Here is a 144,179-nt window from a genome sequence, read left to right on the forward strand (position 1 = left end):
TTAAAATATTTTTTGCCTGCTACATGATATTTATCTTTGACACTTGCTCAATCAAAGACAGGTTGATAATTATGATGTGGTATACAGTCTGACTGTCTGCAGGAAAATCAGTGTTAATTTCTAATATTTTAAGGCAAAGTGAAATGATCCTTTATTCCATCTCGTGTCAGTGAAAGTTGGTCATCTTATTAGTGATGAAAAGTGATTTGTTCACACAGGTCATCAGACTGAGCAGCTTTCATCTGTAATTCTTAAACAATTATGGGGGTTTGTAAACTCAGAAAACATAAGAAATTTAAAATAAAAAAACCCCAAAACATCAACAACACTTAAGAAACAGACAACCACATTCACACCTATGTAACCCCATAGTTTTCGTAGGGATTATGAAAGTATTCTGATTCCGAGGACAATTTAGAATCACCAGTTAACCTAACCTCATTAACTACATGTCTTTGGACTGTGGGAGGAAGCTGGAGTGCGTGGAGAGAAGAACCCACACAAACACAGACAGAACATGCAAACTCCACACAGAGAGGCCCCACCCAGCTGGTGGAGTAAACAATACTTACCACCGCGCTACCGAGCTGCTGAAAGGCGTCATAGGACAAAAATATTTTGTTAAAGAACTGTTGTTGTTTTTTATTTTTTTTATTTTAATATACTATAACTCACTTCCAACAAACTACATTAATTGTAGTGACCTTACAGTAATGTTATTAACAAGTTGGGAAAAATAGCTCAAGCCATAACTTCTACTTGGTGAGTGAAGTATTTACAACATTTTTACATGGTGATGTTTTTAACTATTGGTCAGAACACGTGGCCCTACTCTTGATGTCACTTGGGGCTCTGGTCTTATTTGCTGCTACGTGCTCCTCTTCTTCCTGTGATGCGCTGGAAGAAGAGGAGCACGCCACTCCTCTGCTTTTATTTCTTGTGTGTTTGTATGTCACTATTGCATGTCATATGTTATATCTATTTGTTTTATTATATTTATTTGTTGGAAAATAACTGATTATTCTGATTTTTTTTATATTATTAGTGTGAATGCTGATTAAGCTTTCACAGTATTGAGATGTTATTTTAGACCCTTTTCAATTAGTACCTACTGGGGTCGACTCGCCACGAATCGTCACAACTCGACTCGGATCAACTAGTTTTCCATTACAACCCAGTAGTACCTTGTTTGCATGCTTGTAGGTACTGATTAGGTACTAATGGAAAAGGGGCTTTTTATTCTGTACATTTTTGGGGGATTAAACCGTTCAACTTCAACTGGAGGAACATCAGACATTGGTGGACTTTCAGAAGGAGGTTCTTCACTGGGAAGTACATTGGACATTGGTGGAGTTTCAAAAGGAGGCTTGAAGATCTTGGATATGTGGTTCTTTGCTCCCTTTTGCTATCTAAAGTTCCCAGTAGACGTTTTGACCTTCAGTAAAATGGAGCCAGGGGCTCGTTTTGTTTGTGTCTTTTTAATATCTTACTAATTTCTGAGAAATTACTCTAAGGCTTCTCCTAATGCTTCAAAGTCTATTTGGACAATGTTGACATCACGTCCCCATCAGAGCCCATGGAGTCAGGAGTACATTAGATTTAATCAGTGTCTGTGACTCTTACTCTGTAATTCACTCACTCACTGACACACACACGCACACGCACACACACACACACACACACACACACACACACACACACACACACACACACACACACACACACACACAGCAGATGTTTTGCAAATATTCTTTTTTTTCAAATATTCATTTAAAATACATCATTCCACTCTTAACGTGATTTAAAGAATAGGAGATTTTGGAAATACAGTGTATTTCTGTTAAATTTAACAAGCTTCCCAAATATTTCAGCAATTACAGGATTTCAGCTAAAAATCAGCATTTGCACTGCATTTTCATCAGGAAATGCATTCTCCAGTTATATTATGGTTTACATTTGGGATAAACCTACTTACATGGCCTTTTCTTCACTTTACTGTTTGTGTAATTACTGCTTTCTGCCTTTGTAGGGCAGCATTTTCATTTTCTGAACTCTAACCTTGAACTACATGAACATGCTAGATGCCTTAAACTGAATACTTTAAAGGCTTCAGTGACTGTGAACCCTGGAAATACCGTACTTATATTGAAATCGAGTCAGCATCAGCTTCCATCTGCTAAGTTCAAAACTGTATTATTGTTAGTTCAACTTTAAACATTAAAATGCATCTACGCCATTTGGATTTAGATAATTTCTCGTCTAAATTGCTTCTCAAAGCACTCGGTATATATATTTTGAAATGTAGAAAGTAAAGGTAACCGAATACGCCTTGATGTGTCGGTCGGGCTTCTTGCAGGCACGCAGGACTAACATTCTTTCCCGCACAGACTCTTACATTCTCTCTCATTCTTTCATCAATCCATTCATTCTTGTTTCCTCTCCTGCTCCGTGTTTGTATGAATAAGCCTCCGGGGGATCCATGCTTCGCTGTTGAATACGTTACAGCTCTCTGCTTTTCAGCACCTTTCCACTCTTTGCATTACTTTGTGCAAGTCAGAATACAAACAGCCCCCCAAAAGAACAAACCCTCCACCCCACACAACACGTCCAAGGTAGGAAGACAGACATGAGAGTGACAAATGTAAAACTTCCTCCTAGATAGGGCGAGGAAATGTGCACGAGTGTGTCTGCCATTACAACTGTACACTCACATTCACATCATGAGAGACAAAAAGAGAACATTAACGGCCTCAAAGAATCTACCAACTTTGTGAGACACAAGCACAGGAAGTGTGTCTCTGTGTTTTTAGTATGGGGAGTGGTGATAAAGACCATATCCAACCTGTTATGCAGTGTGCTTCTGTGTAAAAGAAGGAAAACATTTTGGTGATTAAACCAAACATGAAAATGAAAGTAACTTAAGACAATACTGTGCATACTATTTGATATTAGTCAAAATCCTGTGAGTACCATGCCACTAAAAAAAAACCCTCATCTGGACGTAGCGTTTTCAGTGGGAGAAGCGTTTTGTCATCATCCCAGTGAATTCTCCAGACTCACCTCACTACAGGTTTCCCTAACCTTATAAACAGTATATTTGCATATACTGCATATACTGAAACCAGCACCACTAGCCAACAATGGGCTGTGAGGTCCGTTTTTTAACTTAAAAAAGTAAACATAGTTCAGCGTGTAACAAAGAATGTTACACGCGAATAAATGTCAGATTTAATGAAAATGTAGGTACATGTCTTATCAATGCAAGTTCTTACTGATAATGTGAGTTTTACTAAATTAACCCTGTAAGACCCAACCCATCAAAAAATAGCCAGCAAATTCTTTTTTTTTTGGAACTGAGATGTTTATTAACCCTTATAACAAAATCCACATTTTTTTGGTATATCATTTTGTGTACGATATAGTTTTATTGTAAATTTATTATATATTTTTTGTATCACATTTGATACATTGGGCGTTTTTGGCAAGTTTTTGTTAACAACAATGTTAATTTTAAACAAAAAAGAGTTTTGTCCATAACATGGCAAGTATTGATCATATTGATGAGATAGAGGTCGCAGAAACTCATGTCTTCTTGATTTCAAAAGGCCTAATATACAGGGAGAACCTTTTTTGGAATTAGTTTTAAATGTAGGGTTGTTTTTTTTGACTTGATAACTACTTCTTGTCCATTGTTCAGTGGTGGTTGGAAAATGTTTTATTACTGTTGGCAGTGTGGAGCAGAGCGACTCTGGTTTTCCAGAACTCTGAGCAGCAGAGGATGATGTTGTGCGGCTGAAGGTCTGCTTAAGCGTACATTAAACTCTATTAGAGACACTGATTGCTGAAGACCTAACGGCCGAATACTCATTCCTGTTCTGCTTCCTTGACATCAACTTGATATCCGTCATCCGTGTAGTTGGTATATTGTAATTTAAATTCTGTGGCTACACTTGATGTACACCAAATGGGCTCTGGGTTTGTTTGCTAACATCGGTTTATCATGCTAACAGTCTGATGACAAAATTTATATGACTGGGATCTGAGCTGACCTAGGGCAGCGATCCCCAACCTTTTTTGCGCCACGGACCGGTTTATGCCCAACAATATTTTCACAGACCGGCCTTTAAGGTGTCGCGAATAAATACAACAAAATAAAACTAGTACCGGTACCGAAAAAAGAAGATTTATTCATAACACACATGAAAAGACCCAGGAAAACCGAGTTAACAATAAAAAACAATAACAATCTCTTCTGAAAAAGAACTATGAACCACAGTGAGTGTGTGTAAGATCTAATTAGTGTAGCACAGCCACAGAAACGAATGCTATTTCCTGTCTTTTATGTCTGACTGTTTGCACATTTATTTATTACAATGGAAATGGTTTAACAGTGAAGATTAAAGGATTTAGAGACTTTCCTGTGACCTTTCTATCCCCTTCAAAGTGCTCAGACACACCGACATCCTTCATGTATGAGCAGCAGATAAGCGAGTTAGTAACACAATATAATGGATTCAATGCTAATGATCAGATTTTATTTTTATGTCAGCGTTTGTGTCACTGACAACATGCTGACAACAAGCTCTGCAGGTTTATTTTGAAAGGTCAAAGTAAGCGACTATGAGTCACAAACACACACACACACACACACACACACGCACACACACGCACACAGATATTCCTTTGGGGCAAACCGCAGAGAGCTTTATAAACTAACAGAAGAATTTTAAAGGGAATTCTGTATCAAACTGGGAGCTGGTGACAAGACTTGAATGTTGGGGTAATATGTTCAGTAAATGTAGTAAATGTCAGAACTCTGACTGTTGCATTCTGAACAAACTGAAGTCGTCCTACTGAATGCTCAACAACAAATACAGAAAATAAAAAATCAGAGACATGTAATTACTTCATAAATATCAGCATATATTTAATTTGAAACCTGTTTTTCTTTTTGTGACGCTTTTTGTGAGTGCTTAGCTGGTCACTATAATGCATCTTTTACTGCAAGGATCTTAAAGTTAAAACAGGCTGAATTCAAGTATGTAAGTTAGTAGCAAGATCAGACATATCTGCTCTGAGGACATCGGAGAATGCAGGGCGGGCTGAGGTCTTATTGGGATTACCTCTACAAACGTTGGTCATGTTTAATATTAAACACATAATATGCCCATTTGATTTAAATGGCCATAAACTAAAAACATTAGTTTGTTTTGTTAGAATTCCTGAGCTTCACTTTTTACAGTGCAGTCTTAACTGTTACGTTTCCTCTTCATAAAGATCTGTGCAGCACATGCAACGACTAACTCATCTCACTCACTCGGTTTGATTCAACAAATTCAACAAAGAGTTTTGACCTTTGGCGCACACACACACACACACACACACACACACACACACACACACACACACACACACACACACACACACACACACACACACACACACACACACAAACCAAGACTACACAAGTCTGTAATGATTTCACCATGTAGCAGGATATCCTACCACCATTATATAAACACTCCAAGAAGGTGCAGAGGTCTCCTCTTACTTCCCTACCCTTCCTCACCCCTCTGTATCCCACTCTCCTCATTCACTCTCTCCACATATCCCTTACCTCCTGAACCCAGACCTTTTGGGGGAGGTGGCAGCACGGCAGCAGTAGCTGTCTGGTACCTTTGTTTCTTCATTTTGGTTACACAAGGTGATGTTTTACTTTAGTCCAAATGGGTGAGGAAATTCCAACATCTCTTGACACCACTTTACTGTTTCCTTTACAGCTTCGATTGTCATGCAGTAAATAGTTTTTATAAAACTTAAACCCTGTAACGTAATGTAATAAGACCTCTACACCATCAGTGTGTTTTTTTTCCTGAACAACCTGAATAAATTGCATGATACATTTTCAAGCAATAAATTACAGGAAAAAGATACAAATTAAAAGTCACATGTACAAATTAAGATTTAATTTCTTTCAACGAATTGTCAAAAGGTTCATCAACAGCTCAGTTAAAACAATTAAAATTTTCTGGTAATTATTTTATGGTTCAGGTTTTTCAGGGTTTGGGAGTTTTCTCCCGGTCACCAAGTAGTGACTGGTGGTCACAAAAACAGTAAGATCTCAGCTTATATGATGGGATCTCTAACGAGGTTATGTTCTTGGTCACTAGAGTCTTTTTGTTTTTTGTTTTTTTATAAAACTTGATGTTCATTCAGTAATTAATAATTAAGAAATCAGTTCACAATCAGAATAAAACAGGCATTAACCTCCTAAGACCTGAACTCTTCCACTGCATGCATTTTTAATTTCTCTTTGATATTTGGGCATATTGGGACCCGATGAATGTAAAAACAAAGAATTACCAGATTTTTTTATTATTTTTTTACCTTATTTTTGTTTTTAAGAAAAATAAGAGCCACATATGAGGATATTTGTTTAAAATTGTTCATAGAACAGTAGCAGTATAATGTCCTTGTAAGTGGATATCAGGCCCTTGTAGAGCAAAATTTAACCCAAAATGTGATGTCCACATATGTGGATGCCAGGTCCCAGGAGGTTAAACAGATGTTAGTTAAAAACAGTTACGAGATTGGAGGTGCAGTGTTTTATATAATAAGATGAAATGTGATTTAGGAAGCCTAGCTTGCGTAGGAGCCACTGATTCTCGATTTGAGTTGGATGTTGACATGAACTGTGATTTATAAACCGTGCCGGATGAATCTAAGTTGCAGATAAAGTAAAGCTAGCGTTAGCAAGCTTGCAGTTATTTTTATAGGCATATGCTTGCACGAACTAAAAGGTGAAAATGAAACAAAATTGGTTCACATTAATAGCGATGTTGGTCTCAAAGCTACTGTAATTGTATTTATGAGGACTATTTTTAATGCTTTTTGGTTGGAGCATCTCATTGGTTGCTGTAATAGCTGTGTAACTAACGAAACTTAAATGTACATTAAAGTGAAAGGAATTCTGCCTGCAACAATATATGTGCCAAGCCATCAAATCATTATTTTCTCACCTAAACAGAATGGCAATGGCAGTTTTATTTATTAGCACATTTGCTTACATGCAAACTCAATGTGCTTTTCACAGAAGATAAAAACATTAAAACCAGTCTAGATTTAAATTACTTTAAGGCACAGTTTGCATATTCTTCGGCAAAGGGCTGAGATGTAAATTCCACACATTTGTGGGCAGTGAATGGTTCTTTCAAATTTCAGGTCTTAGTGTAGTTCTTGGTGTGTAGGATCACAGACTTGTTGCATGCTTAGATCTAACAGTGTAATGTTAGGAGATGGTTTGTATTGGCCACCAGTGTGAATAAATTACTAAGTGGTCCCATTCCTTGAAGAGAATCATCTTCCACTCTGCCAGACAGAGAGGGCCTCACACACTTCCTTTGTGTGAGTGTGTGTCCCTCTTGGCTTAACACCTAGAGGCAGAGACAGGATATTGATGTCAGTTTCATTTTTTAAAGATTGACAGTCTGTTTCTTTTCTCTTTCTTATGTGTTTGTGATAGCTGGTGTGATTTTTAGCATTTGATTTTGGAAATAACAGCGCTAACATTCTGTCTTAAAGAGTGGAAAAACTGTAAATACAAGTGCAAATAATATGTTTAATGCAGTGGTTCCCAAACTTTTTTTGCTAGGCCCCCTTTGTTTTACAAGAAAAATGTTCCCCCCCCCCCCCCCCCCCCCCCGTCCCCCGTGCACGCACGCATGCGCACAAACACATCCTCCAACCACACACACCCCTATTTTGCTCCATTGCGGTTTATTTCACACCTCAAACATTTAGTAAACAATTAAGGAAATAATTATAATAATGGAGTGGATTGATATAGTGCTTTTCAAGGCACCCAAAGCACTTTACAATGCCACTATTCATTCACTCTCGCATTCACACACTGGTGGAGGCAAGCTACGGTTGTAGCCACAGCTGCCCTGGGGCAGACTGACAGAAGCGAGGCTGCCATATCGCGCCATCGGCCCCTCTGGCCAACACCAGTAGGCGGTAGGGTAAAGTGTCTTGCCCAGGGACACAACGACCAGGACAGAGAGTCCGGGGATCGAACCAGCAACCTTCTGGTTACAGAACCAACCCCCTGAGCCACGGTCAAAATACAAGAAATCTGCAATAAATTACAGGTAGTAAGAAAATAAACTACTAACTCTTTTACGCTACGTCCGCACCTATACGGGTAGTTTTGAAAACGCAGCTGTTTCGTCCACATGTAAACGGCGTTTCGAATCACAGAAAACTGAGATTTTCTAAAACTCCTTTTTTGCGTTTACGTGTGGACGAGGAATACAGAGTTCGTCACGCAACATCAAAGGTATGTGCCTTTTTTCACGTCAGGCTGTGCGCCACGTTATTGTTTACATGAGATGAATAGCAGAATGGCAGATTGAGACAAAATACTGTTAATCTGACTGTCTGCAGGTTTTACACGCTTACATATAAACACACACAGTTACTGTCCCTCCATTTAGAAAGGCAGAGGCGTCACGGTGTAATTATTTTACATGTAGTTGTTTTTTTCCTGTGTAATAATATTCAACATTGCTGTCAATGCATTTTTCCAAAAATGCCTCTCTGTGCAAAATGGGTTTAAAAACATAAACAACTGTGGGATCCTGTTTGTCCGTGATTTGAACCGAGGGAACAAATCGTGGCAGGATCAGCCTGATGTTATTTGTATCCCACTGTAACTTTAAATGGTAAATGGCCTGTATTTATATAGCGCTTTACATATCCAGTCATCCACCCATTCACACACACATTCACACACTGGTGACTTTACTGTATAAAGAGCAAACATCTCCAAAATGTCAGGAGTAGTTAGTCATTACAACAAGTGTTTGTGAACTAAAAATCAAGAATGTGGGATCCTGTTTGTCCGTGATTTGAAGAGCCCAGCGCTGCTCCCGACGAAGGGAAAACCAACCCTGCAGGGAGACCTACCTCGGCACTTGTGCAGGTGAAACCAAAGGGCAGATATGCTTCACCATGTTTTCTAGTCTTTGGCTTAGTATGAAGATGGTTTGGAAACATATTCAGCAATGCTTCATCTCCTGCTTTGCGTTTGTGTGGGCGCCCCGTGCTAGCAGTGTCTAAGCATTTTGGGTTTTTTCCCCCCCTTTTCATACCGCACCCCCCCTGCAATGGCTCTGGGGGGCGGGCCCTACACTTTGGGAAGGTCTGTGTTTAATGTAACAGTAAAATGTTCTGGTCTTCCTGGACCTGGAAAAGGCATTCGATCTGGTCCCTCACGAGCTGATTTGGCGATCGCTACAAACCCATGGTGCCCCACAAGCTTATGTGAAACGGACTCAACTGCTCTATTGCAACGTTACAAGCGTGGTCCCATGATCGCCAGCCTTCCCGATCACCGTCAGCATCCACCAGGCCTCGGCCCTCTCACCCCTATTGCTCATCTTCTGTATGGACACTGCGATGGCCGACTTGCAATCACCACACCCATGGAGCCTCCTGTATGCAGATGACGTGAGCCTATCGGAAACAGAAGACCACCCAGCCCTGCAAATTCGAACACAAGTGTGGAAAGATCGGCTCTCCGAAAACGGCATGCACCTGAACATCAAGAAGACTGAGTACCTCGAATGCGGCCCCCAGACTGACGGCACTATCACCATCAAGGGCGAGCCACTGATGATAACGCCGTTGCAAAAACAGGCCAACGATTAGACCGGAGGCAGCAACAGGCCACGAGGAAGACCAAAAAAGCGCTGGATGGACCAAATCAAAGACGATATGAAGGCTGCGAACGTCATACCGGAAGATGCTCTGGATAGGAAGAAGTGGAGGAATGTGTGCAAAATAGCAGACCCTGCATCCAGCAGGACATGAACCGCTAGGAAAGAAGAAAAAGAAGAATATAACAGTAAAATGTACAGTAGGAGGCTTGGCATTGGCAAATGCAGGGACCTCTGTATCTCCAGAACCGCTGTATCTCTTTTAGCATGTGGCGTGTGCACTAATGCACAGCCATTTTGTCATGACTCCCACTCTGCTCTTTAGATCAGAAGTTGGTCATATGATGAGACAGTTGTCTAAAGAAAGACTGAGTTATATGTGTTTAAGAGTGCAACATAAAGGGACACCACAGGGATAATTGCTCTTTGACCCCTTGAAGTCGACTCTTATTATCATTGTGAAACAGAATTCATCAAGCAAAGCATTGTTCATCCACTAATAATATAAATAACATGAAGTGTGTTTAGGACAGGGGTATCAAACATAAGGTCTGGAGGCCAGATTTGGCCTGGCAAAGACTCCAATCTGGCCCACTGCATGACATTGGTAAATGTGAAGGGAACTGTATTTTCACATATTTTACACATTTTCTCACCATGGCCATTCACAATACACCAAAGTAATTAAATGATAGATTTCTGTAATTTTCAACTTTACTTCTTACAATTTAAACCCCAAACGTCATTCTGACAGCATCTGCCAGCCTCATGGACTGCTGCACACTGGCTGTACAAGCACTGACAGCAGCCCATTCACTTATTTTCATTACTGACACTGGATTGCCCAATCAGACCAACCCCTCCGCTACCTTCACTGTGCGCTCACGGAGCTTGTAGAATAAATTTAGTGTAGATCAAGTGGTGAAAAGGTGGAGCTGAAAATCTGAAAATAGATGCAGCAGAATGTGTCAAATTAACCAACATGTTAACTGCTGCACTGTGAGCAGTAGTACCAGCAACAACTAGTAACAACTAGTAACCAGGCCTCTCAGTCACAGGAGGCTGTTGCTGCTAGCACAAGCTAGCAGTGAGGAAGAAACAGGGGAAGATAAAATTCATGTGGTAAGAAAATTCAAGAGATTCAAGGATTCAGGCAAAATGAAAGGCTACTTTGTAGCTTTTAATTGTCGGAACAACTAACTAACCGAACAACAGTATCAATATGAAACATATGACTGTGACTTGATCCACTACGACTTGATCGCGATGCTACTGCTGTCGTGAAGCAACAGCATCATTAATCAGGGTGGTCTGAGGGATTGAGGTCACAGTTTTACATTTCACTCTCGTGGCCTTGTTGAAAAACAATGGATAGTTTGACAAGAAAGCAAAAATGTGTGACTGTTTAAATAAATGTTACCATTTATCTGAACTGAGAATATCTAGCCCAGAAGAACAGATGAAACCTCTTGCCGTGGCTTTGCTGTAAGCACTGCTAGTACATTTTGTCTGCTTCTCTTTATCTTCAGCATCTCCACTAACTCTCCATCTCTGAGAGCACCCAGCCATAACATGGAGACGTCCCACATGAAAAGTATGTTTTTGTGTGGTTGCTAGAGTGTGCGTGTACACACAGAATGCTTATTGCACAGACAGCCGTACCACACACACACATAAAATTACACACGTGACCCCTATTTACCTTTCAAATGTAGCAGTTTGACTTCTGAGCCTGCAGATTGACTTTATCATCACCAGAACAGGATGGCAGGTCAACAAATGCAATGGAAATCTGGGGAAAAAATAACAACAAAAACCAAAAAGATGAGGTAAGCAGGTAACTGTCTCTTATTTAATAATACTAATAATAATAAATAGATTAGGGGCTGATCCCAGCTGCTACTGTGAGGTCAAACTACAGAAACAACAGCAACCCCTACCTGCTATGTTCTTTGATCCAGCATCCTGTGAAAGAACAGCAGACTGCCACATACGTAACCTGAAGATTTTTTTAAATATATAATTTAGTTGTGCATGTAAGAAACTATCTTGTTGTACATGAACTCCCTTATATTAGCATTCATCTATAATACCTAGTTTTATTTTAACCACTTTGGTGGCTTGGATAAAATCCTTTTTACAAAAAGTTACAGTTAGTGAAATTAAACGACCACCACAAAACAGCACTGAAGTATTAATTGTACAGGAAATGATTTTGGTTTTTTTGGGGGATTTTGTTGTCTTGTTTAAGTTTGTTATAGGTAATCAGGTTTACATGGATGCCCTTCCTGACTATCTGACTACCTGAATATCAAAGTCTATAAGTAAACCTTATTACCGGGTCCTTAGTCTGACCTTTCCACATTTTTGAACATTGAGAAACTATTAATAAAAATTAAATGAAAAATTACATTGCCAGTTTGGACAATGTGATTCACTGAAGTGTTTTGCTATGATATGAAAATAAGAATTTTGCAGTTAGTTGTGGAAGAGTAGACTAGATTCATTTAGTTTGTGTGAGTTTTCTGGCCCACCAGACAATCCGGACTGTGTCACTGCCCAACCAGAACCTACTGGCCTATTGTTTGTATACCACCCAGCCAACTGACCGGACGTTTACCTCCATTACCTCGAGATGTTTACCTCCACAGTCGGACCAGAATAACCTGTCACTCAGCGCGTACTATTCACCCGTTTCCTCCAATAGCGTGACTCTGTCCTAAGAGGGGGGGGGGGGGGGGGGGGGGGACTGGATTAAAACAGGATAGAACGAGGAAAACAAGATGTGACAGAGAGGAGGGTTTCACAAAGGACAGGAAACACAAAGACATGTCAGAGAGAGCAGGATGGAGAGATGGAAGGATAGATAGAAAGAGGATGGCTGAGAGGGAAATAAGGGAGAAATGGTGAATGTGGGCTTAAGGAGGGAAATGTATGAGACAGAGGTAGAATATAAGAGAGGAGGAGGAAGGAAACTGGAAGGACAGATCAAGAAAAAAGAGGAAGAAGGTCCAGATGGTTTAATGAAGAAAGAAATAAAGAAAGGATAAAGGCAGCCAAAAATATTTTCCTACAGCTTTGAAGTCCACTTTTAGTTCCAAAGCGGTTTGTTGTGATTATGATATGATTCGATAAACAGCGGTGGCTTGCGGTGCGTGCCCCGGCAGATAAAGCGATGAAAGTTTTCTAAAACAGAAGTGACTCAGAGGTTATGGTTTTTAGCAGCGTTAGTCAGCAGACTGACAGACGCTGCTTTGATCAGCATCCAGGTCTGATGAAAAACGTCAGAATATTACACCCTTAAAAAACAGCTGGAAGTAAACAAATGTGTCATTATCTGAATATTTCTTTAGAAGAATTAAAAAGAAAATAATAATTTAAAGATTTGACTTTTGACTTTAGGATTTTGTAGGTGTATGTTTCATAGTAAGTATAAAAGTCAAGCAGGTTCACTGTAAGAAAAGAGAATTTATTTAAAATATAACCAACAAAAGACAAACGAAAAACATTGTCTCAATGATCTTTTGTGACTGATACCCTGCTAGTGTCTTAGTAAGGTGCGTCTGTGTTCTTTCTCTTTGATTCTTACTGATTTTTCTCATTGTTGATAATAGTGATGGATGTAACTGATTTTGGGGGTTTCTTTCATCATCTTTACGACTGAAGTACAATTGGGTTGTAAGGATAAATAAACAATTATTTCTGCATGATCTGGTCTCACTATAAATTTGAAAACATGGGAGATCACTGTCCAAGACAATGTTCCAAAAATCAGACATTCGGTGAGCCCGAGTGCTCTACCGATGGGGGCGACTATCATCCCAGGAGAGAACAGTTCCATAAAGATAGGAATGCTTCATCACAGAGGTCACTGAGACCTGACAGCAAAACACCCTGCACAGTGTTCTTTTCCTTTATTCTGTCACACTGCAGAACCATCTGATCTGCAACACTGGAGTGGCCCCCAGAGTGGCAACAAATATCAAAAAAATAAAACACTTAAAATGAACTTATTACACCAATTTTCATCTCTATATTTTTTATTCTCGGACTCTACTACAGTAGTTGTGCGTGATGCCTTCTTTTTTCTTATACTGTGCTTTGGTGCAGGTGTTCAGTTCATTCTCTTTAGCTCCTATTCCTGTATGATTATTTCATTTCACAAACTTTCTCCTCGTGGCTGGCCCTCACAAACAGAAGGTGTGGACAGTGTTGGAATTTTATTGGAATTCCACATGAAGGACCAAAACAAAGTGGTGCACACGTGAGAAGTGGAACGAAAATCATACATGATTCCAAACATTTTTTACAAATAAATAACTACAAAGTGGGGTGTGCGTAATTATTCAGCCCCCTGAGTCAATACTTTGTAGAACCACCTTTTGCTGCAATTCCAGCTGCCAGTCTTTTAGGGTCTGTCTCTACCAGCTTTGCACAGCTAGAGACTGAAATCTTTGGTCATTCTTCTTTGCTAAACAGCTCCAGCTTAGTCAGATTAGATGGACAGTGTTTGCGAACAGCAGTTTTCAGATCTTGACACAGATTCTCGATTGGATTTAGATCTGTCTTTGACTGGGCCATTCTAACACATGGATATGTTTTGTTTTAAACCGTTCCATTGTTGCCCTGGCTTTATGTTTAGGGTCGTTGTCCTGCTGGAAGGTGAACCTCCGCCCAAGTCTCAAGTCTTTTGCAGACTCCAAGAGGTTTTCTTCCAAGGTTGCCCTGTATTTGGCTCCATCCATCTTCCCATCAACTCTGACCAGCTTCCCTGTCCCTGCTGAAGAGAAGCACCCCCAGAGCATGATGCTGCCACCACCATATTTGACAGTGGGGATGGTGTGTTCAGAGTCATGTGCAGTGTTAATTTTCCGCCACAGGGTGAGCCATTTATATGGATACACCGTAATAACATGGGAATGGTTGGTGATATTAAAGTCCTGTTTGTGGCACATTATTATATGTGAGGGGGCAAACTCCTCAAGATGGGTGGTGACCATGGTGACCATTTAGAAGTCGGCCATCTTGGATACAACTTTTGTTTTTTCAATAGGAAGAGGGCCATGTGACACAAACTTATTGGTAATGTCACAAGAAAAACAATGGTGTGCTTTGTTTCAATGTAACTTTATTCTTTCATGAGTTATTTACAAGTTTCTCTTTGTTCACAGCCATTGACATGTCGAAGAGGTTAACACGTGAGGTGTGGATTGAAATTGTGTTGATATCTGGTGAACGCAGTAACCGGGTCACTGCAGCAGATTTCAATGCAAGACACCCTACGAGACCACCCATCTCCCATGCTACAGTTAGCAAACTGCTTGCTAAGTTTCGTGAAACTGGTTCACTGTTGGATTTGCCAAAATGTGGACGCAAGAAAACTGTCACTAATAAAGAAACATCAGTGGCTGTCCTAGCTTCATTCAGCAAGAGCCCACAGCGCAGCACTCGCTGCATGTCACTGGAGAGTGGCATTAGTCGAACATCCCTTCGGTGGATATTAGCTACTCACAAATGGCATCCTTACAAACTCCAGCTACTGCAGCATCTCAATGAGGATGACCCAGATCGGCACACAGAATTTGCAGAATTGGCAAAATAAAAATTAGAACAGGACCCTCAGTTCATGCAGAAGATTTTGTTCAGTGATGAGGCAAACGTTTATGTGAATGGTAAAGTTAACAAACAAAACCACCGCTATTGGTCTGACACTAACCCACATTGGATGGATCCCTCCAAGACTGTTGGAACAACAAAAGTGATGGTTTGGTGTGGTATATGGGGTACAACGATAGTGGGTCCATTCGTCATCAATGGAAACCTCAAGGCCACTGGATATTTGAAATTGCTACATGATGATGTGTTTCCCTCTTTATGCACTGAAGCCGGCACGTTCCCTGAGTTTTTCCAGCAAGATGGTGCACCACCACATTATGGTGCCAGGTCCAAGCATTCCTAGATGAACAGTTTCCTGGAAAGTGGATTTGTCGTCATGGGCCAGTTGAATGGCCCCCAAGGTCTCCCGATCTGACCCCTAAGAATTTTAACTTTGGGGTCATCTGAAGGCAATTGTCTATGGTGTGAAGATACGAGATGTGCAGCACCTGAAACTACGGATACTGGATGCCTGTGCTGGCATTTCTCCTGCGGTGTTGCTATCAGTGTGTGAAGAGTGGGGGAAGAGGGTTGCATTGACAATCCAACACAATGGGCAGCACATTGAACACATTTTATAAGTGGTCAGAAACTTGTAAATAACTCATGAAAGAATAAAGTTACGTTGAAACCAGGCACACCATTGTTTTTCTTGTGACATTACCAATAAGTTTGATGTGTCACATGGCCCTCTTCCTATTGAAAAAACAAAAGTTGTATCCAAGATGGCCGACTTCTAAATGGCCACCATGGTCACCACCCATCTTGAGGATTTTGTCCCCTCACATATACTAATGTGCCACAAACAGGACTTTAATATCACCAACCATTCCCATTTTCTTACGGTGTATCCATATAAATGGCCCATACTGGCCCACCCAGTATATACTGTGTGTGTGTGTATATATATATGTACATATATATATATGTACATATATATATGTATATGTATATATATATATATATATATATATATATATATATATATATATATATATATATATATATATATATATATATATATCAGAAACTCAATGGGGATGTGGCGTACAACACTAGAGGCCAACTCCAAGCCCATAGCACAAGTCACCATCAAGTGCGGGATCTACCAAGGAGATGCTCTGTCCCCACTGCTGTTCTGCATAGGCCTGAACCCCCTCAGTGAGATCATTAACAAGACTGGCTACGGATACTGGCTACGGATACCGACTACGGAACGGAGCAGTTGTCAGCCACCCCCTGTACATGGATGACATCAAGCTGTATGCCAAGAGTGAACGAGACATCGATTCACTGATCCACACTACCAGGCTATACAGCAATGACATTGGAATGTCGTTCAGACTGGAGAAGTGTAGTCGGATGGTAACAAAGAGAGGGAAGGTAGTCAGAACTGAGGGGAATGAACTACCAGAAGGCAACATTGCAGACGTAGAGGACAGTTACAAGTACTTGGGGATCCAGCAGGCGAATGGGAACCATGAAGAGGCCGCTAAAAAAGCTGCAACCACCAAGTACCTGCAGAGGGTCAGGCAAGTCCTGAGGAGTCAGCTGAATGGTAAGAACAAGATCCGGGCCATCAACACCTACGCCCTACCCGTGATCAGGTACCCTCCTGGGGTAATAGGCTGGCCAAAGGAGGAGATAGAAGCCACTGACATAAAGACAAGAAAGCTCCTTGCCATGCATGGAGGGTTTCACCCCAAGTCCAGCACCCTGAGGCTGTACGCTAAGCGGAAGGAAGGGGGCCGGGGACTGGTGAGTGTCAGCACCACAGTCCAGGATGAGACAACGAACATCCAAGAATACATTGGGAAGATGGCCCCAACTGACCGAGTGCTCAGTGAATACCTCAGGCAGCAGAAACCCAAGAAAGAGGAGGGAAACGAGGAACCATCATGGAAGGACAGGCCCCTGCACGGTATGTACCACCGGCAGATAGAGGAGGTGGCTGATATCTAGAAATCCTACCAGTGGCTGGACAAAGCTGGACTGAAAGACAGCACAGAGGCACTAATCATGGCAGCACAAGAACAAGCTCTGAGTACAAGATCCATAGAGGCTGGGGTCTATCACACCAGGCAAGACCCCAGGTGCAGGCTGTGTAAAGATGCCCCAGAGACAATCCAGCACATAACAGCAGGGTGCAAGATGCTAGCAGGCAAGGCATACATGGAACGCCATAACCAAGTGGCCGGCATAGTGTACAGGAACATCTGTGCCGAGTATAACCTGGAAGTCCCAAGGTCAAAATGGGAGATGCCCCCAAGGGTGGTGGAGAATGACCGAGCTAAGATCCTGTGGGACTTCCAGATACAGACGGACAAAATGGTGGTGGCTAACCAACCGGACATAGTGGTGGTAGACAAACAGAAGAAGACGGCCGTAGTGATCGATGTAGCGGTTCCGAATGACAGCAATATCAGGAAGAAGGAACACGAGAAGCTGGAGAAATACCAAGGGCTCAGAGAAGAGCTCGAGAGGATGTGGAGGGTGAAGGTAACGGTGGTCCCCGTGGTAATCGGAGCACTAGGTGCGGTGACTCCCAAGCTAGGCGAGTGGCTCCAGCAGATCCCGGGAACAACATCGGAGATCTCTGTCCAGAAGAGCGCAGTCCTGGGAACAGCTAAGATACTGCGCAGGACCCTCAAGCTCCCAGGCCTCTGGTAGAGGACCCGAGCTTGAAGGATAAACCGCCCGCAGGGGCGTGCTGGGTGTTTTATATATATATATGTCATCTGACCTACATGCTGTAAGTATTAAATGTGCTAGAAAGGTGTTCTTGTGGGAGGCGAACCCAAGGAGCCTTTTATGTGGAAAGTGGTGGCAAAGAGGATCTGTGCTGTCTCAGCAATAACACACAGGTATGTAGAAACCTGTGTGTTATCCATTTTATATCTGCTTTTAGGACCTCAGATTGCTAGTTTTTTTTTTTTATATATATATGTATATACCATTTCGTTTTGCATTGGAGCCTTTGCAGATGTATTAAATAAAGTGTGAGTGATAATAAGAAGTGCCTGTTTTAGATCCTCCAACATAGCTTGATAGGAATCCAACATTCTGTCCAACATACGCACACACAGCAGGGTGTTTTACTTCACAGCAACATATCTGTGTGTGCCAGTGGAGGGATACAGAAATGGGATGAAAATGTTCTGTCAGCACCAGCAATAGGCTTTCAGTGAGTTTGGAGTTTGTTTGTTCGCTGTGTCAGCCAATCAGCTGACAGACAGAGCTTTGAAGCTGAGGTTTCAGCTCTCAGCATCAGAGTGAGGCCTCAAGACAGACTTGGAAAGAGAGCTGAGAAAACTTGTGCTGCTTTGCGTTTTACTTGAAGTAAAGACTGTTTTGTCTAATATTGGCTTGAAAAGGACACCCTGTGACCACAGGTACACTGTAAACTCAACAAATACAGCAAGATTCTGGTTTTAGTTCAAGGTAACAGCAATAACTTTTAAAGTGGGTAAACTGTGGAACAAAACGGTGACAGGAGTAGTACAGTGTTAAAATGTACTGTAATAATATTAATCATATGAATTATTATCATTAATATTATTATTATTATAGTAAGATATGCAAATGAGATTTCAATATTATTAATATGCTAACCACGCATGAAAATCTTTTTTATTCAGAGGTGTACAAGTAGAAAATAATAGTCACTGTGCAATAGCAATGTGAATAAATGTACTGTTATACTGGTCAGGACCTGTAATAAAAATCTGAAAAATAATGGATAAAGTGTGGTGTTTAAACTTTAAGGACCTATATGAACCCTTTAGCTCAATAAAATGCATCCAGATGTTTGCACTAGTTTGCCATTTAGTCCTTGAACTTATCAGTAAATGCGGTGCATATCTTGCTGTCGCCACACACCATGCATGTTCACGGTGCTGCATGCAGAAATGTTCAGCATATGCAGGTGATGATGGTAGTGCAGGCTACCATCATCAGGTAAAAAGCAGGGAACAGCAGACAGAGACACAGTGGCACAGAAATAGTAAAAGAAAGGAAGGGGGAAGACAGACCACAGGAGAAGACAAGGATACAAAACGCAGTGGAGCAGGAAGGAGAAAAAAAACTATTAACCATGAAGGACATTTAAACACCTTAATAAATAATATAGACTGTTGGAATTACTAAACAAACAAACAAACCCTTTGTCAAATATAAGAAGCAGTTTGCACCCAAAAGGCTCACAAACACAGCAAACATTTTAGTAAATCTTTTACTGGAAATCTAACATCACAGTAAGAGCCGAACACTGAAACTCCAGCTTCACAAAACAGATGGTTGATGGCCAGAGTGAGCTGTGAGGTTATTTTAGAAAAAGCACAACTGGTAGCTTATCTTGTGCAGTACAAAACTCATTGTATTACAGTCCAGTGACATGCATCTGAGGTTAACAGGTTATTCTAAATGGTTGTCTGTCTCTGCGTGTCACAGACTGACACACTGTGTACCCTGCCTTACAACTGCTGGGTGACACTCCAGTCTTCATTCCTAAAAACAACAGACAACTTTTTACAGTTGTCTGTTGTCTGAAACTTTTTACATATTTTTTATGTGTTTTTTAATACAAAACATTTATTTAATGCCTATATATAATCCATCAAAAATATGATGATGGACATGCTTCAGTTTAACCTTACACTTCATAAAGATGTAGACTGCTGTGTCTAAAGTGGCAAAAAATAAAATAAAATAAAATAAAATAAAAATGCAGCTCTATCATATAAAAAGACTTTGGGGTAAAAATACTTTTTTTTTTTTTTTTTTTTACACACACAAAGCCTGGTAAAACTTTACTAATGCAGTAGTGTAGTAATGCAGAACTTCTTTCAGTTCTTAACCTTTTAACCAAATGCATAAATAAATCTGGGGGATCAGGAGGAGACAGTTCAGCTAGAAATTTTATATTTTCTTCCATTTGTTCTTTATTCTGATCTGTGCTTTTTAATTAAATATTGGATAATTTTTCTTCTTCTGACTTCAGAGAAAGGCATTGAAACGTGCTGTTTACATTGCAGACATCTGACAAATGACAGTGGAAAACCAACCACAGATGTGATGTTTGTCATTGAGCAACACCCCAAAATATTCATACCTGCTGGTTTAATCTTCAGGAATAACAAGAATTTTATAGGGTTATTTAAAATCTGACGAAGCAGGTAGTACTCATAGTGTAGTGGTTTAAACTCAACAAGCATAAAATCCCTGGTTTGCTTCCAGAAGGAGATACAAATCTCTAACCCTAACCCCATTAGGAAGTGTCAAAATCTGCCAAATAAATTTGCTGAGTTAGCCACCACAGTGATCCCAACACAGTGAATAAGGGAGCAGCCAAAAGAAACTTTAAAAAGCACAGTAACTATTTGCTGCTGCAGAAAATGCAGTGATGAGGGTAGTGCTCTAAAGTAAAGCGAATCAATGAGTATGTGAAAATTCTTCTTAAGTACATTTTGAATAACAAGCTAACGTTACTTTGTTTCTGCTATTCGTTTTTGCTTTTGGCCAGAACCATGTTTACCACTATGTAGCATCCTATTATCTATACAGCAGTCAAAATAAGTTTAAAAAGACAGCACAGTCACAAAATTGCAAGTAAGACAACACAACTTTTGTGAATCACTCCTGTTAGCGCTATTTGGGGATTGCTCTCACTTGCCATTTTGCCCTGTTTAGGAAATCTGGCCCACTGTGCGGATGGCAGCATGTATTTACCTTTCAGCGCTGATGATAAAATATTACACATTATTTTCAGCCTATAGTACCACTTATCCTTCTGGCCTTTTGTTGTCCCTGTCCCAACTTTTGAGATATGTTGCTGCCATCAAATTCAAAATTTGTAATAACATGTTTCAGTTTAAACACTTCTATGTAGTATTGTATATAAAATATGGTTTTATGAAATTTGCAAGTCATTGCATTGTTTTTTTTTTTAACATTTTACACACTGCCCATTTTCACAGGTTGTCGGTGTGTCGTTACAGAGGGATACTATAAAAACAAAGAATTCAGGTCTTTTTAACCTCCCCAGATGCATTACAGCATTCTCCATTTCAATATGTGAGTGCCGACATCAAAGAGACTGTTGTTCGTTTCCACTGCAATACAGCCACTGAAAATCAGAGGCGACGACTGACTGCACTAATCTCAGTAGAGCACTAGCACGTTAGCTAGCCTCTGAGGAGAGCACACTGTTTCCTTTGGAGCAGAATGGGGAGCTTTGAAAACTCCACAGGCTGAAACAGAGGTTCAGTGAGCTTGATGTGAATGACGGGTAAGCAAAACATCTCAGCTAAACTGAAGCCAAGAGAACACATGCAGACTCACGCTTGTAACACAGCAGGAGACAAAGTTAACCTCTTAATTCAGTCCGTTGCATTGTTTTCATCTCCTTTTTGCCACCTGAGAACTTTAGACTGGTAATTATCAATTTTATCAACATCTCTGTACAGTGTTCAGCACAACATCACTCCCTTTCAGCTAAAGATAGTGTACTGAACTGGAATACAGCAGCATAATGAATTGTATGCATCCATCCTCTTCCACTTATCCAGTTCTCATTTGCAGAGTGTGGGGGGCTAGAGCCTATCCCAGCTGACATAGGCTGAAAGGCGGGGTACCCCCTGGACAGGTTGCCACAGAGATTTATAAAATTTTTATCTTGTTAATTTTAATAACAAACAAAACTATAGAAAGACTTGATGAGAATAAGAAATTCTTCCATTGTTACATTAGTCTTTAAAATATTTTCGGTCTCACAATTGAGAACAAGATGCAACACAAACCTTACAACCACATCAATATTCAGGCCAGTCTTCTTCCTCCCTAGCAGTTCATATCCCGCGATGCAGGGTCCGCTGTTTTGCATGCCTTCCTCCACTTCTTCCTATCCAGGGCATCTTCTGGTGTAACATTCGCAGCCTTCATATCATCTTTGATTCGGTCCATCCAGCACTTTTTTGGTCTTCCTCATGGCCTGTTGCCACCCAGATCTAATTGCTGGGCTGTCTTTGCGATGGAGTTCTTATCACTACGGGCAACATGGCCGTACCATCGGAGCCTCGCCTCCCGCATCTTGTCTGTGATCGGTGTCACTCCCCATCGTTTCCTGACATCTTCGTTCCTTGCTCAGTCTAGTCGTGTGAGACCCAGAGGCCACCTCAGCATCTTCATCTCCATGGTGTGCAGGGCTTGTTCGTGCTTGGTCGTCGCTGGCCAGCACTCTGACCCGTAGAGTGCCACTGGGCGCACAATCGACTTATAAACTTTTGCCTTAAGATAGATTGGCATTCTCTTGTCACATAAGACTCCACTGACCTGACGCCACTTCATCCACGCTGCGTTGACTCGGAGTCTGGCGTCTGGTCGAGTTTCGTAGTGATGGTACTGTTGGTCTGGGGGCCCAATTCAAGGTACTCAGTCTTCTTGATGTTCAGGCACATGCCGTTTTTGGAGAGCCGATCTTTCCACGCTTCTGTTTGGGTTTGCAGGGCTATCAACATTCAGACCAGTACTCCCTAGAATGTACTTAGAGCCCTTGCACATGCAATCTGTATACAGAAAAACACCTGCATCGTGGTTGGCTCAGTCAGATATACTCGCGATCCTTACAACATGATCACATACACTACCACCCAAATGTTTTGGGATCTTTTTTTCCTCTTATCACTAAAGTGATAAAAAATGAGTGTTAGAATTGTCAATTCAATTTTATTTATACAGCGCCAAATCACAACAGCAGTCACCTCAAGGTGCTTTATATTGTAAGGTAGACCCTACAATAATATATACAGAGAAAAAGCCAACAATCATATGACCCCCTATGAGCAGCACTTTGGCGACAGTGGGAAGGAAAAACTCCTTTTAACAGGAAGAAATCTCTGGCAGAACCAGGTTCAGGGAGGGGTGGGCCAATCCTAAATCCCCTTAATGATTAATTTGTCTGTGTACGTCCCTTTTGAGCATCGATTAATTGTGTTCTGTTACCAAATTTGTCCTGATAAAGGACTGAAGGATCATTAGAAAATATTTTTCTGCCTTAGTGTCTGCCTTAGTGTCTTGAGAATTAGTTTAAAGGCAAAAGAAAAAAAGAAAAGATGAACTTGTCCTAAACTCATGTGAATATTCTTGTACATTGCAGCTCTTCCTTGTGGGAAATTACAAAACCAAAAAATTAACAACAAACAGACCAATAAACAAACAGACACACAGGACAAGTAGCTCAGGCTTTTAGAGAAACAGATGCCTTGTAGCTCCTCCACAGGCGGCTGCGGTATCCATACCATCAGACTGTGCTAGTCTTTGAAGTGAAGTGATGCAAGAAAGCAGCTCATCATGCTTGTGTCAATGTTACTTTACTTTACCCATGTCTAAGTTCTAATGCATTTCCTACAATGTTCTCCTTACACAATTTAACTTTTTACAGATACTGTAATTTAAACCTCCAATCTCATACATTTCCATTTTTGAAAGGGAATACATGAAGGAGGAAGAAAATAGCAAAATGATGAACGAGAGGAGGGGCATTCATTCATTCACACATTTATGCACACGGGTGTATTTGATCCTCTGAAATACAAGAAATACAACAAGGACCTAGCTCAGGACCGCAGTGAGACTCTCTTTACTGTATCAGTTAATGACAATCCCAATAAAATGAAACTTAATGAAATGCCTCTAGACCAGAAATGGCTCCCCGAGGCCCAGGAATCATCATCATTTCTCTGCATGATGTCATTTCCCTCTGTCAGAATACACCTCTACCCAGCCCCAAGCTGTGTCGCCCGGCAGAATACAACTCATCTGTCACTAGATAATGAGGCCCAGATGTGGTACTCCTCTGGTTACCCCGGCTGCTACCAACTTATCCTTGTCAGAGCAATACAGTACCCAGAATCGTGCTGTTTATTGTACTTGTCCCAGTGTCCTGGAGATTTTTTGGAGCTGAAATAAAATAAGAGAAGGTAATGATGTAGAGATGGACGAACATTATTTGCTTATAGACTATACGGCTGGCTGTCACTTACATTAGCTGGCAGTAGGGCTGGGCCATATCATACCGTTCACGGTAATAATGTTGGGCAACGATAGAAAAATGAAATATTGTGATAGAATATGGGTAAAACGCGCATGCGCAGTGCCTTTGTTTTCATACGCACACAGCGGAAAAAGCATGGCGGCGAAAGCAGATCGTTGAATGAAGCGGATGGACCAGAATCGTTTGTAAAAATGCTGCAACTTCAGTGGTGTGGAACTGGTGTAGCTTTCATCCGTCAGTTACACAACAAAGCACTATTTTTGGTAGCGCATGCTAGCGGGCCGTCGTTATTACCGTGTTTTTTGGAAAATACGGCACACTTAAAATCAATCCTTTGATTTTTCTGAAAATCGACAGCGCCCCTTATAATCCAATGGGCCTTATGTATGAACTCTGGTTGTGCTTACTGACCTCGAAACGATTTTATGTACACGGCGCTCAAAAATCTGTCAAATGTTTTAGTACGACTTTGCTAAGCTACGAACCCGCACCGCTTGATGGATTGTCGGAGCATTACAGCTATCGTAGGCAGCCTCGCGGAGTGATACAAACTGTGCCTCAACATAATAGTGCCGTATTGTGTGTGTATAAGCTCTTTTTAAGTTTTGTGGATATTATACATGGTTATGCTGAGGACATGTCGACCAGTTTCCACTGGAAATGCCTTTTGGTTAAACTGTCAGCGAGGAATTTGCATTTGCACTGTTAAATTTTTATATAACTTTAATGCACATAAAAAACAGCTGCTTGTTTAAGTGAAAATACATTGATGGGGGTTTTTTTTGCACTAATAAAGTTGTGGAGTTGTAAAGTATTTTGTCTAGTGTCAATTATATCGTCAGTTATATCGTTATCGCAAATTTTCAAATGTATATCGTGATAAATATTTTTGGTCATATCGCCCTGCTCTAGCTGGCAGTCTGTATTATTAAATTGCTTTATCCTATCATGTTTTTTGTTATCATTTTGCATATTATTTCCTTTATGGTCTTTTTGATTTTACACTGAACAAGTTGGGGGTTCCTCTTGCATGTTTTTAGACCTAGTACCTCACTTCTAAATGAAATCTGGGTGTTTGGCCCTCTTGTGTTCACTCAAGTCTGGTTCCAAAAGTGAACCTATCCACCAGGATGTTTGAAAGCATGTTTACATTCTAGTAGATATGGAAAAACAACTTCCTAACAACCTTAACGTGTGAGAATTGTTTTTATATCATTGATCTCAGTGCTAGAGTTAGTGGTGTGGCTGATTTAATTATCAGGTTTTCCTGAAATAATGCAACCTGCTGTCCACTAAACTTATTGACTGTGATTCTCCCGTCAGTGCCGGTTGGAGCATTTTTAGTGGAATTACCTGGAAAATAAAAAAAATCTGGCTTGATATGTGGAGCAGACATTTCAGACATTTGGTCCAAAAGTAAAAAAAGTGGACTTGAGACATTTGGAGAAACTTGTATAGTGATGTTCACACTAAATGACAAGCAAAGTTTCACCACCCATTACTGATTTGAATACAGTCATGTTGGAAACCCATGAATATGCAGCTCAGCAGCCAACAGAACAAGGAGGTTGTAGTAGTGTATTTGTTTTAACTTATGATGAATCCTATTATTCTGCTCACTTCTCTCTAACCCCCACCTGGAGAGCTACGCAAATTTTTCACCCAAGTTGAAAAGGTTTGACACGCACAAATTTGTGTCATACTAATAAGCCATATAATAATCACGTGTCACAAAAACTTTGCATTTGGTGAACATACCAAGAACCTTGTGCTCTGAACGTTAGGTAGCTGTTGTGTGGCTTCAAAACTATCACATCACTTGTTAATTTCATACTGTTAATGTATGTCAGCGACCTTACCCCCATGCTTACTGTTTTTCATGGAAACATGACAAAACATCGATGTTTGTGGGGAAGAGAAGCGTAGACATACGGACACATTTTGCATTTGATGTCAAGGAAAATAAGAGGCTTTGTAAACACTACATATTTAAGTAAACTGAATTAACTTTAGATTTAGTCAACAATAATCTTGTGATACTAAATCAACTAAAACTTAAAGAATTTAAAAACCAACGTCAGCCATTACCCTAAACTAAACTAAAATGTTCAAAACCTCTCAACGCATCAAAATGAGAGCATATTTCTCCCGTTCTATCGCTGCATTCTCTATAGGCTCTCTGTTAAATCCAGAATTGAATTTAAAATCCTTCTCAATGCATACTAGGTCTGGAATAATTGTGCCCCATCTTATCTTAAAGACCTAATATTATCATATTGATCAAATAAAGCACTTCACTCTCAGACTGCGGCCTTACTTGTTGTTCCTAGAATATTTAAAAGTTGAATGGGAGGCAGAGCCTTCAGCTTTCAGGCTGTCTGTGGAATCAGACAGCTTTGCCTTAGGTTTCCTTCTGTTAAAAGGGAGTCTTTCCTTTCCACCATCTCCAAGTGCTTGCTCATATGGGGTCATCTGATTGTTGGCGTTCTGGAAGCATTATTGAAGGGTCTTTATCTTAAAATATAAAGCGCCTTGAGGCAACTGTTGCCACTCTCTGTCACACACACACACACACACACACACACACACACACACACACACACACACACACACATTCTCATTTTTATATCTTAGTGAGGTTATGTAATTGACATAATCAGAATCAGAATCAGAATCAGAATACTTTATTGATCCCTGGGGGAAATTATTTTTATGCTTATCCTAACCATCAAAAATGAAGGATTAACCCTAACCCTTAGCCTAAACCATAACCTAACTGTAACCCTGACACTAAAACCACATTTTGACTTTCAAAAATGCCTTCAAACTCACGAGGACAGGCACTTTTGTCCTCAAAGTGACCTTTGGTCCCCACAAGTATAGTAAAATTCCAGTTTTTGGTCCCCACAAAGATTTCTAAAGAGGTACACACACACACATATATATCCACGCACACACAAAGTGCTGCCCTTCCTAATTGTAACCGTTTGTAGAGTTTCCGGTGTACAGAATGAAAGGACCACCGTCTTCCAGTCATGTTCTTCCATCCATACCTGTCACAACACTTCCTGCCAGGGGTCAGATAACCTATGGAAACCTAGCAGTTGGCGAGGAAGGTGGTCTCCTCTCTCAACCACACGTTCAGTGAGCAGCCATGATGCACGCAGTCCCAACCGATCTTTCAGCAGCAACTCTCTGACATTCAGCTAAATCATCTCAGATAAACTTGCACACAAACACACAAAGATGTACAGAGACACACCCGTACTGAGAAAACTTCCAAGCAGCGAGATAAGCCATAGCATGTCACGTGCAAATTAAAAGCAAAAGCTGCCTTAAACCAAAAATAACTGTGTGTTTTTATGATGCTGGGATGTTTATGACCAAAGAGGGAAACCAAGCCCATTGACAAACACTGCCACTGCTCACGAACTCTGACTTAATGACAGTAAACTTGCCACTGTGTAGGGGAGGGGGACAGGGCACTGGGCTTCTGTTCCTGCACAGAGGCCAGTAGTTATTAGAATATTTTACAGTGACATTAAGACAAATAAAACATTTGCTTGCATAGTGTTGATGCAGTTTTGCAGTAAATCATAGTATGTATGAGTATAAATGTTTGAGAACATCTCACATGTCCTCAACTGGAAGAATCAGAATAAGAATCAGAAAGGGTTTTATTGCCAAATGTTGAGCAGGTTTACAACATTAGGAAATTGCTGCAGTGCTTCAGTGCAAACATACTTTCATAAATTACGCTTAAATAGACATGAAAAAATAAAAATAAGAATAAGAATTAAAGTGCTACGTAGAAAGATATATACATGAGTGCAGGTGGTGATCAGTGCCAGACATGGAATGATGCAGTGAACACAGCGTAGGGTCATGTGTTAGTGGTGGGAACAGTCATACGGAAGCTTCATTGACATGAGATTAATGCATATTGCTGCAAATAAAATAAATAAAGCCTGAAGAAAGCTGTAGTAGGTGCAGGGGGTAACTCTTTTGCAAAAACAGTGTTTTCTGTTTAAGAATGATAGCCATTCATGGCTTTGACTTAGCATGGAACACACTGTAGTTTTACTAAATGTTCATTAGCCTGAGCTAATTTTGGCAGAACATTTAAAGTGGATATTTAAAGTGAAAGGAAAGAAAAGCAAGATCAAACTAATTGTGCTACAAAGATTTTATTAGAGTTACCACACGCTGACTGTCCGACTATAAATTTTCAAATTTAATGTCAGATGTCATGCAAATGCAAACAGGGCAGTTTTGGTTTGTTTTTTGGAGGAGCTGAACCATTCAGTTCCATTCAGATTTGTAGAGAAGAAGTAAGTAAGGGTTTGCATGTCTGTAATCAGCATCACTGGGAGATAAACATCCTCTTACATCAGCTTCAGTGTGTGTGTTTAAGAGAGAGAGATGAGTTACAGTAGAGTTATGTTTTGGGTCTCTACATTGGGTGCTGACAGGGAGGTTAGGCCATTTTTCAAGAGTTTGTCCAATTACAATTACTCCTAGACACAAAAAGACAGGAACTTTATTAGATTTAACCTTTTACAACATTATCTGTCATTTTGGTGTACTCTGAAGTTATAATGATATGATGATAAGTTCCATCCATCCATCCAGCAAGAGGCAGGGTACAGCCTGGAGAGGTCAGTCTGTCAAAGGGCTAACACAGTCACACTCACATTCACACCTATGGGCAATTTAGAATCACCAATTAGCTCTGCCTCCCATTCAACTTTTTGGTTGTTTTTGGAATGTGTGAGGAAGCCAGACCACCTGGATGGAACCCACTCAGACACGGGGAGAGCATGCAAAGTCCACACAGAAAGGGCCCAGTCACATGGTGGATTTGAACCTTCTTGCCGAGAGACAAGAGTGCTAACCACTGCACAAATGTTACTCGCCATTCCTCCAGTAGGGCAAGAAAATATCAGAAATGCCTGTTTCACTGAAAAAGTTATTATGTTCATTTTAATGATAGTATCATCTTATGACAAAGATACAATACTCCGTCTGTTAGACAGTTTAACAAGTTTATGTTCCTAGAAAGTGCTGACAAAGACCGTTCCATTTAATATGTTCGTACATTCTTATAGCTATTTCAGAAAAGGTCCAGATGACATCCATTAATAACTGAATGTTTTGTGGTGCTGCTACTTTCATATTTCACATTACAGTTTTTAAAAGCAGACTTTTCTGTTCAGGGTTAAGCACACATCAAGCCATTAAATTCCACGTCAAAGATACAGTTTTAGAAGTCTGAGTGGGCTGCGGTATTGGGTTGCATATGCAGATAAGACCCGAAGGAATTCTTGACCTGCCTCTTGATTCTCCATTCAGAAAGTGCCCTCTGAGAATGTTTTCATTCATGCTTTTTCGACCCCAATTTCTGGTCAGCCTTCATCTTTACTTAATGTCTCATAAGGTAATCGTCAAAGAATGGATGTGTGTATGTGGGGGGCACATCTCTTTTTTAAAGGGGACAATAAAAGGTACATGAAAAGTCATGAAAGTGTTGTGATAGTATTGCAATAAATAGCTTAACTTTCAATATTTATTTGTAGTTATAAATATAGACACACTGTATTTCAATGCTGCACAGCAAAAGAACAGCAGGGTCACTTAATTGAATTGATTAAAACTGTTGTTCTAATGTACTGTGAGCAGTTTCGAAGGATTAAATCAACAACTTTAGCAGCTGCTCAGATGGTGTGGATGTCTAAATAAATATAATTCAGCGCCCAAACACAACCTGTGATGTTTTCTTTAGGTCCCTAATGACAAGGAAGGAAAAGATGAAGAGTGGTGATAAAGTCCGGCTGGGCTTAACTGAACCTATAAGTGTCTCTCACAAGAAAAGATTTATGAAGGTTCATTTTTTAAGAAGATTTTCTCAAAGTGTTGCAGTATGTTTTTTTCCAGGTTATGAGAAATAAACTAAATGATATAAACCGAAATCTTGTGATTCCATATAAAATCCTGGGTTAGATGTTTTCGACTGAAAAGCTGTCTGCTGTAAATTCCCTTTCTACACTGTCAGCGTGCAAATATTAACATTTTTCCCAAGTACAATATTGTAAAGTCGTTTTCGAGTAAATAACTGTATATTACATTGCGTCATGGGAATTTTCCAAATCAAATTCGTTTTACTGGACCTATATTTTAAGCAAAAATGGGGGGGGGGGGGGGAATGTCTTTTTGGCTCATTTCTTTGTAATTTCTTTGTAATTTCAGTCAACAATTTGTAATTTTTCACTGACTGATATTGATATCTAAAGTTTTGAGGCCTTAAAGCTCACGATTCATCAATATCAATATAAGTATTTTTGTTCTTAATTTAACACTAACGATTTAAACCAATCTACCCGAAATGGAGTTCTTGCTACAGCGGGCGGTCTCAGACTAACGCAGTGGGAGGTGCGCCGGTCTTTCTCTGTCGGGTTTTTTCTTTTTTCTTTTTTTTTTTTTTTTGCAACAAGTGGTAAGAAGAGAAACAAACCTCTGACCGTCACAATAAAGCAGGCGAGTCGGCAGAAGCGCGGTGGACTAATAAAACAAGGAGGGTAAAACAGCGAACCGCTGCTGCTGTGAACATCTGGCTGAACGGGGATGCTTCATGAAAATGTTTAACTGTGTGTCCAACAGCGTGGTGAGTACAAATCTATCATTAAGTCACATTCTGTAAGTTAATCACAGGTAAAACAAACTTCGTACGAGCTTATAGTTATTTATTATTTTCATCATCATCATTATTATTATGTTTATTTCGGAAAATTAGTTACATAATATTTTCAAACAGACTCGTTACATTTCAGCTGCCCTGTATCCCAGTGCTCATTTACAACGAACAATTGACGAATGTAGGCCAGCGACCTAAATTAGCTTAGTGAACTTTTAAGATACCCCAAATATAATGCAATATTTGAAGTTAGAGGGTTCAGCGAACTTTTTGTTTTCGATAAAGTCAGGTACAGGCTTCTAAAAAAGTGACACATTTTCTTCAATTTGCATAAGTTCCGCATCACAGTACATAAATAAAATAAAATAAAATAAAACAAAATATAAATATTTATTCATGCAGACGTTAGCAATATAAATACAAAATAAAGACGGGCACCTCCACGTTTCATATTTTCGTAGCCTACGCCATGTAGCTACACTTTCAAAAATGTAATAGAAAGGGGGGGAAGCCTGATTTGTGACCTGACTCTGGAAGACTGTAGCCAAGTGCAGACTGTAGCGTGACAAGCATACAGTGGTCTTTAGCCTGTGCACGTGCGTTACTAAACACACAATTAGTCAGAATTAAATTCAGCTGTGCGCGAGGCCGCTCTACATGCGGTCCCACGAGCTGCTAATTGAACATATACGTCCTCTTTTCCCCACAATGCTAATAGAATATTTTAAGTCATGTGTGGGCTTCCGTAATAAAATTAATATTTAGCTCGACACCATGACTGGACCCATGTCTACTTAAATAAAATAAATGCACACTCATACCTATAGAAAGCGAAGGCTAATCTCGATGGTTGTCATATGAGGACGACATAACTTTTACTAGGTGCCAGTCAGGCTAGTGCGTCACTCCAGACTTATGGCTGACACCATGTCAGAAGAAGAAACGCCATCGACGGAGGTTGTTTTCACTCAGCTACAACAAGGACATATTTATAGCGACACAGTAGGTGTTTCACTTCCAAATTAACTGCGTTTTCTTTTTCCCGTGGGGATAACAGCTTGAGACAGACACAGAAATTGCAAGGAGCACGCGTGAGTGTACGCATTTGAGTAGCAAATGTACATAAAACAAACGCAATTAATTTTTAAATTGACTTATGCTCCTAAATTTCGTGACACATTTGAGGACATTTTTAAAAGTGTAAAGTTATTTTTTTGCTGTCCCTTTTTAATCATTTTGATTTATATTTATTTTTTTACTCTGGGGACTGTTATTTCTAATAGGGCTCCTCTGGTCCCGATGATATTTTTGATGAGGACTCTTACTCCCCGTCCTCCCTCTCCTCGTCCTCTTCGTCTGCGGTCCCCACCGAGGTCTGTGTGCAGGGGAAACCGGTGTGCACCTCCTGCGGTCTGGAGATAGTGGACAGATACCTCCTGAAGGTCAAACTAACATACTGTGTCTGGCCAAAATGTCACTGACAACACTTCCAAACTAGGCCAGTTTTAATACAAAGCAGTCCAGTTATCATTCTAAGAAAAGGGGGAAAAGTAGTTCAGATATTTTCAGCACTTGTCAGCTTTCTTTTAATAGAGTTGTACAGCAAAGTTGCCTCTCTTTATAGCTAAATGTGGATTTGATTGTCCTACAAGAGGAATTAAATCATTTTGAGGGTTTATTAATTTTGAAAACTGATATAAATATATGAGCTAGCCTAAGCAGAACAAGTATTTCTGCAATTTTACACAGCACATTAATGCTTCGTACTAATCTTCACCCTCAGAAAATAAAGTATTTCATTTTGCCCGTAGGTTTATGATCGCCTTGTCATTGGGGTCACAGTTCTTAAGGTACAGCTGTTGAACCCTTGGCATGGGGTCCTCTTTGTGCTTTAGAGGGCAGTGCTGATACATTGACTTTTTTTTTATTTTTTTTTTATATTTGTGTTTGTAAAATTAAGATGCATAAATCTCATTGTATCTGTACTGTCCTTTAAAGTACTCCAAGGAATTCTATTAACACTAACTTCTAACACTAGGAACATAATTATTCTGCTTTAAAAAAAAAAAAAAACTTTGTAGAAAATTAATTAAAGAAAAATAAATAAATAAAATGTTTTAAACACTTCTGTGTCTATAAGGACAGAATGGATGAGTGTGCAGTCAAAATTCATTTGGCTCATTAAAGCTTTTCTGTCTCTGGATGTACATTTGGTATTATTTTGGAATTGGAATCACACCACAAAAGGCTTATTAATTATCAAATGAGAACAATAATATCTCATTGCATTCAGAAAAATAAAAGCATTACCAATAATTCCAGGAGCCTCTATGGTCTTTAGTAATGATGATAGAATATACTTTGGAAGGGTATTTAAATAATTCTAAACTCTGTCAAAATTTGAAATCCTAGGTCAATAATCTGTGCTGGCACGTGCGCTGCCTCTCATGCAGTGTGTGTAAGACTTCACTGGGCCGACACGTGAGCTGTTACATCAGAGACAAAGAGGTTTTCTGCAAACTCGACTACTTCAGGTACATCACACACGCACACCACCTGTGTCCTATATGCAGTTAGTTCTATTCTAAATGTGAATTTTATAAAAATGTCAGACTGTGGGAATCTGGGACTCAAGAATAGTTTAACATTATCGGTATATGATTTTTTTTTCCTGTCAAGCAGTGAAAGGACACACAGGTTTGCTATTCAAAATGTAGTAATAATAATAATAATGGATTGCATTTATATAGCGCTTTTTGGGGCCCTCAAAGCGCTTTACAATTACAAAAATGTAGCTTTCACTTCACCCCAAAAGATCATAAAGATTTTATCCAAAACATGAAGGAATGGAAAATGAGCTTAAACAAAACAATTTGGCTAGAAGAACAAGAACACTATAACAAACTGACCTAACCAGATGTTTATCCTAACAGAGGAAACCATTCCGAATGCAAAGAGGTGGGGACTATGCCCCCAGGTAATTTTTTAATATAATTTAATGTAAGATTTTGTTGCATATATGATATTCATATTTTTATAGTACACATCTAGTCTTTAAGTAATGATATCAAAGAGCAGAAAACTATCTGATCTGTGTGTTACGTGCATGAATTAATTTTAGTCAGAATCGACTGACTGGTGAAAATATTTAACACCTCGCAATTGGGCTGCCTTTTGCTTTCAGTTGTTTAGAAACTTCCTGTCATTTCCATCCTGTTTAAATTTTGACTAATAGTTAATATTTGGCAGAGGGAGACTATTCCAACTGACTAAAACATGACTCTTAAGGAAGTCCGAATAACGTATGACACATCAACTTCTCTTGTTAGGGGATAAGAAGGGCAAGCTGCTGCAGCTTATCCCCAAATGCATCACTGGAGAAGAATATGTTTGTTTCAAATGGATTGTCTGGTTATATTCATCACACCTGCGATCAGGTACACATGCACTTTGATCTCAGATGATGATTGATATCAGCCCTCATGCAGGGTCAGGGCCGGGCTGGTACACATACTGGGGCGTGTAGGCAATGTAGGTACAGTGAACTGACAGGAAAGGCTAAAAATGTCAATGGATTATGCCTTAGACATTATAATCGCTAACAAAATCTTGTTTGGGTGAGGGTTTTCGTTTTCTTTTTTGTTTTTATTTTAAGTACAGGAAAAAATGTAAATGACTTTTTTTTTAAATGGGGTATCAAGGATGGACTGAAAACCTGAAGAAAGTCTTTCATAGATAAATACAGATTTTTTTTTAAATTTTTTTCCCTCTGTTCCAGGCGATATGGGACTCGCTGTGCCCGTTGTGGGCGTAACATCCATTCTAGTGACTGGGTGCGTCGGGCGAGAGGTAGCACCTTCCACCTGGCTTGTTTCTCCTGCACCTCGTGTAAACGCCAGCTTTCTACAGGGGAAGAATGCGGACTTCTGGAGAATCGAATCTTCTGCCGGCCACACTATGATATTATGATGGAGAATCTCAAACGAGCCAAGGAAAACAGTGAGTGTATGGATGGACAAGGGTCCGATCTGAATTACAGCAAACAGTAAAATGATTGTGAAATGAATATTACACCCCCCCCCCCCCCCCCCAAAAAAAAAAAAAAAAAAAAAAATTCAACTTTAAATTTTAAAGTTAAGTAAAAGACGAGCAAATGTCATGTACAGACCACATGCTCATCTTACTGAGGTATGTCATTTCTGCTGCCATGTAAACTATTTTTTGGAAGTCTTTCCAAAAAAACCTATGGTTAGAATACTCCAGACATTACAGTTCAATGCCATACTTGCTTGCATTGGCATTTTAGTTTCACTCAAACATCAAATACTTGAATAAATGTCTCAAGGATAGAAATGAAAATATTATAAGTTCTTAGTAACACCCACTTTGAAAATATATCTGTACTGCTAACACGAATGCTTCTGCCTGTCACAATATCACACCGAACCTTAAACTCTGCAGAGAGACAGCTGAATCCTCCTGTTACCACTCTGTCACACATACTGAAGAATATAGCCTGACCCTGTACAAAAAGACACCTTTCTAACACATGGGTCTTCTAGATGGAACTCGTGTTCCGGTGATGTCCGCAGGGCATCTGACCTGAAATGGGACCAGTCATTTAAAATGTCCTTTAATCCTGTTTTTCTTAAAGAACAACCAAAAAATGAAGAGATGGCAGACAAAGATGACCTTAGCATTTTGCCCAAGCCAGCTAAGAGGGCCAGGACCAGCTTCACTGTGGACCAGTTACAGGTGTTGTCCACTTTTTTTTTTCTTCTTTTTTTCCTGCGTGCTAACTCCTGCATTGCCATTAGACCATTTACACTTAAAAGTGTCACAACAAGTACAACCACTAGCATGGATGACTAAAATAATAGCACTTTGTCTTTTTTCATGTCTACATTTTTAATATCCAGTGAATACTTTGTTCTTCTGTGAGAGAACCCTGTTAAGTTACTGTTTTAATATTAAAGTGATGGCTGTGTATGATTGTATGGTGACTAGTGAATGTTACTGGGGCTCTGTTTGCTGAGTGTGTTCAGAGGAAAGAACAATATAAGCCAGATATTTGTTCAGCTTATTTTGACGTTTTTCTGCCCTCTAGTGGCATTTGAACACCATAGCACTCTGCTACCATGGTCTGTTAAAATAACAGTGAAACCCATCTTAGATTTCAGTGATGTAAACATTTACTCATCTGTCATCTCCACTTGTTTAGGTGATGCAGACCCAGTTTGCTAAAGATAACAACCCAGATGCACAGACGCTGCAGAAGCTGGCAGAGAGAACTGGACTCAGCCGCAGGGTTATTCAGGTAAAACAGACCTGAATGACAATACTAAACGACTGCAGGGAGGTCCTGCAATAACGTGTCACAGGATTAAGTGAGCAAATTTAGCAGTCCCTTTGAAATAATGCATGCTTAGTTGGTTGGAGTGAACAAATTTTGGGTCATAATTAAACTCTGTGGGTGGCAATTTTTGTAAGAATTTTAAAGTTCGCAGTAACTGTCAGATTTCTTCATAACTGGTCATAACATAGGTAGGGCTGCCACAAACGATTATTTTGATAGTCGACTAGTCACCGATTATTTTTGCGATTAGTCGACTAATCAGATCATCATCCATTGGATGTAAAACGTACAGTTTATTGCACCAGCAGCATCTGCTCTTATATAACTATCATTAGCTTACAGCTTTAGGTGTTTAAGGTCTGTGCTAACTAAAAATAAAGACAAGATGATAGTTTATTAAATTTTAATGACATTTGCAGATTGTTTCGGTGAAGTTTAATAAACTCCTTGCTATCTAAAATATAACAGGACACCGGAGTAAATTCTCGAGCATCTCACACTTCTGATAATCAGCTGTCTGCTTGACGTTTATTCAGCTGTGTAAAAATTATAACTTTGATCTCAGCCAAACAGATTTACTCAGGAACAAATAAAATACTGAAAAAAGCCAAACAATAAAATTTTTAAGTTATCTAAGTGACAGCCGGGAGTCCGGTGTTCTCACGGCTCTAGTTAGCCTTGCCCCCGGTTAGCTATCGAGCTAGCGGGTAACAGACGTCTCCGAAAACGTCGGAGCGCTTTTGAAAATATGTGGTGTCTTGATAAACTGAGCAGATATTTGAGGTTTACACAGCAACATTCTCGCCTGAAAATATGTTAAACGTTTATTTTGTGACCCAGAAAGAATAATAAGAGTAATTTTAAAACTAACTAGCTGCCGCCATTGTTGGAAACTGAGCTGGGCTGCGCTATGAATTCTGGGACACAGCTTCTTCTTCTTCTTCTTCGGGGTTTAACGGCAGCTGACATCCTTGTAGATGCAGTGCTGCCATCTTCTGTTTCAGTCCGTTATTACACTCTTAAATCCTACTACTTATTCCTGCGTCTTTTGGGATCTTACAAAGCTTTAAACGACGCGTCGACTATTAAATCAGTCGTCGACGATTTTGATAGTCGACGTAATCGTGACTAGTCGACTAATCGTAGCAGCCCTAAACATAGGTGTAACTTTTGGTGTATTGCTTTGCGCTAATTGTTGGATTAATGTAAACAGTTAGAATCTGGAGCTAAATCCAGAATTTAAAATGCCAGCAAGCAACATAATGAACTTGCAAAGTTCATTTTCCCTCAAGTTGAGAATAGTGAGAAATCCAGGGTATTTGCACAGTTGATGTCTAGACATTTTTCTGTGTGAAGAAAAACAATCCCCTGCGCTTTCAAGGGAAACCATCACTCCAAGACCAGCGATTAATCCAGGCTTCTTTCATACAGGTTTGGTTTCAGAACTGCCGAGCTCGTCAAAAGAAGCACATTAACCCAAATCCTGCCCAGTCAACAATGATGACATCACTTGCTCCTGGTCAGCTGTCTCCACCGTTGATGGATGATCTCCAGTATACCACCTATATTTCTCCAGATGCACCTCTCCTCACCACACTGACCTATATGGATGGTAAGCAGTGTTGTGAGGGTTACCTTTAAAATGTATTCCACTACAGATGACAGAATAAATGCCCCAAAATGTATTTTGTAATGTATTCCGTTACGTTACTCAATGAGAGTAACATATTCTCAATACTTTGGATTACTTAATATATTCTCATGCTTTTTACAACTACATGAATGTACTATTGCTGTGTGATTTATTACTTTTACTGCCATACCAATACCAACTAGATTTTAAATCTTAATATAAAATGAGTAACAGTAGGTTGACATTAGGTAAGGCTGCACTTTTTGCAGCGATCTCGTATAGAAAACTATTCCACACTTGTAAAACAGGTTCGCGGCTCTGAGCTGTAAAGGCGTAAAACCGTAAAGGGAACTCTGGCTAATATGTCGGGTTCGTGTCGGGCTCGTAGCTGAAAACTAGCTTTACTTTGGTTGAAAGGCTGCTCCAACGGAACTTATTGTTTCGGAGGAAAACACGAACACAGTGTACAGTTGAGTCTTAATAGCTTACTTACAACTGGGCTCGTCAGGCACTCTTCTTGGCTGCAGTGGTTATTATTATATTTACATGCTTCCAGCTCCGCTTTCTGCTCCGTGACAGCTCGTACTTTTTTCTTTTTCTCCCTCCCTCGCTCACAGACACATAACGGGTATGGCAGTCCATTCTCCCTGCAGCACGGACTACACTGCCCATGAGGCTACATTCTTTAAGGCGATGCCTGTAACACGCTGCCTAATGCTTTCATATTAAATCATTTTTGTGAATAATTTCTTAAAAAAACATTTCTTCTCGTCATTATGCGGTCCGCAAGTAGAGGTGACATGAGCCGCGAGATTGAGACACGGACATTAGAGCTTCTTAATCCGCGTTTTGTTTGGGTGTCCACCGGCATGGAAAACTAAAAATAGAGAGGGCATAGCCTAACATATGAAACAGGAAAGTATTGCCGTGTAATCCATTCATTTGAACAAAGTAACTGTATTCTGAACAGAGATGGGCAGTACTGTAATCCGATCACTTTTTTCAAGTAACGAGTAAAGTAACAGGTTTGCTATTGCAAAAACGGTAATTAGATTACCGTTACTTTCCCGTAGGAACGCTGCGTTACTAAAACCGTGAAATTTTTTTTTTTTTTTTTTTTTTTTTTTTTGCGAGAATGTCTCATGACAGTGACATAAGCAAGTGCTACGTTCGTGACAACAGCTGTCTGCAGATCAACAATGGATAATATATCGAGTGCGGGAGAGCGTATGAGCGTGCAGCGTTTAAAGCGTGGAAGTACTGACCTTTAAGTTTGATTCCATAAAAAGTGACAAAAACATTAGCGTCCGCTGTGCGTGGGAAGAAAACTTCTTTTTACAGCGAAAAAAACCCCTAAACTTCCAAGCAAGCACCGAGTGCGCTACGACGTAATGGGAAACACAGAGAAACTCGCGGATTCTTCCACTGACCGCTGCGGCACACCTGCACCAGGGTAACCCTCCGCCTGCTCCACTCCTGCTTTACAGGTGAAAATAGAGCAAAAGGACCACGAGTCTTTGATTTTATTTACTTTCTGCTGTGTTTTACTTGCATCTATTTGAAAGAGTGAGTGTAAACACAAAAAAATATATATTTTATGTGCTGGAATGTGCAGAAAATAGGTTTATATATTAAACAAATTTCTTCCAGTCAGAGAATGTTGCATATAATTACATTTTTGCTTGATGCATAAAGTTAAAAGATTAAAACTAATAAAACAAGTTAAAAAAAAAAAGAGACTTTTCCATTTGATTACATTTTGTATGATGGATTATGTAGAAAAAGTAGAATTGGGCTGAAAGATCTATCACTTTATCACCTATTCAGGTTGTAAATCGTTTTTAAAAAGTAACTAAGTAATTAATTACTTTTGAAAATAAGTAATCAGTAAAGTAACGGGATTACTTTTTGGGGGAAGTAATCAGTAATTAGTTACTGATTACTTTTTCAAGTAACTTGACCAACACTGATTCTGAATACCACCTTCTTAAACAGCAACTGTAACAGAATACAGTTACGTATTTAAAATACAAAATATGAGTAATGGCGGTACATGTATTGCGTTACTCCCCAACACTGATGGTAATACGGTCATTGCTATGCTGATCAGTCTTTGAATCTACCAATACGCAGGAAACTCAGAGCTAAGGTAATCTCTGCATCACTTGCTGATAGTTTGGAGGAATCCCATTTTCAGTACTGGGAATCAGTTATTGTTGTTAAAATCAAAGTCTGAGATCTTGTCAGAAACCATGCTTATTTACCGACATCTATGATCATTGAATAACTTTGAGTTTGTTACTTCCACAGTCCAAACTCCAGACCCACTTCTGCTGCAGCCACACATGTCCCATTCACTGACACAACTGCCAGTCAGCCATGCCTAAGCTTCAACCTGCTGCCTGAAAAATAAAGCCACTGGTTCCTTCATGGTTGGATGATGAGCAAATAATAGAGAGTGAGAGGAGTTGGTTTAAAATGAATTCGTAAGGACTGGATGGGTTAAATTCATTGTCCAGCATATGAAGAGTACTGAATTTACACTGCTGCCTAATGTAAGCAGACACTTCATCAGCTCAAGTTACTGCATTAATTTCATGAAATGAAATGGATGAGAATTAATGTGAAAACTGATGTCTGTAAGATGAGACTTTTGTTAATGTGTTAAATTTAATTTATTTGAAGGATTTGATGAGATAAGGCACTTTGTTTGAAAATGATGTAAAATTGCTTGTTTGCTTTTTTTTTTTTTTTTTTTTGAGTGATGTTTTTGTTAAGGTTAAAGAACTGGGGATGGGATTTAAAATGCTTTTTGCCCTGTCTTATGACTACTAGAAAAGTCAGGATTGAGTTACACTACTAACAGTCTTTTTTTTGTTGTTGTTGCAAAGATAAACATGTAGAATACATGTTTTGTATATTAAAAAGCAAATGTAAACAAAATGTCAGTATTCTCCAGCTGACACTGAAAGTATTATTGACTACAATTAAATGAACACTTGTTGCTCAGTAGTGATATTCTTAAAAAAAGTAATACAGTAAATGTGTTTAATAAATGAATGCTAGATTCTAATAGAATTCGTATGAACTACACACTGAGTGAGTGTATACATATCCAATACCACAAATATACAAAAAGCCAATCAAAAGTCTACACTGCACTCTTGTAGGATATAGAAACTATGATTTGATAATTTGAGTGATGGGTGTTGGAACAAAGTTGTTTTTATACCGTGGTATTCTTTGGGAGTATGCGCTTTTACAAAGAAGAACGAATACGAAACTATATAAAGGGTGTGTGTTGTAAAGCAGCTAACTGCTGTAACTGATATACCAGGGATATTCAAAAACCCCTTAATGGACTACACACACACGTATATATTAGGAATGCAACGATACTCGTATCGATATTGAACCGTTCGATACAGTGCTTTCGGTTCGGTACGCATATGTATCGAACAATACAAAATGTTTAATTTATTTGATCAACTTTCCTTCTGACGATGCTGTCTGTGTTGAGCGCTCAGTGGATCAGCGCTCGACTGTCGAGCGCTGATCCACTGAGCGCTCAACGATACGAGTATCGTTGCATTCCTAATATATACGTATATACACCCCAGGACTGCGCTCTTCTGGACAGAGATCTCCGATGTTGTTCCTGGGATCTGCTGGAGCCACTCGCCTAGCTTGGGAGTCATCGCACCTAGTGCTCCGATTACCACGGGGACCACCGTTACCTTCACCCTCCACATCCTCTCGAGCAGGGCCGTGCAGAGAGGTTTAAAGGGGCGGGTGCTCAAAGTTAAAAAGGGGCACATTGAACCAGGCTGAATAACAACAACACACATTCATCAAGAATCTAATATGGGCAACAAGGCAAAGCAAACTTAGCCGATGTTTTACCTGATGGGTACAATGTTGCTGTTGAGGGGTTTCTGCTGCTCCTGCTGCTGATAGTGCTGGAGGGCAGGGCTGTGTTGATCTGAGACTGTTGACATTAAAAAGTCCATAGGAGGGATGGTAGCTGATTAAACAAGTGTCATGAGATAATAACAAAATGCAAAGATTGGTGACAGCGCTTGGAACCATAAGGCAACAAAAAACTGTGAGAAATAATTTAGGCTCTGCCTGTGAATCACTCTTTGCTTCTCTTCTTCCTTCCATCCCATCTTTTCATATATCACTCTCCACTTGCTGTCTATCTGAGAACAAGGCACAACTTGCTATTGCAATAAACTATAATCTAATTATCCACACCTAACAACTCTTGCACTTAATCTATAATAAAATGATGACAGAAAAATGTTATAGCACTGCCTTTAGTAGCCTCACACAGCTCCTACTGTTTCCTCCTCATGTCCTTACCAGGCATGTCTGGACAAAGTTATATCATGAGTAATACTTTTAAAAAATCCATATACATAAAACACACATGCACACACAGTGACATTTTAGACCTTCTTCAGAATACTGTATATACTATGGGCATCCTTACATTATTATTTATTACTAGAGCTACAATAATAAAGCAATGAGGAGGGGGAAGTAATAAATATGAAATAATGTCATTATGATGATTCCATTTGTTTCACTATCCACTCTGTGCAGGGGCAAAGCTTATTACATTTTTAAACTGTAGAGATACAATAATTTTACTGCTGTAAAATTCAAATTTTGTCTTATTTAAAATATAAATCTAATATAATCTACTTCTTAATGTATGTTCTGTAAAATACAGTGTGTTTTTTAATATATTATAATTATAATAATGCATAATTATGTGGACATGCATATTAGATCGTTTTTTAGTGAAATATAATCCCTCCAGAAAGGCAGGAAAAGCCCGGAAACTTACTTTAAAACTAAATATGTTCCCTAAAACGGTGACAGAGCTACAGACCCATGACAGCCTTACACAGGTAGCCAGCAGCTGTGACCAGCACTACTTGTGCAGTTAATAAAAGGACAGGTAATGTTTGTCGCGCTGTTGCACACACAGCACGCTCGTTTGTTTCAGTTCGTCAGTTGCAACAAGACAGCTTACCAACGTGTACGTAATAAGCTAACATTCCTGTGTGCTATACACTACAGTGTACGCTGCACACCTACTTACTGGTTTTGTCGCATCAGTCTGTATGGAAGAAATATGGTAAGTTTCTCCTACAGCTCCGGACCGCAAAAAATGCGCGTGCTCTTTGTGAGCTCGTTCCCGGCTCGTAACCAGCGCGTTCTGCCGTCAAGGGCGATCATTGGTTAAATGTGATCATGTGACTGATGCAAGCCAGATCCTTTTATTTAGCAAAACTGTGATTAATAGTTAAATATTATTGTTGAGGAGCACAGACAGGACTCCGCGCGCCCACACACATAAAAAAATAAATTAAAAAAATTAAAAAAAATTGAAAAGTTGCTTCAACAAAAGGGCACTTTGGGCACCCATCAGGAAAGGGGCGGGTGCTCAAGCCCCTCAAGCCCCCCCCTGCACGTGCCTGCTCTCGAGCGCTTCTCTGAGCCCTTGGTATTTCTCCAGCTTCTCGTGTTCCTTCTTTCTGATGTTGCTGTCATTCGGAACCGCTACATCGATCAGCACGATCAGCACTGGCATTGTCCTGTTGGACTCGGACAGGCTGTGTTGTAGAAAAAAGATGCTCAAACAAAATGTTGACTTTCAAGCTCGTTGGAATAGTACAAACTACTTTTTAGACCCTTACACTAGACTTTTGCACAGTACTTCAGGTACATTTTATTTTTTATTATTTATCTTTACGTGCGATGACATAGTCCCCTACTTTTATTTTGAAATCAAATTATCAGGAAGTGGCGCTTGACATTCGGCATGCGCATATTACCGAGGAAGAAAAGCTGCGGAGTTCAACAACCAACGGCTTAAAACTGTAAACATTAAGAGCCTGGCTGACTAATGTCTGTGGTTGGGATGGAACTCTAAGGTAAAACCCGTTTCGTACACTCTTGCTTTTTTCCTACGTAGTTGTCATTGCTTATGGTATCGGTATATACCGCTCACTACTGATTTAATTAATGTTAGCACTACAGTTTATAATATTCAATCCGTGGCTTGTGGGCTGATGCTAAAACAGCATCTCTGACGACCAGAAATAGTCTAAACGCTTTGGATTATTCTTGAATGTCGTTTATAGTTTAAATTTGTTGTCTCTGCTTGTATTAGGTTGTTTTAACGTTTGTATTGTGAAGGGAATTCCTATCTCAGTGCTAGCTGTAGCACTAGCTTTCCCACATATCCTCGGGAAGTTAAGTAGCGTTAAGAAGCTAGTCCCGATTTTCAGTTTTTTGGAACGCATTTAGCCTCGGAAGACGTTACTTCTCCTTTTATCTCCTCTTTGGCTAAGTCACATACTAACACAACTCTTACCACAGCACTGGAAATCATAAATCGCCAACCAGTCTGGTAACTGCTAATGCAGCTATCAGCCAACAATTAGCGTGTCTTAGCTAAGCTACATGTCGAAGAGCTAAAAATAAATAACTCATAGAGAGCTGCCTTGTGTTAATGTAGACCGATGGAGTAATATTGGGGATATTTTTGAAATAAAGCTTACGTTAAAATGAGCCTTCTAAGCCCGCTACTGTCTGGATGAACCCACACAGCGCTTTCCATTTTGGGGTCTTGTTTTCTGACTTCTCTCTGATTGGGTTAATTTAATCTAGTGCAGCAGCAGCTGGCTGAAACACTTGACACCTCAGTGTAACCATATGACAAAAACGAGAAGGAAGAAAGAATGTGTGTGTGTGAAGGAGGGACTCCAGGTTTTGAATGAGTGACATCAACTGGAAGTAAGGCCAGTTGTTGTTGTTTTGTTGTTGTGTGGGGGTTTTTATTTTAGAGGTTTACTTTTAGACAAAAGGTGCAACCGTTAAACAATGTAATGAATTAGCTTACTTTTTTAGTTAACTGTTATTTACATACATAAAAAAAATCTTGATATTTAACTTCAGCTGTTCAGCTCATTTCTGTCCACTGATCTTCACTAATTACAGTAGGCTTAAGCATTTACTGCTGTCTCTTTCCATCTCGCTGCAATGGTAGCAGTGTGTTTGAAGTTTGAAACAGTGAGAGCTACTTGTAGTATGTTTGGAGATAGATAGCAGTCTGTTAACTCAACAGTTGGTGGAAGCCAGCTTAGCATTCTGTGCCACTCGTGAGACAGAGAGCTGCTGGCAGTGCTGAGATATTTATTTTTATTTACACTATTGATATTTTATTTTTAGAATCAAGTGTGTGATTTTTATGAAATGGATAAGCAGAAGAAAATGAATGAATGAATGCTTGGATGGATTCATTCATATAGGGAAATTTAGAATGGTCATTGATGGTTGACCAGTTAGAACATAATTTTAATGTTAAAATCACTGAGGATAAGAATTTGATCATAATTTGGAGTAAAGTATGATAACTTCTTGGGTAAAACATTGTTTGGCCTTGGTGGACTGTAAAATATTGAAATCATTCCAGGGTCTTCAGAGTTTTCTGGTAAAGCCAAGATGTTCGAATGAAGTTATACTACGCAGTAAAATGGGAATGCATTAAATTAAAAAGAAAAATGACAGCAATCCCCACCAGCCAGGGTTGGTGTAGGTGTGCCTCAGGTAAGAGGAAAAGAGGACTATGATTGCCTATAGAGAGCCATGCTTTAGTGAGTATCAAAAAAGTTATTGGATGTGGAAAAAAACTTAAATTAAGACTGGCAGCAGAGGGGTGATACTGGTTGATATGATGATAAAAGTGTTTGATAGGAAATAATTGATGGAATGGAAGAAGGCTATAAGAATTTGTTATAGTGGAGTGAGATGTGAAGGAAGCGGAAAGACACTGTGAGTCACCAGTTCCTGAACATTTACAGAGAGAAGGCTGCACACACATAGTGTCAGCAAAACGCATACAAAGGTAGGTTTTATTGCAGGATCATAATTTGATAGCAGTAGATTGTTTGGTCTCAGTCTTGCTGACAGAAGTGGTCAATTTGGTAGGTAGGATTGTGGTGTGGAGTAAATCACAGGAAAAAATGATTATTCTGCTGTCACAAGAGGTTGTAATTTTTTCCCATCAGCAGGCAGGAATCACAAATCAGATATAAAAAAATACTAGTTTTTATCTTATATTTGTGGGGGTCAGACTAACTGCAGGAAATGCTGATTTGTGTTGTTTTTCTTCACAGGTTAACTTGAAAGTATAGGACCAAACATTGTTCTTCAGTGCATGGATGCAAAGCCAATGCGCAGGTAAGTGTGGTAGTTTTCTGGGAAGAATGGCAAAAGTATGTGGCTGTTAATTCCAGATTCTTTGGTTACTGTTTACCAATTTTCTTTTTAACGGCAGTATTATATCAGATGTGGTAGTCACGGAAATCCTCAATCAAATTCCTTCAGTGTGAGCGTTAAAGATCCTCTATGGCTCATTGACACCTTGTTATGTCACCACATAAGCTTAAAAGGCAGAAAAATCCCTTCTTTACGGGATCAAAGGGGCTGGTTCAATAGAAGTTCTACCCAGAACTCTCTATAGCACTTGGTGGTACTGACCTTAGCTCTGCTGCTTTGTTGGGCTTTTAAATTTAGGTTTGATGGCCCACTGGAGAAGATAGGTGGTGTCACGATGCAGAGCAGGAGTCTGTGAAACAAGACTGGCTAAAAATAAACTTTTCACAGTAAGGGGAAACACCAGAGCCACTATGCAAAATGAAAAACTGTGTTCATGGAGTCTGTTGTGCATGTTACAGGTGAAACGGGATGGACATTAGGTTATTTTTTTTCTCTTTTGGGTGGGGGAAGAATGATCAACATTAGCATTTTTGTATAATGTAACATAATAGTGTATAAGGGCTGAGGTCCCATCCAGATTATAAACATGAGCTGTTTCATGCATGTGTTGCAGCCATGAACTCGTGCAGTCCAAGCAGAAACCACACAGAATACTGGAAATGTGACTGAGGTGAACTCTTTTCTCTGTTCTGTCTGAGGAAAGAAAATATCCTGACCCGATTTTCCGGAAGTTTAATTGTAAAGGCAGTTTTAGTGTCATTAATGTGAAATGAAACAGCGTAATTCTACATTTGTCATATAAAACTAAAATAGCTGTGTGTAATTGGGTAGGTAGGACCTAATTTAAGACGTTAACACTAAGACAGTATCTAATTATTGTTTTATGCTTTATAGTTAAAAGTTGCCTGTGTTGTGCAACCAGCAGCTTTAAAGGATACTCGTTAGGTCAATTTTCAGGTCCATAATTGTAATCTTTGGCTACTGGAGTAGTTTTGTATGAGTCATTGTTCAAAATGATGCTTATTTATCTTATACTACCTTGGTGTGGCCCCTCAGTTCATCTTCTGTCTGAAATGAGCTATTTTAGCCCTCTAAAGACCACCCACATTTTAAGAGACTTTGATCTGATTGGCTGCCACTTATAAACATAAGGTTTGAACATCAGATCGGTGGGGTGTCGCCAGAGCCAAAGCTAATCGTGTAGGAATGGCGCCTACTCTGACATCATCCAATTACAGGAGTATAAAAAATTTCCCGAATGTCTCTGATAAGAGTCTGGAGCAGTTTAAATTTAAATCAAAATCTCTATAGGTGCAGCATTTATGTCTCCTCATTTACCCCACTACTTTGACTCCAGTCTTTAAAACGTCACACCTACTTAAGCTTTTTAATTTTGTACTTTTCCTACTGTTACTGTTAGGGCAATTCAAATGACATAATGAAAGGTCAGAATGTTTTGAGTGAAAGCATTAGAGGCTCAGTGTATCATGACCTTTTCTCCTCAGGCCAACAGTTCCTGTGAATGCTGGCTAGATGAAGTTCCTTTTTTAAAAATATCACAGCAGTTTTGTCTTGTTGCTGAGTTGCCCTGTATTACATTGCATTTTATTTTCACATTATTATGTGAAAATATGTCACTCAAAGGATATTTATTTGCTGATTTTTTTTTTTTTGACTAAGATTTGAAACTTTACATTATGTATTAAATACAATCCACAAAACGTCTTTAACAAAGGTCATGTATGTGCAATGATGTCATTTCTCCCATCTGTAATGGTAAGGACACAAAGTGAAGAGGATGCGTTCAGGTGTTAGGAATTCTTGACCAGTACTGGGAACATGAGCTGAAGTAAATCCCAAACCCAAAGTCATCCTGGGATTTAAAAAGATGCAGGGGTACACCAAGTCAACCGACCGGTGTGGATAAGTTTACACTGGCTGAGGCACATGCAGGGTACTGACCTTGCTATATTAGGTTCAGCTGATGGCCATAGACTGACACTGTATTCAGTTCAATTCAATTTTATTTATATACCATGAAATCACAACAACAGTCGCCTCAAGGCGTTTTATATTGTAAGGTAAAGAGCCTACAATAACACAGAGAAAACCCCAACAACCAGACAACCCCCTATGAGCGAGCATTTGACAACAGTGGGAAGAGAAAAACGCCCTTATAACAGGAAGAAACCTCTGTCAGAACTGCTGCGGCTACGATCTAGCCACTTTTTACCGGTATTTTATTGATAATCCTGTACAGAAGCTCAGAGACACACAGACACAAAGGGGGAGGAGTTTCGTTTGTGCAAATAACTTTGCAAAAAAAAACCCAAAACCACTCAACAAAGTCTTGGCTTCATGTTTTGACCTATTCTCCTCCTTTTCATTGTGAGCAAAGCCACCCATGGCGCCTTAAGCCTATTGCAGCATAACTAAAGAAGGATTTAAGGTCACCTAATTCAAGCCTAACTGTAATCTTTATCAAAAAGTAAAGTTTTAATCTTGATCCTAAAAGTAGGTGTCCGTATCCCGAATCCAAACTAGGAGCTAGGCCCACAGAAGAGGGGCCTGAAAGCTGAAGGCTCTGCATCACATTCTACTTTTAAATATCCTAGGAACCACAAGTAAGCCTGCAGTTTGAGAGTGAAGTGCTTTTCTTTTTTTTGGAGGGGGGGTGATATGGTGATATGAGGTCCTTGTACATGCAGTGCTGCCGTCTTCTGTTTCAGTCCGTTATTACACTCTTAAATCCTACTACTTATTCCTGCGTCTTTCGGGATCTTGCAAAGCTTTAAACGACAAGTCGACTATTAAATCAGTCGTCGACAATTTTAATAGTTGACGTATTCGTGACTAATCGTGACAGCCCTAGCATGTACTCGGAACACTTTTCTTGTAAAGTAATGCACTATATAACTTAATTACTCCCACGAGAAAGTACTTTGTTACTTATGTGTTTCTCTGCAAAATGTCCTGAAACACCTTGTCTCGCACTTGTCATTTACAAGTATAAACCTATAAGCTACAGTCTCACACACCAACACATCCTAATGAGAACACACATGATCTTTTCCGTAGTATTTAGATATTAATACAATGCAAAGATGAAAATGAGCACAAAGAGACTTTAGAGTGATCACCACAGTGATTGTACTTTAGAAACATGAGTGGTAGAAATGGAGGGCGCAGCCTGACTGCTCATCACTTTTGTTACCTGTTAAAGTTCGTGGTCCGACTGCCTGGCTGGGGTCAGCATTCTCTCAGCATTACCATCACTGTGGGTTCTTGGCTAGCTTATTCTAATTGAAATTAATTTAATGTAACTAAGAGTATATTGATATGTGCTAATGTCAGGGCCACCAGCGCACGTCAGGACGCCACTGGAATGGACATCACCAGCCGCTGTACTCTGGGGGACCCCAACAAGCTCCCTGAAGGGGTCCCCCAGCCTGCACGCATGCCCTACGTCTCAGACAAACACCCGAGGCAGACCCTGGAGGTGATCAACCTGCTGAGAAAACACCGGGAGCTCTGTGACGTGGTGCTGGTGGTGGGTGCCAAGAAGATCTACGCGCACCGTGTGATCCTCTCTGCCTGCAGCCCCTATTTCAGGTATGAGGAGACACTGTGTGATCCCACATCAGGCTAGTTTATTTACAGCTAAATTCCTGGACTCCAGTGATTGCTGTGACACAAAAAAATAATGTCATCTTTCTTTTTCCCGTTCTTCTTCAGGGCCATGTTTACTGGAGAGCTGGCAGAGAGCAGGCAGACGGAAGTGGTTATTCGTGACATTGATGAGAGAGCCATGGAGCTGCTGATTGACTTTGCTTATACATCACAGGTAGGGATGGTAGCATGCTGTTAGAATTAACCGCAGGTGCACATTAAGTTTAAAAAAAAAAAAAAAAAAAAAAAGACAAACTGATGAAACTGCATATTGAATGTAAAAAAACCTGTCCAAACAAGTCTATGGCAAAGTTTTCCAAAAGTACGAATCAGGAGAGCAAAACCTTTGCAGGCGGCTTTGTTTCCTGCAGAGTACAGTAAGGTCTATGATTAAAATGAAAAACATGTTTCTTGGCTATAACCTTGACTATAGCAGAACTTTCTCAAAAGATGTGAGGAGACTGACATGGAGCCACAGTTTGAATGCATAAAAACGGAGGAGCTGTGGAGACCACACATTGTGATCAATCAGTTGCTAAAGCTAAAAAACTCAGTGTATCTGATGTCCTGATCTGCACCCTTTCAGGTGACTGTAGAGGAGGGGAATGTCCAGACGCTGCTCCCTGCAGCCTGCCTCCTCCAGCTTGCTGAGATCCAGGAGGCGTGCTGCGAGTTCCTTAAGAGGCAGCTGGATCCATCTAACTGCCTGGGCATCAGGGCCTTTGCTGACACACACTCCTGCCGCGAGCTGCTCCGCATTGCAGATAAGTTCACCCAGCACAATTTTCAGGAGGTAAGAACCCACATACAACTGTTCACGGTCGTTTATAATCGCTGTATAGTGCTACGTGTTACAATGATTCTACATGTTGCTTTAGATTGAATGTGCAAAATTTACATTTAGTATACATACGTTAGTATACATTTAGGATATAGAGATTTCTTTCTGTCGTGCCAAATGCATCTGTTATAAAAATGGTTTACATTTGTAAATGATCTAAAAGTGCCATATCATGGTGTTGTTGGTATAGTAAGGCCATACATTTACGTTCTGTGGTGCGCACAACAAGAAGACAAATGCAGGTAAAGACGACAGTTGGAGCTACTTCAAAGCTTCAGACTTTAGACCAACAAATCACAGTACATAAAATAGAAATCTGTTCCTGCTAAAGGTGAAAGCATCACTTTCTCCACTTCAGGCAAAAACACACTGTCAAGTACAAACGGGCTGTGAAGGTGCAGATACTAACAGCTGGTGATGTGCAACCCAGATGTAACTGCATCAAAAACTATTTTTTCAGATATCAGTGACTTAGTTAACTGGTTTAATAATATATGCTCTTCAATTCAGCATCATGTCGCACTGTTAAAAGTCAGATTCGCCAAAGAAGAGAATGAAGAAAGGCTGAACAGAGATGGAAAAAGACTGCTCTCCATATTCCAAGTCTCTCTCAAATAATCTCTTCAACAGATATTTTGAATATAGTGTCACACTTGTGCACTTGACCCTGCCTGTCAGTCGGTCCCTTTCATCTGGCTGGATTCCAGCCAGCGTCGTCCCTCTACTAAAAAACAAACCTCCTTAGAGCCCACTGATTTAAATACTTATAGGCCAATTTCCAATCTGTTTCTTTTCAAAATCCTTAGGAAAGTTGTTGGTCGTCAACTCATTCGGATTTTAGAGTAAATAATATTTTCTATAAATTCCAATCAGGTTACAGACACAGCACTGAAACAGCGTTATTGAAAATTATTAATGATGTCCTTATGCACTCGGATAAAGGTGAGCAATCCATTTATGTCCTGCTTGACTTATCTGCAGCCTTTGATACTGTTGATAATGCTACTTATTAGCATACTATGAAGCTGGGTTGGGATCACCGGTTCTTCTCCTTAATAGTTTTTTTTTTTTTTTTTTTCATACTTATCAAACAGATATTTTAGAATTCATATTAATCAATGTATGCTCTAATCTGCACCGCTCGTTTGTGGAGTGCCTAGGCTTCAAGCCTTACACCAATTCTGTTTATTTATTTATTTTTATATGTTACCCCTGGGTCACCTAGTTAATGGTTTTAATGGGATCTCTTACCACTGCTTTGCAGGATGAAACACAGTTATATTTTTCTGTCAAGCCCAACAACCTCAACAGCCTCTCCTGCCTCAAGGAACATTTCTCTGCCGTTACTAATTGGATGTATTCTAATTTCCTCTCTGTTTTGGTAAAACTGAGGTTCTAGTTTTTCTTTTAAGCGAATGCTGAAAACTCATTTTTATAGTTTGGCATTTCCGTAATTCCTTCCCCTTCATTTGTTTGAAACCACACATGCATGTATGATGGAATGAATGTCAAGAAAAGAAGATTACAGGGAGTGCAGAATTATTAGGCAAATGAGTATTTTGTCCACATCATCCTCTTCATACATGTTGTCTTACTCCAAGCTGTATAGGCTGGAAAGCCTACTACCAATTAAGCATATTAGGTGATGTGCATCTCTGTAATGAGAAGGGGTGTGGTCTAATGACATCAACACCCTATATCAGGTGTGCATAATTATTAGGCAACGTCCTTTCCTTTGGCAAAATGGGTCAAAAGAAGGACTTGACAGGCTCAGAAAAGTCAAAAATAGTGAGATATCTTGCAGAGGGATGCAGCAGTCTCAAAATTGCAAAGCTTCTGAAGCGTGATCATCGACCAATCAAGCGTTTCATTCAAAATAGTCAACAGGGTCACAAGAAGCGTGTGGAAAAACCAAGGCACAAAATAACTGCCCATGAACTGAGAAAAGTCAAGTGTGCAGCTGCCAAGATGCCATTTGCCACCAGTTTGGCCATATTTCAGAGCTGCAACATCACTGGAGTGCCCAAAAGCACAAGGTGTGCAATACTCAGAGACATGGCCAAGGTAAGAAAGGCTGAAAGACGAGCACCACTGAACAAGACACACAAGCTGAAACGTCAAGACTGGGCCAAGAAATATCTCAAGACTGGTTTTTCTAAGGTTTTATGGACTGATGAAATGAGAGTGAGTCTTGATGGGCCAGATGGATGGGCCCGTGGCTGGATTGGTAAAGGGCAGAGAGCTCCAGTCCGACTCAGACGCCAGCAAGGTGGAGGTGGAGTACTGGTTTGGGCTGGTATCATCAAAGATGAGCTTGTGGGGCCTTTTCGGGTTGAGGATGGAGTCAAGCTCAACTCCCAGTCCTACTGCCAGTTTCTGGAAGACACCTTCTTTAAGCAGTGGTACAGGAAGAAGTCTGCATCCTTCAAGAAAAACATGATTTTCATGCAGGACAATGCTCCATCACACGCGTCCAAGTACTCCACAGTGTGGCTGCAAGAAAGGGTATAAAAGAAGAAAAACTAATGACATGGCCTCCTTGTTCACCTGATCTGAACCCCATTGAGAACCTGTGGTCCATCATCAAATGTGAGATTTACAAGGAGGGAAAACAGTACACCTCTCTGAACAGTGTCTGGGAGGCTGTGGTTGCTGCTGCACGCAATGTTGATGTTGAACAGATCAAAACACTGACAGGATCCATGGATGGCAGGCTTTTGAGTGTCCTTGCAAAGAAAGGTGGCTATATTGGTCACTGATTTGTTTTTGAATGTCAGAAATGTATATTTGTGAATGTGGAGATGTTATATTGGTTTCACTGGTAAAAATAAATAATTGAAATGGGTATATATTTGTTTTTTGTTAAGTTGCCTAATAATTCTGCACAGTAATAGTCACCTGCACACACAGATATCCCCCTAAAATAGCTAAAACTAAAAACTACTTCCAGAAACATTCAGCTTTGATATTAATGAGTTTTTTGGGTTCATTGAGAACATGGTTGTTGTTCAATAATAAAATAATTCCTCAAAAATACAACTTGCCTAATAATTCTGCACTTCCTGTAAAGAAGATTATCACAAGATAACCTTCATATGAGACATGGTTGCTATAAAATTTGATAGATAGATAGATAAATAAATAAATAAATAAATAATTGCCAGATCAGTCATGTGGTTGGAACAGAGTTATAGCCATCTCAAGTTAGTTTAACAAATACAGTGTAGGGAAGTGGCTAGCGGAAGCACATGTGCTACTGTTTTGGATACTGAAGCTATACATACCAGTGCGTAAGGAGTGTGAGCAGATAAAAGATGAAACTAGAAAACAGAAACTGAAGCGCCAGTGGAATTAGCCCAAGGCTTCAAAGACAAGGAAAATACTGAAAAAGATGGTGAAGATATTTTGGCTGTTTAAAGGGCCAACATATCACAGGGCACAAGAGCCTTCAGGCAACCGGTGTTGTGATTTGGTGCTATATAAATAAAATTGAATTTGAAAGTCTGAAAAAGAAGCTGAATAGCATGCACTGCAAACTGTCAATACCATGTTTCCACAAAGGCAACGAACACCACAAATATACCCGCACGGTGCAAAGCATGCATGATGCAAGACCTTACCGTCCTTTGAAAATCGTGGCTTTAAACAGCTGTCATTTAACCTAATTACCAAATCCCTGATCATAAACCTTTCTCTCAGAAGGTACACAAAGTATTGTCCCTTCTAGAGACATATTTGAACAGCTGTGTCATCATCCTTTACTTGATCCAGCTGTCTTGGCTAATTATAGACCAATCTTTTCCCCGTCCTTTTATTTAAAAAAAAAAAAAAAAAATCTTTATCAGTTATCTGTTTTACAGCTATTCTTTCATCTGCAGAGGAATTTCAGTCGGGTTTCAGATCTCATCACAGTACTAGTGAGGGTTACAGATGATCTTACTCTTATTCTCTGTGCTGCTAGACCGTAGTGCAGTATTCAGTACTGTTGACCACAATGTTTTACTACAGTGGTTTGAATCTTATCTTAATAAATAGGGAGTCTTGTTCACACACAAAAGGGTTCTGTGCTAGGGCCATTTCTATACGCAATATTATTGTAAGTTATAGCTTGCATTTTCATTGCTATGCAACGATACCCATCTTTATTCAATTCAATTCAATTTTATTTATATAGCGCCAAATCACAACAAAAGTCGCCTCAAGGCGCTTCATAGATACAGAGAAAAACCCAACAATCATATGACCCCCTATGAGCAAGCACTTTGGCGACAGTGGGAAGGAAAAACTCCCTTTTAACAGGAAGAAACCTCCGGCAGAACCAGGCTCAGGGAGGGGCGGCCATCTGCTGCGACCGGTTGGGGTGAGAGAAGGAAGACAGGATAAAGACATGCTGTGGAAGAGAGACAGAGGTTAATAACAGATATGATTCAATGCAGAGAGGTCTATTAATACATAGTGAGTGAGAAAGGTGACTGGAAAGGAAAAACTCAATGCATCATGGGAATCCCCCGGCAGCCTACATCTATTGCAGCATAACAAAGGGAGGATTCAGGGTCACCTGGTCCAGCCCTAACTATATGCTTTAGAAAAAAGGAAAGTTTTAAGCCTAATCTTAAAAGTAGAGATAGTGTCTGTCTCCCGAATCCAAACTGGAAGCTGGTTCCACAGAAGAGGGGCCTGAAAACTGAAGGCTCTCCCTCCCATTCTACTTTTAAATACTCTAGGAACAACAAGTAGGCCTGCAGAGCGAGAGCGGAGCGCTCTAATAGGGTGATATGGTACTACAAGGTCATTAAGATAAGATGGGGCCTGATTATTTAAGACCTTGTATGTGAGGAGCAGGATTTTGAATTCAATTCTGGATTTAACAGGAAGCCAATGAAGGGAAGCCAAAACAGGAGAAATATGCTCTCTCTTTCTAGTCCCTGTCAGGACTCTTGCTGCAGCATTTTGGATTAGCTGAAGGCTTTTCAGTGAGTTTTTTGGACATCCTGATAATAATGAATTACAGTAGTCCAGCCTGGAAGTAATAAATGCATGAACTAGTTTTTCAGCGTCACTCTGAGACAGGATATTTCTAATTTTAGAGATGTTGCGCAAATGGAAGAAAGCAGTCTTACATATTTGTTTAATATGTGCGTTGAAGGACATGTCCTGGTCAAAAATGACTCCAAGGTTCCTCACCGCGTTACTGGAGGCCAGTAACGCGGTGAGGTTTATCTATCCATGAAACTAGAATACACAAACGAATTAAACTGTAGGATGTCTTAAAGATAAAGAACGACCTTTAATTTCCTGCTAAATTCAGACACTGAGGTTATTGTACTCTTTCCCATTTAAAAAAAAAAAAAAAAAAAAAAAAAAAAAATCTTCCGAACGTGGTGTCTAACCATATACTTACTCTAGGTGGCATTACCTTAGTCCACAGTAACACTTTGAGAAAGTGTTACAGCAGTGCTGTAGGTCTCCTTTAAGACTTCTCTCTTAAAGTGAATTTTCTGTTTTCAGTACTGTAAGCCATTATGTTAAAAATTGCACTTTGCTACCTCAAGGCCCAGATTCCTTCCAGTCCATGTTCACGCAATGATTTCAAAGTTGTGCCAACACATTTTACAGAGCAACGACAATGCAGGCATCAACAGGGCAATGATCTTAAGTGGAGAAAGTCAGGATGCTAGCCCAACTAAAATATTGTGAAATGAACTGATGAGAGCTATTCAGTCACCTCACCTCAGTTATTTTTAATGTCATCAGCTAAAAGCCAATTTGTCTTTGGAAAACAAAGAACAGAGAGAAGAAAAGACAGAGCGAGATTATTCCCCGTGACAGGTTTTGCTTTTGTTAGTGTAGAAATGAGATTTCACATCATGCTTTTGTGAGAAAGGTGAATTGCTTTAAAAAGTGTGAATACAATTTATTTGACGTTGATGGTAATGAAAATTGATTTGCTGACTGATGTGCTGAGACCTTTAATAAACAGTGCTCTCTTTGACTGTCTGTTGCACTTCATTTTTGTAGGTAATGGAAAGTGAGGAGTTCATGCTCCTGCCTGCCAACCAGCTCATTGACATAATCTCCAGTGATGAGTTGAACGTGCGGAGTGAGGAGCAGGTTTTCAATGCCGTGATGGCCTGGGTGAAATACAGCATCCAGGAGCGAAGACCTCAGCTACCCCAGGTTTGTCGCTAGAAGCCTGCAGTACATTCAACATCTCCTTTGGTTTAATTCTCTTAGTCCATTTTTCCTTGTTAGTTTAGTTTGAGTGTTTTTCTGATAGTTTGTGAACTACATTTTTAGTTAGTTGTCCTAGTCTGACTAATGTTTCAAGCTTGACTTTTTTAATTGTATTTGCTCTGCAGGTCCTACAGCATGTCCGCCTGCCACTCCTCAGCCCCAAGTTCCTCGTGGGCACAGTGGGTTCAGATCCACTCATCAAGAGTGACGAGGAGTGCAGGTGAGTGCTGTTTGTAAGGGGAGTAGTGGTAAAAATCCTGCTTGTGCACATATAATCGAGGAAATTGATGCTATTGTGGTTAATATGAAACTGTTTACTTTGGGGTTAATGTTACAGAGACTTGGTGGATGAGGCCAAGAATTACCTGCTGCTACCACAGGAGAGACCGCTAATGCAGGGTCCCAGAACCCGACCCAGGAAACCCATCCGATGTGGAGAGGTCCTTTTTGCAGGTCAGTATCTTAGGCACAGAAATTAAAACCATGATTTCCTAATATTGCATTTTATTTGTTTTTAATTTAAGTCCTTACCAGTCGACTGTTGGTATTTTGTAGGAAAAGCCTGATTTTTATTTTTTACTTTTTCTTCTTTCTTTCTTTCTCTTGCAGTTGGAGGTTGGTGCAGCGGTGACGCTATTTCCAGTGTGGAGCGCTATGATCCGCAGACTAATGAGTGGCGGATGGTAGCTTCAATGAGTAAGCGGCGATGTGGAGTTGGTGTCAGTGTCCTGGATGATCTATTGTATGCAGTGGGAGGTCACGATGGCTCGTCATATCTCAACTCTGTGGAGAGGTCAGCGGAAGTCCCTGAGGCTTTCACTGTAGATATTCACAGCTTTCCAACAGTCTGTTTGTGTGTGTGTCTTGTTCTACTATTTACATGATTACCTCCACTTTAGATACGATCCTAAAACCAACCAGTGGAGCAGCGATGTGGCCCCCACCAGTACTTGTCGCACCAGTGTTGGCGTCGCTGTACTTGGAGGATATCTGTATGCAGTGGGAGGGCAGGATGGAGTTTCCTGTCTCAACATAGTTGAAAGGTAGCAGATTTCCTGTACTATACTATTTGGGTTTCCAGTTCCATTGGTGGCTACTAGATAAAAGTTAGTTTAATGCAAAAATGATTCTTTGGAATTAAATGGCCAACCTGGCTGTGTTCAGGTATGATCCCAAGGAGAACAAATGGACTCGTGTCGCATCCATGAGCACCAGGCGACTGGGTGTAGCTGTGGCTGTACTGGGAGGATTTCTATATGCTGTAGGAGGATCTGATGGGACATCTCCATTAAACACAGGTGTGCACTGAATCATGTGTAAGCATGGACTGTATAAAAAAGATGGAGAAATACTAAGTCATCTGCTAACCTTAGCAAGATTTGGTTATCAGGTACCTGCTAATTGGTGCCAAGTAATAGACTAATCTCAAATAGTGGCATTTCACTCACCAAATGAGAGCATAGATTGTCTATACCAAACAGCAAGCAGATGCAGCCCCATATGGCAGCACAAAAATGATCGCTGTAATGTTTAAAAGGGGGGAAATCCATAGGAGTGTAAACAACTTCTTTGTTATTATGCACTTTATTTTAACATTTTAACAGTCCTTGATGGACAAATGTTTGGAAAAGGCTCAAATGGCCACTTCGGGAACTGCAGTTTTTGGCACTTCAGAATTGCCTTCAGTTTTCTCCCTGGAGGTTGTTCAAGTCTTTATGTCTGAAGTATTGCTGCCAGAACAGCTCACAGAGCAGGCGAGCCACATTTAGATAAAGACTGCCGCAGGGGCCTGGGTTCTAGTCTGGCTCTGGACATTTCCTGTGTGTCATTCACTGCTCTCTGTTCCCGTCCTCTATAGTGTCAAAAAGGCCTAAAAATAAATATTTTAAATGTCAAAAATACACAGAAACTAAAACAAATGACAAACATGCCTCAGTTTGGATGGGTGTCAAATGTCTTAAATCTTTCTTTCTTTCTTTTTTTTCTTTTTCTTTAGTTGAATCGCTATAACAATTTCCAGTGCACAGTGTCACATTTTGACTACTATAATTACTAAACATAACTAGACAGATTTTAGTTGAAAAGCTGAGGATTTAAAAAAATGCAACATTTTTAAAATACTTAGATTAAAAGAATTTGTTGAATTATATTTGTGTGTAAAAACTGATACTTTATCTGACAAAATGCTGTAACTTATGTCTAAAAGCAGTGTAATAAAAACTGAAACTTTTTCAGTTAAGTTTGACCAACAGGGAGCAGTTTAGGGTTGCAATTTGGGGCTTGAATACAATTACAGAGGCTTGATGATGATGATGATCTTTAATGACCAATAGCTAAGGAGTTACACTTACTCTTATTGGTTAAAGTTAATGGTAAAGCAAACCAAACTGTATGTAAGTGGTGTTTCTTGTTTCCCATTGATAACCACATTTGAACGATGTTCTTAGTTGAACCAATGATTGAAATCTGTCTATATATTTATGCCATTTTCTCCTGTTATTTAATCACCTCATTCTTTCCTCTTCAGTGGAGCGCTACAACCCTCAAGAGAACCGCTGGCACACAGTGTCCCCCATGGGAACCAGAAGAAAGCACCTTGGCTGTGCGGTCTATCAGGACATGATTTACTCTGTGGGAGGTAGAGACGACACCACAGAGCTAAGCAGCGCAGAGCGATACAACCCCAGGACCAATCAATGGTCTCCTGTAGTGGCAATGACGTCCAGACGGAGTGGGGTGAGTGTGTGTTGGAGAGTGATGATGGATGTTTATGTATTTTAATGCACACCTTAAATGATACCATATGTTGTATGAGGCATTGGAGTAACTATGTGTGTCTGTAGGTGGGCTTAGCAGTGGTTAATGGTCAACTGATGGCAGTTGGAGGCTTTGATGGCACGACGTATCTGAAAACTATAGAAGTCTATGACCCTGACGCCAACACGTGGAGGTAAATGGTATTCTAGTAGGATCAGTTCTTTAGTTACTATACATCAAGTACAGCTGTCAAACACTTAGCTATGTGATGTGCGTCTACATGTGTTAAATAAATTCATAGCTGTGACACTGAACACAAATGCTAATCTTAACTCTGGTTGCAGCCACACAGACTCCTGCAGGGAACTTCAAGCTGCATGACGCAGTGAACAGCTGTGATTAGTACATGCAGACATGTGGACAGGGGCTGAGTTTTAGGAAGTGCTTGAGTGGCTTTTTCTTTGTGTTTTCAATGGCAGAGCAAGAATTTTAAATATTGCTCAAATGTGATTATATAATTGTGGGAAGCAAAAATGGTGATGGAGATTACACTTGGATTAATTGTGCAGCCCTGTGTTTGCATTGTTGGCATTCTTTGACTTGTCTCCTCTTTCTAGGTTGTACGGAGGAATGAACTACCGCCGGTTAGGTGGAGGAGTGGGCGTCATTAAAATGACTCACTGTGAATCCCATATTTGGTAATGCCACCACTGCCCCTCTCCTTCCACACACACTTCTCATCAGCTGGCGCTTCTTCTGGCTGACTCTTGTGCCTCCAAAAGAAACATTGTGAACCAGGTGGACATGTGAGAACCATGAGGAGGACGGGGAGATGAGACGACAATAGAAGGACAAACTTTTGAACTTTACTTCACCCCCAACCCTCAAATCAAAGTCATTAACTGACTGACCACGGTCGCCATGAAGTGCACTGAGAGCGGAAGTCTACCAAGTACCATTAAGCTTCTAGTTCAGAGAGGACGAACCTTTTCAAAGTTATTTTCCAAGCGTTGTGGTCTGGATTTAAACCGGTGCTTACCTTTAGTCAAGAAAGCTGCTGGCAGTGAGTGTCCTCTGAAGAAGTTTAACAGCAGCCGAAAGCCTTGCTCATCTTCCTTTTGCTTTATATGGCAGCCCCCCCTAAACTGCTGCTGCTGACCACCCACCGCCTTCAGTAAGTTTAAAGAACAGACACCCAGTGGGCAAACATACTTTCTCTTCATTGTGAGATTTCCTGGTGATACAACATTGCATACTGACTGTAAGAGCTCAAACTCCCTCATTCCGTTTGGCATAGGCTTTGAACCGTACAGCTTTCCTCTGGGCCTCATGTGTAGCATTAATCAGTAACAGTCAGGCAGCTTCCTTCTGAAGGCATCTGCATGTTTACTATGGACACACAGAGGAAAACCATATTTTTGGTACTGTAGCTGTTTTTGTTGATTGAGGTCTTTAAAGATTTTATTTGTTTTATTTAGAAGAATGTAATTCACCCCAAGTGGACCGAGACATCAAAAATCAACCTCGAATGTTACTTCAGCACTTCAAATGATTAGATTTGTGCCATGAAAGGAACTTCTTCTGTTTTTCCCAAAAAGGCTCTCCATCTTGGACTGTATTTTCTGGTTAGAGTCGAGACGAGCTTGTGACAGTTGTCCAGAGTAGAACAAGAACTCGTGCTGTCCAAGATGGTATATTTGGATGAGCTTGTTTTTTGGAAGTTGCCTGGCATCAAAGACTAGAACAGCTGCACAGCTATGGACCAAACTACTGGGTCACCTACCATAATACCCGTAGGAGCTGCTCAGCCATAGAGACCTATGCTATGATCTCCTGGCGCACAATTTTTGTGCCGAGTGTTGGTAACACACCATGTACCTCAGCACCTGGTGACCTCACTCTGTAGCTTGATGTGGTCTAACACTCTGAGGCTGCAGTTCCTAAATGCTTCCAGTTTGGAATAAGACGACTTGCAGTTGATTGTGGAATATCTGGGAGGGAAGAAACATTAAACTGGCTTATTGCAGTGTCATGCTTAAATTCAATAAGCTCTTTAGGAAATGTTTGTGAAGTCAGACTGCATGGCTAGATGCTTGATTTTTACAACTGCAGCACTAGAACTGGAAACGGCTGAATTCAACGTTTAAAAAGTGTGGCCCAATACTTTTGTCCATGCAGTCTATTTGACCAGGAAGTAGGAAAACCAGAAATAGGAATAGCCAAGGCTAGCTGATTAGCAATGGTTGAACATTCGAAATATGAGTAAAGATGTTGCGTACTAGAAATTCAATCACAGATGGCACAGGCAGCTGTTAATGTCTACATGGGGAAAAAAATTACTTGGGAACACTCGATGATGCTTCATCACACTGCCGGCACCAAGAGTCTTTTGCCAAGAATTCCATCTTGTTTGAATTTATTTAAGGTTTAAGAACATGCATACAATTTCAGGAAGTTTCCTTGATTTTGTTCAATGTGCAGTGTAGAAAGAAAGAATTGAAGAGCATTTTAAATTGCACACACAGAATGATGTTGGAGCGCTCTCTGATGCACAGCAAACAGGGTTGCTTGACTGTACTGGACACTGAGCCCACTGATCAAATGTGGACACAGCTGATTGGCGTGTCTGCGTGTCATTACAGTAAAGCTCACAGAGAAATCTGTTCTTTTTAGCCATAGCCAGTGCAATTTAAAAAAAATAAATAAATAAAATTAGTTCATTTTAAAAAGAAATCATCATCATATTGAAATATTACAAACATTGGATAGCTTACAGATGGACCTGTTTGTAAGCCATCCAACTGATTCTCTGTGTGACAGCTTTACCACAACTTATGCTGCACCTCGCAGACTCGCATAATGATGTTGTAATTAATTCAAAATCAGAAAGGACTCTGCTTCTGTAGCCATACTGTCCCTAATCACAGAAATCAGGCATCTCTCATGGAAGTGGAGGAGAAAAAAAAAATTGGAGTTCTGTTACCTTCTTTGCAGTCTCTGTTTCAAAACTTCAGAGTTGTGTGAATAGCCTTTTTAAAAATGCAGTAAAACAGGATGGACCACATGAATAGAACTGTTAACTATAAAGTAATTGCTACGTGCGTAGTAGTGTGACAATATATATTTGTTTACAGAGCCATAGGTCCATTTTTGTTCTGCTTTCAGTTCCCACATCCTTGCTTTTGTTCTGTCATCATACAGTGTAACAGCACCGCCTGCTGGTGGACGCTCATAATGCAGCACTTATACAGAAAAGGGTGATACAGATGAGGAGTGGTACATGGTTGTACAACTGATCTCTCACAGAGTTTAAATAGATGGTGAAATTTAGTTTTGAATGAATCTTCTCCGAATTTATTGCACTGTGATTGGTAATGTATTTTAGATTTTATCTTTTCTTTTGTTTCTTAATTATATTTTATAAAGGTGTTTCCAGACATTGGGATGGAAAAAAAGAATCACAGGTCAGCTGGGGAATCATACATTTCAGGCATCGCTGCCTTGATGCTGTGCAGAAGCAGTTTTCTTTTCCCACATGCAACACTACATGTGTCACATGCAGCTCATTACAGCAGCTCTGCACTTTAAACTATGGAATCTGAAACATCCTTTTTTCCTTCTTTTCTTTCTTTTTTTCTTTTTTTTTATTTTTATTATTTTTTTATTATAAACTAAAATGTCATAAGCGAGCGAGTCACAACCTGAATGTTGGTGTTTTTGTTTTGTTTTTTTGTTGTTGTTTTTTTTAATTTATTTACATTTTTTTTGGGTAGTTTTTGGATTATGTTCTCTGCTAACACAGGGGAGGATTTCAAGAGGCAGAACTGCTGTCTGTTTGTGTAGTTACTCTTTGCAGAGCTCCACTTTAAAAAAAAAATGAATGTTTATGCTTCAGAAATGCTCACTTGAAAAGATGAATCGTTGACCATTTCATTATTTTTTATTTTTTTATTTTTTATTTTTTTGGATGTTGAAGAATTGTGACACATACGCAGTTGCTGAACAACAACTGTTTGCCTGCTTCTTGAAGACTCTTCCAAAAACATTTTGCTATTTTCAACTGCCACAGAATTACAAGGAAATGCCACTCAGTTTAAGAGTCCATGCATCTTATTACTTTGGTTGTCGTAATTTTGTTGTAAGAAGCATGTTTTATTATTTAAACCACCCAATTTTTCAGCTGTGTGACAGCATGCTTGTTCTAATGAGTGTTAAGTCCTTGATTTATAAACAACTATGATTTTTTTTTTTTTTCAACCTTTTAACGAAGCAGTTATTGATGGAATTATAAGTACACAAGGCAGACCAAACCTCATTTTTGGAAAAGATTTTAGACCAAAGCAAGAGAAATATGGTTCCCAGACTGAGTGGTATTTCTGTCATATGTTCTACTAATGATGCATTGTATTATAATTGTCAGCCAGCCTTCAGTCGGTAGCCTTTTGAGAAGCCTCACCCAAAACGTGGTTGTAATTGCAGATGTTTGTTTTTGTGTATCAGCGAGCTGTCTTAGCTCACCATGTTCACTATGACAACGATTAAACTTTTTCCCGGAAGGGTTTCTCTCTCTCTTTTTCTTTTCCTTTTTTTTTTTTTCTCTGTTAAAAGTGATATAAGTCTAAGTTTAAGTAAGTTTAATTACCCCTCAGCCTCCTTTAGCAATAATGATACTTCAATGTAGCCTGTTTGCAGCTCTGGAGGCCAGGATCACTGAACTGGAGACTCTGCTTTGCACCCTCAAAATAGCCAGGTCCCTGTAGCCTGTGGAGCCGAAGGTAGCGTAGGCCCCCCTATATAGCTGCAGACTGTCCTGAGCAGCTGGGGAAACCGGATGGCTGGGTGACAGTGAGGAGGAAATGTAGTTTAAACAGAAGCCTGGTACACCAACCAGTTCATGTGTCTAATTCTGTCTCCCCACTCAGCGACACCCCCCGGCAATCAAACTAATTGGCAATTCTATTCTGAGACATGCAAAGCTACGCCACCAAACACGGGTAGTTGTCTTCCAGGGGCCAGAGCAGGCGACATTAGGGAGAATTTAAAACTGTTGGTTAAGCATTTCTAGAAATCTGTCCAAATGTATGATCAACTTATCTCTAATAATAGGCTATGTACCAGAGGCCTTCAAGCTAGCAGTAGTTAAACCGTTACTTAAAAAGCATCTCTAGACCCAGCAGTCTTAGCTAATTTTAGGCCATTTTAGGTCCTGACAGGGACTAGAAAGAGAGAGCAGATTTCTCCTGTTTTGGCTTCCCTTCATTGGCTTCCTGTTAAATCCAGAATTCAAAATCCTGCTCCTCACATACAAGGTCTTAAATAATCAGGCCCCATCTTATCTTAATGACCTTGTAGTACCATATCACCCTATTAGAGCACTTCGCTCTCGCTCTGCAGGCCTACTTCTTGTTGCTAGAGTATTTAAAAGTAGAATGGGAGGCAGAGCCTTCAGTTTTCAGGCCCCTCTTCTGTGGAACCAGCTTCCAGTTTGGATTCGGGAGACAGACACTATCTCTACTTTTAAGATTGGGCTTCAAACTTTCCTTTTTGCTAAAGCATATAGTTAGGGCTGGACCAGGTGACCCTGAATCCTCCCTTAGTTATGCTGCAATAGGTGTAGGCTGCCGGAGATTCCCATGATGCATTGAGTTTTTCCTTTCCAGTCACCTTTCTCACTCACTATGTGTTAATAGTCTCTGCATTGAATCATACTTGTTATTAACCTCTGTCTCTCTTCCACAGCATGTCTTTATCCTGTCTTCCTTCTCTCTCCCCAACTGGTCACAGCAGATGGCCCCGCCCCTCCCTGAGCCTGGTTCTGTTGGAGTTTTTTTTCCTGTTAAAAGGGCGTTCATTGGTGTTCATATGATTGTTGGGGTTTTCTCTAATGCATTATTGTAGGGTCATACTCTACAAACTTATAAATAACAAGATGGTTTTTTTAAAACAATTCAGGCTTAAGGGACTTCCACATTGACTTCTCTTTTCAGACCTAGAAGCTGCGTCCATCTTTTATATCATCTATAATTTAGCCTTTTGCAGGGCACTTATTGAAATACATGGAAAATCAAAATCTCAATCTTAGTGTTATTGGAGCATATTAGAGGACTTTTGTGTGACACATTTTTCAAAACATTTTCAGATTTATAGTGCAAGTTGAGGTCAATGAAGAGATTTGAGTTAATTCACTGAACTGAGCACAAGCATACACCCTTATACAGGGTTGTGCATTTCTATGGCGTGATACTTAATGGACTGGTTTCCATAAAAGAGCCAAGCAGACAACTTCAAAAAAAAGAGTACATTTTTAGTCACTATCTGGCAAAATTTGAAGGAAAACTTTAAGAGTGAAATGTAGATCTGAAAACAAGCTATATTAACACAGAAGAAGTAAAAAAAATAGCATAACTACTGGTGATACCCTTTTTTCTTATACCTAATTCATTCAAATCAAAATTGAATACATTACAGATATTGAATTACTAATTGTACTGGTTACACAAGACAACTGGTGCATGTCTAGAATTGGACTTACCATCACTTTCATTAGTTTTTTTTTTTTTCAATCAACTTACCACTGTTAGGTTTTTTTTAAGTTATAACCAGAAGCTTAGGATTAGGTATAAAGAAATTTTGGAAGAACACAGAAGTTTGACATGCTCCAGGCCATTACTGATTGGTCAGGTGCTATCCATGTGGTTTCAAAAACAAGACTGGTTTCCCATTAAATTACAGCTCCATATGGTTGCTAATGTCCAAGGTTTCACAGTTGAACCCTGGTCTCTGCTCCGCATCCCTTGCAGTTTAGTTTTGGTGATTCTGATTCTCTTTATTGTTGAGAAGATAAGAGGTAACCACTGAGGATCAAGAACTGGTTAAGGATCAGCAGCCTGCTCTTTGTCTCCCAACTACTGAAAGGATTTTTTTTAATGACAGAAGAGAAGTAAAATGATGTTTAGTCGCAGCAGCACAACAGACGATCGTGTTTCTTTTAACTTTCTTGTTGTTGTCAGAGAAAAGATCAGAGAAGAATTTGCTTTTGTTGTCACAGAAGTTGCTCATATAATGATCTTTTTTATTTCTCTGTTTTTATCCAGGGGTGTGGCTAAAGGTAGTCTGGTGTGGCACTGGCCCCACTGGAGTTCCCATCAAAGCTGTGGTGTCATGTCAATCGGTGTAAATTATGGGTGGAAGAGGGGGATTACACATCCTGTTTTTCTTGGGAAAACAAACAGTCTGAGTGGAGTCTGAATCTTCATAGCAAGTGATCTTAACTGTCATGTCACATCTTGTGCCACCTCAAAATTCACTCAGAATGCAGAGGTTTTTTGCCAACACTAACTCAGAACTCACTGCGTCTCCATCTACTTCACTAAAAGCTGAATATTCACTGTATGGTACTGTAGCATGGGTTGTATTCAGTGGTTGAGAGGAGGCAGCAGTCAAAAACCCACGGCCACACTGGTACTGGCTATTCCACAGTGATTGTTCTTTAATAAACACACTCTGCACAAACCTTACAAGGCCCGATTGAACGGCTGCCGTTTTATCATACGAGGCGAGCAGTGTTCATACAACATGTAACGCTACATTGAGTTAGGGAAGTAAAGATATGAGGACCATCTCAGTCCATGTGTCCATATGCAGGCACGTTTCTTCCATACACACCAGAGGGCAGTGGCGCATGCTTGTGACATCACTAAACATTAACTTAGGTTGTCTTAAAGAGACACCACTCAATTGCGACTGTTACAGTACGCTGAAGAACACTGTCCACGGCAGAGGCACAGGTACGAGGAGACGTCTGCTGAGAGATCTAAAACAAGCAGCTGTGATGGAATCTGTCAGTACTTGCTCAAGAAGATAGTCTTAATAGGGGGATATGCCAGAAATCAGCCCATCTGCATAAAAATTTAATAAAACTTCATATAATATGCACTGAATGCATTTGAAAAATTGTACTTCAAGTGCCTTACAGTGAGTTGGTTTACTCCCTTTCATTCTTTTGCCCATTAATTTGCAAAATTATACTTAAAAATCATGAAACATGTTTACTGAGGTACCCACACTGTGTTTTGTTAGGGCTATTTTTCTGAATTTTGTATTTTAAAAAATGAATTTTTAATCAATTTTCAAGCAGTTTGATTTGTTAAAAAGCCTCATTTATGGGCAAATTATTGGTTAAATGAAAATGCATTTCATAGAGGTTGCAGTAATATTTTAGTAATGTCATATGACAGAATTTGTGACATATATCTGCCAATCATTAGTGAATTTCTTGTGGTAGCCCTTCCAATAGCTAGTGACTGACTCAGTGGTTCCAACTTTGGACCCAGCAATTATATGGTGTCATGCTGGTGCCTCTATTCTTTACACCTGCACCAGTTCGGGTGTTAAACTGCCTCTGGATTAGACACCCAACACCCTGTGGAAAAGGGTCATATGAGAGGAAATATTGCAAGAATTTCACAGATTATTCACAGGAAAGGGAAGATTAAAGGAAATTGCTTTCCCCTCCAAGCAATCTACACACAGAAACTGCGAGGTAGCTTTATTCTATAGCAGAAGTACTGCTAGACATTTTCATTCGCAGGACAATTAACTTGCTAAAAGTTTATTTGGTGATTGGCTGAAAACACTACATCTGTGTTATTGCTAAATCAGTAATCACTCAAAAAATCATTTTTGTTCCAGGACTAACCACTCACGGAGACACAGCTCAGCTTTTTCACCTGCCAGACTCGAGCCCTCTCTTTGCTGAAACCTGCTAATTTATTTGCAGTGGCCTGGCCTCAGGATGGTCATTACCTCTTGTGCCAGACTCTTTAGTTCTTTAGAGTTTTAAAATGCAACAAAAACACTGGTTTTATTTTAAATGATATATTTCCCAAATGTGGAGTGTTCCCATATGGAAAAGAAATAGTAAAAACTTATATGTGATTACTCATGAAAGTGGCCACTTTCTCATTACTTTCATACATTGTTTTAGTAAGTATCCAAAACATACAAGTTTCATTATATAATTTTTCAAGGGATCTTATATCTGTTTTCACTCTTGTATGCTTTTCATACAAGTTTCACACAAGACAGATACAAACTTTATAAGATTCATATATATCTTTTCCTTTTTTTTTTTTTTTTTCCTCGCCTGTCCCATTTGGTTCTTTAGCCATCAGAATTGTTGTCTGAAGACCAACAAGGATACCCAATGGATTTACTTTGCCAAATGGATCATCGTGGCATTGCCGTATTGGTCCATTTGGTCGATCTTTGTTTTTATTATTTATTATATTTTATTTTCAGATGTTACAGACGGGACAGACATGAGTGAGGGATAGGAAAGGGAGAAAGAAAGAGGAAGGAAAGGAAAAACAGAAGGGGAGAGGGACAGTGAGAAAGGGGGGGAGAATAAAAATCTCCTGGATCACCTGTTGAGAGAAGAATAGAAAACAAGCAAAAAAAGACCAAAAAAAAAAACAAAGCAACATACTAAACACAACACCATCGCATTAATCTAGCTAAGTGTAAACAGCAGTAAATACTAAATATTCAATGTTGTTGTGCAGCACGCAGGACAGATGTGCTTCGAAGTAGCAGCCAAGAAAGGTGTAATTTGGGTCTACGAGCAGTGAACACCCGTGTGCATACCTGTGTGGATCAGCGCGCTTGTATTCCAAAGGTTTCTCCATGTAACGATCTGCTAGGGAGTGTGAGGGGGCCACAGCCCCGTCCTCCAGGATGTGAAGCAGGTATGGAGGAGATCAAAACTCCAGACATCCAGAGGCCCCCAGAACACAAGAGACCAAGGAAGACCAACAGAGGGGCAGCCGCGCCACTGTTCCAGTAAGAGCTGAGGAGAGTCCCAGATGAGGGTTCACTCAGCAGCCGCGGAGCAGAAGCCAGGGGGAGTTGCAGTGACGCGCCCGTGACCTCCGCCGGCCGCCAGCTGTGCCTGAGTGACCGAGCCCCAGGCCGAGAGGCCGGGGGCACCCCACCCCCGAAGGGGCCCGAGCGAGCCCCAGGCTCCAGGCCCCGATAAGCGGCCGCCAAGGAGTGAGCCAGTGTGTACCTGGACGCCCACCCCCAGACACAAAGAACCACCAACGCACCGACACCTGAGGGAGTCCGCCACCGGCAGGGGAAGTGGTGGTGGGCGGAGATAGGCCTCCAAACCTTGGAGGGCCTGAGGTGTCCCCAGAGAGGTGGCGTCTGATACCCAACCTGACATATAGACACAGACATACAGGCACACACAGACACAAACATCCATTCCCCCCCTCATGCTCTCATATGCACTCACTCCACACTCAACCAACGTGGAGACAGACATAAAGAGACGCTGTACACACGATCACACTCCCCAAGCGTACTCTACAAACCGGGTCTAGGTACCCTTGCCCCTGGAGGGGGGAACTGCACCCAGACCCAGGTGGTGTTATCCTTTTCCCTGCGGTGGGGAGAGGCAGACCACCCCGACTCCGTAGCAGCAGGGAGGCCCCACACTCCAGACCGCAGTCGGACGGCCAACTCCTCCTAGCCCCCCGCTCCAGCAGGCCGCAGAGAATGGGGGTGGGAGAAGACTCCAAACCTCCCTCCACCCGCTCATTGTAGTGTTGATGCATGTGTGTTCTAAGGTGCAATTAAAACCCAGGAGGGCATGGAGCTACCTGCCAAGGAGCAGCAGGTAAGCGCATAGTCCCTCCTGATAGCCCTCAATGTCTACGTGTATTTAAAATTGAGAGGTGGGCAACGACGCCAGGGGTGAGGTGTACACCCTGATGGTAATTTGGACTCCGTGATTGTGCCCACCCCCAAGATCCTATATGTATGTGTAATGAGAGTGTGAATAATGTGAATGTCTAAGTTGTGGGATAAAATTGAGGCAGAGGCAGCCAGAAGGGGACAGAGGGGGGGGGGGGGGGGGGGGGTAGCCTCCTCTGCACCCTGGTGACATACCCCTACTCCAAGGCCCTGCATGTGTGGGTGGTTGTGGTGGAGCGGGAAGAGGGAGGCAGCTGGAGATGGGGAGGGAAGGAAGGGAGGGGCAGGTAACCCCTCCCTGGGGCCAGCTCCCCCGCTGACCCCAGTAGGCACTCCCACACTCCGCGACCCGCCAGGGAAAGGGGGCCCAGGCCCATCCAGACCGGGGCCCAGTGCAGCAGCGCCTCCCGGCCCCACAGAGCCCGGGACAGTCCACCCAACCCCACCACAGAGAAAACTGCACCCACCCCACCATCCACTCATCTTCCAGACTACATAAGACAGTAAACGCCCAGGCTGAGATCTTCCTCCACCTCTCCTGTATCTCCCCCTCCTGCAGAGAGAGTTCCTGAAGAGAGGAAAGCTCCTGCAAGATGTGACCATCTCCCCCACCAGTTGAAGAGCCCCCCAGGTGGTTCGACGCACCGGCGGCACCCTGCTCCAGGGCCGGGCCCCCATGCACCCACCCGCCCACAACCCCGGCAACACACCAACCAGGATCCAAGCCCCCGAGGCCCGGCCCGGGCCCCAGCCCAGAGACGGAGCGCCCCCAGAACCTCACGCCCATCCCGGACCCACCCAGGGCCAGCCAGGCTACCAGGTCAGTAACCCACGTCCGTCAGCACAGACCCTCCCCTAGCCCCGCTGCACGCAGCCGCGAGGAAACAGTCACCTGAGAGCCAACAGAGCCCCCAACCGGACATGACCGCTACCCCGGGTTGAGCCCCCCAAGGAAGATGCCTCCGGGGAACCCCCCGACGCCCTAAGCCTGTCCCTACCCCCACACCAATCACAACAGTGAAGGCGGGACCAAACTATGACCCCCCACCCCCACTAGGTGATGGAGCTGATAAAAGGAGTCCAGAGCAATTGATCTGATGTGGTGGCAGAGGCTGTATCAAGACTAATGTAATCTAATAGATAATTTCTATATTGGTTAGAATTAAGATTATTTTTATTTTTCCAGTTCATGAGGACTGTTTTCTTGGCTATGCATAGGGCAGTGAAAACCATATGGGCGATATTCTTTTCTGAAGTGACATTATCTAAGCTGCCCAGTAAACACACTAAGGGGGAGGTTGGAATTTTACATTTCAGACACTTTGATAAGTCTTCACATATCTCGCGCCAAAACTTCTGCACTGGTGGACAGAACCAAAGAGCGTGGATGTAATTGTCTGGTGTATTGCCTTGACAGTGTGAGCAGTTGTTGGAAGATGTAAAGCCCATCTTGAACATCCGATGACCTGAATAGTGCACTCTATGTAGTATTTTGTATTGTATTAATTGCAGACTGGGATTTTTAATTAATTTAAAGGTTTTTAAGCAAATCTGAGACCAGAAGTTTTGGTCTAAGCTGACTGATAAATCTGCTTCCCACTTTGCAATAGGAAGGGATATTGATTCATCTAATTTAGAAAGTGTTCTGTATATTTTAGATAATAATTTGGGGGATTTAAGAGTAAGAAAATGTGCCGCACTTAGTGGTGTTTGTAATTCAACTTGACTGAGGTTAAATTTCTTTTTTACTATGGATTTAATTTGTTGATATTCTAAAAACCTTGTCTTGTTGATCCCATATTGTTCAACTAGTCTGTCAAATGGAATAAATTCTGTTCCCTCTAATATATGTTCTAAGTATTTAATTCCTTTACAACTCCATTCTGGGAAATTAATCATATTATTGTTTTGTAATATGTCAGGGTTATTCCAGATAGGTGTACGTTTGCATGGGATTAATGAAGACTCCGTTATTTTTAGAAACTCCCACCATGCTGTTAGAGAAAAGCTGATGTTGATACTTTTAAAGCATTCATGTCTTTTGATGTTTGAGCTAATAAATGGTAGGTCTGAAATCTCTAGATCCTTGCATAGTGCCTGTTCAACATCTAGCCAGGGCTCAACTAAGAAGGTATGTTTTAACCATTCTGAGATGAACTGAAGCCTGTTGGCTAAGAAGTATTGGTGAAAATTAGGCAGATCTAATCCTCCTCTATCCTTGGTTCTTTGTAGCGTTTTTAAGCTGATACGCGGGGGTTTATCTTTCCAAAGGAATTTGGAAATATATGAATCCAGAGATCTGAACCAATCTTGTGTGTTTGTTAGGGATCATCAAAAATAAGTAATTTATTTTTGGCAAGATCATCATTTTTATAGTGGCGACCCTTCCCATGAGTGATATGGGTAAAGATTTCCATCTAGTCAGATCGCCTTCTACTTTCTTTAGAAGTGGGATGTGGTTTAGTTTAGTTAAGTCTGAAAGCTTAGGAGAGACATTAATACCTAAATATTTAATATTTCCGGATTGCAGTGGGGCAGAGGAAGAATTATGGAAGGAGCAGTTAATGGGGAGAACTGTAGATTTTGGCCAGTTAATTGAATAATCTGAAACTCTTGAAAACCAGTTTATTAGACTAATTACCTCAGAGAGGTTGGTTTGTGTGTTTTGCAGAAAAAGCAACACATCATCCGCATAGAGACTGATTTTATGTTCTATGTTCTTACATTTTATGCCCTTAATTGTTGTAGCCTGTCTAAATGCTGCTGCTAGAGGTTCGATAAAAATTGCAAAAAGTGAAGGGGAGAGTGGGCATCCCTGTCTGGTGCCCCTCAGGAGACAGAAGCTGGAGGATGTCTGGTCATTTGTTCTGATACGAGCTGTTGGGGAATTGTATAATATTCTTATCCAGTTTATGAAAGAGTTTCCAAAACCAAATTTGTGTAAAGTTGCGAATAAAAATTTCCAGTTAACTCTGTCAAATGCTTTTTCTGCATCTAGAGATAATATTATGGTTTCGATGTTTTTATCGTATGAGTAGTCTATTAAATTAAGTAATCTACGAGTGTTTGTTGAGGAGTGCCGACCTTTTATGAAACCAGTTTGGTCAGGATGAATTAAGAGGGGGGTCATTTTCTCTAATCTCTTTGAGAGAGCTTTGCAGATTATTTTAAGGTCTACATTTAAAAGAGAAATTGGACGATAGCTTGAGGGAAATAAAGGGTCTTTGCCTGGTTTTAGCAGGAGACTAATGTTGGCAGAATTCATATTTGGTGGTAGTCTGCCATTTTCCTCGATTTCCTGCAACATGCCGTGGAATACTGGTGCCAAAATTATCCAGAATTCTTTGTAGAATTCTGCAGGGAAGCCATCTGGACCTGGAGCTGTCATGGTCCTGGGTCGTGCGACCCAGTGTTTTGTGTTTAGTCTATGTTGATGTTTATTGATTATTTAGGTTCATTGAGTTAGTCCAGCCATTTGTATATATCACCCTTGCGTCACGTCTCCCTTGCCCTTCGTGTGTTTATGTCTGTGTGTCTTGTACTGTCAAGTTCATGCTGTCAGTTATGTCACTTCCCCCCGTACTACTTCTCCCTGGTTCATGTCTCATGTTTCCTGTTTTACTTTGAAGGCCTGCATTCACTGTCAGTGTATTCAGTTTCACTCCTCCTGTCCTGTCGTTAAGTTCATGTGTGTCAGCTGCGTTCCCATGTGTGGCCACTTCCCCTGATCATCCCTCATGTGTATTTAGTCTCTGTGTTTCTTACAGTCTGTGTTGCGTCGTCTGTGTTACCACCTCTGTGTTCCGTATTTCAAGCCATAGCTTTTCCTTAGTTTATTTCCAGTTTAGGGTTTTGTTTTAACTGTTACTCTTATGCTGCCTTCACTCTGTTTTGTTCCTTTTCATCAGCCATAATAAACGGCTCGCTTTTGTTTAAATCCACTCCTGCATGCTCGCCTGTGTTCGCACCTGGGCATACTTATCAGGGCTTCCTGGAGTTCACTTGGCGTCAGTGGCGAATCCAGTTCCATTGCTTGACTGTCTAGTAATTTTGGAAGAGTTACGTTGTCAAGAAACAGATCAATTTCATTTTTAGATGGGTTTATTTGTGGTGAGTATAAAGTTTCATAGAAATCCCTAAAAATGTTGTTTATTCTTCCAGGATCATATATTGTGTTCCCCGATAAATCTTTAGCAGCACATATAGTTGTTTTTTCTTTATTTATTTTTAGCTGGTTTGCTAGAAATCGACCTGATTTGTTACTGTGTTCAAAATTCTGCAAGCGAAGTCTTTGTATAAGGAATTGTGTTTTTTTTTTTTTATTAATAATTTCATTTAATTCTAGTTTTGTTTTGCATATTTTGTTCAATGTTTCCTGATCTTGGTCGCACGCGTAGGCTTCTTCTAGTGATTTGATGTTTTTTTTCTAATTCCTGAATATTTTTGTTTTCTTCTTTCTTTTTGTGTGATGAGAAAGAAATTATTTTACCTCTCATCACAGCTTTCCCTGCTTCCCATAGAACAGAAGCAGATATTCCGGGAGTGTCATTAAAGTCTAAATATGAAGTCCATTCCTTTTTAAAATATTTAATAAAGTCTTCATCTTTAAGTAGTGATATATTAAATCTCCAGTTTTTACTTGGCGTAGTATTATTCTTGTGCATTAGTGTTAAAGATACAGGAGCATGATTGCTGACAGCTATAGGATGAATCTCAGTGTCTGAAATGTCACTGAGCAGTGAGCTGCTGACCAAAAAATAATCCAGACAAGAGTAGCAGTAATGGACATGCGAGAAAAAAGTATATTCCTTACTGTTGGGGTGAAGAGAGCGCCATGCATCGCAAAGACCAAAGTCGCTCATATACTGTTTGATTATATTTGTGGACTGCCAATTGCGCTGAGTTCCTGTTGTGTTGAGCCTATCCATGTCTTCATTTAGTCCAAGGTTGAGGTCACCGCCAAGAATGAGTGTGCAATCAAGGTGTTCAGAGAGTGCACTAAAAAATTCGTGGAAGAATGAGGGTTCATCAACATTTGGACCATATATACTTACAATACATAGTTTTTTTGTTCAATATTGATAATTTAATAATAAGGAATCTACCCTCTGGATCTATAACTGTATCGAGTACTGTAAAATTAACATTTTTATGTATTAAAATTGCTACTCCCCTTTGTCTAGAATTATAACCGGCTGCAAACACGTTAGGAAACTCAGGTGTTTTAAGTTCGTTTAAACCTGTGACAGGTCTGTGAGTCTCTTGTAATAAAACAACATCTGCCTGTAGTTTTTTTTTTTTTAAGCTGGTTAAATATCTTTAACCTCTTTCCTCTGGAGCCAGCTCCATTTACACTCCATGTGACAAACCTCAGCATGCCCATAATTGTGTGTGTATGTCTAATGAAGTATGCTGGGTGTTTCGTTTAGACAGGTGGAGAGAATGTGGAAACATCACTTGTTTGTAAATAGAAAGAGAAAAAGAAGTGTGGTGAGAGGCTCCATAAGTCTGACTATGTGTGTGAATATTCACTAATATGAACAAGCGTGGCTTGTGTTATGTGTCCTGCAAGTCTGTGCGTGCTGTGAGGCTGTTGTGAATGTGCTGCCGTTGAGCTGATGTGTTTGCGTGATCGTGGTGTGAAAATATGGAGAAATAGAGGGTGTTGTTTGTAGGTGAGTGGGGAAGTAGGTGATCACAGCAGTGAAAGACAAGAGAAAGAAAGAAACCACATGAACTGTGAGCAACAACAACAAAAAAGAAACGAAACGGAAACATTCCAATTAAAGCAATGACGGAGGGTGACGGTGTTATATCTGCTATGACATCATATTGATATTACTAGGTTAAACCCATGTTAAAAGAGAAAGTGTGAATGAATGTAGAGGAAGAACATTATTTTTATATATATGTATGGTATGTATGGTATGTATGTATACTGGGTGAATGTGCAGTAGTAGCAGCAAGCAGGTGAATTCTGTACATTAATATGAATAGATATCTGACTATTTTACATGATAGACAATATCAACATATTTAAAATTAAAGGAATTGAAATGTACATTGTGCCTTGGTTTAGTGTCTGGAAGAGTCCTGTCTCAGTCAATTATAGATGATGTGAGAGGGCGGGTGTGTGTTTAGGGCACGGATGGCTTGGGGATAGAAGCTCCTCTTGAGTCTCTCTGTCCTTGCCCGGAAGATGCGGAACCTTCTACCAGATTGCAGAAGTTGGAACAGTTTGTTGCCAGGATGGGACGGGTCCTTCAGTATCTGCGCTGCTCTAGTCCAGCATCTCCTGGTGTAGGTGTCCTGAAGCGGGGGGAGAGCAATCCTGCAGCAGCGTTCTGCTGTACGGATCACTCTCTGGAGAGCTTTTTGGTCCTTCACACAGCTGTTCCCGAACCACGATGTCATGTTCTGTGTGAGGATGCTCTCCACAGCGCCTGTATAGAAGATCCTGAGGATCTTTGGAGAGACCCTGAACTTCCTCAGTTGTCGTAGGTGATACAGGCGCTGCCTAGCCTTTTTGGTCTGGACCTGAATGTGGGCAGCCCATGTCAGGTCTGAGGAGATGTGGACACCAAGATACTTGAAGGACTGCACCCTCTCCACTGGAGCTCCATTGATGATAATTATGTATTAAATTATAAAAATATAACATATTGATATGTAATTTATCAATCAGGTGAATAAAATATATTAAACTCAACTAACTTTATTGAACCATGACAATTTTTTCATTGGACACTTTTCATGGAGGTTTTGCAGGAAAATATCTTTATGCAAGAATCCAGTTTATATAACAGAGACCTTAGTGAATGTTACAACATCAGATAACTTTGCTGTGCTTTGTTCTAAAACTATCCTAAAGTTTTGCAAGCATTTCCACAACACTACTGCTAGAAACCTTGGTTTGTAAAGCAGCATCCATGGAAATGTATGGGTACAGTGCCCAGACACATGTCTACTGCTTATCTATAAAAATCAAATATAAAATACAACAAATGAATTGCTTAAGCAAAGGCTTGTTAGAGTGTCATACAGCTGCATAGCAGGCCGCATTACTTGTGAGTTAAAGGCACAAACATGCTCATGAGGTCAGGCTGACTTGAGTTAGAGGAGCTGAAGTGTAGCAGACGGCTGCTGTCTGTGTCAGCACACCTGTCTCATTTGAGCCCCATTAAGGAAAATTAATATTCAAGAAATAAAATATTTATCAGCTGGTGGGTAGCTCTTCTTTGTGGGGAAGCAGACTGGGAGAACAACAACAACAAAAATTTGCTCCTCAGCGAGATTCCAATTTAACTTCACAGCAGGTAACAAAATATTCTCAAGGCTTGCAGACTGTGTTCTTACTGTCTGGCCTTCACAGAGTATTGATTTGTTTTTTAAGCCTAAAATTGCAATATGTGAAAAATATCTTGGAGAGGAAATCCATTGAGATGCCCTCTAAAGAACTCAATACATTTATAATAATATTTCTGACATTAAAACTCATTTTGGCAGCTTCGAGTACAGATTCATTACTGAAGGCATTTGGACAAACCACAGGAAAGTTTCCCAGCAGGCTGCCGGATTAACTTCTCTCCTGTCAAGCATGAAAATACATATTCACTGCAGTGAAACTGAACATACAGTGGGGCAAAAAAGTATTTAGTCAGCCACCGATTGTGCAAGTTCCCCCACTTAAAATGATGACAGAGGTCAGTAATTTGCACCAGAGGTACACTTCAACTGTGAGAGACAGAATGTGAAAAAAAATTCCATGAATTCACATGGTAGGATTTGTAAAGAATTTATTCGTAAATTAGGGTGGAAAATAAGTATTTGGTCACCTCAAACAAGGAAAATCTCTGGCTCTCACAGACCTGTAACGTCTTCTGTAAGAAGCTTTTCTGTCCCCCACTCGTTACCTGTATGAATGGCACCTGTTTGAACTCATCATCTGTATAAAAGACACCTGTCCACAGCCTCAAACAGTCAGACTCCAAACTCCGCCATGGCCAAGACCAAAGAGCTTTCGAAGGACACCAGGAAAAGTATTGTAGACCTGCACCAGACTGGGAAGAGTGAATCTACAATAGGCAAGCAGCTTGGTGTGAAAAAATCAACTGTGGGAGCAATCATCAGAAAATGGAAGACATACAAGACCACTGATAATCTCCCTCGATGTGGGGCTCCACGCAAGATCTCATCCCGTGGGGTCAAAATGATCATGAGAACGGTGAGCAAAGATCCCAGAACCACACGGGGGGACCTGGTGAATGACCTGCAGAGAGCTGGGACCAAAGTAACAAAGGTCACCATCAGTAACACACTACAACGGCAGGGAATCAAATCCCGCAGTGCCAGACGTGTTCCGCTGCTGAAGCCAGTGCATGTCCAGGCCCGTCTGAAGTTTGCCAGAGAGCACATGGATGATACAGCAGAGGATTGGGAGAATGTCATGTGGTCAGATGAAACCAAAGTAGAACTTTTTGGTATAAACTCAACTCGTCGTGTTTGGAGGAAGAAGAATACTGAGTTGCATCCCAAGAACACCATACCTACTGTGAAGCATGGGGGTGGAAACATCATGCTATGGGGCTGTTTTTCTGCCAAGGGGACAGGACGACTGATCCGTGTTAAGGACAGAATGAATGGGGCCATGTATCGTGAGATTTTGAGCCAAAACCTCCTTCCATCAGTGAGAACTTTGAAGATGAAACGAGGCTGGGTCTTCCAACATGACAATGATCCAAAACACACCGCCCGGGCAACAAAGGAGTGGCTCCGTAAGAAGCATTTGAAAGTCCTGGAGTGGCCTAGCCAGTCTCCAGACCTCAACCCCATAGAAAATCTGTGGCGGGAGTTGAAAGTCCGTGTTGCTCGGCGACAGCCCCAAAACATCACTGCTCTCGAGAAGATCTGCATGGAGGAATGGGCCAAAATACCAGCTACTGTGTGTGCAAACCTGGTAAAGACCTATAGTAAACGTTTGACCTCTGTTATTGCCAACAAAGGTTATGTTACAAAGTATTGAGTTGTATTTTTGTTATTGACCAAATACTTATTTTCCACCCTGATTTACGAATAAATTCTTTACAAATCCTACCATGTGGATTCATGGATTTTTTTTTCACATTCTGTCTCTCACAGTTGAAGTGTACCTCTGGTGCAAATTACTGACCTCTGTCATCATTTCAGGTGGGGGAACTTGCACAATCGGTGGCTGACTAAATACTTTTTTGCCCCACTGTATGCTTTAACTCAAACACTGTTGCATTGAACCTAAAATCAGCTGATAGGATGGTGGGGATGATGTGATACTAGTGAAGCCTACACACCTGCAAATGAGAAGAACATGTTTTATGTTCAGTGTTGTTTCTCTGGTCCAACACAAAGTACTGTTCATCCTTCCCCTATTTTGAGTTGAAGTAATAAATTCCAGAGTGCTTTTCTCTTCTACAGAAATACACTTTAAAGTTCATGTAATGAGACTTCCTATTAGTGTGTGCCAAAGGTTACTGAGTTATTTGAATATAAAGGTTCCTCTTTTGTTGTGCATCGGTTTCATATGTGCAACCATATTGCAGTCCAAATATTGTAGGTAGGTATGTGAGTGAAAAGGAAAAGCATGCAACACAGAATCAACACCATGCCATGGAGAGCTAAAGATGGACAGATAGCTGACACCCCTACAAGCACACAGTCAGACAAGACAGAACTTACTGTACACACATCACTGCTCCTCGCTTCTCCTTTTGTTACAGTATTGCTTTTTTTTCTTTCTCTTTCTCCTTTTACTGTCTCATAAATATATACGGGGCCAGTGGCTGCAGGCTATTCTTTACTGAATCATCGTTGGTTCACTGCTTCTGACACCTCAGAGACACACCCAAACTCTAAAATATACACTTACCATGAAACCTTTGCTCTGGGCACAATGCCAAACAATCTCAATTGCACTTATGTTGTTTTGTGGTTCACTTGGATCTGGTTTCTGCTCCAGTGTATATACTGTATATGTTTGTGTCACAGGGGTTTTACAGCATTGTGTTGGCAGATATAACCTAAACATTGAGCCAGAATTACAATCCACTGCCTAGTTTTTCGTGTTTCTGACCACCTCTGCCATAGAGAATATCTGAATAGAAGATGAACTCTTGAGGGTGTAAAAGTTAAGTTTATTTTTCTGGCTGGGTAAACAGTATATTCCCATATCATAAATTAGGCATTACATAAGTCTCTTCTTGCTTTGTTTGCTATGTGCCATTCTTCATAATTTAAGCTATGAGAGACTTAAAAAAAGAAAGAAGAAAATCCAGTTTACTAAAGCTTTGCAATGCAAAGAACAACTTGGGTTTTGGAATAATGTGAATTAAAAAAATTATCAAAAGTCTTCATCATGACTGTAGCATTAGTCTGTGCTACTGTCTTGCTGCGACATTTAAAATGAAGAGGATTTCCACATATTTGGAGGGTGTGATCAGAAAGCAACAAAAAGCTCCCATTAAAAAGCACAAATCATACTTCATTTAAATCTGGCTGATTCCCCTTCAAAGTTCTCTCCTTGTGCCCCTCTGGGCCACTTCCAAAAAATTCTAAGCAGGTAAGCAGGTGCACAACAGGAGGCATCACATTTTAGGGTTTAGTACCCAGTGTTCTCTCTCAACTGCACCAAGACACTATACAGCAGGAAGGAACATTGACCATCTGACACTGGGTTTTTGGCAACAGTGCAGTTGGCAAAAAGGCATCCGGAGACTGAACATGATTCATTGAGATACAGAATTTGATTAATAAGATATTTGGCAATTAGATAAATGTACGTACTGTAGCAGAGCATGGCCTCCTGAAGTCTAGACACTGGTCTAACATGACCAAGGTGAAGCACTGAGATTTACAACACGCAGAGGGAGGAAAGAAGACAGAGAACCCACACAAACATAGGGAGACCGTGCAAACTCCACACAGAAAGGAGTTTCTGTGTATCCCCAGGCAGATGGTGGAGTCAAACAAGGCCACCAGGCCAAACAAACAATATATGAAAAACATCATGGATATAGGAAACCTCTGTTCTATAACCTACCACACTAGATCTGCTAAAATACATTACACACTAAGTGGCAGATCAGTGGTGAAAACAAATGAGACATCACTACCCAACAGTGTCATGAGAAAGACTGAAGCATTAGCTTAGTTACAACACTTTGATTACTTAATTTTTTTTTAAAGTTTTTAAATAATCAGCTTTTTACTACTTTTTTTTTCAGCTTTTTTACTACCTGGCCTTGGTAGTCATTCAGTCCACAGTAAAATTATTCAAGCTTTTGAAATGGCTGTTATTTAAGAAAAATTAGAGAAGCCAGGCAGGTTAGCACTATATAATATTGGCTATTTAAAGGACCTCAGAAAAAAATAGATTAAACTTATAATTAGCTGACTGATTCTGAGGTTATCCAAAAAAAAAACAAAAAAAACAGGGGTCAGCGGCTACTGAGGCACATAGTGTGCAGAGGTTGCCAACTTTCTGCAGAATCAATCGCTACAGACCTCCAAATTTCCTGTGGTCTACAGGTTAGGTCAAGAACAGTGCGTAGTGAGCCTCATGGAATGGGTTTCCATGGCCCAGCAGCTGCCTCCAAGCTTTACATCAACAAGCACAATGTAAAGCTTGGAGGCAGCTATATAAAGCATGCCGCCATTTGGGTAATTTCATGCTCCCAACAGTTAGGGAATGGTCCCTTCCTGTTCTAACGTGGCTGTGAACCAGTGCACAAGCAAGATCCACAGAGACATGGACGAGTGAGTTTGGTGTGGGAGAACTTGACTGGCCTGCACAGAGTCCTGACCTTAACCCAAAACAACTCCTTCGGGATGAATTAGAGCAGAGACTGTGAGCCAGGCCTTCTTGTCTAACATGCTGCAATGGTGAAACATTCTCATAAACACACTCCTAAACCTTGTGGAAAATCTTCCAAAAGAACTGAAACTGTTACAGATGCAGAAGGTGGGCCGACATCATATTACATTATGGATTATGAATGGTATAACACTCAAATTCATGTGTGTGAGGGTGGATGAGCAAATTCTTTTGAGAACACATTGTATATATTCAATTTGACAAACTTTTTCCTTGATACGGTTTTATCTTCTTTCATTACCAAATATGAAAATATTAATTTTTTATCCAATGCAAAAGTTAGCTGCAGACAAGCTCCTGGGATTTGGTCTTGGCTTCTCCTTCTCAAAAACATCATGAAGGTCACTGAGTGATGAGTGCTGATTATACTGACATGCTGATTATGGAGTGGGCTCTCCTCAGGGTTTAGAGAGAGTCTGCTGCAAATTGGTCTGGGTCAGCGTTGATGATAAGAAGAAAGGAACGCCCTCTGAAGGGTCCCATTGTAAAAAAAGAAAGAAAAAAAAAAGCATGACCTGGAGCTGCTAAGTCTAAAAAACAGTGGTTAATAAGGCTCTCTGTAAGCATTAAAATAATAGTTCAAACTGCTATAATAAAATTCTGTCTCACACAGATGATTACATTTGTTTTTTTTACTGACTTTTCATATGATGCTTTTTTGGATTACAACCATATGCACTAACATCCTCTAGACAAGGAACGCACTGACTAATGCAAAGTGAGTCAGCCCTTCAGATGTTCACTCAAAGGTTTATTATTAAACGAGTGAAAGGAACAATATGCAACACTTCACCTTGAGGCTTTCTGCCAACACTCTGTCATCTTGATAAGCTGTCTACCTTGAAGTGCTATCCAGAGTGAGGTAACTCCCAGAAATCAAGGAAGCACAGATGTGGAAGGAACAAACAGCAAATGCAGACAATCTGTTGCCGTGTTGATCTTCCCGAGTTCCACTCAACTCATTCTGTAGTTTTTAAAATACATTTCTAAAAAAACAAAAAATGGAGACAAAGCAAAATACACAGGAGAGCAGCTGTGATTTATAAACTGTGTTTTAAGCACTCTGAGTATATGACATAATCTGTGTTTCCCCAGAATAAAGCATAACTCTACATGTCTGTAACAACAGCAGAATATCAGCTCCAGCTTTTTCTACACGTTTCTACACAGATCATTTGGTCTCTTTTAGCTCATAGTTTTGGTTTAAACTTTTCACCAAAACAAATGGTTGGGGGTTACGGGTGGTCACTGTTCCAAAAAACAAGAACTTGGCCCTTCTTGCTTGGATTTATTGATGATGATGACGATTGATGATGGTGGTCAGGATGGGTACTTGTTTGTTTTCACTTAATATTATTTACCCAGCATTTTTTTCCTCCACTTCACACCACAAACTCCCAAATGAGAAAAGAGAGCAGATGAAAATGTCTGATATGGCTGCATGTGAATCAAGATTAACCTCTGTAATAGAGGGCGACTGCTCAGTTCTGAGACAACTCCCTTTGGAGATGTTCTAGTCAAAAACCAGAGGAGAGTAAACAGAACATACCTCAGTTCTGTGTCCACTTTGATTCTGAGCTTACAGAGAAATGCTTTGCCTGTGCTGTGCACACACAGGCATCTCAATACTCGCTGATTTGCAGCACAAAGTTTAATCACTTCCTTCTCAACAGAGTTGACTCTGCATTCCCCATTACTTATTTTCCATTATGGCTGAGGATGTGGGAGCACATTTACTATTAGTACTGCAATCAGAGATTCTGTCCTGGTAAACAGATGATAAGGATCCTCAATCAGCCCACTGTCCACACACACACACACACACACACACACACACACACACACACACACACACACACACACACACACACACACACACACACACACACACACACACACCAAATGTGAGCTCTTTAATCAGATGTCTCTCAGCAGGGCTGCTGTTTTGTGCTTAGTAAAGCCTCTGAGAACCAGTAAGTCGATGGAAATTCAAATGCAGCATTTGGTGTGTAAATGATCAAATCTTTGAAACTCCTTATTAAAACACAAGGACTTCATGTAGGGTACCAAATTGGAATTTAACCCGTTTGTAGTGAACTCCAACAAATACACATCTCATAAGAACCCCGCTACCAAAATAAGCTGTCATTTATTCACTCTGCCCGCTGTTCACTTCATCCCGCTTTATGTCAGCAGTCAGAAACTCAACTACAGTACATTTTAGGCCTTTTCACTTAAATCCTCCTGTGTTGCAGCCTAAAAGCACATGCTGTGCAATCGTTGAAGAAGATTTATTCATAACACACGGGAAAAGACCCAGGGAAACCGAGTTAACGATAAAAACAATAAAAAATAAAGATAAAAACTGATAAAATACCCTGAAAACCATCAATTTCACACCTGAGCCTCACGACCCGGTACCAAACGACTCACAGATCGGTAGCGCTCCGTGGCTTTTCATCTCTTTCTTAAAGACCTCGTATTACCATATCACCCCCAAAAAGCACTTTGCTCTCGCACTGCAGGCTTAATTTCAGGTCCCTCTTCTGTGGAAACAGCTCCCAGCTTTGATTCAGGTGACAGATACCCTCTCTACTTTAAGATTAGGCTTAAACTTTCCTTTTGGTTCCATTTTATAGTTAGGGCTGGATGAGATGACCCTGAATCCTTGGTTACACTGCAAGCTGGTGGGTGCTTCCCACAATATACTTACCCCTTTTTTCATTCTGCATTTCCACAGTGTGTCTGTTGTCCTGTCTCCCTACCCCCACCTCCAAACAGTCACAGCAGATGGCTGACCCTCCCTGAACCTGGCAGAGTGCTTGCTCAGACAGGTTTGTGTCTGTATTTTTCTAGGGTTACGGTATAAAGTGCCTTGAAGTGAATGTTGTTGTGATATTGCATTATACAGTTAAAATGAATTATATTGAAAAATAGTCTTTAAAAGTTTCCTTTCTGTAAAGACATGAAGAAGGAGCAGGAAAATTCTTGTGAACAATGAAAACTTCCAAAAGCAGCTCTTTTTGAGATCATTGAATAGAAAGAACTGACTCAATGTCCCCCTAAAAGCTGCTGGTTACAATCCACAACTAAAACCGGACAACAACTTTCTCCAAGAGAAAATGAAACTCAAACTTGAAGATTGAAAATATCAAGTGCTCTCCTGCTAAACATGAAAATATCTGCTAAGCCCATCTGTTTAAGAAAGATGGATTCAGATACGCTGGATGTAGTCTTATGATGTATTTGAGACGGAAATCATGGACCAATTATGGTGCATGAAATCCTTTTGGATGAAAAAGAAAAGTAGAGGACTGTATTAAAGTGGTGGATGCTAATGTTTGAAATTACACTTAGTGAAAAACATTTTATCATGAAAAGGTTGTTTGAGACACACCCTCACCTCAAAGTGCTGCTTACAGGAAGCAGAGCTTTTCACAACAACCACTTACTGCTTAGAGGAGCCACACGAACATCGTAAAAGGATCTATTCGAGCCATGATCTTCTCCTAGACATAATCAAGTATTTTATTGCTTGAATCTAAACAAAATATCAACTGAAAACATCAAAAGCGTGTTTAAAAAAAAGAATCATGCTAATTCACAGCAACTTAAATAAACTGAAAACAAACAATAGACACCCCCCCCCCCCCCCCCAATAAACAACAACAACAATAATAATAAAAGCAGACAGGATAAATCATGTAATTACAGTATTTAACTCCAAATGTGGTCTTTGTGGCTCTTCAACTCTCTGAAACTACAAAGAAGTTGTAAAAAGAAACAACTGTGTGACAGTCACATGACATGAATGCAGGCCAATAGACATGACTTGTTCAATGCAAACTGAACATTTATGCTGTTGTTGCTGTTAAGCAGATTCAGTCTACATGATTCAGACGTGCAATTTAAAGGATAATCAAATAAAATTGGAATAAGTGACTTGTTCTGATTGAACATTTACATTTGGGTTTTTTTGGTACATCAATATTTTTGGCCAAGCTGTGGTCCATACACTGCTAGTTTAAAAACAGGCTGCATGCATTTCTTTGTAGATGAATAGTCCTCCCACTCTTCTGTCAGAGAATAACGTGAGAAATGAGGAGAGCTGATGTGTGAGTACATATCGGGGGAGGAGTGACATGCCAACGTGTAATCAGCACTGCCTCTGATAATAAGCCTATAAATACCAGAATACGTGTGAAACACATACATGTTTATGTAACAGTATATGTAATAGCGCTGCACTGCAGGATATTATGACTGCAACCAATGAAGAAAGCAGCTTGGCTTCCATAATGCCATGAAACACATAATGTGTTCCTGTACCTATATTAACCATTACATTCTGCTCATTTATGAATTTATGAACTCCATTTGCACCTCATAGATTGGCAATTTAGAAACCTATACCATCTAAAGATCCCCATAATAAAAACATTGCACATGGCTCAACACATGTGCAGTTATATCACACTTACAGAGCAAACGCAGTTACGTACATAGGGCTGAAACAAACCAGGAGCACCACACAGAGGCAAGAGAATAGCAGAATATTTTCATCTTCCCAGAACCATTCTGTTTGGGACTACCGCCTGTGGCCTTGAACACACACCTGATACCAGCAAACAACAAGTCCTTGTGGGCTATCAACAAACTTGTTCAACTTTCTTGCTTCTTGAAACAGGAGAAAATAGAAGTAAATCAATCAATCTATCTATCTATAGATCTTTTGATGGTGGTATAGGTTTCGTTACTGGAATTGGATAGCTAAATAGGCCTGAGAGGCCTGTCAATTTGCTTGAAATATTAAATATATGATTATTCATACATTAGAGTTTTTCTGTTAGAACCTTTTGCATTGGGATGTTTTAAACAGGTAAACATTCTACTTGACGTTAGCATATCCTAAACCCTACCCTTAAAGTGACAGTTGTGGTGAATTACCGCTATACAAATAAATGTGAATTGAACTGAAATAAATTGATTTGAAGTTATACTAGATACATCGCCAGTGACTTCATGTATGTTGAAGAGGTTAGGAAGTAAAATGGAGCTTGGTGCTTGCCTGGGGTGTCTGGGTTTTAGTATGAAAGGTGGTAATGCACCAACAATGTTTTCAGTGGGGAGTTCATGCCACAGTTATAGAGCTAAAACTGAGAACAGCTTTGAGTTGACCTCGCTTAGCTACAGTTTTTGAAGTAATGATGCAGTAGGCTCAGCAAAATTCTTGACTGTCACTGCATAATAATGCAATTAATGGCTTTGTCAGTCCAGTAGATGTTATGTGTTGTTGAGGGTTTTTTTTTTTTAAATAAAATTTAAAAAATTTAAACTAAAAGTATGGACTTATTTGGGATGTTTTAAAAACAAGGATAGAATGACAGAGATGGGTATGACACGTGGGATTTGCAAGGAGTGTTGTATAAAAGTAAAAGACTCTGGTAATAATATTCTTATCTGTCAGGTCACCATCTTGAGATGATGTTAGCCTATGATGACGAAGCTGGCATACACAGGAAACACTTCTCTGGGAAATCTCTGTCCTAACTTATGATGTAACTGCAAACCTCTTTTGTGCCACAATTCTGAGCGCACGTAAAATTTTTTTTGACTGCACGTAAAAATTTTTTGCAGGTGCAAGTGTTGCATTTTCAGGAGACATTTATTTTGAGCAAAGAAAAGCTAAATTTGATTGAACAAAATTCATTGCTGTGTGCAAAAACTGTATTTCAGTGTTTGCTATTATCCATACACACACACACAACAGCAGCCCCTCTCGCTCAGCTTTTGTATTTGCGCTTGCTGTGTAAACTTCAAATATCTGCTCGATTTATCAAGACATCACACATTTGCAAAAGTGCTCTAATGTTTTCACGAATAAATCTTCTTTTTTTTGGTACTGGTTTTATTTTGTATTTATCTGCGACACCTTAAAGGCCGGTCCGTTAAAATACTGTCGGACATAAACCGGTCTGTGGCGCAAAAAAGGTTGGGGACTGCTGCACTACAACACTGTGGAAACAGCAGCTTTTCTTACGTGCTCAAGACACTGGAACTGGAAAATGTACGTGACACTGTTGCAATGTTGGTTTCACAGGCACACAGATACACCCAGGCTCTACACAGGAGTGAAGCATTAACTTGAGAAAAGTTTGGATATAGCTGAAAGGCTGGCATTAACTTGTCACACCTGGACATAAGCTATGTTTTCCTTTCTCAGACCCTATGTTTTGGAGAAGGGCTTCTTCTTTTGGCTGTAGCTACAGCTGATAATCTGCGTCCATCTAACCCTATCCACATCCATATTCAACATCCTATTGTCCAATATATCCACTATCCCACCTCTGCACATATCCAAACGTCTCAGCCCAACTTTGTCTCCAACGTGCTCAACCTGAACTGTCCCTCTGATGTCTTGTCCCTTCTGATGACTCCCAGCGGAAGTCTTAACATCTTCAACTCTGCCACCTCCAGCTCTTAGTCCTGTTTTTTCGTCGGTGCCACTGTCTTTAAGGCATTGATAATAGCAGGTCACAAATCACCCCTAACAGTCGTCTTTACCCACTCTGTTCTCTGCAAAGGATTAGAGTTAGGATTGTGATTAGTGTTTGGGTGGGCACCAACTATGATGATTTAGAATCACCAGTTAACCTAACCTGACTAACTGCACGTCTTTGGACTTTGGAAGTCGTAGTACCCAGAGAGAGCACATGCAAACACAGGGAGAACAAAAAGGCCACACAAACTCAGGACCTTCTTCCTGTGAGGCAACAGTGCTAACCTCTGTGCTGCCCACAGTGATTATATAAGATAAGATAACCTTTATTAGTCCCACACGTGGGAAATTTGTTTTGTCACAGCAGGAAGTGGACAGTGCAAAAGTTATGACGCAAAAATTAGAATACATATCTATATCTATCAGTGTAATAGCAGTACTTAATCTTTCATAGATCTAGCAAAGTACAAACTTCACCCCAATAAATAACATTTAATCATTTAATGTTGAATAAAACATACAGGCCCAGACCTTAACCATACTGTAAAGTTTTGCTTTCCAAACTTAGATGGTGGAAATATTGCATAAAAACAAACAAAAACAGAGGATTCATAAGTTAAAAGAGCACCTGGTTAGTGACCAGGAAACTCGAGTAATGAATGTGTTTCATGTTTGTGTTTCTTGAGCTTATAAAGGATCAACATTTGACTTTACACTGACCTGTAAAGACCCTAGAGGTAAACATCAGGTAAAAGGCAGGCATTTTTCCATCACAGCCTTCACATCGCTTTGAAGGTGTTTAAGAATTATATGGTATGTAATAAGCGGCTTCTTTTTCTGTTTACCACAAAATGCAGACACTTCATTATCTGAGCAAGGAGAAATATTTCATGTCTATTTTTGTCATTGTCATTAAAAACGCTGTCTTTGTAGCAGTAGCCTTGCTTGTCTGGCTGTCATCTCAGCAAATGCACAACTCTGTTTTAATTCTCTCCGTGGGTGAAAAGCAGAGGTAGATGGACCACGTGTTTAATTTTTTTTGTCACATGTCAAATCCAATAGAAGACAATAGACATGGTTTGTAAACGTTTTAGAGCAACTTCATGTGTTTCTAGATTTGAACACGATGCTCCGTACATTAGTCCTGCTATAAGCAATTTTCTTGCAGAGTGCAGATGGTTGGTAGCATGGCCCATGAATTGGTCATTTGAAGAAGTGTGAAATGATAAACTGCAGGAGAATAAGTGTAGCTTATATCAAGGTACATTTAGGAGGATGGGATTTGTTTTGCTGTTGTTTTGCTGTTGTACAATTGTTATTTCATGCATTATTATACTTTTGCCTTACAAAGAAAGTCATAACAAAAACAAAAGTGAAAAAATGTGCAGTTGGTGTCAGTTGTATTTGTACTGGATCACAGGATGTAATCACTACTTGTGATATTAGCATGTATTAAATGGTATGCCTGTATAATATCTATCCATTACGATGATAAATCAGTAAAGGTCGTTTAGTTGCTAATGCTAGCCATGTTTCCAAAAACTATTACCCATACATGACTCATATTAGCCACACCTCTACCATACTTAATCCTCCTTTCTGAGCCAATAAACTCATCAGAAACGTGTTTAAAGAGGTCAGGGCAGAGGGCTGCTTTCCAATAAAGCTTTATGGAACCAGAAGTGTTTTAGCAATCACATATATTACCACCTGATGACTATTAAAAAGAATGCAGATTTAGGTTACTTTGTGTTGGCTTAATTTTACAGATTTATAAACTATACATACATCTACAACTAACTAACTATACGTCTTTTATACACTCCTGGAAAACATGCACTCAAGTGGAGTGTCTAAGCCAGAGTAGTTTTTTGTACTTTTTAGCCATTAAAAGAAATAAGATTATGTCTGATTATGTCCAAAATCAAGATCTAATAGACGCAAGCTGTGCAGATGCATGCTGTCCTAACACCTCTGGGCAGTTATTTTCAAACATTATGTAAATAAAGTGCAATTTCAAAAATCCTGTTAAAAAGGTTTTTTCTCCCTAAAGGTTACCATTTTTTCCTGTTGCTGAATTCTCCCATAAATTTCCGTTCTTTAAGTACCATATCTCTCTTGTAAGGCTTCTAGTCCATATCCCTGTGATAGTGACTTCACAGCAACACTGAACAGAGATAATAAGCAAATCCTCGCATCTGATGGTTTAACCTCTTAATATCCACCGGGTCACATTCATTTAGTGGCCTGAGTATTAGGTTCACAGTTGCCTGTTTACATGAAATTAAGGCATTCCTATAGTGAATGGCAGTGGTGTGTAGTGACTTTTACAGCAAGGCAAGCAGAGACCCTGAAGCCCCTACCCCGGACTTCCTCCACTGTTTGATCAGACAATTGAACCGGGATTGCCAGGCTTCTACCGTTCTACCTTTAAAAGCCGGAGAGCAGTCAAATGCTGGAAGTGGAAGCTAAATTGGCTAGTCATTCATATGTATATTAGGTCGTTACCTAGGAATTCTGGAGGGAGGGGAGTGGGGGTGAGTGATTGAGGGGGTGGGGGAGTGGAGTGTTTCAGTTTGCCATCTTAGGGAGAAATCAACACATGTCCTTTGTATGTCCTTTGTTGCTGACATTTATTGATGAAAACAGTACAAAAAACCAACCATTTGTACACATATTTACAAATAATGATAAAAAGTGAGTGAGTACATTTCAACATTTTCAGCAATCACTCACAATCCTGGCACTGCCACGGTATCTGTCGTCTGCATTTACCACATGTGTACCTGTAGCAGTGAACACATCGCACAGTGGCCTGATTTTTTTTGCATCTGTGTTTGACCTGACACGTGGCCCTTTTTCCAGGGCTCGGTGTGGAGGGTTGTGTCCGAAGCAACTGTTCTTTTCTTGCCTTCTTCGCAGCTACATGAGAGTGAGCCAACTCCCTTGCAAGCTCCACCAGGAAGTCCACCCGTCTTTCCTTCGTCCCGGTGCATGCTTGATACAGCACATGTGCATTCAGTGCTGCCATGTCAATCATGTTATAAAACACGGCAACTGGCCAGCGCCGTGTTCCTTTGCGGACAGTGTACTCCCGAACCATCTGGTCCATCACATCCACGCCACACTTTGTTTTGTTGTAAAGGGTGACAGTGTTTGGCTTCCTTTTGGTAGTGTTATCAGTCTGAACCACGCTGTGCATGCTGCTAAGAATATAGACTGTCTTCTTCCGTTTGGCCGCATACGCCGTCAGCGTGGCAGCAGAGGTTGAAAACACCTAAGAAATAAGATAAATTGTTATTTCCATAGCCCTTTTACACACAATGAAACACATAAACATAGAACCACAAAAGACCTGCAACATACCTGAGTGGTGAATTCATTGCGATCTGTCTGTCTAGTGGATTGAGGAATTTCCCTGCGAATCTTGTTGACTGTGCCGAGGATGGTGGTTTTCCGTCCAAGAAGTTTTTGCGCAAGTGAAAGCGATGTGAAGAAATTGTAACATTTCTGCCCTTGTCTAGGAATGGTTCCATCAGCCTCATCACTACATCTTCAGACAGTCTCTCCCCAGTGGGACGATTGGGGTCCTTGCCAAGATATGGGAAGACATTGCAAATGTACTTGGATTTTAGGTTGCAGGCCACCCAAAACTTGATCCCAAACTTGTCCGGTTTACTTGCAATATACTGCAGGAAACAGCACCGAGTCTTTGATGGGAAAAGCTGTTCATCAACGGTGATATGTAGACCAGGGTTGTAGCACGTGATGCAGTTGGTGACAAATGATCCCCACACACTGGAAATTGCAGCGAACTTATCAGTCTTTGCTCGATCACTGCGGGTGGACTTGTCATCAAAGCGTAGGTGTTGCATGATGTCTTGGAAGCGGTTTCGTGCCATAGTTCCAATTATCTGTGGGTTTCCCAGGTTTGCTGACCAGCAGTCATTTACAGATGGAACCTTGTGAACCCCCCGCAAGATGACAATTGCAATAAATGCCATTAGTTCAGGGAGGTCCATGAACCAATGAACATGCTCCGTTTGCTGTGCATGTTGAATAGTCCATTCTTGAATGCTATGAAGCATGTCAAGAGTGATGAAACACAGGAAGCTCTGAAGGCGACTCGAGATACTTCTCCTGGCCTTAGCCGTTGGCTCTCCATCTGCAGCGTACGCTTCTATTGGGGTGAAAGGGAGACGGGTCCCCACATGTTCTTCACGCCACACTGTGCCATCTTTCGCTGTCTCAGTCCCCAAACAAGCTCTCTTTTTCGGTGGAGAAGCAGTCTCCTCATCTGCAGTGTGAACAAATTCAAATTGTGAGCAATGGGAAGGTCAAACAAACTTACTAACTACATCCACTTACTTGTTTGAAATGAAAAAGGAAATAACATGAAATGAAACTAACCGGAAGACTGATCAGACAGCTCTGAGTCCGAATCCGGCTGAACTTCTAGGTCTTCTCCATCCGAGTCACAAGGGTCGACTTCCGTCAGGATCATTTCCAAGGCCTGCTGAGTGGTGAGTCTTCTCTGCATTTTCTTTCCTTGGAGAGGAGGTCCGTACACCACAGAATTCTTCAGGGCAATGAAGGGTTAGGCTAAGTGCAGTGAGATTGTGTCATATATATACCCAGTACAAAAAACACCCAGTGCTCTGATTGGTGCACAATCATAGAGATGATTGTGCACCAATCATAGAGCACTGGGTGTGCCCCGCTAAGCGGGGTACTGTGACGGGGCACTCCCCGCTTAGAGCACTGGGTGTGCCCCGCTAAGCGGGGTACTGTGACGGGGCACTCCCCGCTTAGAGCACTGGGTGTGCCCCGCTAAGCGGGGAGTGCCCCGTCACAGTGCTCTATGATTGGTGCACAATCATAGAGCAGTTGCTTCGGACACAACCCCTCCACACCGAGCCCTGGAAAAAGGGCCACGTGTCAGGTCAAACACAGATGCAAAAAAAATCAGGCCACTGTGCGATGTGTTCACTGCTACAGGTACACATGTGGTAAATGCAGACGACAGATACCGTGGCAGTGCCAGGATTGTGAGTGATTGCTGAAAATGTTGAAATGTACTCACTCACTTTTTATCATTATTTGTAAATATGTGTACAAATGGTTGGTTTTTTGTACTGTTTTCATCAATAAATGTCAGCAACAAAGGACATACAAAGGACATGTGTTGATTTCTCCCTAAGATGGCAAACTGAAACACTCCACTCCCCCACCCCCTCAATCACTCACCCCCACTCCCCTCCCTCCAGAATTCCTAGGTAACGACCTAATATACATATGAATGACTCCAGCATTTGACTGACTGCTCTCCGGCTTTTAAAGGTAGAAACGCAAAATGATGACTCCGCGGGGGTCTAAGGTAGAAAACCAAAATGACTGCTCTCCGGGGGGTCTAAGTTTAAAACATGCTGTTTTGTGCTGCCTGCTTTTATTCTTTCAGAAATGTCGACAACCTCCTGCAGCCTGCTGTACTCTTCCAGGACAGCTTCACCCCTCTGCACTCCTTCTTGACTGAAAAATTCTAAAATGTCATCACGTCTATAGCTAAATAAATATTTGCTATTACTGCATATTTACTATTAGGCAATGATGATGAGTTGTGGAAGAATGTTTTAGAAGCTCATTCCTTCAGCAAACAATATGTCATAGTCCTGGGTCCGGAGACCCAGAGCTTGTGTTTGTGATTAAATATTCTTTGGTTACTGTTATTCATGGTTTTATTTATCTTTATGTCTTAGGTTCTTAGTGATCTTAGCTCTCCCCCCCTCAGCGTTCATCTTAGCCTGTGTATCGTCTCTGTGTATGCCTTCTGTGTTACCTTTCTGTCTTCCCCAGTTGCCTGCGTTCTCATGTCTGCTTTTTTTCCCAGTCTCAGTGTCAAGTCCGTGTCTTAGTGTGTGCGTGTCTCACTTTTCCTGTTTTACTTTGACAATCTCACGTCCCATGTCAGTGTGTTCAGTTTTGGTTCTTCCCCGTCTTGTTTGTCTGATTGTCTCAAGCTGTGTTTCCCTCCTGTTTCCCATCCCCTCATTATACTTTGTGTATTTAGTCCCCTGTCTTTCTTTGCCTGTTGTTGGATCGTCTGCATATGTGCACTTGTGTTTCTTATGGTCCATGTCTCAGGTTTTCTGGTCTTTAGTTTCTATGTGCTTGTTTTTTATTTGCTTCCCAGATTAGGTTTTGTTAGTTTAGTCTTTGTCGTTTTCTGCTTTTGTTTGTAGTTTTGTGCAGCCCCAAATAAAGGCTCGCTTTTTGTAAATTTCCTCACTCCAACTACATTGTCAGCATTTGGGTCCACACTCTCTCCATTCCACGTCTGCCACAGAAGATGTGAAACAATGCAATCAAAAATTATGGAAACCTATACAATTCTTACCAGAAAACTGTATTTAAAATACCAAATGTTAATGTACTCATTCTGTAGAAAACATTTTATTTGGATGAATATTGCTGCTACAAATATTTAAGGTTAATAAACTGACTCGTTACTTTTGGTTAAAAGGTATAATTTATAGCATTAATCTGTGATTGTGGTAATTCCGAATCTAGCTAGCTCTACAGAAGAGGAGGAAGCATGAAGGGAGTGATGCTGTTTTAAGTGGCAGGTGCATGTCAAATTCAACGTTTCTATCAGCTCAACAAACAGAAGGTCCAGCTGCTGTACTTCAGTAGGAGAATAAAGAAAGAGAGATAACTTCACTCAGACATGGAGAAAGAGAAGAATGAGAGGACAAGGAAGGTTATATATAAAGGGCTGCATCAAATTTACCACTTACATGTAATGTCTTAATTTTAATCACATATTGCACTTGTACATGATGTGTTTTTATAAATTATATGCTTATATATATAAGTCCAGAACTAAGACAGCCCACAGAGACAGTATGGGGCAAGCAAAGAGACAATGACAAGTGCTCTAGCTACATTAGAAGAAGCAAACCCTCCTCACATGGAGAGAGGATAAAGGCAATTGAAATTGATAATGTAATGAAATTGATCGACAATTTGGGAGGAGTGAAACATTCTCCTGTCTAAACTGTTTTGCAGGAAGTAGTGGATCTCACATTTCCTCTCAGGCCTCCTCACAAATCATTTGAAATGCAAGTAAGATCGCTTACTATAAAAACTACTTTGCAACATTGACTTGGATAAATAAGTGGTTTCTGCCTAATAAGACTTTATGACTGGAACTTATGACCCTCCGCAGAGGGAACAGTATTTCTCTTCTTGGAATTGAGCGAGGAAAAAAAAAATTAAGTAGTGTTTTGTGATTCTGAATAAAGAGATCAGATATTTTCAGTAAGGTCTCTTTTAAATGAAACAAACTTTGACAAATGGATCCATTTTGCTGAATGTGTCTGAAATGTAGCAGCTTTGATAAAAAAAAAGACTTTGCCCAGGTTTTGTTGGCAATGTCATGTTGACGTGTCTGTCGGGCACTCTGCCTAGAAGATCAGCTTGCATCCAGATGAAAATTCCTCCATCACATCTATTGAACAGGGCTATGATACTAATGGGGCTGCCACTGAAAGCTGCTATAAGCTTTTTTTCCAGAGCAGCTGTACAAAGCTCTGTAAGCTCTGCCACTGCAAATCATATCTGCTCCATGACAGTGTTTATGTGTGGGGTAAGTTTACCCTGCCAACAACTAAAGGCCAATGTATTCACACAGCCTATAATATGTTTGACGTGAGTAACTCTTGGTTCTCACTCTCAGCACTGTATATCCATATAAAAATCACATTTTGTAAATATTTCACATTGCGAATGCATGAGAGTTTCCACAGGTTATTATTTGCAGTCTGTGTTATTTCACTAATCCTTTCCACAGGGAATGGCAAATAAAACACTGCAACTCTGTCTTCTTGCTTCTTATTCTATATTTACTTCAAATGCAGTGAGATATTTTTACAGTCTTTTGACAGTTCACAAACCTTGGACATTTTGAAACTTGTTCCAACTGGAAACAAGTTGCAGAAGAAGAAAAATACATTCTCTCAAGAAATGTAATGGGGTCATGTTGAGGTATTGGGGTATCTGTATAACTCAGTTGGGACCAACATGATTCACATGTGTACGGAAACTTAACCCAACAATAGACATACACAAGTTGATATACGGTGCTGTGCAAAAGTCTTGAGTCACTTACACTAGGAAAATTGGAAATAGGCGCAGTAATGTACTTAAACATGCAAACAGGGGAATAGAGAAAATAATTGTGTGTTGTTGTTGTTTTTAATCCATTTATGCTTTTACTGTATTGGCAATGTGCTTGGAATCATTGTCATTGCTGTAAAATTAAGTTGTCAGATGCTTTCCAGATTATATTGCATTGCAGATCAAAACATGACAGTACTTTTATGCATTCATAATTCCACCAGTTTTGACCAGATCTCCAACACCACTGGCTGAAATGTAGCCACCAAACCATGAAAGGGCCCCTACTGTGTTTTACAGACTGCAGACACTATTGTACCTCTCTCCTGACCTTCTCTGCACATTACTGAGGATGATTTAAACCAAAAATTTCAAATTGGGATTTTCCACTGATTTTCAGTCCAGTTCTTCTGTAATTTGGTATACCTGAGCCTTTGCTTTCTGTTTGCCTTCCTTAACAATAGGTTTGTGACAGCTACCCTTCTACTGAAACCATTTCTGCTGAGGCTTCAGTGAACATTAGATGAATTAACTGATCATTTCCCCCTCTTTCTTAACGACCAGACAATTAAATACTATTTTATTATCTGTCAAACTTTTTTATCTTTGGACATTTGTCACAGAGTCAACTAAACAAATGGGTGCAAACAATGTGCTTTTACAACAGGCTGTTGGTAATAAAGTGCCTAAAGACAAAATATAATTTAATTGGTTCTCTGCTATGTTGTCCATTATGTGTAGACACAACACTGGTTCATTGGTGCCTTTTTATGCATGTTACTCAGTCGATGTTAACTTTAAAACTTTAAAAAACTTTCAGAAAGACTGGAGAACTGCTCAGGACCACTTTAAACAAATTACAAGGATGTCTGACTTTTCTGAAGCAAAATATAAAGGAATGAGGGATGACTCAAAAATTCTGCACAGTACTGTAAATTGAGTAAAACTGATAAACTGTCCAAAAAAGGGAGCATAAGCATAACGTTTGATTACATGAAAGATGAAGGTAAAAGGGAAGTACAAACACCGAACTCTACAAAGGCACAGCAAATTAATTTCTGGCCAAATGAGTTTTAAAATAGCTTCTGTTAGTCCAAACTACCTAATTGAAAGAGAAAGCGACACCCACCATCAGTCACAGTCCCAAAACAACCTCTTGTATAAATCCTTTTGTATTTAGGAAGTTTTAAGAATAAACTTAGTATGTAGCACTGTGCCTTTATAACACTTGTATAGCCAACATCTATTGTGCTTTTCCTACTACTACTCCTTAAAATAATGTTTCTTTTTTTTATATACATAAAAAAGCAGCTGTAGCCCTGTAGTTTCCTCAGCTTAGCCTCGTCCACTACTCTGTGTATGTTTGTTAAAGCCATTTGAAGCATTTTGGCTTCAACACTGAAGCCAAAATGCTTCGTATAATACATTATTATTATTATTTGATCAAGAGCACGGCTTGCAGACCATCCCATATATTTGCCAAAGCTGGATAGGTGAAATTCTGGGGTTTCATTAGTCTTAGCGCCAATTAGCCAATGGTAAATGGCCTGTATTTGTATAGCGCTTTAATTAGTCCCTAAGGACCCCAAAGCGCTTTACACTACATTCAGTCATTCACCCATTCACACACTGGGGATGGCAAGCTACATTGGGCCCTCTGACCACCACCAGTAGGCAACGGGTGAAGTGTCTTGCCCAAGGACACAATGACCAAGACTATCTGAGCTGGGGGCTCGAACCGGCAACCTTCCGATTACAAGACGAACTGCCAACTCTTGAGCCACGATCGCCCCAGTTTATGTATGCAGCTTGCTAAGTAGTTGGCTACCATTAGCCGATAACTTAGCACTCCTGTCTTTTATCAGTGTAAGGGTAACTTCTTGATCCAAAAAAACACATGGTGACACCCAAAACACAAAATGTTGAGGCTTCAAAAAGCTCAAAACCAGTGGGTTTTGATCCTACATGTATGTTCCATATGTTGCTCTTTTATACTATTCATGAGCAATATGCGCTATCTCCCCCCCAACATTAGCATAGGCTACATTTACATCTACATTTAACCCTTTAAAAGGGAAGTGAAAATTTTATTTTCTACTTTATTTGTTTAATGTAAATCTGTAAGATTTGTTTGCAGTCACTGAAATGTGTGCCCCACATTATTTGTTGCTACCTTTAACTGAGGAAGAATCCTTACAGGAAGACTATTCCAGTATTTTTGCCTGTGTTGTTCTCTCTGCCGCCATATGGGGGCATCATTGCACCACAGTATTTTGCTCTTCTCCCTCTGTTTTGCTGTGGCCCTTATCTGGGACGGAGTGACATTAAGGGAAGCAGTTAAAGGTTAAATACTTTTCCCAAGGGTGCTCCACGCAGTCCTTCAACATACGTTAAAATTCTTATACAAGAAGCTGCAGCCTACAGCTTACAGATCGCAATTTTATAATGTTGTAATGGCTGGACTGCAGCAATTCATCTTTAGGGCTATATGCTAATCACCTGGCTCAGACTTGTGTAATGATTTTGCCAGTGATATTAAACATAGAAAGATGGGATGGCGCTTTGGGGGGAGGTGGATTAGGGAATTTTAAGGCTTAGAGATGCAGCTTGAATGTTCATTTTCTAGCATTCCTCTGCAGCACTGCCGCCTCAACAACCCTTCATGTTCACCACAGTGTAACAAAACCTCCTCAACTATCACCAACCTGCTAATTAAAAAACAGAGACATGGCATGCACAGATTTTTACAATTACAAAATAACACCACAGCTTTCAAAAACAGTCAGGCAGCCAGATGAGATTAGAATAAGTGATGGGATACAGAATCTGCAGTTGTAATGTGGTGTCATCATTTAATTTCAGCACAAAGTGACAGCTGTAACATTTATGCTCCATCACCTGCACTGAAAGCACACTAAGAATTAAGAAGTGATCCTTCCGTGTAAACATGATCATGTATTTGCATTAAGCATGTTTCTGTGCTCATGTGATAATTACTATGTTGTTTCTAGACAGATTTAAAACATTTTAAAAGTGTACAACTAATTAGTTGATTCAAGTCAAATTATCTGAAGGTGGTTTGACCTTAAAGACTTTAAGTAAAAGATGGCAGCAGGCTGGCTGGTTTCTGAACCAGAAATAATGCTAATGCCAAGTAACAGACTGATAAAAATACAAATATACTGGCATTTTCCTCAGATTAGGATTTCAGCTGTACGCACTTCCTGGAAAAACTGTATCACAAAGCAGTTGGCTACACCTGCCAATGAAAGCAGCTACACCCCTATCATTAAGCCTTAAGACTATTCAAATGGGTGAGATTATATACACCCCCACTGACCACACAGTTGTTTTAAGGGGGAAAGTCCATAGAGAGTGAAATCTTACCAGGCTGTACACGTGTTTTTTTTAATGTGAAGTAACGCAGTTTAACGTGGGTTTTTATGGAGACTGACATGCCTTTGATGCCAGCTTCAAGTGACTGGAGATTTCTTCACTTCTGCACTGGTTTCATCTTTAGCCCCAGAAGTTGCAGCTTGATTTTGATCAGATTCTACAAGCAGAATATTTTTTATTTTGTTATTGTTTTAGAAAAGAGAAACTGATTACTATTCTTATAATATTATGTCCAACAACAATGACACTGACAGTGTTGCAACTGTCAGTAAGATAAAACTAAACTGTCCACTATCAAATATATAAGAAATAAAATAAATATGCCCATAAAGACAATTGAAATTTCATATTTTACTTAAATGAACAATTGAAGCCAACCGTGCAGTGTCAGACTTACCCCTCAGTGTGAGGGGTAAGTCGTTTGGTACCAGGCCGCAAGAGTTGAGGCTTGGGTGTGAAATTTATGGTTTTCAGGGTTTTTATGGGTAATTTTTGTCATTTTTATTGTTAACTCTGTTTCCCTGGGTCTTTTCCCGTGTGTTATAAATAGATCTTCTTTGTTTTTGGTACCAGTACTGGTTTTAATTTGTTGTATTTACCTTAAAGGCCAGTCCGTGAAAATATTGTCGGACATAAACAGGTCCGTGGCGAAAAAAAGGTTGGGGACCACTGTTCTTTACAATGGTTCTTTTTTGGACCTGGACAGTGTGACCAGAAAATTGCAGAAAATTAAAACTCAACTTAAATAGTCTTCGAGAGCTGTGTGAGTTAACACATCATAGTCAATGAAAAATGTACATCGTCCATCACATGGCCTAGCTACTGTAAGACGCTGTAACATGCACTTGAGGCTCCATCTGTGTAGAGTTTGGATGTTCTTGCTGTGTCTTTCTGGGTTCTCTTCAGCTATTCTAGCTGTGATTAGGTTAACTGGTGATTCACCTAATCACAGCCATTTAGTTCATGTCAGTTGGTTGTAAATGTATGAACGAGTAGCTGTTGTCTCTCTGTGTTAGCCCTGTCAGACTGGCAACCTGTCCAGGTTGTACCCCACCTATTGCCCCATGACAGCTGGGAGAGGCTCCAGCACCCCCTCAAGGCAGAACTGGAGAATCAAAAGAAAATTTAGGATGGTTGGATGGAACCAAATATAAAATAGCTGGGGTTGAATGCACATATGGTTACACCCCCAAGCTTACCAGTTTGAAATAGTCAATGGTTCTACCAGTAGCACCGGAGCAATCTTTTGATTTTGTTTTTAAATTTTATTAAGTACAACATTTAAGCAATAATTTAAGTAGGTGTGTGTCAATATTTTAAAAAGTGTATTCACAGATTAAATCATAGATTAACCAAAGGTAAAAACCCTTTTTGCTGCAGAGCTTCAGATTAGCAGGTGTCTGGTGTCTTGGTGTCTGCGTTTCTTCTTATCTGGTAGTGACCAGATAAGAAGAAACGCAGACACCAAGACACCATATTTTATATATGTGCAAATGCAAAAATAAATCAAATATAGGGAATAAATGTGATTGTGTTAAGGTTTTGGCCACTGCTTTGTGAGGCATTATTGAGAGTATTTAGCCAGGAGAGTTCATTGAGCTAATGCTAGTAGAAAGCAGTAACCAACAATACATGCTAATCAATATTAACCCTTGTATGGTGTTCGGGTCTGTGAGACCCGTGTTTTTTCAAAAGAAAAATTAAACAATTAATTATTTTTTCACGTGTAAATGTGTTGTGTCTTTCCACTCACTCCACTTGATTATAACTGATTTATTTATAACATTTTATATAAAAGAAAAACGAGAAGCACATTAATTCATAAATGTGATCTAACAAAGGTAAAGGGAAAAAATTAACCATGTTTGCTGTTCATATGTCTTGTAATTGGGATGAAGTAAACATCTGTTGAGTAATTTAACATAAAATTGTTTGATAGTGTTAATTTGGAAAGCCAAAACTCTAGCGGGTCCACCAGACCCATGAACACTGGCTGAGTAACAAAAATACGAACACCACACAAGGGTTAAATAACATTCAAATAAAGAGAAATTCACTTACCAAGAATGAAGCACAGAATACGTGGATGGGCTCTATCACACTAGAATTCATGTTATCTGCTAGTCTCTAACATCACAGATAGAATGTAGAAGTCCAGTTTAATGTCTGGAAATGGCAGAAACGAAGCTTGGGATACAGGAATTGACTATGGTGACCAATCAAAAAAAAATGGCTACACATTATTTTTAGGCCTTAGCTATATCCATATTCACCCACCTACAGGTGATCTGTAATAGAAATCTGCATGAACAAATGGTTTTTTTCTACTGTGCTGTAAAAATACAATCTTCATGGCTGAAATTGCACACTTTTACACTAGTCTTTGGAAACTGACTCCGTTTTCTTGGATTTAATCCACAGCAGACACTGTCCCAGTTGCAATGGTGTAAGAGTAACTAGCTATTAAGAGGTTCATAGTTTTGTGGAAAAATGCTCACACATCTGCCTCAGCATTGGCTGAGTTATGATTTTGCCTGAAGTGGTGCTTTCTGTCAGTGTGAGGAGCAAAGAAGTGAGTATGAAAGCGGAGATATGAAGTAAAGTAAGGTCTTTTTTGAGATATATCAAACGGAACTTTTCGTGTGCGATTCTAATTTTGGTATCACATTCAATAATATAAATATCAGGAAGAAAAATTAACACACATTTGTATTTGTGAGAAGAAAAACTGCCAGATAAATACCAGCCAGTGAGTATAAGTGTAAGATGAGTGCTGTAGGACTTTCATATTTCCCTGTGTGGCTGGGACGTGAACGCTAACTTTTGCATTTTGCGAGAACTGGATGATGAGGGTGAAGGAGCTCATTATTCTAGTCTTGTTACTGAGGCAGGATCCAACTGCCAAGCTACCTGAGGAGCCATATTTTGTGATACCAGCTGTTGGGCCTACAAGCTCACACCGATGCTTCCTCCCTCGCTCCCTCTGTCTCTTTGTCCGCCTCTCCCTCGAATGTTCTCATTAAGGAATAAGAAAAAAGCAGCATGACAGCAGCAGCCAGCCTTTCTTCTGCTTTAAACTGTGGGTGTCAATTGGGTGAGATGAGACATAAGCGCTTGCCTTACCTTACCCTGAGCAATTTCAAGTTTCAACCTGAACTTTCAGATTGTTATAATGGGAGAGAGCACAGACCTAGCTGAAGTGACAGAGATAGCTTGTTAGAAGCCATATGTAGTGATGTCTACTTTAAAATGACAAGGTGGATCTAATAATTTTTCATACTGACCCAATATCACATCCTGTACATCATCACTCACTGCCTCACTTTAGCTGGAGATTTAGTTCATGTGTTGTTGGAGATTTTCTTAGAAAAATGACAAAAGCTGTCAGTTTAAAAGCATTGCTATCCAAGACTTGTCAACCTCTAAAAATATATAAGTGGCAGCAAGAAATCATAAGGACTTTCTGTACTCTTTAGACAGACAACCGGCTATGACCCAGAAACCAGAGGACAGTCCTTAATTAAAGAGTTAGCAGAGTTGAAACCTGAAAACACTTCAGATAAGGAGCCACCACAGACAGTGCAAACAAGGAGTTAGGTTTCATGTTAGAAAAATAAAGCCATACAGTAATACAGATGGGGCAGGGATAGCTCAGTAGGTAGTGGTCGCCCCATGATTGGAAGGTCGGCGGTTCGAATCCACTTAACGGCTACCCTGAGGTACCCCTGAGCAAGGTACCGTCCCTACACACTGCTCCCCGGGCGCCTGCTTAGTGGGCTGCCCACTGCTTCACTGAGTGAATGGGTCAAATGCAGAGAAAAACAAGTAATTTCCCCATGGGGATCAATAAAGTATCCATTATTAGTGTGAATGCTTGAAAAGCATTCACAGTATTGTTATTCTAATCTTTATTATTAGTGTGAATGCTTGAAAAGCATTCACAGTATTGTTATTCGAATCTTTATTATTATTATATTTTATCTATTCCGTACGTTTTTTGTAATCCTACTCCTTCAAAACCGTTCAACTTAGAAAAACCATTCAAACACCGTTAGATTCCTATTCTTTTGGACAACACTGCTTCTATTTTTCTCATTTTTAACATTTATATTTTTAATTTTATTCAACTTTATTCAACAAAAATTTCCCATGTATTTCAATGGGGAGACCCTTCAAATTCTCATTCAATTTACTCATTTTTAAACTCTTACTACTTCCACATACATTGACATAGAGCCACCATTCAAACTTTAAAACGAAGACAAGACATTCAACTATTCAACTTGTATTTATCTTTTCAATATCTATTATACTTTTTCTTCAGTTCCAGTTTAAGTTTCATGATGTTTTTTCAGCCGTTTCAGAGTTTATAATGGGTGTGTATGGGACGGAATGTTGGGGCTAGAGTGAGGCAGCTCAACTGCTAGAGTGAGAGGAGCAAAAAAATTAATCTTAAAATCTTTTTTAAAACTGCTGCTGTGTCCGCAGCGTTTGCTCTACAGGTATGATTTTACCCTCAAAACGTAGCCATCGCTGTCCTCTTTCATCCAATGTGTTTACTATTGTCCTAGGTGTTATGGTTCTTTCGTAAATGTCACCAATGCACAGCCTCCTCCCTCCAACTCTTCCATAGACTCTAATGTTAAAATGGCTCAGAAGGTTGGTTTGAAAATCAGAAGAGCATGGTGTCTTTCCACTGTCACCACGTCCATATAATAAACTCCACAGACATGAAAACTGAGAATTAGGTAGACTAGAAGCTGCTGTCGCTCACGGTGAAAGAATTTTGTCAATACGACTTTTACTTTTCATTTGGGAACGATTTGTTTCGGCCTGACTTTTCTGTTCATTTTAAGCAGCAAAAGTGAGGCGCATGTCTGTGTACGTGTGTATGGAGCCATTGGGTGCGGTCACTATAGCAACCAGGCTCACACCTGCCTGCTTAACGAGCTCTGCCTGCCACTGTGCCAAGATTCATCTTAAGCACTTCTCTTTCAACTGCTGCTGTCTCCACAGTGTTACAGCCATCATTTTACCCTCAAATTGTCGCCATTATTGTTCTCTTTCCAACACCGTATCTTTCAAAGCTCAGGCATTTAAACTTTTTAAACTGTGTGGATCAAAGTGGAGGGATCACATTTGAGTCATTCAGTGATTCAAAGAATATGACCTTTTAATATTCATTCAGATGTTTTCTGACTCTAAATGTTCTTTTCTCATTTCTTAGGTTTTTCTAATTTACAATTAAAACATTTTCAGCTTTTTTCCAACTTCTTCTTCTGTGTAACCTTCAGCTTTTAGCAGTTCAGCACTTTTGTTTTCAGGTTAAATTCGGGGTTTTTTTTTTATCTCATTCAAAATTTTTAACTTAAATTCAGTAATTATTTCATTTCAATGCATACATTCAGATTCAAGCATTCACACTGCAGTTTCTTCAGAAAATGCACTTTCTAGTTATTAGTGTGAATGCTTGAAAAGCATTCACAGTATTGTTCTTCTAATCTTTATTATTGTGTGGATGCTTTAAGCATCCACACTATTGAGTTCCTGTTTCTCTTTATTCTTTATTATTATTATTCCGGGTGTTTCCGTACACTTTTCGCCGTTTAACTACTTCCACAATTTTTGTGCTATTTTCACCGTTCAAACTTTAAACTATTCAGCTATTTTTGCTAATTCCTGCTACGATTTTTGCTATTTTTAACTATTATACTTTTTAAAATATTAAGCTTTTTTCCTTTAATTTGTCCCATTGAAATGAATGGGAAACTTCTGCAATTCTGCTAAATTTTGCCTGTTTTTGAAACTTAACTACTTCCTCATATTTTCACCTAGAACAACCATTCAAATTTTAAAATGTTCACAAATTATTTGGCTATTCAGGTATGATTCAGCTTTTTCAAATCTTCTACTGTTTTACTTTTATGCCTCTTAAAGTTTTGAGTTGCAAAATTGTGATTTTTCACAAAATACATGTGTTGTTATGGTTGCTATGCTCTTGGCTTCCAGTGTGCCACTGAAGGTTTTGCAATTTTCACTTCATGTCCGAACAACTTCCTGCTACTTGCTCAATTTTCACTCAACTTCCACAAATTATACATCAAAACGTAGGTATTTTTGCTGGCTTTCAGAAAATGTCACCATCATTGTTGTGGGATTTATAGAATTTTTGCAAATCTCCTCAGACTAACACAAGGTCAGAAAACTCTCCATATAAAGTGAATGGAGAGCTTGTTCAAAATCACCGCTGGATTTCTGTAATGAGAGGCATATTCGAATCGTCATATCTCCTTAACGAAGCAAAGTTAAGACATGAGGCTTGTCCCCGAATATCTTCAGACACCCCTGACGCTCACAATTCAAGAATTTCTTTCTCACCTATTACCGTTCTGAAATGAGTTGGACTTGTTTGAGGGTAGGAAATTCGTCCTTCGCTCAGATTTCTTCAGATTTCAAACTGTGGAAATGAACCACTTTTTTCTCTCGTCATAACTTTTTGTTGGATTTCCACAGAGACCTGAAAATTTCCATGATTGTTCACCAAAGCCTGCTGTCTCTTACGGTGAAAGAATGATATCGATACTCCAAATAGATTTCGAGTTAGAAAGCGTTGTTTGAGGGCAAGTCAAGGCAGTTTTTGCTTCGCTCTACTCAGTTATGGTGCATTACAAGTCAAATATCTTTAATAATTCATATTTTAATGATAAATTGTAAACACTGGAAGATTCCCCCATCTCTTCTGAACAAAACGGTGTAAGAATGACCGCTCTAGCCCCTACGGTTTGGAAATTATGGTCATTTGTTTGAGGGGAGTCCTCACTATGAGAAATAGGCTGCAATAATCCTGTGCCTCTCTGTGCTGCGTGTGTAAAAAGAGGCACATGTTTTGGCGGGAAAAAGTACACAGGCTCTCTGATTGGTGGATTCAAATTCAGCAGCTCCCAGGCTGACCTAGAAACTTACTTCTCTCTCCCTGTGCATTTTTTTGCTGATTTTTTCATTTAACAAGTATATTTGAGGGACCCTCAGCATGTTCAGCATTTTTTCAGCTGTCCATTTTGCTTTTCCAATTTTTCTGTTTAACTTATTACTATTGTGCTAAATAATACTATTTCTGCTATTTTATAAGATTTGTGCCTAATATAGTATTTCTGCTAAATTACAATATTTCTGCTTTTTATACTATTTGTGCTAAAACATAGTATTTCTACTAAATGTAGTATTTATGCTTAATCATACTATTTCTGCTTTTTATGGGATTTGTGCCTAATATAGTATTTCTGCTTTTTATAGTATTTTTGCTCAAACATAGTATTTCTACTAAATGTAGTGTTTATGCTTAATCATCCTATTTCTGCTTTTTATAGGATTTGTGCTTAATATAGTATTTCTGCTAAATTATAGTATTTCTGCTTTTTATAGTATTTGTGCTAAAACATAGTATTTCTACTAAATGTAGTATTTATGCTTAATCATAGTATTTCTATATATTTCTGCCAGGTCCCCAGGCAGCCAATCCTCTGTGAGGACTGAGAAATTCAAATTTTCAAATCAGGGCCTGCACGGCTTCCCAGCCAATCATATATGTGTCCTGAGGCATTCAAATTTGCATATTGGGGCCTTCATGGCTTCTAAGCCAGCCAATCATATCTGAGGGCTGAGGAATTCAAATCCACAAATCAGGGCCTGCACAGCTTCCCAGCCAGCCAATCATGTATGTGGGCTCCAGGTATTCAAATTTGCATATTGGGGAATTCGTGGCTTCTAAGTCAACAAGTCATCCATGTCATATATCTCTAAAAATTCACATTTTAATGATAAATTGTCAACACTTGAAGATTCCCCCATCTCTTCTGAACAAAACGGTGTAAGAATGACCGCTCTAGCCCCTATGGTTAGGAAATTATGGTCATTTGTTTGAGGTGAATCCTCACTAAGTGAAATAAACTGAAAGAAGCAGGTCTATGTCTCTGTGCTGCGTGTGTAAAAAGATGCACCTGTTTTGGCGGGAAAACGTAAACAGCCTCTCTGATTGGTGGATTCAAATTCAGCAGCTCCCAGGCTGACCTAGAAACTTAGTCCTCTCTCCCTGGGTGTGTGTGTGTGTGTGTGTGTGTGTGTGTGTGTGTGTGTGTGTGTGTGTGTGTGTGTATGTGTGTGTGTTTAGTGGGAGAGAGAGGACCCTGCCCTTATTTGACAGCGTGTCATTGTAGGATTTAAATTGAACATAGTTAGACTGGTTGACTGGATTAGAGCCTGTGTTTGTGTGTCCCTCTGTGCATTTGTGTTTCAATAAGTTATTACTATTCTGCTAAATCATAGTATTTCTGGTACTTTTCGGTACTTGTGCTAAATACAGTATTTCTGCTAAATCATACTATTTCTGCTTTTCATAGGATTTATGCATAATATAGTATTTCTGCTAAATTATAGTATTTCTGCTTTTTATAGGATTTGTGCCTAACATAGTATTTCTGCTAAATTATAGTATTTCTGCTTTTTATAGGATTTGTGCCTAACATAGTATTTCTGCTAAATTATAGTATTTCTGCTTTTTATACTATTTGTTCTAAATTATAGTATTTCTGCTTTTTATAGGATTTGTGCTTAATATAGTATTTCTGCTAAATTATAGTTTTTCTTCTTTTTATAATATTTGTGCTAAAACATAGTATTTCTACTAAATGTAGTATTTATGCTTAATAATAGTATTTCTATATATTTCTGCCAGGTCCCCAGGCAGCCAATCCTCTGTGAGGACTGAGACATTCAAATTTTCAAATCAGGGCCTGCACAGTTTCCCAGCCAATCAAATAAGTGTCCTGAGGCATTCAAATTTGCATATTGGGGCCTTTGTGGCTTCTAAGCCAGCCAATCATATCTGAGGGCTGAGGAATTCAAATCCACAAATCAGGGCCTGCACGGCTTCCCAGCCAGCCAATCACATATGTGGTCTCAGGCATTCAAATTTGCATATTGGGGAATTCGTGGCTTCTAAGTCAACAAGTCATCCATGTCATATATCTCTAAAAATTCATATTTTAATGATAAATTGTCAACACTTGAAGATTCCCCCATCTCTTCTGAACAAAACGGTGTAAGAATGACCGTTCTAGCCCCTACGGTTAGGAAATTACGGTCATTTGTTTGAGGGGAGTCGTCACTATGAGAAATAGACTGCAAAAATCCTGTGTCTCTCTGTGCTGCTGCGTGTGTAAACAGATGCACCTGTTTTGGAGGGAAAAGTGCACAGCCTCTCTGATTGGTGGATTCAAATTCACCAGCTCCCAGGCTGACCTAGAAACTTACTTCTCTCTCCCTGTGTGTGTGTGTGTGTGTGTGTGTGTGTGTGTGTGTGTGTGTGTGTGTGACAGAGAGAGAGAGAGAGAGAGAGAGAGAGAGAGAGAGAGAGAGAGGCTTTTAATGGGATGATCTCATTCTAAGATTTAAATTCAATATATTTAGACTGGTTGACTGAATTGGATCTTGTGTGTGGGTCTCTCTGTGCATGTGTGTTTCCTCATGTGTACATATTTGTGATTGTGTGGCTGTAATACATTTTTTTGCAGATTTTTGTCATTTAACAAGTATATTTGAGGGACCCTCAGCATGTTCAGCATTTTTTCAGCTGTCCATTTTGCTTTTCCAATTTTTCTGTTTAACTTATTACTATTGTGCTAAATCATACTATTTCTGCTATTTTATAAGATTTGTGCTTAATATACTATTTCTGCTTTTATAGGATTTGTGCTTAATATAGTATTTCTGCTAAATGTAGTATTTATGCTTAATCATACTATTTCTGCTTTTCATAGTATTTGTGCTTAATATAGTATTTCTGCTAAATTTAGTATTTCTGATTAATTATAGTTTTTCTACTAAATCATAGTACAGTATTTCTGCTTTTTATGGGATTTGTGCTAAAACAAAGTATTTCTACTAAATGTAGTATTTGTGCTTAATCATACCATTTCTGCTTTTTATAGGATTTGTGCTTAATATAGTATTTCTGCTAAATTATAGTATTTCTGCCAAATTATAATATTTGTGCTAAAACATAGTCTCAATTTAAAATTACAATATTCATAGTTCATCACAGTGTCTCTGGTAAATCACAATATTTCTGCTCTGTTGTACTATTTTTCTAAATCATAGTGTTTCTGTAATGTTTAAGTATTTTTGGCTAAATATATTCTTTCTGTTATCTTATACTATTTCTCCTAAATTCTTGTATTTTTGAGAAGTTATCATGTTTCTGGTAAGTTACAATATTTCTGCTAAATTCTGCTATGCTATTGTATTTCTGCCAAGTATTATGTTTCCTCTAAGATATTGCAGTTCTGCTAAGTTATTCCATTTTAGCAAACTTCTTTTGCTTCTGCAAAGTTTTTACAATTTCTGCAACTTTTCAGCTTTTTCAGCTACTTTTTGCATACAGCTTCAGCTTTAAGCATCCACACTGCATTTTCGCAGGAAATGCAAATTTTTCTAGTTATTATTATATTTTATTCTGTATTCCGTACGTTTTTTGTAAGCCTACTCCTTCAAAACCGTTCAACTTAGAAAAACCATTCAAACACCGTTAGATTCCTATTCTTTTGGACAACACTGCTTCTATTTTTCATATTTTTAACATTTATATTTTTAATTTTATTCAACTTTATTCAACAAAAATTTATAATGTATTTCAATGGGGAGACCCTTCAAATCCTCATTCAACTTACTCATTTTTAAACTCTTACTACTTCCACATACATTGACATAGAGCCACCATTCAAACTTTAAAACGAAGACAAGACATTCAACTATTCAACTTGTATTTATCTTTTCAATATCTATTATACTTTTTCTTCAGTTCCAGTTTAAGTTTCATGATGTTTTTTCACCCGTTTCAGAGTTTATAATGGGTGTGTATGGGACGGAATGTTGGGGCTAGAGTGAGGCAGCTCAACTGCTAGAGTGAGAGGAGCAAAAAAATTAATCTTAAAATCTTTTTTAAAACTGCTGCTGTGTCCGCAGCGTTTGCTCTACAGGTATGATTTTACCCTCAAAACGTAGCCATGGCTGTCCTCTTTCATCCAATGTGTTTACTATTGTCCTAGGTGTTATGGTTCTTTCATAAATGTCACCAATGCACAGCCTCCTCCCTCCAACTCTTCCATAGACTCTAATGTTAAAATGGCTCAGAAGGTTCGTTTGAAAATCAGAAGAGCATGGTGTCTTTCCACTGTCACCACGTCCATATAATAAGCTCCACAGGCATGAAAACTGAGAATTAGGTAGACTAGACATTGCTGTCGCTCACGGTGAAAGAATTTTGTCAATACGACTTTTACTTTTCATTTGGGAGCGATTTGTTTCGGCCTGACTTTTCTGTTCATTTTAAGCAGCAAAAGTGAGGCGCATGTCTGTGTACGTGTGTATGGAGCCATTGGGTGCGGTCACTATAGCAACCAGGCTCACACCTGCCTGCTTAACGAGCTCTGCCTGCCACTCTGCCAAGATTCATCTTAAGCACTTCTCTTTCAACTGCTGCTGTGTCCACAGTGTTACAGCCATCATTTTACCCTCAAATCGTCGCCATTATTGTTCTCTTTCCAACACCGTATCTTTCAAAGCTCAGGCATTTAAACTTTTTAAACTGTGTGGATCAAAGTGGAGGGATCACATTTTAGTCATTCAGTGATTCAAAGAATATGACCTTTTAATATTCATTCAGATGTTTTCTGACTCTAAATGTTCTTTTCTCATTTCTTAGGGTTTTCTAATTTACATTTAAAACATTTTCAGTTTTTTTCCAACTTCTTCTTCTGTGTAACCTTCAGCTTTTAGCAGTTCAGCACCTTTGTTTTCAGGTTAAATTCGGGGTTTTTTTTTGGTTTTTTTTTTTATCTCATTCAATATTTTTAACTCAAAATTCAGCAATTAATTCATTTCAGTGCATACATTCAGATTCAAGCATTCACACTGCAGTTTCTTCAGAAAATGCACTTTCTAGTTATTATATTTTATTCTGTATTCCGTACGTTTTTTGTAAGCCTACTCCTTCAAAACCGTTCAACTTAGAAAAACCATTCAAACACCGTTAGATTCCTATTCTTTTGGACAACACTGCTTCTATTTTTCATATTTTTAACATTTATATTTTTAATTTTATTCAACTTTATTCAACAAAAATTTATAATGTATTTCAATGGGGAGACCCTTCAAATCCTCATTCAACTTACTCATTTTTAAACTCTTACTACTTCCACATACATTGACATAGAGCCACCATTCAAACTTTAAAACGAAGACAAGACATTCAACTATTCAACTTGTATTTATCTTTTCAATATCTATTATACTTTTTCTTCAGTTCCAGTTTAAGTTTCATGATGTTTTTTCACCCGTTTCAGAGTTTATAATGGGTGTGTATGGGACGGAATGTTGGGGCTAGAGTGAGGCAGCTCAACTGCTAGAGTGAGAGGAGCAAAAAAATTAATCTTAAAATCTTTTTTAAAACTGCTGCTGTGTCCGCAGCGTTTGCTCTACAGGTATGATTTTACCCTCAAAACGTAGCCATCGCTGTCCTCTTTCATCCAATGTGTTTACTATTGTCCTAGGTGTTATGGTTCTTTCATAAATGTCACCAATGCACAGCCTCCTCCCTCCAACTCTTCCATAGACTCTAATGTTAAATTGGCTCAGAAGGTTGGTTTGAAAATCAGAAGAGCATGGTGTCTTTCCACTGTCACCACGTCCATATAATAAACTCCACAGACATGAAAACTGAGAATTTGGTAGACTAGACATTGCTGTCGCTCACGGTGAAAGAATTTCGTCAATACGACTTGTACTTTTCATATGGGAACGATTTGTTTCGGCCTGACTTTTCTGTTCATTTTAAGCAGCAAAAGTGAGGTGCATGTCTGTGTACGTGTGTATGGAGCCATTGGGTGCGGTCACTATAGCAACCAGGCTCACACCTGCCTGCTTAACGAGCTCTGCCTGCCACTCTGCCAAAATTAATCTTAAACACTTCTCTTTCAACTGCTGCTGTGTCCACAGTGTTAAAGCCATCATTTTACCCTCAAAACGTCGCCATCGTTGTTCTTTTTCCAACATCTTGTCTTTCAAAGCTCAGAGATGTAAACTTTTTAAACTGTGTGGGTCCAAGTGGAGGGATCACATTTTAGTCATTCAGTGATTCAAAGAATATGACCTTTTAATATTCTTTCAGATGTTTTCTGACTCTAAATGTTCTTTTCTCATTTCTTAGGTTTTTCTAATTTACAATTAAAACATTTTCAGCTTTTTTCCAACTTCTTCTTCTGTGTAACCTTCAGCTTTTAGCAGTTCAGCACTTTTGTTTTCAGGTTAAATTCGTTTTTTTTTTTTTATCTCATTCAAAATTTTTAACTTAAATTCAGTAATTATTTCATTTCAATGCATACATTCAGATTCAAGCATTCACACTGCAGTTTCTTCAGAAAATGCACTTTCTAGTTAGTGTGAATGCTTGAAAAGCATTCACAGTATTGTTCTTCAAATCTTTATTATTATATATTCCGTACGTTTTTTGGCATCTAACTCCTTCAAAACCGTTCAACTTAGAAAAACCATTCAAACACCGTTAGATTCCTCTTCTTTTGGACATGACTGCTTCTACTTTTCTCATTTTTAACATTTATATTTTTAATTTTATTCAACTTTATTCAACAAAAATTTCCCATGTATTTCAATGGGGAGACCCTTCAAATTCTCATTCAACTTACTCATTTTTAAACTCTTACTACTTCCACATACATTGACATAGAGCCACCATTCAAACTTTAAAACGAAGACAAGACATTCAACTATTCAACTTGTATTTATCTTTTCAATATCTATTATACTTTTTCTTCAGTTCCAGTTTAAGTTTCATGATGTTTTTTCACCCGTTTCAGAGTTTATAATGGGTGTGTATGGGACGGAATGTTGGGGCTAGAGTGAGACAGCTCAACTGCTAGAGTGAGAGGAGCAAAAAAATTAATTTTAAAATCTTTTTTAAAACTGCTGCTGTGTCCGCAGCGTTTGCTCTACAGGTATGATTTTACCCTCAAAACGTAGCCATCGCTGTCCTCTTTCATCCAATGTGTTTACTATTGTACTAGGTGTTATGGTTCTTTCATAAATGTCACCAATGCACAGCCTCCTCCCTCCAACTCTTCCATAGACTCTAATGTTAAAATGGCTCAGAAGGTTCGTTTGAAAATCAGAAGAGCATGGTGTCTTTCCACTGTCACCACGTCCATATAATAAACTCCACAGACATGAAAACTGAGAATTTGGTAGACTAGACATTGCTGTCGCTCACAGTGAAAGAATTTTGTCAATACGACTTTTACTTTTCATTTGGGAACGATTTGTTTCGGCCTGACTTTTCTGTTCATTTTAAGCAGCAAAAGTGAGGTGCATGTCTGTGTCGTGTGTATGGAGCCATTGGGTGCGGTCACTATAGCAACCAGGCTCACACCTGCCTGCTTAACGAGCTCTGCCTGCCACTGTACCAAGATTCATCTTAAGCACTTCTCTTTCAACTGCTGCTGTGTCCACAGTGTTAAAGCCATCATTTTACCCTCAAAACGTCGCCATCGTTGTTCTTTTTCCAACATCTTGTCTTTCAAAGCTCAGAGATGTAAACTTTTTAAACTGTGTGGGTCCAAGTGGAGGGATCACATTTTAGTCATTCAGTGATTCAAAGAATATGACCTTTTAATATTCATTCAGATGTTTTCTGACTCTAAATGTTCTTTTCTCATTTCTTAGGTTTTTCTAATTTACAATTAAAACATTTTCAGCTTTTTTCCAACTTCTTCTTCTGTGTAACCTTCAGCTTTTAGCAGTTCAGCACTTTTGTTTTCAGGTTAAATTCGGGTTGTTTTTTTTTTTATCTCATTCAAGATTTTTAACTTAAATTCAGTAATTAATTCATTTCAGTGCATACATTCAGATTCAAGCATTCACACTGCAGTTTCTTCAGAAAATGCACTTTCTAGTTATTATTATTATTATTATTATTATTAATACATTAACCCTGCATTCTGTTTGATGGCCACTAGATGGTGATAGTTGTGCTTGCGAGAAGACTCCTGGTCCTACAGAGGTTAAATGGGAAAACAGCTTTCTGACTTGACCTCTGTAAACACTTTCCTGCTCAGTTTATGAGCTCAGTAACTCCTTTTGGGTCATTTTGAATGAAAACAATTTTTTTTGTCATGGTTTTTTTGTTATGTTTGCTGGTTAATGACTTCTGATTCAGAAGTCGTTAACAAATGAGCAAGTGGTTTTCATAGTCAGACCCACCCCCACTTTAACACATGTGTTTTTCTGAAACACAGATGGTGATGATGAAAGTGTTAATCTCAAGGCTTCAAAATGGGATTTCAGAAACCAATGGATGAAATCATGGGACCCATGTCCTTCTTTATACAGGCCATGGGAGCCACATCGGGAGCCGTCGTGGTGTTTTGGTTTACAAAATTGTTGTGCAGCATCAATTCATCCACAACAGTCTGAATTTCCCAGAGTTCCATTGTAAAGCAAAGAACGTAAACTGTGGTGTTTGTCTCTTTGCGACAGAACACCATAATCATTACTCACCTTTCAGCCTTGCTTGCCAGATTTGGCTTGCTGTGACTTTGCCCTCTTCAGCAGGGACTACTTGCTGGGCAAGTTGGTGAACCACTGTTCCTGCTTAGCTGCTGGGACCATCTTAATGTTAATTAGCCACTTTCCTGGTGGCTAACAGTGCCCTTGGAAGGGACAAGTTATTTTGATTTAATACAAGAACTCCAGGAAAACTTATACCCACTCTCATTTAGAACTAAAATAAAACTTCCAGACATTACTTAAATTAGATAGTACCGTATTTATTCCAAAGAAAGAAATGTTGGTTTCATTAAAAAGGCAAAAAAACCCCAAAACCTCCCACAATAACTGTAATCAGCAGAGATGACTAACCACATCAGACAAACCCTTTCTTTTTCTTCAGGGAAAGATACTGAATGGCCATTGCAAATGCACATCTATTTGTTCTCAACTGTTAGAAAAACAAACAAACAGGGGATTTTTAATTCAAAGTTTAGAAACGTTGACTAATTTAGGAGAACTTTAAGAAAGACCTGTGCGGTGGCACATTGTAATAAGAAGGGGTGTTATGGTACAGTTATTGAAAACACACAGAAGAGCGCTTTCTTTTAAAACGAGACAGAACCAGGAGAGAATGAATCGCAGAAATAGATTGGCAATGGATTAAAAAATACTTCCCGAGAGTGACTGCAAGGTAAATTAGAAGAGAGGAATGGCAGGAGACAGACTAAAAGAAAAGAAGGATAGAAAAGGAGACAACCCACACATCCTGGTGGTAAATCGTGATAGAAAATAAGGCCACCCTCTGCCTGTCTGTCTCTGCTGTAAGGCGGGAGATAGTATGTGTGCATATACTGTATACGTGTGTGTGTGTGTATGTGTGTGTGCGCACGCAATAGAAATTTGAGTCCTGCTGGTGGCTGCAGGCTCGGTTTCCTTCATTTGCACATTTCAAAAGCCACCCCCTCCCTACTCCTGTGTCCCAGGGTCGCTGGTTATTATATAAAATGCAGAGTCCCTCACTGGCACTAGCAGGGGATGAAATCATCTGCAGGAAATTGCACTGCAAACATGAAAAGGTGATGGTGAAGACAATGGTGCATTTTAGCCAGAGCTCAGACAGTGGAGGTTTAGGTGACTTGGAGTCTGTCAGTAATGTGGAAGTGGATATAAAGTCATCAAGACTTGTGCAACCAGAGTCATTCAACCCCACAGAAAGCTGTGCAGGCTCATTTTGTAGAGCATCACACACGTGTAAATCAGCTCGAGGTGTATCGTTCGTCCGTCGGCTTTCACTGTCCTGGAATGTTTTGACATCCTACATGTTTACAAACTTGATTTCCATTCCTGTCACTAAAATGTGTGCATATAAAATCAATCACTATTTCTGCACTGAAAAATTAACGTCAATCTGTGCTTAAACCCGTATTTAGGGAGCTGGTGCCGCACAGTCACCCACAGCTGTGTTGGCGAGGACGCTTTCTTTGAAGAGGTAGAGCTTAGGGGATGCTTCCTGTTTGCTGACGGCTGTTCCATCTACAGACACTGTTTGTGTTGCACTTGTAATGCCTGTATAAACACATTGTCTTCTGAGTGGATACATGATGCAACAGCATTCACAAAAAGACACATGACTGGATTTTGCTAGGGCTCCATGTACCTCTTTCAACTTTTGAAACTTTGGACTGGGTAATTTGTTTGGACGTCATGTGGACGTCTATGACAGGTGCAGGAGATTTACATGATTAATAAATGTAATAATTTTTTATTTACAAATATCAACATTATTGTTTTTTTTTTTTTTTGCCTGTCCCATTTGGTTCTTTAGCCATCAGAATTGTTGTCTGAAGACCAACAAGGATACCCAATGGATTTACTTTGCCAAATGGATCATCGTGGCATTGCCGTATTGGTCCATTTGGTTGATCTTTGTTTTTATTATTTATTATATTTTATTTTCAGATGTTACAGACGGGACAGACATGAGTGAGGGATAGGAAAGGGAGAAAGAAAGAGGAAGGAAAGGAAAAACAGAAGGGGAGAGGGACAGTGAGAAAGGGGGGGAGAAAAAAAATAAAAATCTCCTGGATCACCTGTTGAGAGAAGAATAGAAAACAAGCAGAAAAAAAAAACAAAGCAACATACTAAACACAACACCATCGCATTAATCTAGCTAAGTGTAAACAGCAGTAAATACTAAATATTCAATGTTGTTGTGCAGCACGCAGGACAGATGTGCTGCGAAGTAGCAGCCAAGAAAGGTGTAATTTGGGTCTACGAGCAGTGAACACCCGTGTGCATACCTGTGTGGATCAGCGCGCTTGTATTCCAAAGGTTTCTCCATGTAATGATCTGCTAGGGAGTGTGAGGGGGCCACAGCCCCGTCCTCCGGGGTGTGAAGCGGGTATGGAGGAGATCAAAACTCCAGACATCCAGAGGCCCCCAGAACACAAGAGACCAAGGAAGACCAACAGAGGGGCAGCCGCGCCACTGTCCCAGAAAGAGCTGAGGAGAGTCCCAGATGAGGGCTCACTCAGCAGCCGCGGAGCAGAAGCCAGGGGGAGTTGCAGTTGCCCGTGAGCTCCGCCGGCCGCCAGCTGTGCCTGAGTGACCGAGCCCCAGGCCGAGAGGCCGGGGGCACCCAACCTCCGAAGGGGCCCAAGCGAGCCCTAGGCTCCAGGCCCCGATAAGCGGCCGCCAAGGAGTGAGCCGGTGTGTACCTGGACGCCCACCCCCAGACACAAAGAACCACCAACGCACCGACACCTGAGGGAGTCCGCCACTGGCAGGGGAAGTGGCGGTGGGCGGAGATAGGCCTCCAAACCTTGGAGGGCCTGAGGTGTCCCCAGAGAGGTGGCGTCTGATACCCAACCTGACATATAGACACAGACATACAGGCACACACAGACACAAACATCCATTCCCACCCTCATGCTCTCATATGCACTCACTCCACACTCAACCAACGTGGAGACAGACATAAAGAGACGCTGTACACACGATCACACTCCCCAAGCGTACTCTACAAACGGGGTCTAGGTACCCTTGCCCCTGGAGGGGGGAACTGCACCCAGACCCAGGTGGTGTTACCCTTTTCCCTGCGGTGGGGAGAGGCAGACCACCCCGACTCCGCAGCAGCAGGGAGGCCCCACACTCCAGACCGCAGTCGGACGGCCAACTCCTCCTAGCCCCCCGCTCCAGCAGGCCGCAGAGAATGGGGGTGGGAGAAGACTCCAAACCTCACTCCACCCGCTCATTGTAGTGTTGATGCATGTGTGTTCTAAGGTGCAATTAAAACCCAGGAGGGCATGGAGCTACCTGCCAAGGAGCAGCAGGTAAGCGCATAGTCCCTCCTGATAGCCCTCAATGTCTAAGTGTATTTAAAATTGAGAGGTGGGCAACGACGCCAGGGGTGATAACATTATTGTTATCAACATGATACTTATGAATAAAGATTACAAACACAGTAAAAACAAACACGATTTATTATATGCATGTGTGTTTTTGTGGTAATTTTACATTTTCCGTTTTGTTCTTTAAATAGTTTATTTATTTCAATTAATCAAGTTTGTTTGTAACCAGGTTAAATTTAAATGTTTATTTATTTATTAAAATGTTTTGAAATATTACATTGCATTATATGTGTGTCATTATATATATCCTGTTTTATTGTACAGAGCTGATGATTGTCACCAGTGTATGAATGTGTGTGTGAATGGGTGAATGACTGAATGTCTTGTAAAGTGCTTTGGGGTCCTTAGGGACTAAGTAAAGCGCTAATCCACTGTGTAGCTGCTTTTATTTTAGCATCAAGAGTCCACGCCATGTTGGAGATGTCTGCTGATCACTCTGCATTCCTTCACACATAACTGTTATGATGTAGTCCCATTTCAGAAGGTGTCATACTGTTCCCGATCATTCTTCAGTAACTTCAGTGATTATCTCAGCCGCAGATAATAACTGGAGACGCCTATAAAAGTGTAACCAAAACTACAGAAAAATTAACTGGTTGCCTATAGAAGACATGTCCTCCACCCTCTGGAAAAAAGGGACTAAAGAGCCAACAGAAGCAGTTGAAAAACTATGTCTAAAATTAGTCTATGATTGACATTGAAAACACATTTGACCTATAAATAGGACATACATGAAGTTCTTACAGACATCAACACTAAACGTTCAGTAGATGTAGAAAAAAAGACATTGCCTATCCTTACAAAACCCCTTCAATGGACCAAAACTGGGTGTCAAAAATCACATACAAAAGACGTCACTCTGCTAAATAGCAAACAAAAGCAACCACCACCCTCCAACAATTTTTTTAGGTCGCTGAAACAGACATTTTCTTTTGTAAACACCAAAAATACCACTACTAGATTGTCAAGGTTCTCGTGCCGAGGCGCTTCGTGCATTGGCATTATAAGAATGTAGTTTTAAGTTGAATTTTCACTTGTTTGATTACATCCAGGCACCAAACTACTTGTTTAGTGCTTAGGAAAGATCATTTGGGTCAAGTGTTTGGTTTCACATGTTGAATATGAATAAGATGACTTCATATTTAATGTTACTAGGGTTACTTCTGCCCTGTCTAAATGTGACATCACTAGCTCCCATCTAACAAACTTATTCATCCGTGACCTGTGGCTGTAGTTCATAATAAGAGCTTCTTCATATGTAGCCTGTTTATCTCCGCATTAATATTCTTCATGTTCTCCAGTCAAAGCATAGACAAGGACAGAGCAGGACTCGTGGAAATTCATAAATCAAAATCTTTGTGTGAAACGCAAAAGACACACTTTTATGGTCAACAATAAAATAAAGAAAAAAGGAAATTAAAGCGGGCTGTTTTTCCCCCATCACGTGCAAACTAATTACACCGTGTCAAAATAAACAACTGCAGAAAAGTGCCATTCAATGCTAAACAGTTATTAAATCACTTCTCTTTATCATCGTCATCATCATTTCTATTATCAGACTCCTTTCTCCCAGCAGCTCTTTGCAGGGGAAGAAAAAAAACTTTTCAAAGGAAATTGCCACATGGAGTCTCATAAATTTCCATGGCAGCCAAACAATTTTCAACATCTATTTTTTAACAGTCATTAGAGTGTGACAGCTGTGTGTCTGTCATTTAGTTTCTGGGTTGACATGATTTGTTTTCTGTCTGGCGTGTCAGTATTTCATCAGCTCGTTCAACAATAAGTACGTCAGGCAGGCCCTGTGACACAAACACAGCTGCACGCATGCACCGCCAGTAACCAAAATATCCACATGGTAACATATTCTGTCTTTGTCGATGCTATTCGTTATTACTGTCACTGTACTGTCTAAGCCAGCCAAAACAAACTTTGTCTGTGATTTGAAAATGACACAAAAACTTTACTGGCTACAACTTTTGCTCTGTTTTTTCTGTTCTCTGTTGTGTAAATTATGGGATGTGTGAGGTTATTTTGTTTTGCATTTATGAGATGCTTATAAATATCCATGCTGTATTATTAGATTTTGTGCGATTATTTCTTCAAGTTTTTTGTTTCCTTTAGCATTTTGAGGAATGATGGAAGTGAAAGACTGAGTCATTGCAATGTTGGTGTTTAGTCTACAGCTCTAACATACCAACATTTCTACCCTTGGGTTGAAGAAACCGTGGCTGACCATCTTTTTAGTCTTGATTGAAAAATAGTACCAAGCTGAAAGTTAGGTTTCAGTGTTGGTGTCTGCTGGATGTTCTTTTTGAAAGTCACCTAGACAATCACGGGGGGTTGGAGCCACCCCAGCTACTGTAGGGTCAAAGGCAGGGTGACCCTGACAAGGATAAGCGCAAAAGAATGGATGGATGGAAACAGACGCACTCTCTACTTTTAAGATTAGGATTGAAACTGTCCTTTATGATAAAGCTCATAGTTAGGGTTCAGGTAACGCTGATCCATCCCTTAGCAATCTGCCTTTTCCAAGCAATTTGCTCACATTCACTATTTTCTCACACTAACAATAAAAGTTGCAGTTTTAAAATTCACACTGACTTAAAAACATTTACTCCACTAATAATTTATTGTTTTCTGTAACTATCTGCAACAAAAGTCTTACTTCGGACTACTTTGGAATGCACTTTTTCCACTGAATGTGTTCTGAAGGTCAAGAATAAACCTTCAAGCTAAAGTACATACTGTAATTATTCAGTTTCTTTCTTTTTTTTATTTGTATTTTTTGCTGTAATGTGTTATGTCCCTGTTGGCGGTTAGCAAATGTTTTACAGCCCTGTGTCAGTCAAGAGCCCACTTATTTAGGAATGCATTAATGTCTCCCATAAAACCATAGCAGTGAGCCATAATACAATTTAAATGTGAATGGAGTTAGGCAATCACTAATGACTACTATGATGAGTAAACAAGTCTGCTGCATATTGCTGCCTTAATTTTTTCACAGTTATAGTGTCACGGCAGGCGGATTGGTGCAGACTGAAAGTTACAAATTAACAGTTCTTTATTCACACAAAAACACCAGGTGCAGAATATACACAGGGGGGAGAAGCCAGGGATTCCAGGGGTCCACAGGAAGGTTTGGGGAAGGAAAACAGGTCCTTCTCACTCATACGCCAAATCAGTGCTCCACATACTCAGTCGCTCGCTCTGCTCCATCCACGCTCATGGTTCCAAGGTTCGGGGTAACAAGACGGGTCCGGAGAATGTATTTACAGGGAGACAATAGTCACGAATAGGAACACGCGAAGAAACTAGAACTCACAATGCCGGATTTTACACTAACGTGTCAAACTCGATAGTCCAGGGACGAGGAGCTCACAGCCACTTTCTTAAGAAATGGCCAGGAAACATGATGATGAATCACCGGTGCGTGATTAGGAGCAGTTGTGTGAGCCAAAAGCGGAAGCTCGCAATGAGCTCCACCGAGGCAGAGCGATGAGAGCAGAAATCCATAAACCTGCATTCTTGCTAACTGAATATTTTGTTTCTAAAGTTGCTCGCTCTTTAAATAAAAAAACATAACACTGGAAATCTGGAAAGCATAAAGTAGGTGTTTTAAATACTCTTTCTCTTAGCATTCATACAAAGTTCAGTATCACACAGAACCATTGCTAATGGTCTTTCATTTTTACACACACCCATGTGTATTTTTAGCTTATGAAATCGTTGCTTGCTCTTCATCGATCTGTCTCAGCCTTGACAGACTTGATCCTAGTTTGTGATCGACTGCTGTCTGAGCAGCAAACTTTAGAAGTATTTACTGCCTCTGCAGTTAATCCTGGATGATGGATTACAGCACACTACATATTTAAGACTCAAAATATCTCACATTTCTGGGGCTGCTTTACTTTAACCTCAGCTTCAGATCACATTTATCTGCAACTACATGTTATTACAATTTGTTTATGTTGATTTATGATAGTATATATTTATGCATTTTTTCCTACATGCTGTGTGGCAAGCATGCATGCTTTGCCTGCTGTTCTAACTCAAGATTCTGTATGCAAAGAGTGTAATCAATCGCCTTGGTTAAAAAAAACAAACAAACAAATGTGTCAAATATATGTGTACATTTTAGTACAAATTTTTTTGGTAGAAAGAAGGACACAGTACACATTATCTCCTGGTAGCAAAACACTGTGTTCTAGTTTCTTAACAATTCAGAATTCAACAAAAAACCGATCGGTTTGGAAAGTGTTACAACACCATTTCTAATCAGGTCACATGTGAGACCAAACACATGAGAAATAGTTTTCTTGAACACAATTTCACAAACTGACAAAAGACTGCATTATGCTCTCATCCTCAATTCAAGACCCACGATTTTAGTGTCCTCCTAATTGAACAAAACCTCTCCTCCAAAGTCCATTTGGAACTGGAGAACTCACACAAGGGTTTGACCCAGATCAACTAAACGTCATAATCAGAGACAGCAGGTTAGGACAAATACTTAAAAACACTGCAGTCATGCAGATGTTATATTTATATAGAAGACTGCAGAATGAAGTGCTATATGGATACACGGTTAAAGAGTAGGACAGTAGGACAAAAAAATCACTATACATATGCTATTACATTAGTAGTTCAGTATTTCAATGGCCAAAAATATCTTCATTAGAAAACACTTGGAGAGCATAATGAGTAAAACTTACATTAAAAAAGAAATATGGAATATGAATATAAAATATCGTAAAATCATTCTACTCAAATTGCATCAAAGGAAATACGAATATCTGTTTTTTTTTTAAATTGCTGTTTATAATTAGATTAAAAGATAACTGATAGTTAGTCAGCCATTAGCTATTGCATTTAAGGCACCACAAAGGGAAAATAGTACAATAATTGCAAGAGTGATACAGATTGGAGCTAGGTGGGTCGTAATGGTGGTAGGTCAGCTTGTTGCTGGGAGAGCACATTTTATTTTCAGCTACTTCTCCTGAAAGTCTTTAGCTGTGCAGGTAGCACACTGACAAATGATGTGAGGTGCAGTGAGAGATGAGGGAGGAAAACAGCTGTGAGCAGGATTAGAGAGGCAGCAGCTGGCTGTGGCTTAAAAGAGGAGACATGAGCTCAAGGCCTAGACCTGATGGTCAGTAATTTGGCCACCACTGTCAGCTTGGAAGCTTGAAGATGAGTTACAGTTATGGGTCGAAAACAGCAGTTGAATGTTGGATATCATGTAATACTGGCTTCAACCCAGTGACCACAATTTCTGACCCCCACCCCTTTACATTCCTGGATGTACCTGTGATGATTGCACATAAAACTGGATGCAGGTTTTGGAATACACTGCTCCCTAAAGTTTTAAATGTCATTCTAATTACAGCACATCACAGACATGGGAAGTAGTAAATAACAGGGGCAGCTTACAGTAATGATTCATATGTAAATGTGAGGTTTATTTTTGTGCAACAGAAAATATCTGCCTTTGCTCCAGTGAAACCACTGCAAAAAAAAGGGAGAGAGAGAGAGAGAGAGAGAGAGAGAGAGAGAGAGAGAGAGAGAGAGAGAGAGAGAGAGCAATGAACAATCACAGGCCATGCGGTTGGTGAAATTACCAAATTATGCCAGGTAGTGTAATACGCCAATTTCAAAGAAGCAAATTTTAATATGTCTCAGCAGGAAAAGCACAGGTGTAACGATATAATACTGGTCCAATTGTATTATCTGCTTCAATTTTAGGGTTCTGCATCTTGGCTCATTGTCACATTATAATGGTTTTACTGGGATATTGGATGATATTACTGTTAGTTACAGCTGTGCTTTTCCTGCTGTGGTACTTTTATCCATTTATCCATTACCAATACCAGTTTTTCTTTTTAGATGTTCACAGAAGATTATCCCACGTAATAGTGTTCAAGAGAATTTGTACACCCTGAGCAGTTCGCAAATCAACCACAGGGCTGGCAGAGCCTGGCAACCATCCACACTAACAGGCAATCAACCTAGCTGTTCAGAGTCAAGCTGTCAAAATTTCTGTTGGTAAAAAGGCAGCAGCTGCCTTAAATAAATGCTTAATAATTTAACCAAAGGGTCCAGTTACACGAGGCCAGTCAGCATCAATCTGGCAAATACTCATCATGAGGGGAAAATAAAGTGTATTCCTTGCCTGGTTGTTAAGTTGTTGCACCCTGCCCACCACCTGTTTGACCCACTGCCCTCTGCTAGGTGCCTCAGATCAATCTGGTCTCACACCTCCAGACTCACTAACAGCTTCTTCCCCTGGGCCATTCGGACTGTTAACAAACATTACCCCGCCCCCACACCCCACCCCTGCCCGTGGTCTGAGTAACCCTCATCACTCAGGTCACTCACACATGGACTCTACTCACACCAAGTACTTCCAAGCACTTTGCAGCCTGTCCTCTAATGTGTTCCTTTCTCTTGTTTGTATATATTGTATATATTTCTCCTGTTAGTTTTTTGTTTCTGCTGTCTTACTATTTATATTTTATTTCTCCTCAGTTGGTGTGGAGCACCCACAATTTCATTGTGCATGTACAATGACAATAAAGGGCTATTCCATTCTTTAAACTGTTGACTGTCTAATAAACCAAGGAAATTTATATTGTTTTTTTTCATAAAATCTGGGTCAGCATTTTGAGTTTTAATATATTTTGATGTTTATAGTTTATATTTAAGTTCATTAGATTATCGAAGTTCATTTCTATTATGCTTAGATTGCCTTTATAGGTCATTGTTTCTTAGATTCCGATTGTGTCTTCAGCCCCTGTGTTTATCAAATCTTCTGTCCAGAAGCATTGGGAGCTGTGTAGTGTGCAGAACTGTGAGAACTGTAACTAAATTTACATTGAATTACACACTCATCTGTTATGCCAAACTAATGCTTTTGTTGCATATTAACTTCTCAACATGATTATCAGCTACAGTATGTGATTGATATTTTCTCTAATATTACATATGTGTCAAAGACCACAGGCTAATCCTTTCCCACCTACGGTTACACTACCAGCAGGCTTTATTCAATGCCGTGCTAAAGTTTATTGTAATCAATATCCACCAGGCCTTTCACCCTGCAGTTGACTGCTTTTTAAAAGCTTTTTCGATACACGACATAAAGGCTTAACAAATCCACACATTTTTGATATACACATTTTATTTGACTTGAAAAAAGATAATGATGCTTTGAATTTAATTATTGTCAGAGTATATTTATTATTCCATAATAATGTCAATGAGGTGAGTAGACGCAGAGTAGACACTCGTATCTGACATATGAGTATATGTTAAATATTTAAACTCTGCTATCTGGGTAACATGGTCAGACTTCATGATCCTAAAAGAAGATGGGAGACAAATTCATTAAAAATGAGCAAGTCTGATTCAGTAAAATCCCTCTGCCTTCTCAGCTTTGAAGTGAACATGTTTGGATAGAAATGTCTGTCAAAATTAACTCAAACTCTGGGAACAGTGCATACTTAGGAGCTGAATAGAAGTGTCTTGGCACAAAGGATGGTGCTTGAAAAGCCTCTTCTCTCCTTTTTCCCTTCTCTTTGTTTCTCACAAAACATAGTGCACATATAACATTTGTGGAATGAATAATTGGCCAGATTTTGCAGTTCATTATTCCAGAGTGTAACCTTGGTACATTTTCAGAGCACAATTAATTTTGGATTAACAAAAACTCAGTGAAACTGTCTCACCCAGAGGCCAGTTTTGGCCTTACACTGTATGCTACTTTGAAACATAGTAACAAATTCCATGGCTAAACTCTTTCCAACAGAAGTCCTTGGTCAGTGTAGTCCAAGTGTGACCAATAACATTACAAAGATTTGTTCAGCCTTATTTTTATCTATGTTCCCATCCCATTCTTGCCCACCCACCCCAAGGCAAATTAGTCAGATGACATGTTTTTTTTCATTTGACAGTAAAAATGTAATCACATATAAAGCAAAAGACAGAGATTAGAAAGACTTTGATCAAAACAAGAAACTGTAGAATAACTCTTACAACAACTGGATAACAAGGAACAAACCTAAAATAAACAGATCTACAACTACATGTTTGTTAAATACAGTGGGGCAAAAAAGTATTTAGTCAGCCACCGATTGTGCAAGTTCCCCCACCTAAAATGATGACAGAGGTCAGTAATTTGCACCAGAGGTACTATCATGGTCCTGGGCCATGTTGGCCCAGTGTTCTTAGTTTCCTTGTATGTTTGTATTTTATTCCATGCTTCCCCTGCCCATTATGTCTAAGTTCTCCCCGTGCTCTCTCTTCCCCCTGTGTGCCCTCTATGTATTTATGAGCCCTCGTCCCCTTTCGTGTTTATTCCATGTCTCCCCTGCCTGTTACGTTGGTGTTCTACTCGTGCTCTCTCTCCTCCTGTACTTCCTGTTTCACCTCTCCCGTCAGTGTTCAGTTCACCCCGCCCTGTCTCGTTATGATTATCAGTGTCACCTGTGTTCCCCGTGTGTTCCCACTTCCCTCGTTAACCCTCTGTGTATTTCTGTCTGCGTCTCCCTCTGTTCAGTGTGACGTCGTCCCTCATGCCGTGTGTGGATCTCCCTGTGTCTCTCTAGTTTGTGGTTTCCCAGTTTAGGTTAGTTTGTATATTTGTTCTGCCAGCGAATAAAGCTGAGTTTTGAGTTCATTCCCTCGTGCCTGTGAGTCCTGCGTTTTGGGTCCTACTCCTGCCTGCCGCACGGCGATTCGTGACAGTACGACGTCACCAGATATGGACCCAGCAGCACTCAACCCACCAGAAGAACTGCGTCTGGACATAATCTACTCCGTGGAAAGACTCCTGCATCTGTGGCTCGAACATGAGGGGAAGGAATTTCGCCGTGCTGTGGAAACCAAACTACAGCGCTTGTTCTCTGGTCTTCCCTGGCTACTCAGTGCGCTCCACCCACTCGAACAGGATTTAATCCGCAACGAGCTCCACCTTCATCCCCCAGCTGCTACTACCCACCTGCCTGAAGGGCCGGATGTGGAGCCGCTCGGCCCGTCAGAGCCATCATCAAAAAAGAAACGGCATTCACGCCGCCGACGCGCCACCCCACAGCCGGACATTCGGCCTTCTAATTCACCTTCTGTGCTGCCAGAAGCTCCGTCGGCTCCCTCGCTGCTACTTCCAGCTCAGTTAGCTCCCTCGCCGCCACCCGCAGCTCAGTTAGCTCCCTCGCCGCCACCCGCAGCTCAGTTAGCTCCCTCGCCGCCACCCGCAGCTCAGTTAGCTCCCTCGCCGCCACCCGCAGCTCAGTCTCCTGTGTCCCCGCTAGCTCAGCCATTAACTCCACCACAAGCTCCATTTTCACCTCTACCATCGCTTCAGTCATCAGTTCGGTCTGCCACTCAGTCGCCCTTAGCTCCATCATCCACACTACCACCTGTTTCTCTTCCACCACAACCGTCACTACACCCAGCCACTCAGGCTGCTACTCAGTCAGTCATTCAACCCATAGCCCTGCCGTTAATATGCTCTGTAGCTGAGCCACTAGCCGCCCGACCCGCAGCCACTTCAGCCACTCCTCCACCCGTCACACCTCCACTACAACCATCACTGCAGTCTCTAGCGCAGTCACCTGCAGCTCTGCTTTCCCCAGTGCAGTCTCCAGTGTCCCCAGTGCAGTCTCCAGTGTCCCCAGTGCAGTCTCCAGTGTCCCCAGTGCAGTCTCCAGCAGCCCTGCTGTCCCCAGTGCAGCATTCCTTAGCACAGTCATCCACTCAATCACCAGCTCCACTTTCCCCTCAACTATCACTACCACCTCTAGCTCAGTCTCCTGTGCACTCACCTCTGGTTCATTCTCCTGTGAAGTCATCAACTCCCCTGCCTTCTCCACTCTCACCACCTCCGTTACAACAGACATCAGTTCAGTCCCCTGTGCCAGTGCAGACGCCCTCAGTTCAGTCTCCCGTGCAGTTATCTACTTCACCACCGTCAGTAGCTCAGCTCCCACTCTCACCCGTGTCTCCAGCAGCTCAGCTCCCGCTCTCACCCGTGTCTCCAGTAACTCAGTTAGCTGCCCAGCAGCCACTCTCCGCTCAGTCTCCTGTGTCGCCAGTTTTGCTCATTCACTCCATGCAGAGAGGTAACTGGATTTCTACTCAGGGTACTTTCCATGGTTTAGCCGCCGTTGGCACAGTTTGCCACTCCAGGGCTTCCCCAGAGGCTAGGTCTCAGTCACCAGCTGATTCTGGACCCCTGAAGTTTAAGCAGCCCCCTAAGAACTGCACCATGTTCGCATTGCCTGGGCAGAGTCAGTGCTCAGTGCAGCGCCAGTTGTCCTCATGTCGGCCGAAGGACTTCATGCCTGTTGGCGTTGTTTTGGCCTCCGCTGGAGGGTCCGAGGGGCCCGTTCAGCCTCCCGTCTCCGCTGGAGGGTCCGAGGGGCCCGTTCAGCCTCCCGTCTCCGCTGGAGGGTCCGAGGGGCCCGTTCAGCCTCACGCCGCATCGGCTGGAGGGCCCGAGGAGCCTGTCCAGCCGCCATCTGCGACCGCCTCGTCGTCGCCCGGTCCAGCTGCATCCGCGACCGCCTCGTCGTCGCCTGGTCCAGCCGCATCCGAGTCTTCGTCATCGCCTGGGCCAGCCGCATCCGAGTCTTCGTCATCGCCTGGGCCAGCCTCTGCCTGTGCTTCCGCTACGCCTGGGCCAGCCTGTGCTTCCGCTACGCCTGGTCCAGTCTCAGCCTGTGCTTCCGCTACGCCTGGTCCAGTCTCAGCCTGTGTTTCTGCTACGCCTGGTCCAGTCTCAGCCTGTGCTTCTGCTACGCCTGGTCCAGTCTCAGCCTGTGCTTCTGGTCCAGCTTTGGCTTCTGCTTCTGCTGCTCCGCCTGGTCCGGCTTCGGCCTCTGCAGCTCCGTCTGGTCCTGCCTCCGAGTCTTCGTCCGCTGCAGCCTCCTCAGGGTCTTCGTCTGCTGCAGCCTCCTCAGAGTCTTCGTCTGCTGCAGCCTCCTCAGGGTCTTCGTCTGCTGCAGCCTCCTCAGAGTCTTCGTCTGCTGCAGCCTCCTCAGAGTCTTCGTCTGCTGCAGCCTCAGCCTGTGCTTCGCCTGGTCCCGTCTCGACTGGTCCTGTGCCCACCGGGCCTCGGCCAGTACGCCTGACACTGGAGAGCCGCCGCCGCTGCCTTCCGCGCGGCCGGCCCCCTGAACTGCACCGTCATCGCCTGAGTGGCCGCCGTCGCCTTCCGCACGGCCGGCCCCCGGACCGCCTTCGCCTGGGTGGCCGCCGTCGCCTTCCGCACGGTCGGCCCCCGGACCAGCGCTGTCATCGTCGCCGCCGCCTCCCGCGCGGTCGGCCTCCTGAACTGCTCCGTCGTCTCCTTCACCGCCGCCGTTGCCTTGCGCACGGCCGGCCTCCTGAACTGTTTCCGCGTCGCCGCCGTTGCCTTGCGCACGGTCGGCCCCCTGAACTGCTCTGTGTTTGGGTTATTTTCTTGGGCTCCGGTGTTTGCTGTGCTCTTTTGTTTTCTGTTCCGGGCCCTCCGTCCTGGGCCCCCGCCGCCCGCCCTGGGTTGTTTTCTGTTTGGTTTTGTTTTTCTGTGTTTGGGCTGTCTGGAGCCAGCCCTTGAGGGGGGGGTACTGTCATGGTCCTGGGCCATGTTGGCCCAGTGTTCTTAGTTTCCTTGTATGTTTGTATTTTATTCCATGCTTCCCCTGCCCATTATGTCTAAGTTCTCCCCGTGCTCTCTCTTCCCCCTGTGTGCCCTCTATGTATTTATGAGCCCTCGTCCCCTTTTGTGTTTATTCCATGTCTCCCCTGCCTGTTACGTTGGTGTTCTACTCGTGCTCTCTCTCCTCCTGTACTTCCTGTTTCACCTCTCCCGTCAGTGTTCAGTTCACCCCGCCCTGTCTCGTTATGATTATCAGTGTCACCTGTGTTCCCCGTGTGTTCCCACTTCCCTCGTTAACCCTCTGTGTATTTCTGTCTGCGTCTCCCTCTGTTCAGTGTGACGTCGTCCCTCATGCCGTGTGTGGATCACCCTGTGTCTCTCTAGTTTGTGGTTTCCCAGTTTAGGTTAGTTTGTATATTTGTTCTGCCAGCGAATAAAGCTGAGTTTTGAGTTCATTCCCTCGTGCCTGTGAGTCCTGCGTTTTGGGTCCTACTCCTGCCTGCCGCACGGCGATTCGTGACAGGTACACTTCAACTGTGAGAGACAGAATGTGAAAAAAAAATCCATGAATCCACATGGTAGGATTTGTAAAGAATTTATTCGTAAATCAGGGTGGAAAATAAGTATTTGGTCAATAACAAAAATACAACTCAATACTTTGTAACATAACCTTTGTTGGCAATAACAGAGGTCAAACGTTTACTATAGGTCTTTACCAGGTTTGCACACACAGTAGCTGGTATTTTGGCCCATTCCTCCATGCAGATCTTCTCGAGAGCAGTGATGTTTTGGGGCTGTCGTCGAGCAACACGGACTTTCATCTCCCGCCACAGATTTTCTATGGGGTTGAGGTCTGGAGACTGGCTAGGCCACTCCAGGACTTTCAAATGCTTCTTACGGAGCCACTCCTTTGTTGCCCGGGCGGTGTGTTTTGGATCATTGTCATGTTGGAAGACCCAGCCTCGTTTCATCTTCAAAGTTCTCACTGATGGAAGGAGGTTTTGGCTCAAAATCTCACGATACATGGCCCCATTCATTCTGTCCTTAACACGGATCAGTCGTCCTGTCCCCTTGGCAGAAAAACAGCCCCATAGCATGATGTTTCCACCCCCATGCTTCACAGTAGGTATGGTGTTCTTGGGATGCAACTCAGTATTCTTCTTCCTCCAAACACGACGAGTTGAGTTTATACCAAAAAGTTCTACTTTGGTTTCATCTGACCACATGACATTCTCCCAATCCTCTGCTGTATCATCCATGTGCTCTCTGGCAAACTTCAGACGGGCCTGGACATGCACTGGCTTCAGCAGCGGAACACGTCTGGCACTGCGGGATTTGATTCCCTGCCGTTGTAGTGTGTTACTGATGGTGACCTTTGTTACTTTGGTCCCAGCTCTCTGCAGGTCATTCACCAGGTGCCCCCGTGTGGTTCTGGGATCTTTGCTCACCGTTCTCATGATCATTTTGACCCCACGGGATGAGATCTTGCGTGGAGCCCCAGATCGAGGGAGATTATCAGTGGTCTTGTATGTCTTGTATGTCTTCCATTTTCTGATGATTGCTCCCACAGTTGATTTTTTCACACCAAGCTGCTTGCCTATTGTACATTCACTCTTCCCAGTCTGGTGCAGGTCTACAATACTTTTCCTGGTGTCCTTCGAAAGCTCTTTGGTCTTGGCCATGGCGGAGTTTGGAGTCTGACTGTTTGAGGCTGTGGACAGGTGTCTTTTATACAGATGATGAGTTCAAACAGGTGCCATTCATACAGGTAACGAGTGGGGGACAGAAAAGCGTCTTACAGAAGACGTTACAGGTCTGTGAGAGCCAGAGATTTTCCTTGTTTGAGGTGACCAAATACTTATTTTCCACCCTAATTTACGAATAAATTCTTTACAAATCCTACCATGTGAATTCATGGATTTTTCTTTCACATTCTGTCTCTCACAGTTGAAGTGTACCTCTGGTGCAAATTACTGACCTCTGTCATCATTTTAAGTGGGGGAACTTGCACAATCGGTGGCTGACTAAATACTTTTTTGCCCCACTGTAAATATAAGGATATTTTTTTCATTTGTTCATGCATTTAAAATGATTTCAGACGTGGTGGCTTTGTTTTTACCTTTATTGCTTTCTATAAACTTGATTTTTAGTTGTTGTTATATTTAAAAAAAAAAAAAGTATTACATTGTATATATATGATGAATATTTGGATGGTTATTCTTTTTCTTATTTTCTATCTTCTATATGTACTGTTACTAGGTTGGATGGCCAGATTTTCAAATGATGAGGTCAATGAATGTACAAATATGTCAGTTTTTTTCCTGCTCTTGGCTCTTTATCATCTCAGTGTGCTTATTTCAGGCACAGCAGCCCCTCCCATCTGATGTTCAGACCTTTCATTTGTGAGGGGCAGCCAATCAGAACGTTTGTTTACAGGGATGGGAAAGGGAGCTGAAATCGTTTGCTACCGATAGAGGAAACTGCTGATCTGTTGTGTCAGACACATGCCTCGGTGGTTCCAGTGAGTGTCAGAAGAAAATGGCCAGACTGCTTTGAGCTGAGAGGAAAGCGACAGTAACAAATAATCACCCTTAAAACCAAGGTATGCAGAAGAGCGTCTTTGAATGCACTACACATCAAACCTTGATGCAAATGGGCTACAGCACCAGACCACATCAAGTGCCACTCCTAGCTGTTAATAGGATTAACAGTTTGGTGGGGTTTTTTGCTCCTTGTGTTTTGGACTCACTCACCTCTCTTCTGTGCAGAAACTCAAAGTGATAAGGTTGGAAAATTGTTTGGAGAAAATGGGAGCCGCAGACGTCCCTGTCTGACTGGCCTTGAACCTGACTGCAGGAAAGCCTTCAGATTCCTTGCATTAGTTTGTTGTAAATAAACCTGTGAACTTTTACCTCAGAGTCCTGCGTTTGACTCCCCCTGCTGCCACAGGTCATGACAAAAGCAAACATATTTTAAGAAAGAATTCTTTGCTTTTTCTTTTTGTGCAGTTTAAGATTTTATGGCTCAGAGATAAAATGTTATTGTAGGTCAGTGTTGTGCTACTGCACTCAACAGCACCATTACCCCTTAATGTTAATATGGCAAGTGACCAATATATCTTTTAGTGGCCAGATAACTTAACCTTAACCTGGATAAAACACCACAGATGATAACACATTTTGGTTATTTCATAGATGTACAAGAGAAGTTGACCAAAGCTGAAATGTCTACACCATGCATTAATATCTCTAATATTTGTATTTCTAATTGTAACCAAATGCCCAATTTTGAAGTGACAGAAAAGTACCATTCTGGAAATTCTAGATCCGGATAACTGGATAGTTGAGTGGTAGAAGTGCACCATGGCAGTAGATCTCTGGGCTATAATACCAAAACAATGCATTAAATCATTCTAGAGCTTTCTGCAGAGCTGAGGTATTTTCAAACATTGGGTTAAAATAAAAAAATATTCATTAGGGAATCTTTAAAGATATGCTTTGTTAATTATTCTGTTACTGCTAAACAAATGTAAGTTTTCAATACCATGTTGATTGTTTATTATAATTTGCTAAATGATGATGTTTTTATTGCATAATGGGCAGGAAAAAAATTTATATCTACGTGGTTAAATGCTAATTGTTTTCTTTGCAGTTATTTAACTGATGTTTTTTTGTGCAGACTTGCCAGCTGACAACTGCCAATGTATTCTTAAAAAATGATATTTATTCATTTATTTCATACAGGACCAACTATTCAAGTATGCCAATCAATATCAAACTTCAGAGCTCAACAGTGAGATTCCAGAAGTAAAAAATCCATCATAAAATTCTCCATAGGGATTTTGATTTTTAAACCATATGTCGGCCAGACGGCGTGGAAGGAATGAGAGAAAGGACCCAAGTGCTGGCACTGACGAACTACTTATTGTGAGTTAACTTTATTTACAATGGGACAAAAATGAAATACAAACAAAAACTGAACATTGCAGCGACTACACTGAACAAACTTAAACTGGGTGAAACTAAAAAAGTGATACGAAGGAACAAAAGCTGGGAACCTGAGACATAAAACATTGAAAAACCTGAGACAGGGTACACGGAACATGGAGCATTGGAGCACGGAGAAATACCACAGGAGAAATGCAGGAGATGACAAGCAGACGGACTAACGAGGAGCAAAGGAGAACACACACTATGGCTGTGTCTCAATTAAAGGACCGCGTCCTTCGGAGGCTGCATTTGAGGGCTGATTACGTCACAGCGACGCGACAAAGGCTGTCCTAATTCGAAGGCTGCTCCAAACACGGCCGACAAATGCGCCCTTTATTTTCCCGAATTTGAAGGATGGGTCAGGTGTATCCTTTGTGGCCCAGCCTATCCCAGAATTCATAGTGTGGCCCAGCCAATTCCAGTTTCCAACAATGGCGGCAGCTACTTAGTTGTAATATTACTCTTATTACTCTGTTAAATACTTTATTAATTAAATTATTATTTATAATATTTGTATAATAAGAAAAAAATACTTTTCAAATGTGGCAATGGCAGCTAAAGAGTTTGAAATAGTCTTTCGGGGTCACAAAATAAACTTTGCAGATATTTTCAGGTGAGAATGTAGCTGTGTAAACTTCTGACGTTTTCTGAGACATCTGTTACCCACCAGCTCGATAGCTGACCGGGTGGTCAAGGCTCACTACAGCTGGCGAGAACACCGGACTCCCAGCACATTGTTTTCAGACCCTGTGCAGTCTTTTGCTACTCAGGTCAAACACGATAACTTAAAAGTGTTATTGTTTGGCTTTTTTCAGTGTTTTATTTGTTCATGAGTAAATCAGTTTGGCTGAGATTAAAGTTAGTTTTCACACAGCTGAATAAACGTCAAACAGAAAGCTGATCAAACAGAAGTGGGAGACTGTCGAGAATTTTCTCTAATGTCCTGATATACTTTAGATAGCAAGGAGCAGATGGCTGCGTTTATTAAACTCCACCAAGACAGCGGTGACAACTCTGAAGGCTAGACCATCCCATTTCACAGCCTCGCACTTCCGGCCTTCTCAGTCTTCTCGGATGCAGCCCCTGAATTTGGACACATCCACTATATATACACAGACGAGGAAATAAGGAAATGGCAGACAGGCAGGGAATACAGCTGACACTAATCAGATGAGACGAGACTGGGAGGAAGCAAAACAGAATACATTGACATAGGACACGGACTTTCAAAGTAAAACAGAAAACACACGACAGGCACAGAGGCACGGAGTTGATAGTAAACAGAGGGCACACAGAGTACAGGGATTGGAGTGACATGAGACACGACTGACTGGGGAAGAAGAAGACAGAACTAGACCTACACTAAACATGAGGGGCACAGGAACCAAAACCTAAGAACTAGAAATCACAAATCAAGAAGAACTGGAGAGCTAGAAATACAAAACAGAAACCAAAACAGTAGCAGTCAAAAACCATGATGAAATCAATCAATAATAATACAAAAGTCAAAACACTGGGTCACAGACACAGGACAGTGGCACCATAACATTGAAACTATCTGTATATCCTGTAGAACCACAAGTCTCTATGAAATTAACCTTGTTTTAACAAAAACATGTTTTATTCTTAATGAAAAGAAAACTCAATCTGACATGAACTTAATATTGAGGCAGGTTAGACGTGATGAATAAACCTTGAAAAAAAGCAGGAATTAAACTGAAAGAGCCACCATGAACAGTTGAGAGAAGAGAGGAAAAATATATAGAAAGAAAAAAAATCACCAATACAAGACTTAAAGATTACATACAAAAAAATGTAATCACTAGCATTAAGATAAAGAACGAAAGGAAAAAGTATGACAGAGTACAACAGAACACACAGCTATTAGAAAGAATATGAAGATTTAACTCAATGAGTGATGAGAAAAAAGCCAGGAATTCACCATCATTAGGAGCCCTCCTTCAGGGATCATGTGATTATGTGTACAAAATAACATCCAAAATCTGTTCAGCTACTTCAGTCTGGACCAAAGTGAAGGACTCACACACCCACACTGGAATCCCTTGAGCCCTGCAGCTATTGTGGTTAAAAAGTCCTACAGATAAAGCTACACTGAGCTTTGCTCAGGCTGTTGCAACAGCTTTGGCTCTCAGCTACACTGCAGTACAACTGCTGTTTGATGTATAAAAAGTTGTTCCTGGTTGCTCTGGGATCCTTCTGTGCAGAACTAAAATATTATCTACAGACAATATTTCAACAATTTTTTTCTTTTCTTTTCCTTTTATTTTGTAAACAGGATTTGATTGGTTGACAATGAAGGACTAGGAAGAGTCAAGAAGAACGACACCTGTGCTCAATTAACTATCTTTCTTATAATCATATTATCGTTGTCTCAGTAGGCACTATTAGAAGAGCTGCTGGACTGAGGCCATGTGCCTCACATAACTAGTGTGTCTGAAAGGACTTCACTGTTGGATCGGTTCCTCAAAGGGGAGCTGTAAGCTCTTCTGTCTGCAGTATTCACACAAAACTTTTTCTTTTGCATTAATAATATATCATAATACACACAATACTCTTGAAACCTGAGAAAAATAAATTTGGACTCTCTCTCCTTCCGAGAATTGTGGAGAACTATGCTACCTCTGTACTGTGGACACCGCTGGGAAGTATAATGTTTTTAAAGTGTAGCTGACAGTACTCTTTCATAATAGGTCTACAAGAAAGCTTTTGTATTGAACAAATGGTGGTTGTACTGGGAACAGGTGGTGCACACTTGACTTAGACATTTTCTTTCCTAATTTCACTTTCACTAAGTACACACACACACACACACACACACACACAAACACACTGGGTTTGGCACAAAAAAGTAATCTGTACTTACAAAGAGAGCGGAGTGACATGATGGCATGTAAGAGGAGGGAGTTCACAGATTCTTGCATATGTAATTCTAAGAAATGTAAGTAATTTTATGCGTAATTTCTCAAGGCACAACGTTATGGTGTGGAAAATATTTAAGCGCACATACTTATTTATTAATCTTTGTAACGTGCAGTGTACTGCTAATTGCACTGAGATTAAACAGTACAAAAAACAGCACGTGTTATTTTTGTGCTTCATGTAGCAGCAGTTATTGCTGCACGGAGGAGACATCACAGAGAGTTAAGAGCCTGTGCTACCAGAGTGAGACCTTTCTCCACTCAATTTATTTTGAATGCCAGAAAAAATACAACAAAAATATACAGCTTACCAAGCCACCCAACTTGAAATTTGCTCAGTAAATTGAGAGATGACATCAAGCCTCCAACCAAAACGGAGCAATGTAGCACCAGCAGCAATTAAACTTCTTCCAGCTCTTACATGCTGTGGCTCTGTGGCAGGAATTTAATAGCCTGCATAATGGGGGTTCAAAGCCAGAATGGAGCGAATGGAGGGATGAAGACTTGGACTTTGGCCCCTCCCTTGAAAAAGATCAGGCCTTGGTTGGGTGTCAGACATGGGAAATCTCATTTTTACGTTTTATTGCGCTCAAATAAACAGTGACATATTAACTTAACTAATTTCAGGACCATGGAGAGTGCATAAGCTGCATGTACTTCAACAATATGTAAGATATAGATTAAAGATCTACAATTCAAAAAGAACTTGTTCCTTCACTGGCTTCCTAACAGTGCCAATCGTACTCCACGGACCAAATCCAGAGCCAAAGCAAGAGATTCCTTGGAAAATTTTAACACCTCGGTGTGAACCTTTGTGGGTTTTAACGCTGATCAAACCATCAGAGACGATTCATGGCTCACACTTCTTGTTTATTTCATCTTCCCAAATGATTGCTTTGATTGTTTATTGTGTTAATTAACATTCTGCTGTTTCAATTCTAGCACAAACATGTCTGTTTTAATTTGCAAGACATTTCTTGCAGATTGTATCCACTTGATTTTAGGTGCTTTGGGGACAACAGTGATCCTTTTTAATTGCTTTCTAATCTCAGGTAATTACAGGCTTTATAATTTCCGTATACAGATCTAAAATAAGGGACAGTACAAACTTACTTTGAAACAGAATTTACATCTTTTTATATAATTACGTAGCAGCAGAGCTTCACATTTCAGTCCTCTTCACACACTGAGGTTAATTATGGAGTTCCACAGGGTTCAGTGCTAGGACCAATTCTGTTTACATTATACATGCTTCCCTTAGGCAGCATCATTAGAAGACATAGCATAGATTTTCACTGCTATGCAGATGACACCCAGCTCTATCTGTCCATGAAGCCAGATAACACACACCAATTAGTTAAACTGCAGGAATGTCTTAAAGACGTAAAGACCTGGATGGCCGCTAACTTTCTGCTTCTTAATTCAGATAAAACTGAGGTTATTGTACTTGGCCCTGAAAAGCCTAGAAATATGGTATCTAACCAGATTCTTACTCTGGATGGCATTACCTTGGCCTCCAGTAATGCTGTGAGTAACCTTGGAGTCATTTTTGACCAGGACATGTCCTTCAAAGCACATATTAAACAAATATGTAAGACTGCGTTCTTCCATTTGTGCAACATCTCTAAAATTAGAAATATCCTGTCTCAGAGTGACGCTGAAAAACTAGTTCATGCATTTATTACTTCCAGGCTGGACGACTGTAATTCATTATTATCAGGATGTCCAAAAAACTCCCTGAAAAGCCTTCAGCTAATCCAAAATGCTGCAGCAAGAGTCCTGACAGGGACTAGAAAGAGAGAGCATATTTCTCCTGCTTTGGCTTCCCTTCATTGGCTTCCTGTTAAATCCAGAATTGAATTCAAAATCCTGCTCCTCACATACAAGGTCTTAAATAATCAGGCCCCATCTTATCTTAATGACCTTGTAGTACCATATCACCCTATTAGAGCACTTCGCTCTCGCTCTGCAGGCCTACTTGTTGTTCCTAGAGTATTTAAAAGTAGAATAGAGAGACACTATCTCTACTTTTAAGATTAGGCTTCAAACTTCCCTTTTTGCTAATGCATATAGTTAGGGCTGGACCAGGTGACCCTGAATCCTCCCTTAGTTGTGCTGCAATAGACATAGGCTGCCGGGGGATTCCCATGATGCATTGAGTTTTTCATTTCGAGTCACCTTTCTCGCTCACTATGTATTAACAGACCTCTCTGCATTGAAACATATCTGTTATTAACCTCTGTCTCTCTTCCACAGCATGTCTTTTATCCTGTCTTCCTTCTCTCACCCCAACCGGTCGCAGCAGATGGCCGCCCCTCCCTGAGCCTGGTTCTGCCGGAGGTTTCTTCCTGTTAAAAGGGAGTTTTCCCTTCCCACTGTTGCCAAAGTGCTTGCTCATAGGGGGTCATATGATTGTTGGGTTTTTCTCTGTATCTATGAAGCGCCTTGAGGCGACTTATGTTGTGATTTGGCGCTATATAAATAAAATTTAATTGAATTGAATTGAAAAGTCGATTTAACAATCTTGGAGTCAAACACTTAGTAAAACTCTTAATGTGAGAATGGAAAAAACCTGTTTATCAGAGGGGAAGTGAGCTCTTTACCCTAACATTAGCTGGTTTAATAGTAGCTTTTAACCTGCTGCTGTTGTTGTTTAGCCAGCTCATTGTTTACTGTCTGGAGATGGGAGTGTTTCTGTGAAATCTTTTGGGAGTTCATTGCAACAATATAAGAAAGAAGTGAATATGCTCGTGCACGTTTTTGTGTGTTAGAGCCCTGACTTCAGTTAAGGAGATGAGCCTTGAGGTGAGGAGGAAGAGGATGAAGTGTAAATGAGGGGGAGCAAGAGCAGGGGTGAATCAAGATGGCAGGCAAACATGGAGGTTTCCTCCTATGTATTTTAAATGGATTAATTCTAATTTTAATTAGAATTTGTCGGCAGTAGTTTTAGATGCAAACTAGAAAAATCACCATATATTTATATATATATTTATAAGTACAAAATTGTTTCCATGCCATTAAATAACATTAAAAAAAAACTTGCTGTACCTAACTGACATTATGCTCACATGTTAAATCTTATAAATTCTATTTTTTTTTTCTTTTTTTTTTTTGTGTCCCGTTTGGATCTTTAGCCATCAGAATTGTTGTCTTAAGGCCAAGAAAGATGCCAAGCGGATTTATTTTACCAAGTGGATCATCATGGTCTTGCCATATTGGTCCATTTGATTGACCTTTATTATAATTATGAATTTATTTTATTTTCAGTTGCTTCAAATGGGACAGACATGACTGGGGGATAGGACAGGGAGAAAGAATGAAAGAAAGAGAGGGAGAGAAAGAAAACCAAAGGGGAGAAGAGACGGTGAGAAGGGGGGGAAGAAAGAAAAAACAAACAAACAAAAAAAACAAAACACCTGGGTCACCTGTATGGAGAAAAAAAACAGAAGAGAAAGCAAACAACAAAGAGCAACATAATAAAAAAAAACGGCACCATCACAATAAACTAGCTAGCAGTAGATATCAGTAGATACTAAATAATAAACGATATTGTGCAGCACGCAAGATAGACAGCGCACAATGTGCTTTGAGGCAGCAGCCAAGAAAGCTGTAGTCTGCATCTGTGAATACCCGCGTGTACACCTGTGTGTACACCTGTGTGGATCAGCATGCTTGCATTCCAAAGGTTCCTTCATGTAATGATCTGCTAGAGGGTGTGGGGAGCCACAGCCCCGTCCTTCAGGGTATGAAGCAGGTATGGAGGAGATCAAAACTCCAGACATCTAGAGGCCCCCAAAACACAAGAGACCAAGGAAGACCAACAGAGGGGCAGCCGCGCCACTGTCCCAGAAAGAGCTGAGGAGAGTCCCAGATGAGGGCTCACTCAGCAGCCGCGGAGCAGAAGCCAGGGGGAGTTGCAGTGTCGCGCCCGTGAGCTCCGCCGGCAGCCAGCTGTGCCTGAGTGACCGAGCCCCAGGCCGAGAGGCCGGGGGCACCCCACATCCAAAGTGGCCCGAGCGAGCCCCAGGCTCCAGGCCCTGATAAGCGGCCGCCAAGGAGTGAGCCGGTGTGTACCCGGACGCCCACCCCCAGACACAAAGAACCACCAACGCACCGACACCTGAGGGAGTCCGCCACTGGCAGGGGAAGTGGTGGTGGGTGGAGATAGGCCTCCAAACCTTGGAGGGCCTGAGGTGTCCCCAGAGAGGTGGCGCCTGACACCCAACCTGACATATAGACACAGACATACAGGCACACACAGACACAAACATCCATTCCCACCTTCATACTCTCATATGCACTCACTCCACACTCAACCAACGTGGAGACAGACATAAAGAGACGCTGTACACACGATCACACTCCCCAAGCGTACTCTACGAACCGGGTCTAGGTACCCTTGCCCCTGGAGGGGGGGGAACTGCACCCAGACCTAGGTGGTGTTATCCTTTTCCCTGTGGTGGGGGGAGGCAGACCACCCCGACTCCGCAGCAGCAGGGAGGCCCCACACTCCAGACCACAGTCGGACGGCCAACTCCTCCTAGCCCCCCGCTCCAGCAGGCCGCAGAGAACGGGGGTGAGAGAAGACTCCAAACCTCCCTCCACCCGCTCATTGTACTGTTGATGCATGTGTGTTCTAAGGTGCATTTAAAACCCAGGAGGGCATGGAGCTACCTGCCAGAGAACAGCAGGTAAGCGCATAGTCCCTCCTGATAGCCCTCAATGTCTACGTGTATTCAAAATTGAGAGGTGGGCAACGACGCCAGGGGTGGGGTGTACACCCTGATGGTAATTTGGACTCCGTGTAGCGTGCCCACCCCCAAGATCCTATATGTATGTGTAATGAGAGTGTGAGTAATGTGAATGTCTAAGTTGTGGGATAAAATTGAGGCAGAGGCAGCCAGAAGGGGACAGAGGGGGGGGTAGCCTCCTCTGCACCCTGGTGACATACCCCTACTCCAAGGCCCTGCATGTGTGGGTGGTTGTGGTGGAGCGGGAAGAGGGAGGCAGCTGGAGATGGGGAGGGAAGGAAGGGAGGGGCAGGTGACCCCTCCCTGGGGCCAGCTCCCTCGCTGACCCCAGTAGGCACTCCCATACTCCGCGACCCGCCAGGGAAAGGGGGCCCAGGCCCATCCAGACCGGGACCCAGTGCAGCAGCGCCCCCCGGCCCCACAGAGCCCGGGACAGTCCACCCAACCCCACCACAGAGAAAACTGCACCCACCCCACCATCCACTCATCTTCCAGACTACATGAGACAAAATTTTATAAATTCTAAAGTTTATAAATAGATTACACAGTCATTGATCTCTTAACCTCATCTTTGCCTTCTTCCTGTCTGATCATCTTTCTCATTTAGTATATATATATATATCTATCTAGCTTCGGAGATGCCTGTTATTGGGATTTTGCATTTTGTCATTTCGAGCTGATTGGAGACCAAAACAGCCAATCAGATTTTTTTGCATCCAAGTCTGCGATTGGCTGGTTTTGTGGCACAAATATAACGGTGTAAAGAAAGAGTTGAGCGCGCACGGGCAGAAATGTTGAGAGCGCGAGCAACACATTGCGAGCAAGCGCAAATGCAAAAACTGAGCGAGAGGGGCTGCTGTTGTGTGTGTGTGTGTGTATGGATAATAGCAAACACTGAAATACATTTGTTGCACGCAGAAATGAATTTTGTTCACTCAAATTTAGCTTTTCTTTGCTCAAAATAAATTTCCCCTCAAAATGCAACACTTGCACCTGCAAACTTTTTTTTACGTGCGCTCAAATGTTTTTTACGTGCGCTCAGAATAGTGGCACAAAAATAACGTCATACATGTTGGGATGATGTAAATGGACCAAACTTCAGTCAGGAGAACAACTGAGATAATCCATCCCCAGTAGAAGGTATAATATTAATATAATATTAATAATATTAATATACTGCTGCATGGGCATTTTTAAATGTTTTT

The 144,179-nt window shown here is 40.6% G+C and overlaps 2 protein-coding genes and 1 long non-coding RNA gene across 5 annotated transcripts; 2 read left to right on the plus strand and 1 right to left on the minus strand.

Moving 5' to 3' along the window:
* Positions 1-7,143: 7,143 nt before the first annotated feature.
* LOC147309118 (uncharacterized) lies at positions 7,144-43,313 on the minus strand. Its single transcript, XR_015125955.1, has 4 exons — positions 43,217-43,313; positions 42,007-42,091; positions 11,422-11,511; positions 7,144-7,433 (listed from the first exon to the last, which is right to left on the minus strand). It is a non-coding gene; the product is annotated as an uncharacterized LOC147309118 (long non-coding RNA).
* Positions 31,722-41,119, plus strand: LOC147309119 (LIM/homeobox protein Lhx8-like). Of its 2 annotated transcripts, none has more exons than XM_086272526.1 (8): positions 31,722-32,116; positions 32,398-32,487; positions 33,527-33,648; positions 34,893-35,113; positions 35,769-35,869; positions 36,336-36,431; positions 37,902-38,082; positions 40,414-41,119. In XM_086272526.1, the coding sequence occupies exons 1-8, from the start codon at positions 32,030-32,032 to the stop codon at positions 40,488-40,490; spliced, it is 975 nt and encodes a 324-aa protein (XP_086128652.1). In that variant the 5' UTR covers positions 31,722-32,029; the 3' UTR covers positions 40,491-41,119. The 2 variants fall into 2 exon arrangements, with proteins under 2 accessions (XP_086128652.1, XP_086128650.1); XM_086272524.1 differs by having other exon boundaries at positions 31,724-32,116; positions 32,398-32,556; positions 40,414-41,118.
* Positions 43,314-43,923: 610 nt separating the features above from the next.
* On the plus strand, positions 43,924-67,792 carry klhl20 (kelch-like family member 20). Of its 2 annotated transcripts, XR_015125963.1 has the most exons (15): positions 43,924-44,051; positions 46,299-46,362; positions 49,756-50,013; positions 50,137-50,245; positions 50,657-50,863; positions 56,930-57,088; positions 57,271-57,365; positions 57,483-57,598; positions 57,755-57,938; positions 58,045-58,188; positions 58,310-58,443; positions 59,673-59,881; positions 59,989-60,095; positions 60,520-61,076; positions 66,997-67,792. XR_015125963.1 is itself a non-coding variant. In XM_086271085.1 (14 exons), the coding sequence occupies exons 2-14, from the start codon at positions 46,340-46,342 to the stop codon at positions 60,602-60,604; spliced, it is 1,830 nt and encodes a 609-aa protein (XP_086127211.1). In that variant the 5' UTR covers positions 43,924-44,051; positions 46,299-46,339; the 3' UTR covers positions 60,605-64,458. The 2 variants fall into 2 exon arrangements, 1 of the variants encoding a protein (XP_086127211.1); XM_086271085.1 differs by lacking the exon at positions 66,997-67,792 and having other exon boundaries at positions 60,520-64,458.
* Positions 67,793-144,179: the final 76,387 nt, after the last annotated feature.

Source organism: Aulonocara sp. 'chitande type north' Nkhata Bay, linkage group LG18 (genome assembly GCF_057382095.1).
Source record: "Aulonocara sp. 'chitande type north' Nkhata Bay isolate Kocher_YH1m ecotype deep benthic linkage group LG18, A_spYH_male_GT1.1, whole genome shotgun sequence".
Classification (NCBI taxonomy): Eukaryota; Metazoa; Chordata; class Actinopteri; order Cichliformes; family Cichlidae; genus Aulonocara; species Aulonocara sp. 'chitande type north' Nkhata Bay.

Coding starts and splice junctions, on each gene's coding strand:
- LOC147309119 (XM_086272524.1), top strand. CDS start 32,030: ATGGCTGACACCATGTCAGAAGAAGAAACGCCATCGACGGAGGTTGTT. Junction 32,557..33,526: donor TGGACAGATACCTCCTGAAG/GTCAAACTAACA, acceptor TTGAAATCCTAG/GTCAATAATCTGTGCTGGCA. Junction 35,114..35,768: donor CAAACGAGCCAAGGAAAACA/GTGAGTGTATGG, acceptor TTTTTCTTAAAG/AACAACCAAAAAATGAAGAG.
- klhl20 (XM_086271085.1), top strand. CDS start 46,340: ATGGATGCAAAGCCAATGCGCAG. Junction 57,366..57,482: donor AAGAGTGACGAGGAGTGCAG/GTGAGTGCTGTT, acceptor TTAATGTTACAG/AGACTTGGTGGATGAGGCCA. Junction 58,189..58,309: donor TGTCTCAACATAGTTGAAAG/GTAGCAGATTTC, acceptor GGCTGTGTTCAG/GTATGATCCCAAGGAGAACA.